General features: G+C 35.8%; 6 protein-coding genes and 1 non-coding gene across 14 annotated transcripts; 4 read left to right on the forward strand and 3 right to left on the reverse strand.

Annotated features, from left to right (window-relative positions):
* The first annotated feature begins 2122 nt into the window (after positions 1-2122).
* On the forward strand, positions 2123-2203 carry Trnal-uag (transfer RNA leucine (anticodon UAG)). Its single transcript has one exon. It is a non-coding gene; the product is annotated as a tRNA-Leu (tRNA).
* A 2251-nt stretch (positions 2204-4454) lies between these two features.
* On the forward strand, positions 4455-36230 carry LOC138335417 (uncharacterized). 6 transcript variants are annotated; one of them, XR_011210279.1, is made up of 22 exons: positions 4456-4619; positions 6440-6527; positions 7522-7615; positions 8561-12232; positions 12410-12526; positions 14458-16140; positions 16681-16980; positions 17974-18044; positions 18784-19020; positions 19675-19893; positions 20564-20591; positions 21263-21319; positions 21817-22029; positions 23110-23161; positions 23713-23873; positions 24446-24507; positions 25042-26119; positions 26503-27333; positions 28561-29354; positions 30089-30306; positions 32022-32216; positions 32303-36230. XR_011210279.1 is itself a non-coding variant. In XM_069284500.1 (21 exons), exons 3-21 carry the CDS (start codon positions 7576-7578, stop codon positions 32101-32103), a joined length of 9906 nt encoding a protein of 3301 aa, XP_069140601.1. In that variant the 5' UTR covers positions 4455-4619; positions 6440-6527; positions 7522-7575; the 3' UTR covers positions 32104-36230. The 6 variants fall into 6 exon arrangements, 5 of the variants coding, with proteins under 5 accessions (XP_069140601.1, XP_069140600.1, XP_069140602.1 ...); XM_069284500.1 differs by having other exon boundaries at positions 4455-4619; positions 23119-23161; positions 32022-36230; XM_069284499.1 differs by having other exon boundaries at positions 4455-4619; positions 21269-21319; positions 32022-36230.
* A 583-nt stretch (positions 36231-36813) lies between these two features.
* On the reverse strand, positions 36814-51194 carry LOC138335420 (protein FAM204A-like). The gene is made up of 7 exons (XM_069284507.1): positions 51011-51194; positions 50088-50181; positions 49495-49633; positions 48862-49060; positions 43060-43116; positions 42742-42791; positions 36814-36931 (listed from the first exon to the last, which is right to left on the reverse strand). The coding sequence occupies exons 1-7, from the start codon at positions 51134-51136 to the stop codon at positions 36889-36891; spliced, it is 708 nt and encodes a 235-aa protein (XP_069140608.1). The 5' UTR covers positions 51137-51194; the 3' UTR covers positions 36814-36888.
* Positions 43467-49483, forward strand: LOC138335419 (uncharacterized). Its single transcript, XM_069284506.1, has 2 exons — positions 43467-44988; positions 45943-49483. The coding sequence occupies exon 2, from the start codon at positions 45947-45949 to the stop codon at positions 46712-46714; it is 768 nt and encodes a 255-aa protein (XP_069140607.1). The 5' UTR covers positions 43467-44988; positions 45943-45946; the 3' UTR covers positions 46715-49483.
* A 38-nt stretch (positions 51195-51232) lies between the features above and the next one.
* Positions 51233-85109, forward strand: LOC138335418 (insulin-degrading enzyme-like). 3 transcript variants are annotated; one of them, XM_069284504.1, is made up of 29 exons: positions 51233-51364; positions 52590-52799; positions 53236-53312; positions 54681-54707; positions 58846-58949; positions 59564-59733; positions 60658-60780; positions 61083-61195; positions 62885-62974; positions 64118-64190; positions 64422-64514; positions 65077-65168; positions 66323-66403; positions 67230-67333; positions 69486-69588; positions 70240-70335; positions 71087-71113; positions 71903-71985; positions 72466-72610; positions 73716-73826; positions 74266-74386; positions 75656-75753; positions 76230-76341; positions 77007-77174; positions 77798-77922; positions 79277-79424; positions 80023-80084; positions 81708-81845; positions 82346-85109. In XM_069284504.1, the coding sequence occupies exons 2-29, from the start codon at positions 52631-52633 to the stop codon at positions 82445-82447; spliced, it is 2955 nt and encodes a 984-aa protein (XP_069140605.1). In that variant the 5' UTR covers positions 51233-51364; positions 52590-52630; the 3' UTR covers positions 82448-85109. The 3 variants fall into 3 exon arrangements, with proteins under 3 accessions (XP_069140605.1, XP_069140604.1, XP_069140606.1); XM_069284503.1 differs by lacking the exon at positions 54681-54707 and adding an exon at positions 54776-54802 and having other exon boundaries at positions 51234-51364; XM_069284505.1 differs by lacking the exons at positions 51233-51364; positions 54681-54707 and adding exons at positions 51501-51578; positions 54776-54802.
* Positions 85110-87345: 2236 nt separating this feature from the next.
* LOC138335421 (uncharacterized) lies at positions 87346-117152 on the reverse strand. The gene is made up of 19 exons (XM_069284508.1): positions 117063-117152; positions 115723-115814; positions 114799-114970; positions 111188-111329; positions 110452-110573; positions 109847-109904; positions 108205-108283; positions 107007-107187; positions 106059-106279; positions 102353-102436; positions 99838-100343; positions 98512-98581; positions 98028-98150; positions 97034-97098; positions 94697-94785; positions 94247-94310; positions 93692-93852; positions 92438-92604; positions 87346-91733 (listed from the first exon to the last, which is right to left on the reverse strand). Exons 2-19 carry the CDS (start codon positions 115808-115810, stop codon positions 90391-90393), a joined length of 3735 nt encoding a protein of 1244 aa, XP_069140609.1. The 5' UTR covers positions 115811-115814; positions 117063-117152; the 3' UTR covers positions 87346-90390.
* Positions 117153-128747: 11595 nt separating this feature from the next.
* On the reverse strand, positions 128748-131361 carry LOC138334201 (neuronal acetylcholine receptor subunit alpha-6-like). Its single transcript, XM_069282808.1, has one exon. The coding sequence runs from the start codon at positions 130604-130606 to the stop codon at positions 129344-129346; it is 1263 nt and encodes a 420-aa protein (XP_069138909.1). The 5' UTR covers positions 130607-131361; the 3' UTR covers positions 128748-129343.
* Between the last annotated feature and the right edge of the window lie 6613 nt (positions 131362-137974).

A 137974-nucleotide genomic window follows, 5' to 3' on the forward strand; every position in this document is an offset into this window, starting at 1 on the left:
CAGTTACTTAATATGATATTAAACTGTATCTGAACAGCTGGTTACCATGGAACTGACTTGTATCTGCACAGTTGGTTACCATGATATTGAACTGTAACTGAACTGTATCTGAACGGTTACCATGGTACTGAACTGTATCTGAACAGTTGGTTACCATGGTATTGAACTGTATCTGAACAGTTGGTTACCATGGTACTGAACTGTATCTGAACAGTTGGTTACCATGGTATTGAACTGTATCTGAACAGTTGGTTACCACGGTATTGAACTATATCTGAAAGGTTAGTTACAATGGTATCTGAACGGTTACCATGGTGTTGAACTGTATCTGAACAGTTGGTTACCACGGTATTGAACTGTATCTGAAAGGTTAGTTACAATGGTATCTGAACGGTTACCATAGTACTGAACTGTATCTGAGCGTATGTACTTATCTTTTTTTTTCCTTTTTTAAACATTAACTAAATAATAGTGTTGTGACATCATATAGTCACCAGGGTAGCGTCCTATGGCCATCATTTTTCTTGTTATAGTAACGTGCACCTCAAGTAACACTATTGATGTATTTGTCAAAGAATATGAAATAATATCCTCCGATTTACTATACGACCTCGGTCATATTTTGAATTAATCAGAGTGGTAGACCTAAACACCATAAAACAAATACTGGCCTCAAGAAAGGCACACATTTTTGCTAGATTAATTTGAAAGTCATGGATTTTTTCCTCATTACTACACTGTACAAATTAGAGTTCAAATGAATTTCCAAGAAATTTTGGCGTCTTCATCTTTAACGGTCCTTTTTTATACAACGTATGAGCGAGGATTTTTTTTTTAATAATATAATATATATAGGCCTAAATATGGTGGCTGATGTGTGCTATTTCGTTATTATAAAATTGGCACATATATCAGCCACCATACCTACATGTATACAATTTGTCATCCTCGATACTCTACAGATGGTAAGTGATCGGAACCCCTGGAGTATCGAGGATGACAATTCGTGTACATTATCCCAATCGAAATGGTCCCTTTATGTCTTAGTGCAGCACTGCCTTTCTATATTTTTTGTGGGTTTCCAATTATTTCCTGTGTATGCATGCATTTATATAATATTTTTGTCCAAAACAAACATAACGACCATTCTCAAAGTGAATAGTCGGGCAAAGAAAACCAGTCTAAATGCGTTCATTGGCCTTCCAAAAGTTCTCACATATTAATAGGACGGTCAAGTTCTGCTTAGTTTGGCAGTTCTGACCATTAAAGTAAAGAAAAGTTGAAAGCATTGAAAGCGAGGCTGCGTGGAAATGTCACCATAGACGTTAGTGAGCCGGGAGGACGTTTTAGAATTCCCATACTTTAAATTAATTTTTTCGTGCGCAGACAGATTTTGGCGAGAGATTTTATTTTTCTATTTCATAAGAAATAATACTGGATACATTCACACCATTTTCACCAATTTTAGCCATCCTTGCCCGACTGTTCACTTTAATATCTACTGTACCGTTCACAAGACGTCAAGCTTGTAGACTTGCCGTATTCTTTTGAAAACAGTTTATATTCACATGTAAAAAAAAAAAAATGTAAAAAAAAAACCACTAAGGGTCACTGTGAATTTGATATTGTATGTGGTTAAGTTTTATTCCCTAGTAGGAAAGTGATATAAAACAAGTACGATGAAATGCATAAATGCATACAAACGTTTTAAAAATGGTTTGCATAATTATCAATTTGCTCCATTAGCAGTAATAGGCACCAACTGTAGCTCTAAAGATGACAACATTAGTTGCCATAAAGTCTTTTGAGCTACAATATAATGTACATAGTGTACATATATCGATAATATATCCCTATCTCTGTATATATTTAATAACAGTACCTACATATGTACAGTACATGAATAATATTTGTATGTACTATATAGTCTATATTTTATATATTATCCGATAAAACGTGATTTTGTAAGCGCCATATCATATACAAAAAAATATAATGTGTGAATGATGTCATACATGTATGTACATTTTATATTATATACACATGTACAGTCACCTGATTTGATGTGTTAAACAAACCCTGGCATGAGGCTGTCAAAACTAAACAGCTGTTTCAATATCGAGGTAGCGTGGCCGAGCGGTCTAAGGCGCTGGTTTTAGGCACCAGTCTCATTGAGGCGTGGGTTCGAATCCCACCGCTGCCAGAATATTTTTTTTATTATTTTTTTGTTTGTTTCAAAAGACAATAAATTTGAACACGTGAATTAATTGCTTTATAGATAAAATGATATAGATAAATATAAATGATAAATATTTGGTATAGAGAGAGACATGTGAGGATATTCAAAATATGAAGGTGAGTGCTAGGCACTGTGTTCAGAAACATCTGTAATGTTTTAGCATAAATGCCCCCGTCTTCCCTTTGAAATCGGAAAGGGATGGACCAGATTGGACTGGACAGGGAAGGACGCGATTGACAAGGTAGATCTTTGTAACACTCTGCCCCCATAATACTATAAAAATGTCGATTAATTCAAATTTTCGATTTCATTTTTAGTGATGTCAATATCCCTACAGGTAGACAACATGAAGATTCAAACACGAGTCAACATTCATATTTTTATCCAAAAATTGTGCCATCAAGTCTCATTTAAAAAAAATCACATTTAATTTTACATTAAATCACTGTATGTTTAAACCTTTAATAATAAAAATTCAATACACATAAACTAGACTAAAATGTCCATTAAGAGACTCTACTGTTCCAAAAATTGTATTTTAAAAGATTAATTTCTTTATATGTCTAAGCAAGACAATTAATTCATTATTATTTTGAGTAACACAACAATGTGCCGATGTATGAAGCCGGTATATGTTCAGATCGAGCAGGGTTGTAAATGATATGATGATCAGGAGAGGATCAATATACATTGTAGGCAATGCCTGTTATCCAATCCTTATTTTGGCCAATAAAATATTTTGAATTACATGATATGACGACATTCACAATTATCATTTCTAAATGCAGGTAACTTTAAATCGAAAAATAATATATTAAGAACGCTTTAAAATTATCAAAATACATCGTAAAACTCATCTCAGTCATTCTAAATCGTAACAATATTCCCGGCGGAGACCCCCGACCCCCCCAAACACCAAAAATCTCGAGCCTTCGGCGCTCGCAAAATCACTGAAATACATCGTAAAACTCACCTCAGCCATTCTAAATCGCCGCGGACCCCCACCCCCAAACATCAAAATATATATATAAAGTATACGGGGGTTGAATAAATCTCCTCCTGTGGGGTGGTTGGTGGGGGTGATGGTGGGCGTTAACAAACATGGGTTTCTACCTACGCCACTGAAGGGTGGGTGGTATTTAATAACTTTTGAAAATAGCAAAGGTGTTGTTTATATAGGCATGAAATTGCTTTCTTGTAAGATTATGGTCCTTTAATTTTCTCCAGATTGCAGACAATTAAATCATAACGCGCATTTTGATTCATTTGTCTGCAATCATGGGAAGGACCATAAATCCCCCACTGAAGAAGGCAATTTATTACTTAAAAAAAGACATCTAAATCAAAATCCTTCCATCTGTTTCCGGGTCTTTTCAATATTGTCATCATCCTATATGTATATATTCCAACATACATAATTTTTATATGTATATGAATGTGTATTATTTATTCATTTGTATATCAAGCTGATAACTTCCCCATACGTCTTTTTTATCTTAAAATTGAAATCTTGTTTTTTGTGTCGTTATCTATGCATTTGATAACTTGCAGTGATTTTAAGCCTAAGGAGGAAGCATTTTTAAAAAAATATTTTAACGTGTGTGCAAGGACTTATGAATCCGTGATGTGTGCAAGACACTGGATCTTACATGTATACATGTACATGTATAAAATGTACGGTATATACATGTACATGTACAAAATGAACGTACATCTGAAATTATACTTATAGTCTAGTATGATTTAAGGGAGGAAGAAGAAGAAGACAGAAAAGAAGTAATGTCATTATGACAGTATACTTTAAATTCCTCTCGACATACAATGCAATGTATGTATAATGTACATTGTACATCTGTATACATGGTAGCAAAGTTTTGAATTATAAAAATAATATATTAATATATTTGTAAGTAAAATAAATGATTCAAAATATTAAATTGCAAATGAAAACATGACTTAATTATGCTTAAAGATAATGAAAAAATAGCTAGTTCACAAAATTAATATGCTGTATATAGTTATGTATAAGTTAAATCATAACCTATATATGTATATGTTTCTAGTTAAATAGTGCAATTAATTATGTACATTTCAAAAAGAGTTGTCTGTCTTGAATTACGACTCAATCTATTTATAGAACCTAGTCATAGACAACTTTCTGTTTACAAACAGCAACTAGACAGGAACTTAACTTATCTCATAAATACGGCATCTTTAATATAATAAACAGATTAGTCGCGCCAGTCTTTCAATGATATACACTCAACTAGATTTCCTACTTTCACTTTCGTTTGTTTATCTACCAATGTACATGCGCACAAGTATTATCGTGACAGGCGGCGACAGGCGAGGTGGTTTTTTTCCAAAGAGGATCTTCAAGGTATGAATTTACGTTGAAATACAGTCATAAAATAATATAACGTTATGGAATCCTTAAACAAACAGATACAGTTTTTCAAATTGTAGTGTATAGATATAGATATTGAAATGTTTGTCCCACTTGTCAAATACGCAGTATATGCGATTCCAACTTGGCATATGTGTAACGATAAGCATTTTATGATTCTCGTCCGCATCAAAATCATAGACATCCCTGTTATTGATAAATGCCAACTTTTCAATAACATCGATTGAGTTATAAACTCAACTTTTTCTATTTATTTCCTTTTCATATAACTTTCGTTTTTGTTACCACAATATACACCTGTACTTTCGCTTTCCCTATATTAACGCATTGTATTTTTGAAAACTTCCAAAATCTAGATTGATAAAATTTCCAAGCCTAGAAGAGCTGTAATAGACTATATGAAACATTAATGTTATTGATAGGATATCAAATATACTCCTTTGGACTAAGAATCGTTGATATTTTGAACAAATGCTGAGTCAGTTATTTAATTACGAATCAAAATCTTTGAAATTTAATTTGGACAATTATTGGAAAAGTTGGCGTCCATTACATATGTTATTATATTCAAATGTATATGTACATGGACGTCAGACAGAGAAAGCTATCTGTTTATCATCTAACTTTGATTAATTTGATCCCAATAAATGGGATCACTTGCATTTATTTTTTAAAATACTTAATTATTGTAGTGATAGTGGAAATACCCAAAGTCAAACCTGGATTTGAACTGATACCTTCCAAACATACAGCTGTATGTATTATAGCTAGCTACCAATTCATCGGCAATTTATCTGGTCATCAGACCTGATCCAAAACTTTTAACTTTTCCCTCCCTGTAAAAGTTTTAGTCCTTGCTCAGAGACTCAACACGCGACCCAGCTGGTTCTGACATCCCATGCTAAATCTACTCCCACATGCTTCAAACAGGGTTTAGTCGCAACTGTGAGGGATGTTAATATCTTATTGTTTGGTCACAGGCATCCAATAATGTAGCAGTGAATAAACAAATAACTAGACTAGGATGTAGGCCCGGGTGTAGGTCCGGGGTCATCAGAACTCTAGCCAGACGTTTGATGAAATGACCTACAATTGTACTTATAGAAATGTAACTGGACAACTGTGATCCCCCACTCTAGAACAGTTACTTTTAAAACCTGTGGATATTTTATACTACTGAATGTTTTTTTTGTGTTGGTCTGTTTTCTTTTCGAGTTACAGTCAAACCTGTCTATAAAGGCCTACCAAGGGACAAGGGGAAAGTGGTCTCTATAGCCAAATCTTCATTCAGGTCACAGTGTGTTATACCGTATTGGACCCAAAAAGCGCCCAGGGCGCTTAAGAAATTGATAAAAAGAAAAGGTGCTAATATGTCGAAATTCGCAAATCTATACCGTTTTATGTAATTTTGGTCCTTATTTATGCATGGGCAATTGAAATTGAGGCCTCAAAAAGGGGAGAGGCGCTTATAGGGACATGGGCGCTTATTGGGTCGAATACGTTAAATGACCAAGACGGGCGAGTGGTTTAGATATCCCAATATATTTACAGAAGCCCTTTACCTCTGGGAGGCGAGTTCAAATCCCATGTGTGACTGTTGCCAGGTACTGGCTGCTGGTTGGTGTTTTTTCTCTGGGTACTTCGGCTTTTCTCCACCAACAAGCCTGGCATATCCTTAAATGACCCTGGCGTTAAACTAAATCAAAAGCAAGATAACTGATGAAAAAGATCAAATAAATACATCAAAATTTTCTTATTTTTACAAATATGTTGTCTTTCGATCTCTGTTTCAGAACTCTACTCGTTCATAGAAACCAAACAATGTGACAGATCGAAGGGGCTGACAGTCTGATGACACAAGATCTTAATGACATAATGCAGGTAATAGAAGTTGATTTAAAGTGACTTATACCGTAAATGATGTAAATAGCCCCCCCCCCCTCTCAAGTACCCCTCCCCCTAAAAGTGCCCATACCCTCTTCTTGAGTAGGAGTTGAAGTTATACAAAAGCCCTCATTCCATAGATTACACGAATAAATGATGTTTACAACTACCGTGGTGCTTATAGCATCAGCATTGTATCCATAGTACATGAAATTCACCTACACAAGAAATTATCTACAATTATATTATGAGCTCTGTAAAATCTGAACTTCTTACAAAATGAACATTTCTGGACTTAGTAAATATCAATGAATAGTACACCTTATATAGCTTTCTGCACTGCATGCTTTTCTGTTTCTTTCTCCTGTTTTTTTTTTGTTTTGCATAAATTTATATGAGGAAATAAAGATTATCTATCAATCTATCTAATCTTGTGAGTCTTTCACACATGAGTCACAAAGAAATAATGCTTCTCAAAGGAAAGAAAGCAAATGAATATGTTGAGATAAATCTGCCACGAGTACGGAAAGAGTTAAAAAATGACTGAGCTATTTCCTATGCAGCTTGTATATGTCGTGCTTCCCTAACAAGTGCCCCCTTTTTGTCACAATTTTTGGGTGCTAATTACAGCATATTTATGATAAGTGACACCTAGGTTACAGGGCTTTTGTTATTTCACATATAAATATATGATATAGAATCACAAAAATGTATTAAAGCACTTATTATGCATATTTTTTTAACAAACTAATTTTTCTAAATCCTTGTTTAAAGCTGTTTCTTTTTCTTGACATGAGGATGATGACTTTATAAGAGTAGTATCTCCAGGGAATAAACATGCAGTTTATTCAAGTTCATTAGCAATATCATTTATAAAAATAAGGAAAAGAAGAGGTCCAAGAATTGAGCCTTGAGGGACTCCTGCCCCTATCAGTTAACATTTAATCATGTATAGAACATTTAACTTTCAATCCTGTTTTTTCTCTTGAAGTTGGAGACTGCTGTGAACCGAGAGTAGTGTGGGAAGAAACGAAAGACTTCAATCATGGCTTCAAATAATCCTTCTGTTGACAACAAGTTAGAAGGTAACTGTCAATAAAAATAATGACTGTTCAAAGTTTTTAAAATAGTGCTGTTAGTGACACAATTCCGTCCTTGCATATTACAGAGTTAGCTCCCTTGAGGATAGGTATCAATAGTAACGTCATTTTGTGAGCGCAATTCACGTTATTTTCTGTGATGTTACGCTCGCAAACATATGACGTCCAAATCAATACCTACCTGCAAGGACAGATAACTCTGAATATGCAAATGCAGAATAACAAGACTGTCATCTTGACCTTTGACCCTATTCCCAAATAAATAGGATTCAATCTGGAGTCAGCTGTATAAAGCATACATTTTGTATTCCACTTGATCTGATGTCTGCAGATCATTTATGATGATGAGGGCAAAGGTCAAACTTCACTTTAAAATAGCCATGTGCATGTAAGATAACATAGAGTATATGGACATGGTTGATTTTTGTTAGCACAACACAATAAAAATGGATGATTGTTGAGATGGGTCGTCAGGATAAATTTTAAATCCCACACTTATCACTTGAAAACAAATAATTAAGATACCATGCAAACAATTGTTATAGAAGAGAGAATTCATTCTAAAAAAGTAAATATCACAAAGTCATCAGTAGAACTTTTTCATCCCTGAAATTACATAATGTAAGAATAAAATAAGTTTGATGAAGTATAATAATTAGCAGTAGAATTCATTTAAAGTTGATGACAAACTTTTACAACATTATGTAAACTCAAGTAACAGAGTAGAATAAAATGTGTTTAGGTAGTAACATTACAGTAACGGATAGTACTGTAAAATGTGAAATAAGGTTGCAGACCAATCCGTGGCTTTTTTGGTTTGAACATATTTACTAGACTCCCGAAGACACATTTGGACTCTCCTAAATCAAGGACTGGAACAGTCCATTATGAATTTCAGGGGACATATTATCTTAATCTCTCCATTGCCAGGTGAAGAAGACCAAGACGTACCCCGTGATATGACAGGTTCGCCTCCAGACATAGGGGGAGAACATGACAAGCATAGTCTTAATTACTCTATGCTCAGCAGTGGTAGCTCCAGTTTTGAAGTATTATCTATGAGCATGACCAAGAGTGACGAGAATGCATCATCTTATTTTGATGATCCTAGACATCCAATATTGAATCAAGACGGTATGGAAGACGAAGATGTAGGAAAGGTTAAGGAAACAAATGCTGGTGTTGACAATGGAACAGAACAACAACTTGAAGAACCACTCAAAGGTAATGGAGAAAAAGATCTGGAGGCGAAAAATACATTCAGAGCAAAAAGTGGGTCATTTGAGGAAAGTACGGATGTGGATGGAAAAAGCAAATTATTAGACCCAATGTTGACTAAACAAACAGATGAGGGTGCTGAACAGGTGAAAGATACCGACGAAGAAGGACAGAAGAATAGAACAGTGGATGGCACTGAACGTCTTAAAGACAGCTTGATTGAAGAGACAGACCATTCCCTGAGTGAAAGTTTGGTTATTCTTGGACACAGTTTTATGGACAGGTCAATTTCATCTGATCCGTTTCCTGGGAACAAAGAAGAACATAACAAGGTTGATACCCAAGAACACAAAGAAGCATCTGATGACTCAACAAAAGAAACGTCAGATGAAGCAGACATAAGTTCACATGAACCCAAATCTGTCGCAATGAATGCAGCATTTGGTGAAAGTTTGGTTGTCCTTAGAGAAGGTGATGTGTTTGGCTCGATCTCATCTGAAATATCAAATAGAAACAACCAAGAAGGCGTTGAAGGTCACGCTGTGTCGGAGAGTGAGACGGTAGATGAAGCAAAGGAAAGACCATCTGTTGACAATACTGTAGAAAAGGATGACTCACTGGGTGAAAGTTTGGTGGTACTTTCATCAGGAGACTTTGATCATTCCTTGTCAGCAGAAGTCAATCAACAACCCATTACTGATCAGATGATTGGCCATCTTGTGCAGTCTTCACACGCGTGTGATGAAGGACACACTGGAGCCATTCACAAAACAGCCTCAAATGGCATGAAATTTGGAGAAGCAGCAAAAACCAAAGACGAAGATGACGAATCTGGTACACAGTCTAAATCTAGTGATGAAACAGAATGTTTGGGTCAAGATGGTAAACAGTATGCCTACGAAGGTATTGAACAAGATACAGGTTTGAATAATACATTAACATTAGCTTTAGCAAAATCATCACCACAGAGGCCAGATAGAGAAGATGAAATAGATCAAGATGTGTCGACCGATACAAAAGATCCATCACAAACTGGTGGTGGCGGTCCTCAAATACCTAGTAACATGGATATAGAGACAAGTGATGCTAATGACACAGAGAAGAAGGATTTTGATGACATATTGAAGAGGGATCTTGATGACACAGAGAGGCGAGATGTTGATAACATAGGGAAGAAGCATCTTGATGACAGAGAGAAGGGTGATCCTGATGGCATTGAGAAGAAGGATCTTGATGACAGAGGTAAGAGGGATCCTGATGACTCAGAGAATGTCGATCCTGATGGCATTGAGAAGAAGGATCTTGATGACAGAAGGAAGAGGGATATTGATACAACTTTTACACCAAATGACAGTATGGTCGTACCAAGTGAACACACTGGTGATGTAGCTATTTCGGAGGCATCCAGCTTTGACAACCAAAACGACAGGACAAACTCTGGTTTTAGCAAAAATCAATTTCAAACTTCCGAGCTGGAACAGAACCAGGAAAATGTTGACGGGCACAGCAAATATGACTCCTCCCTAAGCGAGAGCTTGGTAGTAATAGAAAAACATGAATTTGGAGATACTTTGACGGACAGTGCTTCTGCAGCATATCAGTTAGGTAACAAACAGGGAAAGGATGAAGGGCAGGAGACAGATATCCGTAATGACACAGGATACCGTATAGACGGCCATAAAGCACCTGTTGGACTGACACCCAGGGTCATTGAAAGCATAGTAGAATCCATGCCAAGTCATCTGACTGGAACCCTAGATCAACAAACTACCGGCTCTAATCACCACGAAGACACGGATGGAATGGAATTTCCCACCAAAGATCGTAGCAACAGTCTTGGGGGATCATGTATCTCTACTGACAGCTTTGCAGTTCTATCAGACTCTGAAAGTTGCTTCGATAATTCGGAGACGGAATTACACCGCCTACAGGCATCAATGACCTTCACCGGCAGAGATGTACCTGTGATAGATCCCTTTATCGGAAACGAAGAAGTTCTTGATGAAAAGCATTTAAGCCATAAAAATGACACAAATGGAGTTGTCACAAATACGGTTGAATCAAGTCCAAATCATGTCGAAAAAGAAACGTTCGCTGGAAAACCAGAGAACGCGTCTAGACGCGTAGATCTGCATATTCCAGGGAAAAATATTGAAACTGAAAACGTTGAATCAGCCAATGCTGATGACAAATCCACAGGGAACACCAGTGAATTAGAGGCAAAGTTTGACGATGAGGAATCAACGCGTGCCATGTTGAATTCAAGAACAGACATGTACGGTGAAAGAATAAGAGATTCACCATATCCATCATTGTCCTTCGGGAGTTCTTTACATAGTTTTGTTATGGTAAGTGAAAATGGCGGATCTTTAAGAAGCTCCTCCATAGAGGATGGAAAGCAAATAAGTGAAGATAGATATTTAGATGACACAGATCACACAGCCGCTATACAGACGGATGGGGCGATGACGAAGAACAATGATCAGATGAAACCCTCTGAGTCTTGGAATAAAACAGAAGACAAGGAATTAGTGAAAAGGGACCATGACAGCGATATTCATAGGACATCTAGTTTACAGACGGGACATGATAAGGCTGCAACAGATCAACAAGACCAAAATGAAATAATGATCTGTCCGCTACCAAATGAGGATGAAGATGACACTGACGCTTACACTGCTATAAAGACCGAGGAGCCTCAGTATGTCCGAAAAGATGAAATTGGTGACTCGGCAAATCCAATAGAGGAAGAGGTTCCAGCTGAGGCTCAGGACGTTGATGAAGACCAAACCAACCTTAAAAATGAAAGGTTTGAAAATCAATATCAAACTAAAGACGAAGCGGATGCCCATACGCAGTCTTCAAATTCAGACAACAAAGAATCCCTCAATGTTGACTTTCCGTCATTGGATTCTTTCAATAGCATGCCAATCAGTAATGGAACTCAGAAAGAAACTACAGAAGTACACACGAATGTATACGAGCGAGATATCAGTGAAAATGATAACAGAAATCAAAAAGAAGATACTCCATCGAAATACATCCCAGAAAACCAGAGTGATTCGAATCACTGCAGTGATGAAAATAGTTTCGATGATGAATGGATTGATGATACAAAACCGAAGGAAAATGACAAGCTGGACCAAGACGCATATTGTGTAGAGTTGGAAAACACAGAACCGCCAGACAAGGACAGATTTTCTTCTAATAAAGATTCGGTATCCTCCAGTAATTCGGAATTTCTGGAGAAAGACAGAAAAAGCACTGATCAGCTAGAGGAAGAGTTCATACAAAGAAACTCTAATTTTGAAGATCCCATAGAATCTGTAGGATTACCTGATAGCAGTGACGATGACTCTGTACCAGACCAACCTCAATCTGTAGGTAAGTAGTGCTGGCATGTTACTATATGTTTGCTGGGTATCGCAGTTATATTTACGCGAGTACAAATTTTCGTGATTTTAACATTAAACGATGAAATACAATTTTAGCGGGTATAAATTTTCGCGATATGGCTTTCAGGTTTTTTTCTGATTTTATCACACGATTCCACTTTAACAGAACATTCTGAACAACCTCGTGAACAGAACGAAGAAGAAGATAGCACACTGACTCTGGAGAAACCTGTTCAAGGACCTTCACAGGAAGATATGGCTGACCAAAGAGAACCCTCACCTGGTATGTTTTGATATCCTTTGTATCACTGTAAGACCAAAAGGTGATATTATCCTATTTCGTACATGTATAATTTCCTATGTTTGTGACCTATCCATTAGGCAGTCATCCTCGATACTCCAGGGGTTCCGAGCACTTACCATATCTAAACCCCTGGACTATTATAGTAAAACTGGAGGCAACAGAACAGAACGGGTAATAGCCGTATAACGGTACACGGTCGTTGACTGTGTGGCTTTGAAGTTGGGCCTCGCTCTCTCTGTAGTCTTCAAAAAAAAATTTGGCGGCCTGTGATTGATTCAGATTGGTTCACCTGGGCCTCCAGTTTTACTATGAAAAAGTCCAGGGGTGTAGAGATGGTAATTGTCGAGGATGTCAGTCAGTAGACTAAATAATTACCGTCATTTCTTGTCCTTTCAGTATCGTTTTAGCACGCACACCCGGTCCAAAGGTTACATTCAGTTCTTCGTGTCCAATGTTTTATTTTTAACTGAATCCAGGAACAACATGCTTGACATCATGCCAAGTTATTATAGTACATTTTAGGTCTCAAGTGACGTAATCTAATCGCTGCTTGTCAGTCATCGTGCGTCGTGTGTCCGTAAACAATTTATATTTTCGATTTCTTCTCCATAACTGCTAAAGCAAATTCAATCGAATTTTGCACAAATCTTCTAAGTCATAAGGCCCTCTACCAACATTGTGACTTTTGTGATAGGTCTCAGATTAACCCCCGGAAAGGAAGTTTACTACAGTTTCTATTGGTAAAATTTTGGACGTTTTTTTGTTAAATTTCCATCGAAAATGAGCCATACTTGCTTAGGATTATTAGCCTAAGAAAGCATTTTAACATTATATTCAAATAGTGGATCTAAATGAGAGATGATGATAATTGGGGCGAAAAGGGTGGGCGAAAAGGAGTCAAAATGACTGTGATGTAGATACTCTTCAAAGGTTAAAAGGTCAAATTGATAAATCAATAAAGAACCAGATGCGTACTCGTGCAATGCTGTTTATACATCTGTATCAGAGCTGAAGTGACTGTTAAGGCCCATGGTCCTCTTGTTTTTTTGTATTTAATTGATACTGATTAAAAGGTGGCCAATATGCGTTAATTATGGATTAAGGCTATTAAAGTTTGTTCTAGAGGGATTTTATAAGTGTTTCAAACGTTTTTTGTGCATTTCCAACTTGATAATCAGATTTTAAACTTCCAAAATTTATCTTGAATTTAGCGACTTCATAAGATTGTAATCGTTATGTAGACTACATTTGCATTTTCCTCATGTTATCAAATATCTGAAGGAAGAAGATAAAGGGGGATAAGCATAGACTGTTCTTTAATTTAATTGACAAAGATACAATCAGTGAGGATCGTGAAATAGCTTTGACAAAATCCTAATTAATCCTTAAATAAAGGAAACAAAGTACAGTGTATTATTCATTGTGCATGATAACTATAATGCTAGATGTACAGTATTATGAGTTTACGTAATCAGTCTGTTGACCTATTGGTTTCAAATACATGTACAATTTTTCCCGTCTGAATCAATTATCATAGATCTTACTCCAGTACTGTTATTTAGTATTATGAGTTTACGTAATCAGTCTGTTGACCTATTGGTTTCAAATACATGTACAATTTTTCCCGTCTGAATCAATTATCATAGATCTTACTCCAGTACTGTTATTTATGCGAAAGTTACTAACTAAACTGTTTAAAAAGACGGTGGCAAAGTAGTTAAAATTTCCCAATGTATTACCCATGTGGGGCTCTTGCCAGGTATTGGTCGGTGGTTTTTCTCCGAAAATTCCTCCTTTCTTCAACCCCATAAACCTGGCACGTTTTTAAATGACACTGGCTGTTAATAGCATGCTAAAACACCCAAACTAAACCAACCTCTTTTAAAAAACGATTTTTGATGAAATTTCAGGGGAAATAGCCAGCGGCAGTGCAACAGTGCTGGATTGGTACCACCAATGCGTTACAATCTATGTCCAGCGAGAATGGTCCATGTATGAAGACAACAAGTCTAAAGTACGGAGAGATCAGCAAGCTATCATTAAGAATTGGATCGATGTTGAGAAGGTTAAATTCCTCTTTGCCAACTTTCATTTGACAACCCTCTTGAAGGTCAGATTACCAGAAGGAACTTCTGTCGAATTTGATAATGAGAAAACGCACATGTACATTACATATAACGGAAAACCGTTCGTGTGTGATGAAGCTTATCTGAGCTGGTGGAAAGAAACAATCCAATCAGTGTTTCAAACGGTTGATGGAATTTCAGCATATCTTTGCAAACTGGACAACATAAATAAAGAGTCAACTATTGAAGTATTGAAGACGTTGACTTTTCCGAATGTTAGAGTCTATCCGACTTACATGCCAGAGACAATTTTGGTGTTGGGATCGGCAAACATTGGAAGCACACTACACATGGTACACAACCAGGATGGCCGTCATCACATAGTAAGCACCAGATGTATGAAGGAGGTAGGGGTGGTACAAATTCCTTCGAGTTGGAGGAGCTGGTGCAGATATCTTGCAGAAGAAACACAATCCAAATTTGAAGAGTCTGGTATCATTGATATTCTTGCAAATGAAGACAATGGCTGCAGTTTCCTTGTCGTTGATATTTGCCACAGAGCTGATCTTCAAAAAGATCAGAGGTACGTTCAACAGGTGCTTCAACAGATATCAGCACAAGAAATGGTCCCTTTAGAAGAAGTTGAATATAACCTTTTGTCCTGTACTGAGACATTGAACTATATAAACTCTCACAAACTGGTTGACATAGCTTGTCATTGGTTCGTTTCGATACATGAAAACACTCCTGAACTTCTGGTATTCGCGCATAATCAAGAGTCCGCTAAGAAGTTTGTTACTTTGATCAAATCAAGCGTGAAGACGATAGAAATCAATGTTCAAAAACCCAAATATAAACGCAAGCTTGATATCCTGGCTGATCAGTTCAGAGGGAAACTGTGCTGGTCCTCGGATCCAGCAAAACAGAAGGTACACGTATGCATCACTGAGGATATCTTGGATCAGGTTGATGAAACTATACAACTTCTAGGAGGAAGAAAATCGGAAACAACCAATAAGAAAACTGAAACTAGAAATGTCATTCTACAAAATAAGAAAAATATCCTATTTTTCAACAAGTTTGTAAAAGATGACGTCATGCAAATAGAAAATGATTTGCAAGTGGATGTTTCTTTCCAAAACGTATCCTCTGGCCAAATTGTCATCAAAATCAGCGGAGAATCAATGGAGAATGTGCAGGCAGCACAATCTGAGATACAGCGTGTTGTGGATGATATCCGTACATTTCAACATCCAAATGTGGAAATAAATATCCCGCAAAGTCAGATAAACAAAGTTCAGGATATAGAACTAGTAAACAGATGTGTCATCGCCACTTGCAACGTAGACACCGAAGAAATGGACGACGAACAGTTGGCGTTTGTCAATCTCTCTGAAAGAAGGACTGGCACTCCAACAAAATGGTGGACATTTGGTCAAGCCCGTCTTGGGTTTGTCACTGGCCCTGTAAGGCATGTGGAGGCTGATGCTACTGTAAAACTACAGCCAAATAGTCAACAAACTAAAGGTAAACTTATTTGTAAAGTAAATTTTCAGTTCCAGGTTCCCTATAAATTATGCGTGAATAGTAACCATATTGTTTACAAAGTCCCTTACTAAATTTGAATTACGCTTAAAAAGCAATTATGTACGTGTAAATAGCAACTGTGAGATTTGTGTCATGGCTCTTTTAAAATTACGCGCAGATAGTAATTATGGATTTTCAGTTCCTTGCTTCATTTGAATTAAGAGTAAATATCAATTATTAAATGTTCTATTAGGACATAGACTTTATTTCGCATGGAGCGCTTCGTATATCTATGCAAAGCATATATGTCTTTTCTGTTAGTTATACGTGAAGGTACTGTAAACATACGTAATTTAGCACTGTCAAATTTTAACGCAAATGCAGAAAAATGTAAATTATGAATTATTTGCTCTAAGTTAATTAGCGTAATTCGTGGGTTCTATACCAAAAATACAACATTAGCGCTGTATGCGAGAAACGCTAAAATAAGAACGCTTTCAGTCGTTCGCCATGGTATTCATGTTATGGAAACATTTTCAGGCGCAAACAAGGAAACCTCAATTGAAGTTCCGCTGCCTGATGAAGGAAAATCTAAATCATACCTGTCTGAATCTATTGTGGCCGTGTTTAAGCGGTTGTCCGAAACTAAAGTGAGATCGGTTGCTGTGGATTTACATCATTGTTGCGGATGGCCATTCAATAAGTTCCTTAAAGTGATGCTACAAACCTTAAGAGAGTTGTGGGGTCCGTCAGTATCAGGATGTGGTGCTATGGACATTATCGTGTCTGTTCAAACTGATGAGGAATTCAATGAAGCATCTAATATCATAGGATCTTCAGGTATGTTAAATATTATCATCGCCCATGTTATCTTAGGTTATGATGCCACACTACTGATATGAATTTAGTGCCCATTGCCATATGACAAGAGGGGCTATGATGCCACACTACTGATAGGAATTTAGTGCCCGTTGCCATAGGACAAGAGGGGGTTATGATGCCACACTACTGATATGAATTTAGTGCCCGTTGCCATAGGACAAGAGGGGGTTATGATGCCACACTTACTGATATGAATTTAGTGCCCGTTGCCATAGGACAAGAGGGGCTATGATGCCACACTACTGATAGGAATTTAGTGCCCGTTGCCATAGGACAAGAGGGGGTTATGATGCCACACTACTGATATGAATTTAGTGCCCGTTGCCATAGGACAAGAGGGGGTTATGTTGCCACATATGATGCCACACTACTGATATGAATTTAGTGCCCATTGCCATATGACAAGAGGGGCTATGATGCCACACTACTGATAGGAATTTAGTGACCGTTGCCATAGGACACAAGACTGGGGAATTTTATGATGCCAACAGGGCTATGATGCCACACTACTGATATGGAATTTGATGCCCTTGTAGATTGTCCTTGCCATAGGACAAGAGGGGGTTATGATGCCACACTACTGATATGAATTTAGTGCCCGTTGCCATAGGACAAGAGGGGGTTATGATGCCACACTTACTGATATGAATTTAGTGCCCGTTGCCATAGGACAAGAGGGCTATTCTACTTCATGCAGTGTATATTTTTTGAGGTTCTGATACCAAACTGAAAGTTTGAATCTGGCGCCATTGCCTTAAAACAAGAGGGTTAGCCTTCTTAATACAGTATACATCAATATTTGTTGACGATACTAAAAAATATTTAACCTTCAAATAAATGATCTTTAAAATACTCTCATAATGTTACCATAGTTACCGAAAGTGAAACTTTAAAAACTAAACAACGTCACTCCTTGAAACAATAAAAAAGTGTTCATTATTTATTATGTAGGTTTTCCGATTATGAAAGAACTGGATTCTCCGCAGATAATTGTGATTAAAGGGGACATCACAAAAGAGAAGGTACGTTAAACGATGACTATATAGATCAATATACCATGTACATTTAATATAATGTTGTTACCGCACTATCATGTAAATTTAATTTAATGTTGTTATCGCACTTTCATGTAAATATAATTTAATGTTGTTACCGCACTATCATGTAAATCTAATTTAATGTTGTTACCGCACTATCATGTAAATCTAATTTAAAGTTGTTACCGCACTATCATGTAAATCTAATTTAATGTTGTTACCGCACTATCATGTAAATTAAATTTAATGTTGTTACCGCACTATCATGAGGTAGACATATGTTACCCATGTCATGTCATATCAGCCGACTCTTTTGTCATAATTATGATATGCACAGAAAATTGTATTAACTTATTTTTCCTCATATTAATGCCAATATATTTGCATTTGTGCTGATATCGTCTTCAAATGAGTTATGCCTCGTAATAGACATACCGTATGTCCGGTTATTTTCACGGGGATGATATTTTTGCGATTTCGTAGAACATTGCTAGGATCATGACAATTTGATCGCCGAAAGTTTGAGAATGGTTGAATCATATCAACACCGAAAGCCAGATCGCAAAAAAATTAAACCGTTCAAACCGACACTGCGCTTGGTAAGGTTACACAGTAGGGCTGTTTTGAAAATGTAAATATATGATTACGACAAAGGATAGCATAGAATTGAGATTTACCTTAAAACTGGTTTACAATATAATAATATCATGGTGGATGATTTCAGACTGATGTGATCGTGAACACTGCCAGTAAAGACTTGGATCTTTCCCATGGCGCTGTTTCCAAGGCATTGTCTTCCAGAGCAGGGAAAGGAATACAGAAGGAATGCAAGAAAAGTTACAGAAGAGGCATCAGATATGGTGGATTGGCTATCACTGACGGATATGATCTACAATGCAGAAAAGTATTTCACGGTGCTTTTGATCATTGGTCAAAAAGTTATCAAACAGAACGAAAACAGGTTGGTAAACTCATCAATCTTCAATATAATTTCAAAAAGCAATAATGACTAGCTCAATGCAGATAAGGATTTATTAGGTGAAATGACATGCATTAGCGTGACTCAGAAATATAAGATAAATCTATTATCCGTAACTATCGGCCCGCCCGAATACACTACTTAACGGGTTAGATAATCTGATCCTTTCAGAGTGTTCGGAACTTGCTTGATGAAAAATCTTAATACTTAGCAACTGATAAAGAAAAAAACCCAATAGTGATTGCAAACATATCGAAGATATTGTCATATGGTTTTAATATTTATACAAATAAGGTATTTCCATGTAACAAGAAAGCTAATGAATATCAGCTAATATTAAATGCGGTGATATAAAAGAGGATGTTAATGTTATCCGCCGCACATACGATGCAAAGATGAAAGCTAAATGATATTTTTGATGAAAATAGACGAGAGTGATATCAATGAATGATGAATGATGATGTTATTAAAGAGGAAGATGTGAGTGATATCCACTATACAATATACATCGATGAAATTGTGATGAAAGATCAATGATTTTTTATGAGGAAAATGTAGATGATAGCAGTCTATAATACAGGTAGTATTCAGCAAGTCTTTGTTTGACTTATCCTGTGATATTAATGGTTGTTTCAGACCGTTGGGAACTTTGTAACCAATTGCCTGGTAAAAGCAAATGATCTCGGCATGAGTTCCATCTCGTTTCCTGCTATCGGCACTGGTGTGCTAGGTTATCCCTCCGCAGTGGTAGCCAAGGAGATGCTGGGCAAGATCAGACATTTTATGGATTCTAAACCAGCCTGTCTGAGGAAAGTCAACGTTGTCATCTATCCTAGCGATACGGACACGTTTAATGTAAGACATTTTTTTATTTACTTCTCGTTTATCTTAAAATATGTTACTGTTTTTTGTTTTATTAGCATAGATTATTAATTACCTTACATGTACCTATTTAATGTCGTAGCAATTGTCGTAGCAAAGTCACGTGCGATACCCGGATAGTTTGATTGACAGCTTCTGATCCGTCGATAAGATTTAGATAGACATTCTTTATCCTGTATTGATGATTTCTTTAGAAACGCCAATTTTCATATGCCTGTAGGATAATATTGCTTAGCGTTTCATTGCGCAGTAGTTTAGTATGATATACAGTGTAAGCCAACGTTTAATTTTATGTTTCGATGACGTCATATTGTTAACAAGTTCCGTTTTGACAGTGTTCCTTGTAGTGTTATGTTGTTTCAATTGATGTGACACTAAAATACGAAAACAGTTATGTTGAAAAAATCGACTGTCTAGTTCCAACTTATAAACAGTAATACAGTAGTTCAAAAACTTATTCTAAATTTAATACAAAAATATACGCTGTCTCATCCAATTGATATCTACGTTACAAAATATTCTGATATATGACGCTGTCTCATCTAATGAAAATCTTCTTTACAAACAGCAGTGCTCCTTATGGCCACAGCTCGTTTGTTAATAGAAATAGTAGTCAAATGTATTTTACGTTTGTCTGTTTCAGGATTTTGCAGCGGAAAACTCAAATGCAGGTAGGTTGCAATTGTTTGTGCCTTTACTTTAAAAACCAAAGTGAATTGATTGAGTTATTTACATAATAGTAAATAGTACTAGTGGTAATTACCGTATACACATGTAATGTCGGCTGTTTTCGTCGGGAAGATATTTTCTCAATTTAAACAAACATTGTTATGGTGGCGAAACATTTGACCAGTATAAATAACGAGTATACTCAAGGCATCCAGTTCACCGTTGGTTTTTTTTGCAGATTCAGGAGTTAAATCACAATTTCTTAGACGTTTCTTAGAGTCAAAATCTATGACAAATAGACATTTGATTCAAACTGATTTACTGACATACGGCCAATAAGACACATGTGTAATAACACTATTATGACGTCACATATAGATTTGATGTCATAATATCTGTATGACGTTGCATGATTGTTTAAGTAGACGGAAACGTCACATCAGAGCCGGATTTCTGCTGTTTTATATAGAGACGAAATTTAAAGGTTCGCTTATATTTCTATTAATAAAATTTATGTGATAAATAGAATCATATACTCGTTACTATGTTATATGAATTTATCAAGCTCGTTAAATAATTTAATTTAAAATATCAAATTATTGAACTCGTTTGATAAATTCCATCTCACATAGCCACTCATGTAAGATCCTCCGTTATTCCATTGTAAATCTAGTTCCAGATGCTGGATCTTCTGTAGACCCTGAACAAGGGCGTCACACCACTTCAACAAGTAAGGGGAAATTAATGGTTGAATACTCGTTTGTCTTTAATAAATATTGTTTATATTGTGGTATTGCTGATGTTACAATACTCTTTAACAGCCAAATACATTTAGTTTAATAACATACTGTGTGGGATAAGATAACACACTTACGGGAAAGGTGATACAAAATGGATTCATATCCAAAATACAGCTTGCTAATGACGTGGATTGATATTCACGAGACAAGGCTAGTTCTGTATTTTCCTGGTGAAAAATTTCACTGTAAAGCTACTATTGAAAAGTGTCGTTTCTGTCAGTGTTCTTTCTATCAACTTATTCACACCCGAAGACACATTTGAACTCTTCTAAACATAAAGCTCGAACAGTTCATTATAGAATATCAGGGGTGAATAAATTCACATTATAAGAACTTAGCTGTCGCGTGTTCATGATCCCAAGTCCTCTTCTTGGTAATAAAACATATTAATAGATAAAACAATAATTTATGTTTATTGGTACTGTAGGAAAGCAATACAAAAAGTTTGGACGAAAAGTCTACTTTGAAGTGACATGCCGCGCTGCCGATCAAATGATTCTGATGGGGAAAATTGATGCCATTTTGAGAGAAGGCCTACCAGACTTTGGTCCAGACCAAAGTAACACCAATGAAAACCTAGAATCAGAATCATCGCAAAAACTTGGCACCAGTTTCACGAGGACTGATCCAAAGAATGAAGGTAATATAATTTACTATTCAGCATGAAAAAGCGAGGTTTAAAGTGAATAGTCGGGCAAAGAAAACCAGTCTAAATGCTTTCATTAGCCTTCCAAAAGTTCTTACATATTAATACGAAGGTCAAGTTCGGCTTAGTTTCCAAGTTCTGGCCATTGAAATAAAGAAAAGTTGAAAGCATTGAAAGCGAGGCTGTGTGGAAATGTAACCACGGACATAGTCAGCCGGGAGGACGTTTTAGGATTCCTATACTTTAAATTAATCTCTGCGTACGCAGACAGATTTTGACGAGAGATTTCATTTTTCTATTTCATAAGAAATAACACTGGATACATTCACACCATTTTTACCTACTTTAGCCATCCTTGCCCGACTGTTCACTTTAAATAATATATTACAAACCCTCGAATTCTGCTTGCCTGACCTTAATTGTCGGTGAATACTGTAACATAGAAACTTACGCGGTCACTTGAACCCCCGCGTGTAATATTTTGTACAAGTATGAACTTTGCTTTTAAAGGAGTCTGAAAGTGTATCTTTCGCAAAAATAACAACGCCGCGAAAGAGTTATGCCTGAAAATCGCTAAATTAAGCCCTCGCGAAAATATCAACGTGTACAGTATATTCTGTGTTAATTGTTCATGTTATATTATCAGATAAGTCTTAACATACTCTTATTGATAAGAAAACTGTGTGTTAAAAATATGTTTCACTCTCATTGTCTTTCTCTACATCTTTCGTCCACAGCTCCCCCCCCTTCCCCCCTATATTTATCACTCACTTATTCATCGAAGTCATTTAGTAACGAATACAAAAGAAACGAACACCAATTTGTTTCCATAATGTTATGATGTTAAGAAGGGTTTCCGGGAAGTTTTAAAAAGACAAATCCTTTTCGTACAATAGATATACGTGTACATTTTTTGTATTTATGCAAATGTTTTAATTTTATACAACACAGGCAAAATAAAAGATAAAAAGTATGTCTGTGAAGAACAAAAACTGAGTGCTAATATGCAGGGACTCATATTTTCATGTATTTTATTAACTGATTTGAATACTTCACAATACAATTTTCTAATAGCTGTAGAAGAAGTCGCAGATGATCTGATAGCAACACTCAAGGAAAAGACAAGGTAAGAAACGTCATTAGTAACTCAAATGTTTTTATACTGATTCAATATACATACAATGTACAGTATAAGTCTTTAATATGTTTTCATTATATACGCGATAATTATGTATTGAAATGCGCGTTTAAGAACACAACCTCTTAAATTCTTCTTGGATGTTAAAAAACTTCTGCATAAGCGAGACGCGAGAATGCTTAGGTATCCGGATATTTACTCGATGTCCGGTTTATTTTGTGTCCAAAATAGATAATTATTAAAATACATTATTGGAAACATCAGATATTGGTATTACAGTGAAACCTGCCTTAGCAACCACCTCTGTATAAGGACCACCTGCTTAATAAGACCACCTTCACAGGACCCTAAATGGCCATTTATAGCACAATTTGACCTGTGTATAAAGACCACTTGGCTAAAAAGACCATTTTGCCCTTGTCACTTATGTGTTCTTTAAAGACAGGTTTGGCTGTAATTATTTATTTATTACTTTGTGTAAACGAATGAGTCATGATTAAATCCAGTATGTTTTGTTTATTTTTTCGTAATTCAAAAAGTTCCTCCAGCCATGGATGTTGTATTGTAATAAAATCCATAAAACATGGGACAGAGGTAAGGGGCTGGCTGACACGTGACGTAAGGATCATCCCAGTGGGCGTGGCCTGGCCATACAGAAACAACGTCTGTAAAGCGCTTGTCACATGTTCTAGCATTATAGGTAGGTATCTTGTCCATGTCTGCATCAGTCAAATACTGCAAATGTACCTATCTGGGAGGCAATCAAATTTTAGCCCAAAATTAATTCTAAACAATGTATCGCAAATATGAATTAGCGCAGCAGTATTTAGCATAAAGGGAGTGGGACGACTGGTTTGTCCATTGTCATTATAATGTAACTGTGTGAGGTGTGCTGCTAGATATCTTTGGTAACATGCTTCAGTGAAGTAGCACTATGATAAGGCACTATTACAAGTAGTTACATGAGTATACCACAGGCTCCCAAAACATAGAAATCAACACATGGTATACAGGGGGATGCCGTCCTATAATGACCCTGAATGTTGATAGGATGTGAAGCCAATAAACCAATCAACTGCTTTTGTGTATAAGTATTGATTGTTATGTTATCCATTTCTTTTCATAGGTAGTCTTTTAAAGGCCTTACACTCACAAATACAACTTTTCGTAACTTTCAATTTTATCCACAAGAGCAGATAACTGTGCAAAGTTATAAATTACTTTAATGTTTGATACTCATTACACTTTGATATTTCTTTAATATTATTATAGATGCTGAAATGGTCCATAAGAAACAAGATGCTAATTTTCAGGTTTCAAAACTGGAAAAACAGGTATATCATTACTCTTACCTTCATATTGTTGGTGTGTATCACACTTTATCATAAAAATGAAATGATTTCAGGAGGATAAACTTGAATACATATAAAAAAGATTTGATCTTTTATCTGAAATTCCAATTTTATTGATGGACTCTTTTCTCTTAGAAATTATTACGCTGCAATGTCATTTTTACGTTATGGGCCGAAAACATACTGCAAGTCAACTTTCATTTTCGCAAATTTCGCGATCAAGGTATATTTGCGAAAGCTTGTCTCGGCGAATTATGTCTTAGACGATTCTTGCACAATAGCATTCATAGATACCTCGATTCAATTTTTCAATTCAAGAAATTTAATTTCAGCAAAAATGTTTTGAGACGAAATCGCGGAAATTAGTAGCCGCAAAAGAAAGTTGGATCACGTATTTTCAATCCGATAAAAATGTTTGTTACATGCAAGATTAAATTATGTCACTGATATCATACACATTAATTTCAATTTGTATCGCCTTTTTGGGTAATTATTTTTTCATTTTCTTTGCTGAAGGCTTTATTCGATGTCCGTGCCTCATTGGACCCACAGTTTATACCATACAAACATCAAATCGTAGAGAACAGCGGCGTCACTGTAGATGATAGTGACACAGGTGGATGTCAGCTAGTCGGAAATTTACCTCAAATTGAAGCCGCCAATGAGTACATTGTTTCAAAGCTTCAAGAAACCACTAACAAAACAGATGTGTGTTGTGTTGATGGAATTACCGCAGATGTTTACCGGGCGTTTCAATTCTTCCTCCTTAAAGATCCTAGATACAGTCGTTACCATGACTACATGAATGGGATGAAGTACTCGGAAGTTGATAAAGCAATTCACTTGGTAGGGAAAGACGAATTTTGCTTGGATTTCAAAGAGGCGCTTACTCAAATGAAAACTGATATAGTTTGTGATCAAATTGATATCAGTCAAAATACCAATGCAGAACGCATGGCAACGTTGTTAAGTGCCCTATTGGAAAGCCAGCATGATGTATATATCTGTACTCCACAGGACGAGACTGTTAAGACAATATATATCATTGGACTGGATAGGAGCACTGTCCAAGCCATGAAGTATCAGATCCTGGAATCGTTGGGAATGACAAGAAGCAGACGGAACAGACGATTCGATTGTGGACTATTCTCTCAATCTCCCAAACAGGAGCTACCAAAACCAATACTACCGCCGCCACCACATGCCAGGAGCTATGATTTGGGAAGTGACATGGAAGTTCTAGCATATCAAGGAAACATCCTATATCTGAAAGTTGACGGAATTGTGAACGCAGCGAACGAGAGACTGGATCACGGAGGAGGAGTTGCTTTCGCGATATCAGAAGCAGCCAATATTCAACGGGAATCAACGGAGTATGTACGGGCGCATGGGAAAGTTCGGGTGGGGACGTCTTGTCACACTTCGTCAGGAGATCTGAAACACTACAAGTATATCATCCACACAGTGGGACCACGATGGGATCGGCGGAATCAGTCTGAATGTGAAAGACAGCTGCAGGAGGCAATTCTGTCCTGTATTCTAGAAGCCGATGACCTGGAGATGGAATCGGTAGCTATTCCAGCAATCAGTGCAGGTTGGTTTATTTTCAAATTATTTGAAATTTAATATGCAAACCAATAGTCCTTGAAAATAACGTTTGTCTGTGAACCACCGTTTTATTCCCAATCAAACTTAACTAATCAAAATAAAATACTAGTAAAGCAACTGTTTTAAATGAATTCTTATATATCTGATTGCCACTGTTGGATATAATACATGATAAATACATTAGTTGGTTCTGTATGTACTATCGTATGAAAAATACCATATAAGTCTAGGATTTAAACAATGATCCATCTTTGTAATAATAGTCATAAAAGCTGCATACGTTTATATAGCTTTAAACTGAAATATATAGGTACGATCAATAAAAACATTTAGAATTTTTTGATGTGTACTATTGTTACGTAATTTCAGGAATATTTGCCATGCCGCCTGATTTGTGTGTGCAGCAGTATTACATGGGACTGACAAAAGCTTGGTCGCTGTTGCAGTTGCGTCCAAAACGCTTCCTGAAGCAAATTCACTTCGTTGACAAGGATGTACAAATCCTACAAGTTATTCAGACCAAGTTTGATTCCGTAAAGCTTGGTTCTAAGAGTTACCAACAGATTCAGTCCGAATGGCAGATCAGCAAAGGCCAGATGCCTTCATCATCCTCTGGTCGCATCGCGAGACCTGACCACAACACATATGGAGCCACATCCTCTTTTGATACCGCTAGCCCTGACCCCAGCACACGTGGAGTCACATTCTCTTTTGGTACAGCGAGCCCTGACCACACTGCACACGGAGCAAGTCCTTTATATCCATATAAGGAGTTCACCAATAGGAACGGTATTGACAGAACAACGTTCCGTTTGACACCCGTCACTAAAGTACATGTCTACACATGTGACATTTTGGCGACTAGAGTTGATGCTGTCGTTTGTGGTCAGGATCAGGATTTGAACAGCAATAGTAAAATAGCTTCCAGGATTAAGAATGGAGAACTCTCTTGGAAAAGCTATGAACAGCAAATAAGGAAAATAAAAAACCAAAAGAAGAATCGAAAATCTGGAGATACGTTTTGTATAGCAATCAATGGATTTGATGCTAGTACACTTATTATAGTTGTTTGTCCTAGCGTAATGCATCATGAGATGTCTAAGTCATGCAAAGAAGAAATCAGAACATGTACACAAAACGTATTGCATAAAGCAAATACGATGAAACTGCGTTCAATTGCTCTTCCCGTGATTGGCTCAGGTAAGAAACACAATTAGCATAACCTAATTTTAGTTTCAGCAAAGAAGCATGACTCAAGTAGTACTTTAGACAATCGATCAGTGTAGTTACTAACGTAGTTAACAAACGATCAGTGTAGTTAGTACCGTAATTAACAAACGATCAGTGTAGTAAGTGACGTATTTAGCAAAAGATCAGTGTAGTTGGTGACGTAATTAACATACGATCAGTGTAGTTAGTATCGTAATAAACAAAAGATCAGTGTAGTTAGTAACGTACTTCACAAACGATCAGTGTATTTGGTAAAGTAATTAACAAACAATCAGTATAGTTAGTAACGTAATTAACAAACGATCAGTGTAGTTAGTAACGTAAGTTTTAACAAACGATCAGTGTAGTTGGTAAAGTAATTAACAAACGATCAGTGTAGTTGGTAAAGTAATTAACAAACGATCAGTGTAGTTGGTAAAGTAATTAACAAACGATCAGTGTAGTTGGTAAAGTAATTAACAAACGATCAGTGTAGTTGGTAAAGTAATTAACAAACGATCAGTGTATTGGTAAGTAATTAACAACGATCAGTGTATTGTAACGTAATTAACAAACGATCAGTGTATTGTAAACGTAATTAACAAACGATCAGTATTGTAATTAAAATCAGTGTAGTTAGTAACGTAATTAACAAACGATCAGTGTAGTTGGTAAAGTAATTAACAAACGATCAGTGTAGTTGGTAAAGTAATTAACAAACGATCAGTGTAGTTGGTAAAGTAATTAACAAACGATCAGTGTAGTTGGTAAAGTAATTAACAAACGATCAGTGTAGTTGGTAAAGTAATTAACAAACGATCAGTGTAGTTGGTAAAGTAATTAACAAACGATCAGTGTAAACGATCAGTGTAGTTGGTAAAGTAATTAACAAACGATCAGTGTAGTTGGTAAAGTAATTAACAAACGATCAGTGTATTTGATAACGTTACTGAACACAAAGCGTCATAAACAGTGTGGAAAGTCAACTTATTGTTTTCTAGCATTATATACATTATTGAAGAAAAACACTAATTTATCTGCTCCTGTTTTAAATAGATAAATATAACTATTCTTCAGCAGTGTAGCGCATTAAATACTATATACTAATCACTGTAATAAAGATTAGAGATTAACTTTCATCGTCGACATATAACAATAGAACACTAGCTTTTGTTTAATGACTAAGAATTATGTTTTTGTGTTGTATTGTGTCACCAGGAAATGACGTTCGTCAAGCTGGAGATGTCGCCAAAGTTATTATGGAGGCCATTCTAAAATTTGCATATTCACCGGGCAACAAGGACCTCAGAGAAATACACTTCGTAAATCACGATGCCAAAGTCACACAAGTCATTCTGGACATGTTTGATACTCATGTGACATCTGAAAACGCACGACTTCGACAAGAAAATACACCCATAGTATACCCCTTAGTATACCCCAAAGAACAACCCATAGTATACCCAGGTAAAGCCTGTCGTCAGGATCACACACCAAGACAGCAACCAAAATATTGGAGTTTCAGAGGTAAAAACCGAGAAGAAAGACACAGACATTCAGATGGCATGAATTTATCTGACAGGAAACACGCCAATGAGCAAGAACAGCTAGAATTCGAAAACTTCATGGGTTTCAACACTACAAGACAGACTACCGACCTACCAGCGAGAAGACAGTCCCCATTGAAGGAAGACTATACCCCTGAAGAGAACGGACCTGTAGAGATACCAAGAGTATATGAGGACTGCGTAATTTGTATGGACTCTGTAACAAGCGACAACGTGAAAACACTTCCTAAATGCCAACACTCGTTTCACCCCGAATGTATTGACGCATGTTTCCAACACAAACCTGTTTGCCCAACATGTGGGGCAATCCATGGCGTCATCACGGGGAACCAGCCAAGAGATGGAAGAATGGAAATTAACATAAAGAATGGTCCGTTACCAGGGTTTGATGGAGATAATAAGCATTTCTACATCAGATACAGCTTTCCTGACGGCATTCAAGAGGTAAAGATGTTTTTGTTTAATTTTCTTCATATGTGGTTTTTTTAATTGACTATTATAGGTATTCAACAAAATATGAAATCGTTTATTTTTGTTGAGGTCAACTTTCCTGGGAGACAAAATTATAGTTTTTGTCTGGATTGAAATTCGTTGAGAAGACATGTACACAGTGTTTGTATTTTTGTTATTTGTCATTGTAATGCAGGTTTTATATATGGCCTTGGAAAAAATATACCAAGTTTGGTTTGGATTGAAAATAATAGAAAAAATAATAATGATTATTTTGAAAACATGTCTGTTATTATTTTAACTGACATAGTTTCGTAGTGTGCGTTCATGCTTGTCCTTTAAACACATTAAATTCCGCTGGGAGGTATTTCGTTGCTTCAGGGCCAAAACGAAAACCACAAAAGTTTAACCCCCTCGAAATATAATGATTTCACTGTACTGAAGAAAATGTACATTTTTTTTTGCAATTTTAACATTAATGATAATGAAATTCAAAATCGTCTTTTAAAAATTCTCGAAAAGAAAGTAACCGGAACTTACTTGCCAAATAGTCATTTAGAAAGTCTGCGTAACACAAAATTCAAATTATGTATATGTACATGTATTAGTTCCCGTTTGAATAACGTTGGGAACTTAGAACGAGTATCTCCAGCGAGTATCTCCAGTTTTTCCAATTTTTCGGGTAATGTTTTCCTTCTTACTTGCATTCTGCATGCTTATCTTTACAGAACGACCACCCAAACCCCGGAGTCCCTTACAGGGGAACAACTAGGCCTGCGTATCTGCCCTGTAATCCCGAAGGAAGGAAAGTTCTCGACATGCTGCAAGTTGCCTTCAAAAGACGTCTGACCTTCACTATAGGTCACTCCAGGACAACCGGGGAGGAGAACGTCGTCACGTGGAACGACATCCACCACAAGACAAACAAACAAGGCGGCCAACAACAGTAAGATTTGATGCATTTGTTATTTCATCCTCGACTTTCCAGGGTTTACTATCATTGGTCGTTATATCCACTCCTGGAATATTTTATAGCAATGCTGTATAGTTAACTGTGTGACATCAAATTTCAAAGGAAGTCTATGCAGGCCTAGAATTGATAACTTTTTTCGACTGAAGTGCCTTCAGTTTTGTTATGATAGTAACCCATGGAGTGTCGACGATGTTCTTATATTGACTGCATATCTCAGTTTTCATATGTGCCTTAACAACTGGACGAATTTTTTTTTGCTACTTTCTTCAGAAATCTATTGAAACTAACTAGATTTGTTTGGTTGTGAAAATCATCCAAATTCACAGATAGTGCTAGTCGTACGATACTTTATAAACGTTAGCTGTAGCACAAAATGAATGCACTGTAAGGTTAAAGATGCTCCACTGCCGACAGAGCATAAATGATATTTATCATTTGAACAATAATTGTTGTTTAATCATGTATATATATAAGTCTAATTAACACAAAAAAATAATATAAAATAATTTATTTTGCCTTTGTTGCATGGGCAATCAGTACTTCATTCCATATAGAATACTGTGCCACGGAATTTTTTCGGGATGCAATTAATTTTTTTTTCTATATTTTTAACTTAAAAAGATTAGAAGTTCAAACATTTCAATGGTGGTAATGGTGTAAAGTTAGTAAATTTAGTAACTGAAGAAAAATACTAAATCATCTGCTCCTCTTTTTGATAGTGAAAAAATACGAATTGTCAGCGGTGGAGCATTTTTAAATGTTGATGATGTTTTAATGAAATTGTGTCTAAGAAATCACTAATGATTGTAATCTAGATCGCTGATTGGCTTCTTTGTTTGGTCGTGTGTAAGCTCATTTAACTGCACAGTATATGCAATTATCATTATTTTTGGCGGTACTGCAAAATAAGAAGTTCTTCATGATTCATCACATCCTCGATACTCCAGGGGTTCCCATCACTAACTATCTCTACACCCCTGGACAAAAGAGCCGTATAACAGTACACTGTGGTTGGCTGTATTGCTTTGAAGTTGCGCGTCGATTTCTCTGTAGTCTCCAAAGAAATATTTTGCAGGCCTATGATTGGTTCAGCTTTGTTCCCCTGAGCTGCCTTCAGTTTTGCTATGAAATAGTCCAGGGGTGTAGAGATCGTAGGTAATTGGAACCCTTGTAGTATCGAGGATGGATTCATCATTACGGCACATTGAATTGTTGAAACTAGCGATTGTTTAAAGTTACCAGTCCTAGTGATCTAAGTGAATGATAAATACTGTTAATTACACCAGTGTACAAAATGTAAATAATATTAATTCACTTTTTAATGTCGCTCTTTACATTTGGCATATTTCAATAACACTTTATAATATCTGATATATCATCATAATCACATTTTGTCCTTTCTTCTTGGATCTAAAATATTTCAAAATTTGTAATTAAGTATTAAAATATTACCAAATGTGAATTCCATAAGATCGGATTTAAAAATTCACCCCTGAAATTTCATAGTCCTTGATTTAGGAAAGTCTAAATGTGTCTTCGGGGGTGAATGAGACTCATTTACCCCTTAAATTTTATAATGGACTATTCTATTTCTTGTTTTAGGAGAGTTTAAGTGTGTCTTTAGGTGTGAATAAGTTAACAAAATATAAACACAATTTAATGAAATGTAATAAAATTTATCATTGTAGATTTGGGTACCCGGATCCAGGATATTTAAGTCGTGTGACCAAGGAGTTGGCTGCGAAGGGAGTGACGGAGGCAGACATTTAGTGATGGAATCGTACTCTTATTTAACATCAATGTCGGAGTTAGCAGTAAAATAGTGCAGTGAACTTGTCTAAACTGGATGTCTATGGACTAGCTTATTTGGCCGATATAGAAAGGTTCCGGTAGTTAGCAGTAAAATAGTACAGTGTACTTGTCCAAACTGGATGTCTATGGGACCAGCTTATTTGGCCGGTATAGTAAGGTTCCGGATTTTACAGATTTCATGCAATATAAATCTAGAATGAAAATACCATACATTTACGCCGGAATCGACAGGGGTTTGGATTAGACAGGGGTCAGTTGAAGAGGTTATAGTGTAAGTCAAATGTACAAAAAACGAGTTTAAAAGACATTGCAAAGTGAGTACTAGGATAATCGTGTTCGTAGGGTTTAAGGAATTCTGCAATTTTGATTTTGTTGTTGTTGTTTTTTGTTGTTGTTGTTGTTGTTGTTTATGTATCTAAATGAATTGAGAGAAGTAATGTACCAGCACAGGGACTTGGCACGAATTTCAAATCAGCGGTCAATACATACTTAATATTCGCGCCATGTCCTTGTGTGTACCTGGATATTAAAACAAATTCTAAATGAAACAGAAATAAACCATTTATTTCGTTTTTAAATTTTATCTCGTGTGAAATATAGTTGTAATATAGATGTACATGTTATAGAAGTTTGATATGCTGGGTTAAAGAGTTATTTTAGAGAATTTATCTTTATATAATCACTTTACTGAAAACAAAAATGTTTATATATCTTATCGAAATGAAGTATGAAAATATATACTTGGTACATTTTATATGCATAATTTTGTTTAATTTATCTATTGTGAATCATTACTCTAGTAAGTTTTAATGCAGTGTACATGCTATGAAAGTTTCATATGCTTGGTTTAGAACTATCATTGTGAATTTTATCACGATACAGAAATATATGGAAATAATTACCTGATATCATTTCTTTAGCGTTCGATATAGTGTGAATTGTAATTCTGATATAGATGTGCATGCTATGGATATAGTAGATTTAAATTTTCATTGTGAATTATATATATAAATACTTTAATGTGAAAACAAAAATGTGGATATCTCTTATAAAAATGAGTTGTTGGATGTTTACATGTATAATTTCATTAGGGTTCAATATAGGAGATAATAAGAAAAGCGATGAATTATACAGCTATGCAATAGCTGATAGATATGTATAGCTAGATATATGTAATAGCTAATACGTGTGGACTGTTTCATTAAGATGAATATGTTACGCAGTGTGATTTTACACGATTAATGTTATTTTAAGACTTTTTCGATTCCATATATATTTTTGTTTTCATGGAATGGAATTTTTTATCATTTGACATTTTAATACTTACACTGGTGATTACTAATTTTATAATTAACTTTGATTCATGACCGATCATGTGATGGCTTTTATTTTATGCTATTATAGTACCAGGTGTATAACAAAATAAGAACACTTGTATCTTTAGATGATTTTTTTTCAAATTGAAGATGTAAAATACTGTATGACCCTTCAAATCTGGGGTTGGAGTGGATGGGGGTATACTGGAATCCTGTCCGAATGTCAGAACGTCGCCAGAAAATCTGTCCCGATAACTCTTCCTTAACTTCTGGACCAATTCCAATGATACTTCACAGTGAAGTTGGGAACCATATATGTGTAAGGCTTTATTTTCCGAAACTTTTAGTTACCATTACAACCAGTTATTTTACTAAGCTTCGAAGTTACAACTTATCGTTACCTTATTTAAAATACGTTGAATTTCCGTCTTAGTAAACTATACACATGTTTTGTAAAATTGTCGTTAACCCATAATAGTCTTTGGATCGATTTTGTTCAAATTTTGTGAAGTCAATTGATTTAATACATGAATTCCTGTAATTTTACATATTAAATGTGGTTTGATAATGGTTACCATGGAAACATAACAGATGCTTTTTTTTAAAATATTATAATCAAGATGAAAATTGCTATAAACTAGTAGGGGGTTTAACTGGTAAAGGATGGGGTTTTCAATGTTTATACATTATGTAGTTTTGAAGACATCAGAAGTCGTTTTTTGCAGTTGTTACCAAATGAATCGTCAAAACGGACATTTCTGCATGGATCATTGGAATGCTTGGCCCTTCTATAAAAATGAGTTTATCATGGTTGAGCTGGTTAAACGTACCGTCACGTAATCGTTTCCGAGTACAAGAAAGAGAGCTTGTCATTTGATTGCCATGGTCGCAAATGAGGGGTAATAAGGAGTCGGTTCGCCATAGACTTACTATTGTAGTGTTAAACTCTGCAACTTTATTTGTTGTAATCTTTCTATGTATCCGTTGATCATGACGGAATGTTCTTAATACATGTATCTGATAATCACGACAGTGATTTCCGTATATTGTTCTTGCAAACCAACCTTTCAATTTACATTCTCGATAGGCAAGCGTGATATTGCTGTAAAGTTTTCGCCCACAAAAAGCGTTTGCTTCTAGAGAACTTGCTGAAATGTTCTCGTAAATGCGCTTTGAAGACAAGAACTTTGCAGCTATGTTGAAAAATGTTTGTAACTGGTAGCCGCGAATACTTGTAAGCCTCTTGCAAACAATATATATTGCAAATTTTCCGCAAACTTTCTACTTCTTTAAGGGTACACTGTATGATGTTGATAATGCAAAAGAATTATACTTTAACCCTATATACTGTGGTACCAGACAAAGAAGTCGAAGGCAAAACGAAGTACTAAACGAATACATCTTACAATATTTGAGTATACGCCGTTTTGACTACATAACCGTATTCTGGATGATGCCGCAAATAAGCTTTATTTCGCATGCCACTACTTACTTTCGCGAATTATATGACCAGAGTTAATATGCGAAAGTATGTCTCCGCGAATAATTTACATATGTATAACAAAGAATAATTGAAAACAAATCCCAAAGGTAAATCAGTAAAAGTTGCATTTCACAAGATTAGTCTTCACGAACATATTTGATATGGATATCTCGATTTCGAATAGGTTTTGATATGGATATCTCGATTTCGAATAGGTTTTGATATGGATATCTCGATTTCGAATAAGTTTTGATATGGATATCTCGATTTAGTAGCTGCTCTACGTTATTCTATACGTCGATTTTCATGTCATGAAGGCACGTCTGTGATTTATTTAACGATTTTTAAAAATATGTCTAATTCAGTTATGTCATAAAACATATATCTTTGAGCTATTTTTGTTCCAGATGATGTTCTGTTAAGTTTTATTTTTTCCAACCAAGTCTTTATATGACCAAAGCCGTAATACTATAGATTTTAATGTTATAAACAGAGACAATAATTATTCAAGTGTACCCTGGTATCCTCCCTATGAAACTATTTGTGTGATATACAAAATGCACTATATTCCCTAACGAAATGGTATGGCTCATATCAGCCCTTACAAACATCAAGGTTATAGATTTCAAAATCAATAATATAAATATCAATGTATGACGTTTCTGAGTACATATGGTTTGCATCTATAAATGATCTTGATCAAAAAGTTACATTATCGTGCGATTTGCGGTATTTTCTGGTGTTAAATTCTTCTCTTTTTTTTTAGAGCGTATCAACTGCAGCATATTTTATTCAGCATGATAAAATACAACAATAATTCTATTCCCAAAAGTGCATAGTCCTCCTGTGGCTCACACTGAAAAAATGAGTGACGTAACTTTGATATTTTATTTCTATACTTTTCTGTGATCAGTGTCTAACTACTATTATTCTATTATGGCCCTTTCCAGAGGGAACTGTTCTCCTATAGTGTTGGTTGGCGAGGTATTCCTCACCAGACAATACTATAGGAGAACTGTTCCCGAGGGAAAGGGCCATAATAGATTTAGTACGTCACATGACATTCATTATGACGTCATATATTTGGTCGCGTGCTCATTCCTGGGGGACTAAACTGTACTATAGTTCCCGTAGTCAGGTATAGTCTCCCGTAGTCAAGAAGGACAGGGAACTGTCGCAAAATAGACCATGGCTGTTATCCGATCGCATTCCTAGTAATTATCATGTGATGTACTAAAGTACTTTTAATTTTACTCAAACATTTTAAATAAACATAGTAAACTTCACTGCATGGTGTTTTTTAATTTATCCTTCGGGGCCGCGTCTTTTTAATTCATAATTGTTCTTCAAAAGCTATGACCATAATAATATGGAGTTTTCTAGTAGAATGACAAGTTATATTACTGACACACCAGTTAGAATACCGTATTCCAACCAATAGGCGCACAGGGCTGTTAAAACGTTGTAAAATGAAAGGGTGCTCAATAGAGTTGTGCAAATATTTCATAAAATTATTGCACAGTAAGCCATCAATTAATTTACGTAAGAAATCAAATAAAGAAACCTGTACAGTTTCCATAGATTCAATCTTTGTGAAGTCAACACCAGTGAAATGGAGGCCTTGGCAACTCTACACTAGACTGGCCACCTAAGTTGTTTTGATAAGACTTTCTCAGCAGAGTTCTTTACTAGATTATCTCCCCCTAGTTTGAAACTTAGGAATCGGACATGTAATTGAGAAAAAAATATCCAAGTCAAAATTTAGTGACGCTGTCGATATTCTAGAGACTTGCTAAGTATACACGTGTGTATTTGTTTATTTCAATAAAACTGAGCTATATACCGTAAATAAATTAAATAACTAGAACAGACACCATGTAAATTTACTTCTATTTCCCAAAATGTCTTTGTCCACAATTGAAAATAATGACCAGCAATGTATCTTTACATGTTGCCTTTTGTTTCCCATCTTTGTTTTTCTTGAAACCTGCAACGAAATTTAAATCAATAATCAATAACAGATTGAGAAATAAATCGATATATGTTATTCATAAAAAATGAGAAATTAAGTAATTACTTAAAAATGTAAGCGTTTGCAATTACAAACAGCTATGTTCACAACTTTGACACTTGCTAGCACACACCAAGATTCAATTATCTCGGCAATGACATAAATTATTTAAATTACATTATATTTAAGTGAATGTGGTAACGAGAAACATATGTAGGGGAGATAACTGAGTATATTTCGGAGACGCCATTGATACACAAAAAGAGTATAAAACGTGCATATGTATGTGAACGCTAATACACTGATGATGGTAATTGGATGTGATTATATTGTAATCGTCTCCCAGCTAACACACTGATGATGGTAATTGGATGTGACTAATATTGTAATCGTCTCCCAGCTAACACACTGATGATGGTAATTGGATGTGATTATATTGTAATCGTCTCCCAGCTAACACACTGATGATGGTAATGGATGTGACTAATATTGTAATCGTCTCCCAGCTAACACACTGATGATGGTAATTGGATGTGACTAATATTGTAATCGTCTCCCAGCTAATACACTGATGATGGTAATGGATGTGACTAATATTGTAATCGTCTCCCAGCTAACACACTGATGATGGTAATGGATGTGACTAATATTGTAATCGTCTCCCAGCTAACACACTGATGATGGTAATGGATGTGACTAATATTGTAATCGTCTCCCAGCTAATACACTGATGATGGTAATGGATGTGACTAATATTGTAATCGTCTCCCAGCTAATACACTGACTGATGGTAATTGGATGTGACTAATATTGTAATCGTCTCCCAGCTAACACACTGATGATGGTAATGGATGTGACTAATATTGTTATCGTCTCCCAGCTAATACACTGACTGATGGTAATTGGATGTGACTAATATTGTAATCGTCTCCCACCTAACACACTGATGATGGTAATTGAGTGTGACTAATATTGTAATCGTCTCCCAGCTAATACACTGATGATGGTAATGGATGTGACTAATATTGTAATCGTCTCCCAGCTAACACACTGGTGATGGTAATTGGATGTGACTAATATTGTAATCGTCTCCCAGCTAATACACTGATGATGGTAATTGGATGTGACTAATATTGTAATCGTCTCCCAGCTAATACACTGATGATGGTAATGGATGTGACTAATATTGTAATCGTCTCCCAGCTAACACACTGATGATGGTAATTGGATGTGACTAATATTGTAATCGTCTCCCAGCTAACACACTGATGATGGTAATTGGATGTGACTAATATTGTAATCGTCTCCCAGCTAATACACTGATGATGGTAATGGATGTGACTAATATTGTAATCGTCTCCCAGCTAATACACTGATGATGGTAATTGGATGTGACTAATATTGTAATCGTCTCCCAGCTAATACACTGATGATGGTAATTGGATGTGACTAATATTGTAATCGTCTCCCAGCTAACACACTGATGATGGTAATCGGATGTGACTAATATTGTAATCGTCTCCCAGCTAACACACTGATGATGGTAATTGGATGTGACTAATATTGTAATCGTCTCCCAGCTAATACACTGATGATGGTAATGGATGTGACTAATATTGTAATCGTCTCCCAGCTAACACACTGATGATGGTAATCGGATGTGACTAATATTGTAATCGTCTCCCAGCTAACACACTGATGATGGTAATTGGATGTGACTAATATTGTAATCGTCTCCCAGCTAATACACTGATGATGGTAATTGGATGTGACTAATATTGTAATCGTCTCCCAGCTAACACACTAATGATGGTAATGGATGTGACTAATATTGTAATCGTCTCCCAGCTAACACACTGGTGATGGTAATTGGATGTGACTAATATTGTAATCGTCTCCCAGCTAATACACTGACTGATGGTAATTGGATGTGACTAATATTGTAATCGTCTCCCAGCTAACACACTGATGATGGTAATTGGATGTGACTAATATTGTAATCGTCTCCCAGCTAACACACTGATGATGGTAATTGGATGTGATTATATTGTAATCGTCTCCCAGCTAATACACTGATGATGGTAATTGGGTGTGACTAATATTGTAATCGTCTCCCAGCTAACACACTGGTGATGGTAATTGGATGTGACTAATATTGTAATCGTCTCCCAGCTAATACACTGATGATGGTCATTGGATGCGACTAATATTGTAATCGTCTCCCAGCTAATACACTGATGATGGTAATTGGATGTGACTAATATTGTAATCGTCTCCCAGCTAACACACTGATGATGGTAATTGGATGTGACTAATATTGTAATCGTCTCCCAGCTAACACACTGATGATGGTAATTGGATGTGACTAATATTGTAATCGTCTCCCAGCTAATACACTGATGATGGTAATCGGATGTGACTAATATTGTAATCGTCTCCCAGCTAATACACTGATGATGGTAATTGGATGTGACTAATATTGTAATCGTCTCCCAGCTAACACACTGATGATGGTAATTGGATGTGACTAATATTGTAATCGTCTCCCAGCTAACACACTGATGATGGTAATTGGATGTGACTAATATTGTAATCGTCTCCCAGCTAATACACTGATGATGGTAATTGGATGTGACTAATATTGTAATCGTCTCCCAGCTAACACACTAATGATGGTAATGGATGTGACTAATATTGTAATCGTCTCCCAGCTAACACACTGGTGATGGTAATTGGATGTGACTAATATTGTAATCGTCTCCCAGCTAATACACTGACTGATGGTAATTGGATGTGACTAATATTGTAATCGTCTCCCAGCTAACACACTGATGATGGTAATTGGATGTGACTAATATTGTAATCGTCTCCCAGCTAACACACTGATGATGGTAATTGGATGTGATTATATTGTAATCGTCTCCCAGCTAATACACTGATGATGGTAATTGGGTGTGACTAATATTGTAATCGTCTCCCAGCTAACACACTGGTGATGGTAATTGGATGTGACTAATATTGTAATCGTCTCCCAGCTAATACACTGATGATGGTCATTGGATGCGACTAATATTGTAATCGTCTCCCAGCTAATACACTGATGATGGTAATGGATGTGACTAATATTGTAATCGTCTCCCAGCTAACACACTGGTGATGGTAATTGGATGTGACTAATATTGTAATCGTCTCCCAGCTAACACACTGATGATGGTAATTGGATGTGACTAATATTGTAATCGTCTCCCAGCTAATACACTGATGATGGTAATCGGATGTGACTAATATTGTAATCGTCTCCCAGCTAATACACTGATGATGGTAATTGGATGTGACTAATATTGTAATCGTCTCCCAGCTAACACACTGATGATGGTAATTGGATGTGACTAATATTGTAATCGTCTCCCAGCTAATACACTGATGATGGTCATTGGATGCGACTAATATTGTAATCGTCTCCCAGCTAACACACTGATGATGGTAATTGGATGTGATTATATTGTAATCGTCTCCCAGCTAACACACTGATGATGGTAATTGGATGTGACTAATATTGTAATCGTCTCCCAGCTAATACACTGATGATGGTAATTGGATGTGATTATATTGTAATCGTCTCCCAGCTAATACACTGATGATGGTAATTGGGTGTGACTAATATTGTAATCGTCTCCCAGCTAACACACTGATGATGGTAATTGGATGTGACTAATATTGTAATCGTCTCCCAGCTAACACACTGATGATGGTAATTGGATGTGATTATATTGTAATCGTCTCCCAGCTAATACACTGATGATGGTAATTGGGTGTGACTAATATTGTAATCGTCTCCCAGCTAACACACTGGTGATGGTAATTGGATGTGACTAATATTGTAATCGTCTCCCAGCTAACACACTGATGATGGTAATTGGATGTGACTAATATTGTAATCGTCTCCCAGCTAAACACACTGATGATGGTAATTGGATGTGACTAATATTGTAATCGTCTCCCAGCTAATACACTGATGATGGTAATTGGATGTGATTATATTGTAATCGTCTCCCAGCTAACACACTGATGATGGTAATGGATGTGACTAATATTGTAATCGTCTCCCAGCTAATACACTGATGATGGTAATTGGATGTGACTAATATTGTAATCGTCTCCCAGCTAATACACTGATGATGGTAATTGGATGTGACTAATATTGTAATCGTCTCCCAGCTAATACACTGATGATGGTAATCGGATGTGACTAATATTGTAATCGTCTCCCAGCTAATACACTGATGATGGTAATTGGATGTGACTAATATTGTAATCGTCTCCCAGCTAACACACTGATGATGGTAATTGGATGTGACTAATATTGTAATCGTCTCCCAGCTAATACACTGATGATGGTCATTGGATGCGACTAATATTATAATCGTCTCCCAGCTAACACACTGATGATGGTAATTGGATGTGATTATATTGTAATCGTCTCCCAGCTAACACACTGATGATGGTAATTGGATGTGACTAATATTGTAATCGTCTCCCAGCTAATACACTGATGATGGTAATTGGATGTGACTAATATTGTAATCGTCTCCCAGCTAACACACTGATGATGGTAATTGGATGTGACTAATATTGTAATCGTCTCCCAGCTAATACACTGATGGTGGTAATAGATGTGACTAATATTGTAATCGTCTCCCAGCTAATACACTGATGATGGTAATTGGATGTGACTAATATTGTAATCGTCTCCCAGCTAATACACTGATGATGGTAATGGATGTGACTAATATTGTAATCGTCTCCCAGCTAACACACTGATGATGGTAATTGGATGTGACTAATATTGTAATCGTCTCCCAGCTAACACACTGATGATGGTAATTGGATGTGACTAATATTATAATCGTCTCCCAGCTAATACACTGATGATGGTAGTTGGGTGTGACTAATATTGTAATCGTCTTCCAGCTAATACACTGATGATGGTAATCAGATGTGACTAATATTGGAATCGTCTCCCAGCTAACACACTGATGATGGTTATTGGATGTGACTAATATTGTAATTGTCTCCCAGCTAATACACTGATGATGGTAATTGGATGTGACTAATATTGTAATCGTCTCCCAGCTAATACACTGATGATGGTAATCGGATGTGACTAATATTGTAATCGTCTCCCAGCTAACACACTGATGATGGTAATGGATGTGACTAATATTGTAATCGTCTCCCAGCTAACACACTAGATGATGATGGTAATGGATGTGACTAATATTGTAATCGTCTCCCAGCTAATACACTGATGATGGTAATGGATGTGACTAAAATTGTAATCGTCTCCCAGCTAACACACTGGTGATGGTAATTTGGTGTGACTAATATTGTAATCGTCTCCCAGCTAACACACTGATGATGGTAATTTGGTGTGACTAATATTGTAATCGTCTCCCAGCTAACACACTGATGATGGTAATGGATGTGACTAATATTGTTATCGTCTCCAAGCTAACACACTGATGATGGTAATGGATGTGACTAATATTGTAATCGTCTCCCAGCTAACACACTGATGATGGTTATTGGATGTGACTAATATTGTAATCGTCTCCCAGCTAATACACTGATGATGGTAATCGAATGTGACTAATATTGTAATCGTCTCCCAGCTAACACACTGATGATGGTAATCGGATATGACTAATATTGTAATCGTCTCCCAGCTTATACACTGATGATGGTAATTGGATGTGACTAATATTGTAATCGTCTCTTCCACTTACCCCCAATGAAGACTTTTCTTCTTTTTGGACTTTTTGAATTCTTCTTGTTCCTAAAAAAAGATATAAATGCACTCAATAATGATAATATTTTCTGATGTCAAGTTCTAAAATACAGACGGGGTGAAACAATGGGACGTACAGGAAATATGTTCATGGGAAATACCTGGAAATTTTCATTCAGAACTGGTAGTAAAGAAATTTGTAATTTTAATGAAAGTATATCGTTTCATAATACGTATATATCAGTATACAATAAAAATTGGAGTTCGTCCTTTCAGAGTTAAAGAGAAACTAATCCGTTTTGCATTAATTACATACCTTTCTCTTTTCAGAATATCTGTAAGCGTCGAAGGCCTTGGTAACTTTAGTTCCCAACTGAAAAATCAAAACATGCTTATTAGCTATCGTCAATATGTGTCCTTGGATATCATAGGAACATTTGAAGAGGCAACTACTGTATAACTTTTATAATGAAGGATATCAGAAGAGACAATGATAATAGTAATTGATGAATACAGGTACACGTATGTTATAAATGTTTTGTCTCGCGAATTTTCCTCAAGTGACTACACAAAATTAATAGGACCATCTAACTCCCTGCAACATGTAACATATACAATCAGTGATAAAGATAAGTACAGTGCATAATGTACTTAAATCATTTGTATGTCGGTTGCCAAAGCGGAACAGGATGTAGCTCATGATATATGTATTTATTAAATACTCTGCACGCCTAATAAGGTTGCGCACAATGTTCGGTCACTTTTATGTAACGTCATTGAATATAAAAAACGTCATTATTTTATAATGTGACGAGCGCAATTGACGTCATTTCCGACATTTGGCAAACCTGCAAGACAAAGAAAAAACGCAATTTTTCGAATACTTTTTTTGAATATTCAGTAGAGATTTCGCATACGTATATTTGAGGAAAAACGTATATTTGTATTCTGTATAGATAACATAATTACTTATATAAATGAAGTCATTTTTCAACGTCGTGAACTTGCGTGACAGAGCAGTCAATAAAAAATGCATTTTTGGTCATTTCTGCAAGACAAAGGTATTGTTCGATACAAAAGTAAAACGATGTCGCAGACTATTTTTTCTCACATGTTATTGAAATAGAAGAAAAACGTATTTTTAAATTAACAATTCATGTCCATATGTCATGAATTTGTACCGTTTTGTAATGTGTGTATTTGTGGTTTTTCACTTTATTTTTTTCTTTCGGATCTGTCTATCTGCCACTCTGCAAACAAAGTCCACCATTTTGAAGTATGACGTCACAATTCATTATTACCGCCATGTGGTGTTCAGTTTGACCACAGTGACACTTGACCGAAACCGCATAGAGATGCGTGTTACATTTGTAGCGCCAAAAAATGTATCTTAGCCTTCATACATGTACATGTAGTGTTGCCGGCATACCTGGGACATGTTACTTTCAATTACATTATATAAATTTAAATTATATTATATTTTATTTGAAAGAAAATAGTTTGTGGCTTATAAATAATCTAAGATATATTAGCCTCACGCACTGTCCAGTACACATTTCATGCACATGTCTCTTTGTTAATTAAATATTATTCGTCGTCTACCAGAAATATGCATTCTTAATTTAATCCTTCCTCGTCTTTAAAATCAATGTCATCTACAAATAAATGCATTTACGCCCTTGTATGTTCTTGTTTGAAATCAAACATACTAAATGTAGTTCAAAGAAATCATCATACATTGTATGTTATAGGAAGACCTCCGATCAAAAATCAAAAAGAAATAAAAATAGCTGCAAAACCATTTTAAACGTTGATGTAATATTTGTTCACAAAGGCGAACTGCGTATAGCTACATTGTACGTACATGCATGTGTGTGTACCTAAAGCATCGTCTCCTTGTCAATGTATACGTACCAAATACAGCCGATACGTATAAAACGCTACCGCCAACAAAACTCAAGCGCGCCATACAAATTCAAGCGCCTGACTGACAAAGACAATGGGAATTCCCTAGGCTATTTTTAAACTTTGTACATGTCATACTCATGGTCACTTGTTCGAGTGTCAGAGTGATTTTAATGGTACAAAGGTGCAATGATACATGTTATCCATGATGGATATTAGGTAGTGAAAGCTACAAGTGCACCACATACATTTATTACATTGATCATAATTAGTGCTTTACAGGAAACGACTTCCTATATAGCTACAGGATCCGGATCTCAGTATACAATTGAGTTCACAGGTTGGTATCTAAATGTTATATACTTCAAGATATTACATGTAAATAATTTGAAATCCAATATCAGAATGTATCATATGCATACAGTTATGACATCTACATGTACGTGTACATACACTGTATTTATACTGTATATAGAGCTCTAGCTGTGTCCCTTTCATATTTCCTGAAAGGATGTACAACATTTTGTATTTGTACTGAAATTTGTAAATATTTCCTTATTTTATCTACTCTATCTCTATGGTAAGCACAGTTTATTATACATGTGTATTGCTAATATCTGATAGGAACCTTGATATGGAATGAATATTACTGTAACAATAATTTTACATTATATCCACAAATTTGTTGTAAGCATGTTCATTATAAACAAGTTTTACTGTACACAATGTACTCCTATAACACGAGTCCACTGTTCCGTCAATGACTAATGTTTAGCTACTTCTCTTCATACATGTGTGAGGATTCAGATTCCCCAACAGTATAAATGAATCCTTTTTCATTGATAATATTTATGAAATCTCCTTTGATCTCATCAAAACTTCATGATCATCATAGCAGCAAATGTTGACAAACAACACATTAACAGTTGACATTCAAAACCCATTGGTTTAACCCTGAATTCATATAAAATGTATCAAAATATGTTTCGCCTTAGGTTACATGTTCATTAATTGATGATTTCAAACTCGCTATAATCTTCCTTCTTTGCTAATTATATCAATTTTATCGTATAAAACTTTTATTACAATGCATGACTAGACCTATTAGATTGATGGTGTCAGGCGGGGTATCTGCAAATAAGACCCCTACAACTTTTGATCTCTATTTCTTATTTGGGTGGTATGGGGTAGGGATTTTTTTTTTTTTTTTTTTTTTTGGGGGGGGGGGGGGGGGTCTTATTTGTGGTGAAATACAGTAATCCAGAATTGTTTCAGCTTTTGTTTTTTATTTCAGTAATATGGATTTACTGTCAATCTTGCAGAGCAATTTGAGTCCCGCTAAGAAATTAGAAACAGCCATTCTTCAGAACAATGTTGCCTTACTGGAGGAAACCCTACAATCTGGAGTGGACATAAACAGTAGAGTACAGGTTCAGGGAGGAAACACAGCGCTACATGTAGCGTGTCGACAAGGGTACCGTAACTGTGTCGCTAAACTTCTGGAATATCACGCCGACCCAGACAGGAAGAATGACTTCAACATGTCATCTATTACAACAGCATTCCAACAGAAGAATGCAAAGTGTTTGTGGCTACTTCTGGCAGAAAGCCGCGACTGGATGAACCTTGGGTCATTTTGGTTGGAGGACGATGTGGCTGGGTTATTATGGAACAACACGGACAACTCCATGGATACGTTGGTATCTGTTCTCATAAAAGCCACGCCAGATTTATCACAAACTCGCAGTAATTTGAAGGAAAACTTGTTCTACAGATGCAAAGACACAAACTTGGAGAATTCCTTGAAAATCTGGAGAATGACCGAGGATATTGACGGTGAATCTTTTATAACAAACAAGAAGTCAACATTCAGTCAGAATGATTCCTGGCAAAAGACATTTGTTGAATGGCTGAATGAATACAACAAAACACCCAAACTGCTGTCCCACTATGCTAGGCTTGCGATTCGGAGAAGTTTTCATCCGAACTGTAATGTTTGTTATGGAGCGAGTCAGTTACCTATTCCATCCTCTCTAAAGCAGGACATTATGATGACATGTGACTAGCTAGGTTATCCAACCAGACAAAATGATGACCTATAGTTACTATATATAGAACAAACTTAGGCTGCGCCCTCACTCAAACTGGATATAATCAAAGAATGTATATTGATGTAACTTGATAAAGTGCTTTGATCAATTTGTCAATGGACAAGTTTTACATCATAGTGTTGATTTAATTACAATGAAGATTACAATATATTTAAGTGAAAGACTATCTTAACAATTAAAGTTGTTGAATTTGTTGTAATTTTCATTATATCATGTGCAATATATAAAGACTACAAATCACGACACTCCAATTGATAATTTAAGCATTCTGATCTATTAGAGTTACTTCCCTTCAACTTTATTTCTTTGATTATACAGTTTGACTTGTTGGACCTAGTTGTTCATTTATGAATTAAAGACAGATCTGGTAATTTTATATTGTTTTCAAACGAACCTTGACAAAGCCCTTAAAGGCCTGTATCAAAAATGAAATAATGTCTTTAACAAACGGTCAAACTGGTTGTTCCGGATAAACGAAAACGGCCCTGGCGATGGAGTGAAACAACCGGATTTGTTTGTTTGTTTGTTGTTTTTACATCTTAACGACAACCAAGGTCATTTAGGGTCAAACTAAAAGTCAAAAGGTCGAAAACAAGTCACTAATAGATCAGAATGGCAATCATATGTTAATTTGTTTAAATCACTCGACATGGTAAACGTGGTCAGGTATATGTACTTAAGTTTAATGTTTCATTTTATATACCACTTGTTTTCACTCATGGTCATTGTCTTATTTGATTGATTGATTTATTTTAGTCACTCACCCCTAAAGAAGCATTTGAATTCTTCCATTTCAAATGCTGGAATACTTCATTATGAATTTTTAGGGATGAATGAGTTAAATAAATATTCTTTTCTCCCAAGGTAACTTGAGACCAATTACCAGTTTCAAGCAAGTGTTTTTCTTTCAGATTTGGAAACTCCTCAGTCTAAAATTGTGGAGTATTAATTACTAAATTAAAGACAAAGATACAAAACTGCACAGTTACTGGTTAGCTTACTATTATTACCGATACAAACACATTTAAGTCTAGAACACATATATTGCTGGATAATATTATTGTTGAGGTATGTAGATTATCTTCCATCAGTTAATTAGAAATACATAATACGTTACTTTTTGAAAAAACATTTTGGGTATATATAATCAAATACTGACAAACTGGTATTGACAAGAAGTCTAGATACATACAGTAACAGATTTTTCAGGTTAAAAAAAGAAGAAGATTTTCTCAGGTTAAGATTTAGTCTGCTAAACCTGCCTATATTATTAGGCCTTTTTGCCACAGGCAGGTTTAGCAGACTACTTGAGGTTACCAATATACCAGCTGCAATATTAATGATAATATATTTTTTTTAAATAATTGTCATATCAAAATGTCAATTGTTTATTCCAGCAAAAGCTTGTCATTCATTTAGAATGCTTTCCACACTTTAGTTCTAGGAATGTCAAAATGTTGTTCCCAAGTTCTTTTGATGCAAAAAAACCCCAAGTGTGATGGTGGAAACCCTCAAGGTTTGCAGCAATGATTGCACAAAATCTTGTTCCATTTCTATACTTGATTTTCAGGATGGCTTTAATGTGATAATCATTTGTTTGACCACTATCCATCAATATTCAAAAAATAAAGAAAAAATAGCATACAATTAACAAACTATCTGACATCAATAAATATCAAACATAAACCTTTCATAGATTTGTTTCAAACCATTTTGTTAATGATAACCCCTGGAATACTGAGAATGGGATGGATATAACATCAGTGTTAGTAACCCCTGGAGTATGGACGGTATTTTTATATATTACAATTCTTATGCATATATATATATTGTATGACAAAGTTTGTCATTGTCGTCGATCATCAATTGTTTTATTCTTCACGTTATCTATTACAGGCGCATTATCTGATCCCTGGGAGACTCGAGGCTTAGCTCATTTCTCTGAACACATGTTGATTCTTATTTTGTTAATGATAACCCCTGGAATACCGAGAATGGGATGGATATAACATCAGTGATAGTAACCCCTAGAGTATGGAAGATGATACATTGTAAGTGATAAAACAACAAGTTTTTACATACAGCATACTAACAGCACTTACATCTCGTGTAGACAATTTATCACTCAGCTCCTCAGCCCTAGAGTATTCCCCTTGTTTAATGGCTGAAGTAATCTGAACTTCTAATCCAGACTCTGGTTTGTGACATTCCTGATCTGGCCTATGAAGGTGATCATTCGCAGTCAGGAATGGCTGAATATTCTCCCAAGATGGCTTGGTACCACTTGTTGAACTCTGATCTCTAGAAATTCACACAAATTAATTTAAATAGACCTTTTTTTTTTCCAATTCAGATTTCACTATCAGAATAATACATGTAGATAATTCCTATACTGAATTAATATATTATGATACTGTATATACCAAAGTCATATATTCCATCTTTACATATTACAGAGTAAGCTCCCTTGCAGGTAGGTACTAATTATTACGTCATTATTTTGTGAGTGCAATTCACGTCGTTTTCTCCAAAAAGTATGACGTTACTTTCGCAAACACATGACCTCACAATCAATACCTATCCGCAAGGGCAGATAACTCTGTAATATGCAAATACAATGTGCAGAATACCACTGTGCATTGCATCTTGCTCTTTCGAAATATACATGTATACATTGAAATACTTTGTAATAGGTTGAATAAAAAATTCTATTATTTTGAAAAATTGTTTTGTACTTTTTTGTGGATTTGTCACTGGGCAAAGTCTTTCTTTTCCTGTTTTGTGTTTTAGTCTCATCATGGACAGGTGGTCCAAATTTCACATCATGCTGACGAAGTATGTCTCGGTCTTCTGGAAGAGTTATCTCCTCCTGAACTACATAAAAATGAAAGAAATTCTCAATAATTTACATCTTTGGATATGATTCTGTAATTGGGAAAGGAATTTACATAAGCTTTAAGCTTGTTTTCCAACTCCCAAATATTCTATGTTTTGTACATCGGATGTATACATATATGTATATGTATACAGAGTTTCAGATTGATTTCAAAATCTTTTTGGGGTTTTTACGAAATTTTGTTTAGGACATTCTGTATTGGAATGATTATTATTTTCAAAAACTTTAGGGCATTTTGGAAGAGTACTGGCAAAATGGCCTAAATTTAGTCCCAATCTGAATCACTATATAATGTATATGAATAAACTAAGCTACATTGCTATCATAGCAAAACATTTTGTTCACTGTGGTGACTAAAGCACTAAAATACAAATGTCTTCCTCCAAATATTAATTGGTATCTTTGGATATGATTATAATATACAAGTAATACCTTTCTTCATCAATGATTTCTGCATATATTTGATCCTTTTTTCTGTTGATCTTCTGGTCATATCATCAGTCTTCTTCTCCAAAGCCTTAAATCTCTGAAAATTTAATGTGTGATTTACTTACAAATAATTTCAATATATGTGTTAATTGCCTCAATCTTAAATGTTAAATCTTAATTATAATGTCAAAGTACTCATATATTCTTCGAATTTAATTTCTGCAAATAAATGTAAAATTTGTAAAATTGTAGAATTACAGTAAATGGTTCATCATCATAACATATTCATCATCTACCATCATCATCACCAACACAATCATCATTACATCATCATCCTCTAACATTTCCACCACTATCTCATCATCACCATCATCAACATAACATTACCATCATGTCAAGTTGTCAACCACTAACATTACCACTATATCATCATCATCATGTCCATCACCACTATCACTAGCTACTGTTGTAGCAGAAAAGATATCACCTTCTGAAAAGTTGGTCAGAAGGTGATATCTTTTCCGCTACAACAGTAGCTACACCATCACCACCGCCATCACCATTATCTCATAATCATCTCATCATCATTATCTAACATTTTCATCATCACCACCATCACTATCATTATCACAATCCCCTTCATCACAAACATCATTATCATCATATCCACCACCATCATCATCAGCGCATCATCAGACATGTCAAAACCATCACCACCACTATCACCATGTTGTGTCATTTACATGAGTTATTTCCCCTTCATGTGATATTAGGAACAGAGTAACTACAAGATGTAAGAGGGGAGCGAGTTCCCCAAACCCTCTCACTACAATACAATCATCACAACCACCACCATCACCATCATCATCGTCGTCGTCATCATCATCATCATCATCCCATCACCATCATCACATCTGCAATATTACCTCCCATAACTTAGATGGCACATTCTTTGGGGCTTTTTCAGTAGAATTGGAATCCGAAGCTTCTGAGATTTCTGGGTTGTCAGCGTCTTCATCTTTTAATTGTGGAGGAGGCACTCTTTGGTACATCTTTGCATTGTTGTTGTCTATGGATCAATGTTGTTTAGGTGCTCTAATAAAGCATGCTTGTTCATGTACGAAACAAACACCAAAGTGACGTCGTTTATCGGTTGCAATATAATCTCTGTCTTTTACACGTTTGGAAACAGTTTCCCTACCATTTCTCGTCCTTTCCATTCCGTCAATGTGTAAAACCAATGATCTATAGGTTCTTGGTTTAACCACCTTCAGCAGTTTGTAAGTGTTGACGTCAGAACTAACTTAAACTTCCCATAACATTATATCCTAGCAGTTAATCAACAAATTGTAACATGCTCACAAAATTAATATTTAATCATTTTTGCAGTCCTCTCTAGGCATCTGCTTCAGACCGTCAATGTTGACGATTTGTGGTCATGGTCTGCCTCTTGTTCTAAAACCAGATGCAGACGCCTGTACTTCAGACGTACATGTAAATTCACCACCGATATCGATGTTGATAAACATTGTATTAGGCCTAGTATCCACGGGGGTCCAACTCAATGAAAATAGAAGTTGTCCTGTATTTTTTTTATATTTTGATGGATGGACTGATGAAACAGTCATGTGATTTTTTTTTGAGAAAATACAAGATTTGAAAAATTGTAGATTTCAAATCTTGTATCATTTCGTAGATGTTCAGTCCATCCACCAAATACAAAAAATGTACAATGTACTAGATCTACATGACAACATCCATTTTCATTGAGTTGGCCCCCTGTGTCAGTATCATGTGTAATATTTATTCAGGTTGTAAGAGATACATACACTAGCTATTGTAGATATTCTGATCTTGCTATCTGCATAATGTACATGTGCATGTAAAATGTATATATCACCCCATCCATATCATTCATTTTGAAACACAATGGCAAGTAGACCTGACCGACATGTACAATGTAGATCTAATTTAAGCTATTTTCCTATAAAGGCATTAATGAGTCTTGAATGCAGTATCATCGAGAGTGATCATAAGCACCCCCTCCACCCCCAGCATCCTTGATACTCCAGGGGTTACTATCACTAACATAATATCTACCCCTGAACTAAATAGCTATCTCATAGTAAAACTGGAGGCAGTTCTGCAGTTGGGAAAACTGACCAATGACAGGCCTGCAGAGACTTCATTTGAAGATTACAAAGAAAGTGAGTGTGAAGCCAATCTTCAAAGCAACACAGTCAACCAGCGTACCGTTATACAATTTCTAAATGTGTACCGTTATACAATTCCTTTGTCAAATGGATCAAAGGATCAAAATTACCAGTGTTTTTGTTGCCTACAGTTTAACTATCAGGTGTGGATATAAGGTCAGTGATTAGTAACCCCTTGAATTTCAAGGATGACCCCAGGTGCTAGGAGATTCAGTTCAATGACCCCAGGTACTAGGAGATTCAGTTCAAAAGCTAAACTATTACGATGCTGTTTTATGTGAATATGTTATAGGTACACTGATGAACAAGAGGCAGCATTAACAGAACTTCAACATGAAAGGAATGGAGTTCATCCGTAGAACTGTTGGTCATGAAAAAATCATCAAATCCCTCCAGGATAAACGTCTGTATCGAGGTATTGAACTGACCAATGGCCTTAAGATCATGTTGGTCAGTGATCCGGAGACAGACAAGTCTTCAGCAGCCATGGATGTCCATGTAGGTCAGTGAGAATTGATAACCTTTTAGATTACGCTACTGGGACCCTATCGGTAACCGTGAAGGATCAGTAGTAGTTATTTGGGAAAAATTCAATTGTTTGCATCTCAAGAAACATATTATTTCCACATAAACAAAACAACACTATCATGAAGTATTTGTCAGCAGGTTCAGACATTCGTAAATCTTGAATTGATGCACAGTAGAATATGCACACAATCATGACTACTGGTCCGTCATTACTACTGGTTTGGTCCCAGTACATGTAATATGTATACGTTGTGGTCAATAAATGCCTTTAACGAATACTTGCAAAGCTCTGCTGTCTACATTTATACATGTATATGATGTTACTTTTTTGCATATATATATATTGTATGACAAAGTTTGTTATTGTCTTCGATCATCGATTGTTTTATTCTTCACGTTATCTATTACAGGCGCATTATCTGATCCCTGGGAGACTCAAGGCTTAGCTCATTTCTGCGAGCACATGTTGTTTCTTGGCTCGAAAAAGGTCGGAGTTTGTTTTACCTGCTATATTTATAATACCGTAAAATCTTACAATATATATATTATATAAAATTATTTAAATTAAAAATAAAATATAAATATAATTTGCGCACCAGTGCATCAGTCCTGCATAATGTTATAGATATGTACTACCACAATTGGTTTTGTTCTATAAAATCATATCATGTTTCTATAAATATATATGAATTTTAATAACTCTTTATAAGGAAAAGTTTGTCTCTCTAATAATTATTTACTAGAGCTGTAGGTATGTGTATGTGAATACTAATAATTATTTTAATTTTCTTAAAGATGCTCCACCGCCAACAGAGCATAAAAGACATTCATCATTTGAATAATAATTGGTGTTTAATCGTGTATATTTATATCTAATTAGCACAAAAAAATCATATAAAATACTTTATTTTGCCTTTAGTGCATTGTGTGCAATCAGTATTTCATTCCATATAGGATATAGTGCAACGGAATTTTTTTGGGACGCAATTAATTATTTTTGATATCTTTAACTTAAAGCAAAACTAGAAGCTCAAACTTTTCAATGATGGTAATGGTGTAAAGTAAGTAACTTTTGTAACTGAAGAAAAATACTAAATTGTCTGCTGCTGTTTTTGATAATGAAAAAATACCATTTGTCAGCGGTGAAGCATCTTTAAATTAGTTGACAGTTAAATATTATTTCCTTTGTCAATTAATCAGTGTTGATTTACTAATCAACTTTCTGTCGTCTCTCGGGTCTCTGAATATTGAAACAAATACTAGCTTTCAAACAGCGGCCATCTCTCGTAGTCACCTCTTTGGAGAGACAATGATATAAGATTATTGTGCAGGCAATACCTATATCCCATTTCTAAGGTTGCTGATCTAACACTGCAGCATTGGCGACACTACGCCATGCGACAAACACACTGTAATATGGCACATTGTCGCGATGTTGATATTCGGTGAAAATACGCCATGTGTCAAGCACACTGTCGCATGGCACATTGTCGCACATATTGTTGAAAATGCATTATTTAGAGCAGTTTCAGTACAATTTAAGTTGACAGGTATACAAGATATAAGTTTTTCACTTAAGTTAACTTACCTAAATGCAGTTGGTAGATATTACAAGTGGTTTGATACTCAAAGAAATAAAATTATAAATATGTTGTTTAAAATGATACTCCATGAAATAAAGTTACAAAATATAATGTTTCTTATGGGCATTTAAGTTCTGATAATAGTGATCTATATTCTTATATACAATAACAGATTTTATATATTTGCTTGAAGTATTGTATTGCTAAAACAATCAATGTGAGAAAAAATGTGTATACCGGGGTATACTGAAATACACCTATTTTACTTTCAGTATGAACAAGAAAACGCCTATAAGAAGGTAATACTTTCTATATGTAAGAAGTTTAATGGTATATAGTACATATAACCCCCTTATCTTATTTCCAGTATGAGGATGAAAATGACTACGATAAGGTAAGATACTATATGCATGGTTCAAATTTATGTTACACTATTTGTTCCTGGTTGTTAAATTGGTGACTTTTGCATCAGTGAATTTAAGGGATAGTGTTTGTTTGCTTATTAAATTCCATCTTTGCATATTACAGAGTTATTCACCCAAAGGTAATGGTATCAATTGTGATGTCATCATTTTGTGAACAAAAATGAAATAATTTTCTATGATAAATTTGACATGATCAATTAATACCTACCTCTTAGGGCAGATAACTCTTAAATATGCAATAAAGTGTTCGACGGAATACACTTTTAAGTTTATACATAATCTGTCCAGGTATTTACATCCTTATAAGATGTTTAATGAATTTATCTGCATTATTTTAGCTGTAATTTTCTGAAAATTGAAAATATGGTTAATAAGATCAGATATACAACTTTTTAAAAGGATTTCTAAATTTAAAGTTATCTACTTTGCTATAGGAAATTAAATTAAAATAAATGTAATGCTCAGATAAAAGTCTTATTTATTTATAAAGTTTGATACATATATTCAAATGTGTGGGTGGATTGTTATTTTTTTCTGAAATCTTGATTTCAATCTTACATTACATAAAAAACATTTTATAAACAATCAATGAAATTGTAATTTCATTATCTCATTTATTTTAATTTTTTCAAATCGCCTTTCGTCCGTGGTCCGTCGTCCGTCCGTCGTCCGTCCGTCCGTCCGTCCGTCCGTCCGTCCGTCCGTCCGTTAACAATTCTTGTTACCGCTAATTCTCAGAAAGTGCTGAAGGGATCTTTCTCAAATTTCATATTTAGGTTCCCCTAGGACTCTAGTTGTGCATATTCGGTTAAGGTTTCCCTAGGACTCTAGTTGTGCATATTGCATTTTGGGACTGATCGGTCAACAAGATGGCCGACAGGCAGCCATCTTGGATTTTGATAGTTAAAGTTTGTTACCGCTATTTCTCAAAAAGTACTGCAGGGATCTTTCTTGCATCTTGGATTTTGATAGTTAAAGTTTGTTACCGCTATATTTCTCAGAAAAAGTACTGAAGGGATCTTTCTCAAATTTCATTGTGTTCCCCTAGGACCTTGTTGTTTTTCGGTCACAGACCCCCATGGCCGACAGGTGGCCATCTATGGATTTTGAATAGTTAAAGTTTGTTACCGCTATTTCTCAAAAAGTGCTGAACGGATCTTTCTCAAATTTCATATACAGGTTCCCCTAGGATCTTTTAGTTGTGTGCATATTACTTTTTGGGGACCGATTGATGAACAAGATGGCCGACAGGTGGCCATCTTGGATTTTGTCAGTTTAAAGTTTGTTACTGCTAGATTACTCAAAAAGTACTGAAGGGATTCTTTCTCAGAGAATTTCATATATAGGTTTTCCCTAGGGGCCCTAGTTGTGCATATTGCATTATTTGAACCGATCGGTCAACAAAGATGGCTTGGATTTTGATAGTTAAAGATTGTTACCGCTATTTCTCAGAAAATGTACTGAAGGTATCGTTTACAAAATTTTCATATGAAGGTTCCCATAGGACCACTAGTTTGGTGCATACTTGTTAATTGGGGAGCCATATCGATAAACTAAGTTGGACCGACCGACGGGCACATATTGGATTTTGAATTGTTAAATGTTTGTTATCCGACTATTTCTCAGAAAGTACTGAAGGGATCTTTCTTCAAAATTTTGATGTGCTAGGTCCCCTTGTTCCCTAGTTGGTGCATAGTACCTTTTAGGACTGATGCATAATGACTTTTGGGAGCTGATTGGTAACACAAGTCAGATGGGCCAACCCGGCGCCCATCTTAAGTATTTCCATTGTTGAAGTTTTTTACCCACTATTTCTCTAGAATAGTACTATAGCGATCTGTCAGTCAAATTTTAGCCCCCCAATCCATCATCAGATGGTGGGCTATTCAAATCGCCTTTCGTCCGTGGTCCGTCGTCCGTCCGTCCTTCCATCCGTCCGTCCGTCCGTCCGTTAACAATTCTTGTTACCGCTATTTCTCAGAAAGTACTGAAGGGATCTTTTTCAAATTTCACACATAGGTTCCCCTGTGCCCTAGTTGTGCATATTACATTTTGGGACCTATCGGTTGACAAAATGGCCGACAGGCGGCCATCTTGGATTTTGAAAGTTAAAGTTTGTTACCGCTATTTCTCAGAAAGTACTGAAGGGATCTTTCTCAAATTTCATATGCAAGTTCCCCTGGGACCCTAGTTGTGCATATTGCATTTTGGGACCGATCGGTCAACAAAATGGCCCGACCGGCGGCCATCTTGGATTTTGATAGTTAAAGTTTGTTACCGCTATTTCTCAGAAAGTACTAAAGTGATTTTTTTCAAATTTCACATGTAGGTTCCCCTGGGGCCCTAGTTGTGCATATTACATTTTGGGAACGATCGGTCAACAAAATGGCCGACAGGCGGCCATCTTGGATTTTGATAGTTAAAGTTTGTTACCGCTATTTCTCAGAAAGTACTGAAGGGATCTTTCTTAAATTCCATGTGTAGGTTCCCCTAGGACCCTAGTTATGCATATTGCATTTTGGGACCGATCGGTCAACAAAATGGCCGACCGGCGGCCATCTTGGATTTTGATAGTTTAAAGTTTTGTTACCGCTATTTCTCAAAAAGTACTGAAGGTATCTTTCTCAAATCTCATATGTATAATCTAAGGTTCCCCTAGGACCATAGTTGTGCATATTGCATTTTGGGACCGATCGGTCAACAAAATGGCCAACCTGCGGCCATCTTGGATTTTGATAGTTAAAGTTTTTACCGCTATTTCTCAGAAAGTACTCAAGGGATATTTCTCAAATTTCATATGTAGGTTTCCCTGGGGCCCTGGTTGTGCTTATTGCATTTTTGACCAGTCAGTCAACAAAATGGCCGCCAGGCGGCCATCTTGGATTTTGACAGTTAAAGTTTGTTATTGCTTTTTCTCAGAAAGCACTGGAGGGATCTTTCTCAAATTTCATATGTAGGTTCCCCTAGGACCCTTGTTGTACTATGCATATTGCATTTTGGGACCGATCAGTGAACAAGATGGCCACCTGGCAGCCATCTTTGATTTTGATAGTTAGAGTTTGTTAACGCTATTTCTCAGAAAGTACTAAAGGGATCTGTCTCAAATTTCATATGTAGGTTCCCCTAGGGCCCTAGTTTTGCATTTTGCATAAATTGGTAACTGATTAGTTAACAAGATGGCCGATCAGCCACCATCTTGGATTTCTATAGTTATCGCTATTTGTCAGAAATTACTGAAGGGATATCTCTCAAATTCCATGCATAGGTTCCCCTTTGGGCCCTAGTTGAGCATAATACCTTTGGGACTGATCGGTCAACAAGATGGCCAACCGGCCGCCATATTGGATTTCACCGATGTCTCAGAAAGTAATGAAGCGATCTGTCTTAAATTTCGTATGTATGTAGTATGTTTGAAAAAGTTTGAAAAGCAGGGAAAAGATCCCTCTTTCCATTGTCAGACAAAGATCATTCTTTGGTGGGCGCCAAGATCCCTCTGGGATCTCTTGTTTTAACTTGCTTTGTCAGCTTTGATAACCAGTTTATCTTGAAATTAAAATTTTAGTTTCAATAATGGTGTGTGTGAATAATCAACATTTTATCTGAACATGCTAAACACCTATGTGTGGTACCAATATGAATGCCATTGTTTGTTCTGTGTTGTTGTTTGAATGAGTATCCATTAGTTTTAGGTACTGAATTATGACATATGTCAATTTTTAAACTATGGTTACTGGTGTTGAAATTTAACCAGCATGTCTAGTAAGATTTAAGTTTGTGTTTGTTGTTGGCTTTGAATTGAATTAAACTTCTACTATACCTGTAATTTCCTGTCCATTCTGATTTCCTATGAAGCAAGGCTACTTTTTTTTTGAAAGACACTGTTTTGAAAAAGGAAAAAGTAATTTTGAGACCCCCCCCCCCCAAAAAAAAAAATGCTGGCTTGCAAGAGCTGATTTTCTGAAGAATAATTGTAATGTTTCTAATAATTTTTGTGGTACTTGTTGTTTTGTAGTTTCTTAATGAACATGGAGGCCTGTGTAATGCTTCCACTGGACCGGAACACACAACATACTACTTTGATGTGGCGCCTGATCATTTGTATGGTGCTCTAGACAGGTATTAAGTACTGCAGGATCGTTTCATTGTTAATTAACTAGTTGATGATGTCTTTTCTGTCAAATTCAAGGCAGAGGAAATAGCTATTGTTGTATAGCACAAATCTTTTACATTTTGCTGCATAAAATATTGGTACTACAAAAGAAAAAGAAGAGTTATGAAATCTATAATTCAAATTAGACTTGTAATTCTGCTCCACTTTGATGCTCTAGAATAGTCTGGGCTACAATATAAGTCCCCCCCCCATTCAGAGTCACCTCAGCTTGACCCCTTTGGTTAACCAATCAGGTACTAGATTATCCTGAGATGTTCCGATTCTAGGCCAGCCAGCTAGGGGTCATGCTGAGGTGACCCCAAACGGAGAGTTGTTGGATCTTGTATTGGAGCATGCCATAGAGCATCGTAGTGGAGTGGAATTAAAAGTCAAATTCCATGGAGATTGGGAGTTATGCATAAGGTATTATTGTTATTGTTCTAAGTCAATCCTATGGCATGAATTCTAATTTCTGTCAAGAGATTACAGAAACCTAAGGCGATACAACTTTCTAATAATGGCTTAAAGTAACACTAAAGATAACGAAATATCATAATATATCATAATTTTTTTGTTTCAGACTAAGCCAGTTTTTTCTTACTCCTCTCTTCACTGCCTCAACTGTGGACAGAGAAGTCAACGCAGTTAACTCGGAAAACGACAAAAATCTCCACAACGATGGACGACGTCTACGCCACCTAGACCGATCATTGTGTAAACCTGGCCATGACTGGGGCAAATTTTCATGTGGTAATTCTTATTCATTGATCTCCAAGCAATTAAGAAATTCGTTTCTTGCAGACTGTATTAAGGAAGAAATTTACGATGGTCTAAATTGTCTTGATTTTATTATTTTCCATTTCTTCTTGATTGATTTACTCTTTGTTGCATGATAAAAGTTAAATTCAAAATGGTAATCGTTTATGCATGTTATTGTTATCTACTAAAGATACTCCACCGCCGACAGAGCATAAACAATACTCATCATTTGAACAACAATTGGTGTTTAATCGTGTATATATATGCCTAATTAACACAAAAAATAATAAAATAATTTATTTTTCTTTTGGTACATGGGCAATCAGAAATTTATTCCATATAGGACTGTAGAGTGCTTAAGAATTGTTTCAGGATGCATTTAATTATTTTTAGGATTTCTATGAAATTAGAAGCTCAAACTTTTCAAATGGTGGTAAATTAATGGTGTAAAGTAAGTAACTTTTGTAACTGCAGAAAAATACTAAATCGTCTGCTCCTGTTTTTGATTGAGAAACATATGATGTCACAATCATTTACTACCTTCAGGGCAGATAACTCTGTAATGTGCAAATGCAGAATTCAATAGAATAAGCCAAAATAGTAGTTCAATCAATAGATATGAGACCAGACCTCATAATGCAATAAAACATGTTTATAATGTGTAACACGTTTACAACGAATTCATTGTTATATGTATATGTAAACAAAATTATTTTCATTTTCCGTCAAGTATGTATAAAGACAGGGAGACACCCAAATCAGTCTTTATAGACAGTTGGTCTTTATAGACAGATGGTCTCTAGACAGGTGGTCTTTATAGACAGGTCTGAGAAGAAAAAATGAAACAGAAAATTTATACCTGTAGTTTTAGACAGTGTAATTTTACTTTTAATGGTATATATATATTTTATTCAGGCAACAAGGATACATTGGGCTCCATCCCTATAGCAAATGGTATCAACATCCGTGACGCGTTGCTCAATTTTCACGCCAAGCACTACTCCTCCAATATCATGTCTGTATGCGTACTTGGGAAAGGTTAGTATTTATAACATTATCTTAACGAATATTTATGTCTATATTAAGTATCTGTATTTAAATTTCAGATTCTGTTCATCTTCAGGCTATTACTGTTAATAATTAAGATTATTTGAAAAAAATCTTGATTTTGAAATCCATTCATCTGATGAAAAAAACCTTTGTTAAATTGTATATGTTATGCGTAATATACTCCTGATTATTTGACTACCGGTATATGCTATTAACTGATAAGAAGGTACGCTTATTGTACATATTTCCAACTTTTTTTTGACATGTGTTTCTTCTTTCCTGTTTTCCAGAATCGTTAGATGAATTATCAGAGATGGTTGTGCCAATGTTTACAGAAGTAGAGGATAAGGCAGCCAAAGTCCCTGAATGGACTGACCATCCGTACGGCTCTGACCAGCTAAAGGTAAGTCTGCCAAAGTCCCTGAATGGACTGACCATCCGTACGGCTCTGACCAGCTAAAGGTAAGTCTGTCACCGTCCCTGAATGGACTGACCATCCGTACGGCTCTGACCAGCTAAAGGTAAGTCTGTCACCGTCCCTGAATGGACTGACCATCCGTACGGCTCTGACCAGCTAAAGGTAAGTCTGCCACCGTCCCTGAATGGACTGACCATCCGTACGGCTCTGACCAGCTAAAGGTAAGTCTGTCATCGTCCCTGAATGGACTGACCATCCATACGGCTCTGACCAGCTAAAGGTAAGTCAGTCACCGTCCCTGAATGGACTGACCATCCGTACGGCTCTGACCAGCTAAAGGTAAGTCTGTCAAAGTCCCTGAATAGACTGACCATCCGTACGGCTCTGACCAGGTAAAGGTAAGTCTGTCTTTGTTCCAGAATGGACTGACCATCCATACGGCCCTGACCAGCTAAAGGTAAGTCTGCTACCGTCCCTGAATGGACTGACCATCTGGACAGCTCTGACCAGCTAAAGGTAAGTCAGTCACCGTCCCTGAATGGACTGACCATCCTTACGGCTCTGACCAGCTAAAGGTAAGTCTGTCAAAGTCCCTGAATGGACTGACCATCCGTACGGCTCTGACCAGCTAAAGGTAAGGTCACCGTCCGTGAATGGACTGACCATCCTTATGGCTCTTACCAGCTAAAGGTAAGTCTGCCACCGTCTCTGAATGGACTGACCATCTGGACAGCTCTGACCAGCTAAAGGTAAGTCAGTCACCGTCCCTGAATGGACTGACCATCCTTACGGCTCTTACCAGCTAAAGGTAAGTCTGCCACCTTCCCTGAAGGGACTGACCATTTGTACGGCTCTGACCAGCTAAAGGCAAGACTGCCACCTTCCCTGAATGGACTGACCATCCGTACGGCTCTGACCAGCTAAAGGTAAGTCAGTCACCGTCCCTGAATGGACTGACCATCCGTACGGCTCTGACCAGCTAAAGGTAAGTCTGTCAAAGTCCCTGAATGGACTGACCATCCGTACGGCTCTGACCAGCTAAAGGTAAGTCAGTTACTGTCCCTGAATGGACTGACCATCCATATAGCTCAGCCCAGTTAAATTTATGTCTGTCACTGTCCCTGAATGGATGGACCATCCATACGGCTCTGACCAGCTAAAGGCAAGACTGTCATCATCCCTGAATGGAATGACCATCTGTACGGCTCTGACCAGCTAAAGGTAAGTCTGCCACCGTCCCTGAATGGACTGACCATCCATACGGCCCTGCCCAGTTAAAGTTAAATCTGTCACTGTCCCTGAATGAATGGACCATCCGTATGGCTCTGACCAGCTAAAGATAAGTCTGCCACTTTCCCTGAATTTACTGACCATCCATACGACTCTGATCAGCTAAAGCTAAGTCTGACTGAATGGATCGACCATGCATCTATTTTTTTAATATTTTCAAATGAATATTTATCAATAATAGATCTAGATATGCACGCATTATAAGGTATACTATGCTAGATTGAACATCCAAAATTTGTATAAACGTACAGGTATAATAGTCAGAAGACTTTTTGTCTTCAACGATGTGGATCATAAATTTAATTGGTGCAACCAAAACCAAGACAAAGAAAAACTTATTTTTAGTTGCCAGGTTTCTTGAATGATGTATGATTTATATTGTAGACAATATGCTATGCAGTACCAGTGAAAGAGATGAGAAGTTTAAGTTTGATGTGGGCCATCCCTGACTTCCAGGATTTCTATGCAGCAAAGGTAAGCTCAAAACTTAGGCTTGATACACATGTTTATCTTATCAATACCAAAAAAGCGAAACATTTTCTGTAAATTCTATACAGCCATGGTAGTTCTGGTTTCAATTTAGATATATAATCATCATTTGTTTTTCTGCAACCAGAAAAAAAAAATTACTGTAAGGCCAAAAAAAATTAATTGTTAGTTTCTCAGGCCACTTTTTTTAAAAAGTCAGTGCGGGCGGCGGGAATATTTTTTTTATTTTTTATTTCTCTGAAAACAAATGCGGCAGATAGCATTTTATTTTTTTCTCACTTGAAGGACATGAAAATCAATGAAAACACGTGTAGAAAATGTGAATTCTTACTCAGTCTTTCAGAACAGCTTTTAAATATCTCAATCGTCACTATATCCAAAGAAACCCAGTTGAAAATACATAATCCTGGGAGGAAACATTCCGTTTTGAGCAAATGCTGACATCGGCAGCCATTTTTTACGGAAATGAAAGGTACATACTAAAATTGGAGCCAATTTCCGGGTGCGTTTTCGAATGGAAATTTCGGGCGAGTTCGAATGGAAATTTGGGGTGCGTTCGATGCGGCGGTCTCGATTTTAATTTTTAAGTTATGGTGCATAAAAACGTTGGTGCGGGGGGTAAATGTCGATGCGGCGGGGCCTGAGAAACTAAGAATTAATTTTGTTTGGCCTAGCCGTTACAACATTTACTTTAAAGCATCAACAGTATGTAAGTTTTTTTCAGTTTTAATTGATTGAAATGTTTAACAACCAAATGAACTTTTCACTTTTTATAAAAAACATACTCTGTAACTGGGGGGACAACACTGGAAATGACTATTAGTAGTTTTAAGAGTTTACAATTACAGTACATACTGTAATAATTTAATTTAATGATCTTAATTTTCATGGGGCGCAAATATCGCAGTTTTGTTAACGGAACATATTTGCAGAATTTCAATTTTATGGTAGACCCATTCCTCTATATTTAATATTAGCACATTTGCATAACAGCGAAATTCAAAATATTTCGCTGGTGTTTTGAATTGCGGAATCAGGAAATCTACAAATATATCCATAGTGAAAATAAACCCTCTGTGAAATTTACTTGTTATACAGTAATAAGGTCAGACCTTGACTTCTTTACAGCCAGGAAACTATATAGCCCATTTGATAGGACACGAGTCAGCTGGGAGTCTGCTTTCAGAGCTTAAGGCCAAAGGTAAATACACTCCAACCTGCTTTAGAGACCACCTCTGTATAAAGACCACCTGCTTAATAAGACCACTTTAGGGTCCATATGATAGTCAAACCTGCCATGGAGAACACCTTTGTATAAAGATCACCTGCTTATAAGACCTTTTTCTTAGATTCCCATATAACCAATTTCCACACAAAAATAAAAGATAATTACATACAATTGCAAGTAAGCAACTAAATTGTGATTTCCTAGGTTGGGCCAATTCTCTAAGCTGTGGAAGCAGCTTGGGTGCCAAGGGATTTCGTATGCTGACAGTAACCATACAGTTTACTGAGGAAGGTTTGGGTAAGTTAAAAAAATTGATGTAATTACTAATTATCATACACTTTACCTGTTTTTCTGTCATCAGAACAAAAACATGTTCTGTTAATATAGGGTAATTTATGGACGTACCAGGTTTGTGTGGTGGAGGGCTTGAGGTAATATGTCAGGACAACATGGCCACCATAGCCCCTCTCCTGATGGGGCCGCGGTGGCTGGGTGGTTAAGATATCTAGATATATTGCCACAAGCCCTCCACCTCTGAGCCATGAGTTCGAAACCCAAGTGGGGCAGTTGCCAGGTACTGACTGCAGGTTAGTGGTTTTTCTCTGGGTACTCCGGCTTTTCTCCACCAACAAATCTGGCACATCCTTACATGACCCTGGCTATTAATAGGACATTGAACTGATCAAAGCAAATCCATGATCTCCTTCTTTATCTCCTCTGAATGGATCGAAAGGCTTTGTTTGACCATTAAGAATTTGCTTAAAATGCTAAAGGTTTTAGTTAAAGAATAGTTACTGTATCTGTTGTAACAGAAATGGAAAATAACCCATATAAGGTTATAATTTGTATATATTTGTAGATCACATTGACGACATGGTGAAGCTGACGTACCAGTATATTACAATGCTGAGGAGCCAGGAACCTCAGGAGTGGATCTTCAGGGAATACCAGGCAAGGCATTTATAACATCACACATCATTATTGTATCACATACCATCCTCAATTCTCCAGGAGTTACTATCACTGCCATTATATCTACCCCTGAAATATGCTGTTATAGTAAAACTAAATATTCTGTGCAGTTTAGTTCTTAAATGTACATAAAAAGAATTGAATAATGTCATACTGTGGTTGACATTGTGACTTTGAAGTTGGGTGTCACTGTAATCTTCAAGGAAGTCTCTGCAGGTCTGTGATTGGTCAGTTTTTTTCGTCTGAACTGTGTTCAGTTTACTTTTGCTATGAAATATTCGAGGAGTGGATAAATCTGCAGCGATAGTGTGCTAAATACAGTAAACTAACTTTCTTTTGTGGCCATGAAATTTCATGATTTCCATTTCAAAACAAGTTTGCGAAGATTAAAATTCAAAGATTTAAAAAATGACTATCTGTATCAATCGTGTAGATGTTAATTAATGAAGATAAACTTTAAACATTGAAATATTAAAAAAAAAATTGTTAAATTGCTGGAAATTTCTATCAGTATCAATGCATATGGTGCAGATGTTTAGTCACAGAGGTAAACTTTCGTCAATTTACTTGGATAATGTGAAAGTAAATCTCACGCAAAAGAAAGTTTATTTATATTAATTCCTGATGAGGTGCAAAGGTTTTGTGTGTAGAAGAACGGCAGAGAAGAAACAAATCATATGAATTATGAGTATATTAATCTACTGTAAATTGATATCATTTGATGGTTATAATTGCTTCTCTGTTATCAAAGATGCTCCACGGCTGACGACAGGCATTTTTTCTCTATCAAAAACAGGAGCAGACAATTTGGTATTTTTCTTCAGTTACAGAAGCTACTTACTTTACACCATTACCACTATTTTGAAAAGTTTGAGGTTCTAATTTTACTTTAAGATAAAAATATTAAAAATAATTAATTGCATCCCGAAAAAAATTACGTGGCACTATGTCCTTTATGGAATCAAGTACTGATTGCGCACCAAAAGCGAAATAAGTTATTTTATATTACTTTTTGTGTTAATTAGACATACACACACACGATTAAACACCAATTATTGTTAAAATGATGAGTATAGTTTATGCTTTATTGGCAGTGGATCATCTTTAAAAAAAGAATCTGTTTTTAATTACAGAATATCCGTGCTATGAAGTTTCGATTTAAAGATAAAGAAGAAAGTAAAAACTATACACCTTCAGTATGTAGGTCAATGCAGGTAAGTTTATACATAATCGTGTCAGATGACCTATACTGTATTTGCCGTAATTAGCACCCTTCCCCCTATAAGCACCCCTTTCCTTTTTCGGAGAAGATTTGAAGTTGTATTAACCCTTTCACCACTGTAGGCCATAATGGACTCATCCAGATCAATGGATGGTAGAGTCTACTTAAGTTACATAGGGGTGAAAGAGTTAATACTCGCATCCCATGGATGTAACAATGTTTTACAACATGTGATGCCTCTAATATCAGAATTGTATCCCATATTACATGAACTTCCGAGTCTTTCACATGTAAATCATGACATGATAATACATCACAAAGGTTAAAAGGCATATGCATGTTTACTACATCACAGATTAATGTACCATAAGTCAAAAAGATTTAAAATATGGCTGACTCTTTTCGTCCACAACTTAACATTTTAGTTCACTTATAAGCGAAAATGCCATTCTGACAAGTAGATTTTTAAGTTTTTCCACAGCCCTGAACACAATACATGGTATACAAATCATAATTACAATAATGGAAGGTGGAGGGATGAAGACAGCTTTCAATTTAACTTCTTCTAAACGTATATATAATTAATCAGAAACTGACTGACTCAAAATGTGTCCTTCGTTCACTTGTTTTTCGGTCGCAGCTCTGATGCGCATGCATAATGACTATCATAAACTCCTACCCATCTCGTGCTTCTGTTTCACCGAAAAAACCCGCAAAATATAAATTGATTGTTGGATTAAACCTTCAACGTGTTAATCTTTAACAACTCCTAGCCTGTATGAAGCACATTAAAATGTCATTATCATTTATTTTACTAGCTGTACCCCATGGAGGAAGCCCTGAGTGGAGGGTATCTGATGTCAGAGTTCCGACCTGACCTCATCACCACCATACTCAACAAACTCGTACCACACAACATGAGGTAACTAAAAGTTCAGGCCATATTATTATAAACTCTCAGTGGTGGCTGATTTTGAATGTCCAGTTCTTGCTACATTTATTATTTTCCAAATCCTCACCATGTAATACCTATGGAGTCGAAATATAAATTAACAATTTCTCGAGAATAATTTACCTGTCAACAGTATCATTTAACATGATGTCTGTTCTACCCTTCAATATTATGAAGTATACTGAAAATAAGTTAAAATATAATATACATACTTTCGTTATTCCCAGAATCACAGGAATGTTGTACTGCGTAAAATGAATTATGTCGTCATCAATGGGTGCGGCATGTATTGATGATGTCACATCATTGTGTAGTGTACTGTGTGTAGAAGACAGAGTTATCTTCCCCTAGTAACCATGGGACAGCCTTGTCAAGCATGGGAAAATGATTGTCAATACAATGAAACAGACATAGAATTTTTACATCTGTCTGAGAATATAGTGGTGAGGCTGTTGTAAAATAAATTGACTTGCTATATATATACTGTATAGCAGTTAAATTTTGTGGGTGTTTTATTTTTAGGTCACCTGACCATAGGTCACGGTGACCAATTGCGATAGCCTTTTGTCCGTTGTCAGGCGTCGTGCGTCGTCCGTCATGCGTTTACTTTTTGTTGTGAACACGATAACTTGAGTAAATGTGAACAGAGATTGATGAAACTTTGTATGTAGCTTAATATTAACAAGATCTCGGACGAGTTTGAGTTTTAGGGTTGCTGGGTCAAGTTCAAGGTCACTGATACTATTTTTAGAAAATCCCTATCAGCACTCTAGCGGCTTCATTCCTTGAGTGATTTTGATCACACTTCACACATTGACAAAGGATCATAATATCTCGGACAAGTTTGAGTGTGAAGATTGCCAGACTAAGGTCAAGGTCACTGTTACTATTTTTAGATAATTTTTTTGTCAGCACTCTAGCGGCTTCATTCCTTGAGTGATTTTGATCAAACTGCACACAAATACAAAGGACTGAAAAAGTTTGAGTTTCAAGGTTGCAGGGTCAAGGTCACCGTTACTATTTTTAGAAAATCCTTTTCAGTGCTCTAGCGGCTTCATTCCTTAGTGATTTTGATCAAACTTCACACAAATTTAAAGGACCATAATATTTAGACAAGATACAGTTTCAGGATTGCCAGGTCAAGGTCACTGTTACTATTTTGAGGTCACCTGACTATACGTCATAGTGACCAACTACAATAGCCTATTGTCCATAGTGTGTTAACTTTACTTTGTGAACATGATGACTTGAGTAAATGTTAACCGAGGTTGATGAAACTTTGTATGTAGCCTTACATCAACAAGATTTCGTACGAGTTCAAAAATGGGAATTATTCGACAGTAACGTACAAGTTATTGCCCTTTGTTCTAATTTTATCATTGTGCTTGTGAACAGTTACAAAATAACTTTGGTAAATATGAACTGATTTTTATGAAAATCTGTATGTAGCCTTATATCAACAAGATCTAGGATGAGTTTGAAAAAGGGAATTTTTCGACGGTAACTATATTATAGAGTTCATGTCCTTTGTAATAATGCTATTATTGGACCTTGTGTTCTAAAGATATTGTGGTGCTTTATCAGAATTGTGAATTTTATAACCCTTGGCCTCTTTGTTTGCCCCTGGGGAGGAGGCTAAGTTTGCTATAGTTTATATTGAATACTTCTTGGGTATATTTTGTTTATTTTCTACTGGAAATTGTTCAAACTTTTGATTCACATTATAACCACAAAAGGACATTTTGCTATTATGTCATTTTGACCCTGTCTCATCCCAAAAGGCTGAGGGGTGGTGCCCAGTGGGGTCCAAATGGCTTAAATTTTCAGGTGACCGTTAAGGTCCATGGGCCTCTTGTTGCTATATTCACATTTCACTGAAATCTGTGAATTAACAACATCAGCCAAATATTCAGATGTTAAGTTCATTGACATATATACCTAAGAACAAATAAATTCAAACTTTAAGAATTTAAGAATTATAGGAATATGTCAACTACGAAATTTGACCTTCGCGGATATACTATGTATAATAAACCATGAAATATAGACCCCGAAAATGTATAGCTCTAAATAGTATGGATAATGTGTATCACATGTCAGATGTGTGTTTTGTTTATTGTAGAATGCGTGTGGTAGCCAAGAAGTATGAAAGCATCGTTAACCAGACTGAACAGATATACGGTACTAAATACAAACTCGAACAAATTCCTGAGGAAAAGCTGCAAGTATGAAGTTCTTATCACTATAACTGTGTTTAATGACAATAATTTTTATAATTTATCAATTTTGCTGAAAATCAAATTCTAAATGCCTGGTTTTGCTTAAACTTTTATGAGTAAAAATTAAAAAAGAAGGTCTATTTTGGTTATACAGGGGTCTGAATGACTATTAATTCAAAGCAGATTTTACCATAATTGTGTGACTCAATCCACTCCTGAAAATTCATAATGAACTGTTCCACCCGTTGAATCAGAAGAGATCAAATGAGTCTTCGGGGTGAATGAGTTTAATGTCCTTCATGTAGTGTACTGTCTAGATGAAACTTTTTGCTTTAAATATCAGTTTATGAATCAAGCTGCATTGAATGTTAAACATTACGGACAAAGGAGTTATTGGACCTCCTAAAATAGTATACTGTAAATCAACTTTCTTTGCGTGCGTTTTACGTTCACAAATTTCCTTATCACAATTAATTTCTTAAGGTTTATCAATCTCCACAAATGTACATAAATCTCGCATATGTTAACAGATACTTCCTTTAAAAAATTAAATCCACAAAAGTTAATCGTCGCAAAATTGTTTTCAAAAATATGGAGAATGTGTCGTTGTTCATAATAGAGTTTATGATGTCATAGCCTAGTACCTTGTCCCTTTAGGAGTGGAGTTGCTGCGGTTACCATGATAATCTTAGACTGCCGGCTGTCAACGAATTCATACCCGAGTGCTTTGATATTGTTACAAGGGAACCTCAGGTGAGTCGGGCTATTTTAGACTAGTAGGCTAAATTGGTATTGTTACACGGGACCCCAGGTAGGCTATTCTTCAAATTGGTATTGTTACAAGGGAACTAAACCAAGGTGAGTCGCTATATAGACTATTGGTAGAATTGGTATTTAAAGGACATTCATCTGATTGTTCTTATGGTAGTCCAATAGGGAAAATTTGCATATTACAGATTTATCTGCACTTGCGGGTAGGTATTGATTGTGATGTCATGTGTTTGCAAGCGTAACATCATACGATTCGGAGAAAACGAAGTGAATTGCGCTCACAAAATAATGACGTAACAATCGATACCTACTCGCAAGGGAGCTAACTCTGTAATATGCAAAGATGGAATACAGGGGATTCAAGATCCCAAAAAGTCAGTTAAGTACAATTTACTGTCGATTAGTCCCGCCTCCTGGTGATCATGACGTCATCTTTTGACGTGGTTTTCGTGACGTCATAATCACCAGAGGGTGTGACAAAATGAGGTTAGATAGTACTTAACCCACACCGTTTTGGGATGTCAACCTCTTTATTCTTAAACAGGATTTATTTGACACAAAGTTCATAATCGTACAATATGATTTGATAGCAGTTTAACATGTTTTCTAATCGTTATCATGATTACGTCTTTCACTCAATTACTGTTTAATTAGTTCAAACAATAATTTATTGTTGAAGACATATCAATAAGCTATATTAATTTATAATCCTTTATTTTGTCTTTTATTTTAGCCCAGTGATTTTCCACAGCTGATAAAGGTATGTCTTGATATAATAGTGAATGATTTCACTGCTAGTTATTAGTCAGTGACCCCTGAAAACTCATAATGATCTCTTCTAGTCTTTGAATTAGGAGAGTTGAAGTGTGTCTTCAGGGGGGGAATAAGTTGTCTGCTGTTTACTTTGTTCCTATAAGTTCTATTTGAAGCCTTGGGGAAAACTGGTACATGTTTTGCTGTAGAAAGTCGTGCATTTATTGTGTATGTTGATAAATTAGATGCTGTATTCGGCCCTAATAAGTGCCCAGGGCGTATACAAATTGAAAAGAATGAAAAGGTGCTAATAGGACGAAATTGTATTGGAAATCTATACATTTTTGTGTAGTTTTGGTCTTTATTTATGCCTGGGCAATTGAAATCGAGGCCTCGAAAACGGGGAGGGCGCTTATAGGGACATGGGCGCTTATTAGGTCAAATTCGGTATATAAATTTCATGTTCATGTGATACTACCTAAAAATTAGTGTTATAGATAAATTATCAGATTCTGAATTACATGACATTGTTTCACTAATATAGGCCTATTGAAAGATATTAGTGAAACTTGTTGTGAAAACGTCACAAGGGTCACATGACCAATCATGAATGTTTCCTCCGGGCACTCTTGTTTCCTTCCACTGTAAGACCCCTCATGTGCTTACATCCGGGCCAATCAATGTAAAATATATTAAGTTTATACTCATACTAGTTTACTTTTGAAGATCACATGACAATAAAACAATTGCAGTAATCTACAGTGATAATTAAACAATTATGGCATTTTATCTACAGGACAGTGATTTGTGTCGGCTCTGGTTCCATCAAGACAACACCTTCCTCCAACCCAAAGCTTCCATCAAATATGAACTTAACAAGTAGGTATAGTGTACATTAATTGGTTGGTTCATGTCTGTGAAGCCAGAGAGGCATAGCTACTATAGTCTGCTGGCATATTAGTTTCCAAATTAAACAAAAAAATGTACAAAGTGGAAATGAGATTCAAAGGTCAACCATGAAGATCACTTGCTAAAAAGAGATGATAGAAATATTTTCTCAGACTTTGTTTCTTCCATAAATTAACAGCAATGATGTGTGACTGTGTAGTTGTATGGGTGGGATGAGATTTCATATATATTATATGGCCAAAGGGGAGATAATTTTAGATCTAATTGTATGGGTTATTCCCCTTGGACAAAGAGCTCTTTATAGCTAGGTTGTCTTTATACACAGGTTGAATTGTGTTTAAATTATTCATTTTTGACCCTAGAAAAGTGATCTTATTAAGCAGGTGGTCTTTATACAGAGTTGGTCGCTAAGGCAGGTTTTACTTTTCTTGTATAATATTTTTTCTGCAGTCCCTTGACATACGTCTCCCCCACCAACCACGTTCTGACCAAGCTGTTTGTGATGCTATATAAAGATGCCCTCAATGAGTATTCCTATGATGCTGATCTGGCCGGGCTTCACTACGACCTCTCAGCTACCAAATATGGCATAACTGTAAGTATTTAACATCCAAAGCATCACACACTTTTTTGGTAGTCGAGATTTATGTTGTATCCAGCACATACAGACCAGGCCACGACTCCTAAAATCAAACTTATAATAAGTAAAAAACTAACTGAAGTCATTTAAAGATACATAAAGAGAAAAACTTAAAAGTTTTGACTTTAGTTTGTACATTTGTTTCAAAAAATCAGAGTCAAGTCAATAGTTTGAGGAATACACAATATTCGAATTATCCGAGGTTGGTCATTGATGATCATAAATGGGCTTACTGGAAAATCTTACATGTCAAGTTTTAATGTTAACAGTATTTTAATTGAAGTGATATTCAATCACAATGGGAATTATTCACGTACAACATGATACCTTATAATTTTTGTGCGGACTATTGTTTCTATTGGTGATGGAATGACGTCAAAAGATGATGTCCCGCACTAACGTCATTTTAGCAGGAAGATTACAAATATCACTACTGGAGATACTAGTCCCGGGTATCGGATATGTGGTTCGTGAGTTAGTCCCATTATAATACAAAAATTGTGTATGAGAAAATTTGAAGTGTATAGGCCAATAGAGTCTACAGTAAAACCCCGTTATATTGCCACCCGTTTTACCGCCAAACTCGCTTATCGCCATGAATTTATTCAGAACGGATTTCCCTCCATACAAATACACCCGTTTTACCGCCAAACCCGCCTACCGCCATCCGCCATCACATTTGCGGAACTGATGATTAAAACAACACTATAATGACCTCGTTAATATCGCCGAATTCTGTTGATAGGGACACATGTTTTCGTAAGGTGCTCATGATCAACTGCCGACTGACAGGTAATCAGCTACACACACTATGGCCGCGTGTACGACAAATCCGATATACCGCCAAACTCGATATATCGCCAAAATCAAGGAAAACAGAAGGTGGCGATATAACGGGGTTTTACTGTATATTGAATGTCTAGTTGATGATAGTTATCTATATTTATATTACAAGTACAGGTAGATTAAGACGTCACTTTGTCATTTGTTGTTCCAGGTTGTATATCTAGCACATACATTTGTCGTTTACGACGTCACTTTACCATTTTGTTGTTTCCAGTTGTCCATAAGTGGTTACAGTGACAAACAACCCATTCTGCTGAAGAAGATTCTGGAGAAAATGACACAGTTCTCTGTGGACCCTGCTCAGTTTGTCATCATCAAGGAAAAGGTCTGTTTGATATCTAGTTGATATTCACCCAATTTACCTGTGAGAAATTTGTGATTTTTCAAATAGTACAATTTTCAGAATGAATTTTGTCATTCACGTGTATCACAGATTATTTGCTTCTCTGATTTCTATTAATTATGCTTAGTTACATAATTGTTACATATTATTTATAAAAGTAAGTATCCTGATCTACAGCTATTTTCATGATAATTAAATATATTATTTTCAATCTATATATATAATTAATTTAGAATTCATCCATTTAATATTATTTAATTTCTGACTAAATGAAGTTTTTCATTCATATTTTGCTAAAATTTAAGTATGTACAGAAACTGTAGACTACATATTAATTAAATAATCTATGATGTGTAAAATATCTTTTAGTTGGAGCGAGACGTCATATTTAAATAATCTATGACGTGAAATATCTTTTCAGTTGGAGCGTATCCTAAAGAATTTCAAGACAGATCTGACGAGTAGCCAAGTCTCTTCTTACACATCAGAACTGATGTCTGAAAGACAGTGGACACACGAGGAGAAACTCCAGGCTCTACAAGGTATGGCTTAAACACCGCAAATTCCCTCCCCCCTCATTCCCAGCCCTGATGGATTTAAAATTAATTTAAGATACTTTTGAATCTAATTATGCAAGAATATTAGAAGATATCAATTCGGAGAGATAACTCTCTCAATGACCCCGTAATATCCATAATGAACTGTTCTTGCCTTTGTATTAGAAGAGTTCAAATGTGTCATCAAGGGAGAATAAGGTTATTGCATGTGAAAATAAGTTGGTTTACAGTAAAATGGTCATGATAAAATTGTTCTTTTACGGGTACTGCATGGTGGTATTTTTGATCTGGCATGTACTAGTAACATTTTCATTTTCTTCTAATCTGGATGCAAAATTATATAAATTAAAAAGACTAAGCGTTAAAGATGCTCCACGGCCGACAGAACATCAATGATATTTATTATTTGAACAATAATTGGTGTTTAATCGTGTATATATGTGCCTAATTATCACAAAAAAATAACATAAAATAATTTATTTCGCCTTTGGTGCATGCACAATCATTACTTCATTCCATATAGGATATAGTGCCACGGATTTTTTTGGGATGCAATTAATTATTTTTCATATTTTTAACTTGAAGTAAAATTAGAAGCTCAAACTTTTCAATGGTGGTAATTGTGTAAAGTAAGTAACTTTTGTAACTGAAGAAGAATACTAAATCGTTTGCTCCTGTTTTTGAAAGTGAAAAAATACCATTTGTCAGTGATGGAGCATCTTAAAGGCCCAATATCCGTATCTTTCTTATTTTTTTCTTGATTTAGAAGAATGTTGAAAAAAAATCCTGTTGTAAATCATGCAGAGACAGGACTAAATCGAAGTCAAGATGAGCGATAATGATTCGTAATATTTCTTTAAAAATCAAATAAATATTAACTATCGCTAGGTGGGTCCCACTTAGTCAAACAAGCCGAAGTAAGCCGACAATGTAACGTCTTTGCCGAGAACGTCATGTGACTACTGTAACTACGTAACGTCTGTCCGAACTCTTCCGAAAACGGGTCATGAACTTTCCGACTTCCGTTCGGCAATACTCGTAACTTCTATGGCGACCAGTTTAAAATGAAGGCATGTTTACATGTATCGACTTTCAACAACTGCTGTACCAAAGTTATCAAAAAAACATTATGAATATTCTTTAATATATCTTAATTTTAACTACATCTACAAATACTAACAATATCGGAGTCGAATTTAACTTGAATGTTTGTTGATAGTTACGTATAGTGTGGCTTTAAACTATCTGTTACAGGTTCTGGAGTCACTGTTGAGATTTTAGAAAAGTTTGTGCCTGAAATACTGAGGAACCTACACATAGAGGGGCTTGTCTCAGGCAATGTCACAAAACAGGTAATGACCCACCCATATCACTGTTTCAATCAAACATCTGTAAGAAGGCTGTAAAGTCAAAACTAAATGTTAACGGATGTTCAAAGTTCATTTAGCCAAAGAATATTTGTGATTATTAGCTGCGATATTGGGCCCAGATTGGCATTAAATAAGATACATTATGTCGGTAATATTTTTTATTGTAAATTAGAAATAAGCATAATTAAGAATCAAAAGGTGACAACAATCACAACAGCTTAAGAGCGTGGTTAGATTTTAGATTTATTTTCCATTGACCTGTTTAACTCATGTAAAGGGCTTGTTAAGGATTCTAAAATTGTAATAGATATGATTATTGAAACTTTTTGATTTTCACCATTTCCCAATCGCCCTGCATGTATCCATTGGAGGAATAAAGAACCCACTAGGAACCTTAGAAACTTTATGAGCATACTAAACTAGAATTTCTTGATAACATTTTTATTTTCTGACTGCAGAATGTGTTGTCCATGACAGAGATGGTGAAGACTGTACTACAGTCACAGAGTGGGACTAGGCCACTGGATGCTAGTGATAGGCGACGACTCAGGGAATACCAGCTTCCTCAGGGTAGGTCTATACTGTTATTCTGTATTTGAATATTACAGATTTACCTCTCTTGCGGGTAGGCATCAATTTCGATGGCATCATTTTGTGAGCAAAATTTACGTCGTTTTCTTTGGAAAGTTTGACGTTTCTCTTGCAAACACATGACAACACAATCAATCCCTACGGAGAAGGGCAGATACCTCTGTAATGTGCTAATACAAAATACTTTTATCAGAATTACTGACAGAGTGTACCAACAGAGATTTCAACATAACAGATTGTGTTTTCATTTTAGATGTATTGAGGCAGTGGTAGACTTGATTACTTTCAAAGAAACAAGATACAGATTACAGAACTCATATTAAATTCAATATCATAACACAAAATTGTGATAGTTTACAAGAATGGAGATCAAAATGTATTATTATACAAAAAGTTATCAATTTTTTCCGATTGTTTGTTGTTATGTAAACATATTAACTTTATATTTATACAGATAGCTATTTTGTGTACGATCTTACTAAGAAAATCCTTTGATTTATACAGGTAGCTAATTTGTTTACTAAAGAAGTTTTTATATCTATACAGGTAGATATTTTGTGTACGAGCGTACTAACGAGTCCTTATATCTATACAGGTAGATATTTTGTGTACGAGCGTACTAACGAGTCCTTATATTTATACAGGTAGCTATTTTGTATACGAGCGTACTAACGAGGTCCAGAAGAGTTCCTGTTGTCAGGTGTACCTCCAGTGTGGTACAGAGGACACCAACTCCAATGTCCTGTTAGAACTTCTGTCTCAGTCTCTAAAGGAGGCCTGCTTCACAACACTCAGGACAAAGGAACAATTAGGTATCTATATAACGTCTTTGTATATTACTGAGTTATCTCCCTTGCAAGAAGGTATTGATTATGACATCATCATTTTGTGAGCAAAACTCATGTTGTTTTCTTTATAAAAAAAATATGACGTTAGTTATGTTCACAAACACATGACATCACAATTGATACCTAACTGCAAAGGCAGATAACTCTTGAATAATTTATATCAGAAGGCAAGGACACTTCAAATATAATTTGTAGTGTAATTTAAAATCAACCATGAAAATTGAACCAGATATGATGCACTTGCTTGGCTTCATTGGGTGAAATACCCAACTGTAAATATGATAAATCAATTTAATCTGAATATGTATACTTGTTTCCTTCCACACGTAAACTGTTCTCACGAGGCCAGTCTTCCTAAGAAGAATGATGGGTTGAGAATGGACATCACTTCACTTGATTTCATTCAATCAATATAAATTTCGAAAGGTTTTTAAAACTTAAAGAACATACAAATGTATGTATTCAGTTATTAATATTTGATAAGTTTATTTATTCGGATTGCACTTAATTATTTTTCTCATCCTACTCTACATCGTTATATTATTTCCCTTGCACTGTTATAATGTTTGTAATTTCTCGTTTCCAAGGTTACATTGTAAGGAGTGGACCTTTGCGTAGCAGTGGTGTCCAAGGTTACCGTATCCTGGTACAGTCTGACCGGTCGCCTCAATATGTTGAGGGACGCATAGAGGCTTTCCTCGCTTCCATGGATGTAAGTTTATATATATATAGATAAAGTTATTAGGCATCGTCAGTCCTCAGGTAATTAGACTGGCCTTGCATGTTGGATGTTAGAATTGCCCTTGCTGCCCCTATTGCATAATCGTAAAAGGCGACTAATTTAAGGATATTTTTTCTTTTTACTTATTCCTAATTAGCTTTCTTCTTCTAAAATGTCTTAATACGATCTGCATCATTTTCCTGAAGAAAGTCTATTAGAAATTTCTGACCAATCAGAAGAAAGCTTTCATGGCGTTTTGGGAGAAGAAACATAATCAATGTGTACTTTGATGTTGAAACTTTCTTAAAAACTGAAACTGTTTTGTTACAATAATATACTGTATTAGTATAGAAGGTACATCTATATTAACGTTTTAGTTTTCATTTTTAATTAAAAAATGACAAAAAAAAAATAAATGAAAATAATCTACATTGATATTTGGGCACTTCGAACATTCATGCAGATAGTGCCTGTTTTCAGTGAAAATTGCATTGGTACATTGGGGTTTTGAGGGATGCCAAACCAAGTATACGACTGTCGAGACTTTATGCTTTCCATGAAGGCTTATTTCATTTGGAATTATTTGATTTTTTTTTTTTTTTTTTTCTGTATACTAAAGATGTAATTTTTACAAATGCAATTTTAAGAACAGTACTCTTGTTTTCAAAACAAATCTCTCGCTTCGGCGGTCGCAACACCCGGTATTTATACAGTTGAGTTCGCCTACTGTGAATTAGTAACTAATGTAGAAATAATGCAGTATGGCGGATAAAAATTAAGGGAGAGAACTGAGTAAATTACTATGTACAAAAACTGGTGCATACATGTACATTATAAATAATACACTATACATTACTTCCTTGGCCCATTGTCATTGCAATACAGATGTTGCAATGATTTATTTAATAATAAATATTAATTTTCTCTTTGTTCTGGCTTTCTAATTGGCCTATTCATTTTTTCATTCCACGATGGGGGGGAAAAAATCAGAGAATGCCATGGAAACCTGACGTTATCGTGACGTCACAATAGAAACATTGACGTTGCGTATCGCTTTGGAAAAAATCAATGGAATCGTATGTGTAAACATATTTCATTTTATAAAATAGCCTGGAAAATTAATTATAGGCAAGTCACTATTTTTTAATTTCATCGGGTTATGAAATAAATTTTGTTTGCTACGCGGATTCACACAGTTTGCAAACAAAATTTCTTTCATACCCCGATGAAATTAAAAAATAGTGACTTCAATACTTAATTAAAACTGTAATGATTTTATCATTTAACGATAGAATTATCTTAATTGTCTGTGGTATCTAGAATGGTGAAATTTGTTGTCCAACAGGAGCAGTTACAAGCCATGACAGAGGAGGAATTCCAGAAACATGTGGCAGCCATGACAGTCAAACGTCTGGACAAACCAAAAAATATCAGAGAACAAAACCAATATTTTTGGTTTGAAGTCAAAGATCGCACCTATAACTTCGACAGAGGTAAAACAAAAAGATCACAGCTAAAATTGTGATAGAGTTTAAAATCATTTAGACTTATAATTTTTCAACTTGATCATGTTCAGGAGTTCAAGGTTACCATTGTGTTTGCTTAATATGAGCTTCTTGATTTAGAAGCTTTCATTATTGCAACAGAACTTTTTAATTTGGGTTATTTTAATCATAGAAGAGCTATAGCATTATAATGTTTGAATATGGTGTATGTTTATTTTCATCTTGTAAAAGAACCATTAATAAATCAAAGTTTTCTTAACCAATTAACGCTTCAGAAAACATAATGTTTGGTGCATTAATCTGTAGTATATTTTTGGGTGATCAGGTGGTGTAGTGGTAAAGCCGCTGGCCTTTCACCTAGTCAGACGGGGTTCGATCCCTGGCACGAGCGTGAAAAGGTCAGTTATCACCTACCCGTTCTGGGTTTTCTCCAGGCACTCGATCCGGTCTCCTTCGGTTTCTCCAGTTTCCTCCCACTCTAAAACCTCTCCCACTTACATCCGGACCATCAAAAGTGATTTGCATATTAAGTTGTATAACTTATTTCGCAATCAATTTAAAATGATAAAAGTTTATTTATCTGTAGACAACATCGAGGTGGCTCACCTGAAGACGCTGACGAGAAAGGATCTGTATCAGTTCTTTAAGGTAAGTGTAGACACAATGTCAGTCATGCTTTTCAGGTTTAGTGTCTGAATATATCAGATTTTTAGCAAGAGTATTTCAGATAAGTGATGCATCTGAATGATATCATGATAAGTCAATGTACATGTACAGTATAACGTGAAATGTTGGTCGTATAGAAACTTCCGCTGTTTTCATGGTTGTTGTGAAGCTATATTAAAAAAAAAAAAAATTTCTTTTATATTTTATTGTCACTGTTGCTCCATCTGCTAACCACAAATTATATCAAAGTTCCAAGCCAAAAAAGAAAGTTCCTCCGATACACACAAATATTTAATGTTCTACAGTATCTATATCTATCCATTCATAATATGAAATTTCCAACAGTCTATAATTACATTTCCGTTATGTGTTTAGCATAATAACGTTAGCTATGAATTCGGTGTTCATTTATGTATGAACGTCACTTTGACGAGTACAAATACAATGACATTGAATGTGATCGCGGCACTAATTCGGCAAATACACACCTTTTATGTCTTAGTTTCAACTTTTGAAAATTAACTCATTCTCAAAGATCCAAAACTAATATATAATTTTAACATGTAAATGTTTGAAATTTCTCATAGACTCCGGATAAAAAGACAATGTCATTGTAGAACTATTTTTTGTTGCGTTCCGGAAGTTAAAACAATATCCCGCAAAATCTGGATCAGCTCTTACATTATTCAGTCAGTTCCAGGGCTGTTTCAACCTTGCGTATAGCATCAAATAATTAATAAATATCTCATTTTGATTAGAAACACAGTTATGGAAAACCTGTTGTGATGTAAATATAACAAATAATTATTTTTTGTTGTTCACTGGTGTATGAATGTCAATTTTTGCCAAATATTCAATATGACGCACTGTCAAAAATGCCATTCATACACTAATGAACAACAAAAAATATCAATAAATTCTTAAATAAAATTGACAGTATGATATGTGTAGCCTGCCATTTAGTGCTTGTTTATGTTAGAAATATACAATGTAACACCTTGTCAGGATAGGAACCATGTCGTAAAATGGGTTTATAATCATGATGCATGACAGTTGATACTCTAAACATAAAACATTATTTAAGGATTAACTTGAATAGATTTTTTATGTTATGGAGATATAACACAAAAATCTGAGTGTACTCTCATCATAAACCGCTTCAGATTTTTGTGTTATATCTTCATAACATAAAAAATCTATTCAAGTTTATCCTTATAATTCAATTTACTAAAGATAATCTCTCCAATATTCAAAATTCATCTTGGGACTCTTTTGTCTATGAAATCATTACGCCGTCATCTCAGCCAATCAGTAGCAATGTTACAAACGGCGATGCCATTTTTTCCTTTATGGGCTGATAAAGTAAATTTTTAAACCAATGAAAATGCTTGTAACAAGCAAAATTGAATTATATTATGAAAAACCTAAATAACCTATAATGCTAGCATTTACTGATGAGTTATTGACACCAACTGAAGATTGTCGCTGAGAAAAATCGTCAATAATTTGTGGAGAGTTATTCTCTGCTAACTAGCTGGTGTTTTGAAATTGTGTAAGAATGAAAATCCTTCATGAAATGCATATACAACATACTTTACATTACAGGAGCATGTTTCCTTGGATGCACGAAAACGTCAAAAACTGGCTATACATGTTGTGTCAGCTTTAGAGAGATCAGACTCAAAGGACGACGTAACAACTGATAACACGACTGATTTATCACCATCTCCCACTCTACCACAGGTAATGCAAGCTCGTGATCTATTTTGACTTTTTACAAAATTGGGACATGTATCAAACTTTCTACAAAGATATGTGTCGGGTATATCCAAACATACTGTATTTACTGATCACGGAGAAAAAGAGGAAGCATATTCTACTTTTTCCATTCTACCCCAGGTAACTGACGGATTGTCAGCTGTCAATTGAACGGCCTGCGACTTTACATTTACATTTTGTATTGTGTATGCTACAATGTTTGCTCCGACATTGAATAGGTACAAGTGTGTTTGCTAGCACAAGGCGTAGCTATATTACACCTGGCGATCAGTCAATCAACGTCAGAATATTAATTGCATTCATTGGATGTAACTTAAAGATATCAAAATTTTTAAACTAAAATCAGTTGTAAAATTATTCTATAACTATTTTCCATTTTCCTTCTATTTCTTTTTGACTGTTACTGAAATTTTTCTTTAGATTTTGCTTCAGACATTAATTTTCGGTTTCCTCTATTTCCTAAGCCTGTTCATGTGACTGATGTGTCAGCATTTAAAGGCGGCCTGGAGTTGTACCCCCTACCAGAACCTTACATCAATGTGTCGAAGGCCAAGTCACTACTTTGAAGATTCAATTGGACTAGTCCTGAATTACCTAACATCAGACACAGTTGGAATTGTCCTGTACTGGGACCTTCTGGTGATGTGTGTATTGAATCATCACTCTAACCCGATGTAGTATTCACGGTAAATAAGCTCGGTGATCACATCCTTACCTCAGCACAACTACGCAGGACCTACTCAAACTACCTGAAAAACGTAAAACAAAGCTGAATGTCACTCTGTCCATTTCAGGGGAGATAATTACTTATAGAATCTGTCTCCATATCAAGGGAGATAATTTGTCTCCATATCAAGGGAGATAATTACTTATTGTATTCTATCAGTTATATGACATCTGTATGGGACATTTATTTATTTTGAATGAATGGAAATGTATACTATTATGTCAATGTCAGATTATGGTCTTTGTATATTACAGAGTTCTCTCCCTTGGGGAAAGATCGTTTTATCTTTAAAAAAAACCTCAAAGATATGGCAACTCAATCGGTTCCTACCCGCATGGGCAGATGACATGTAAAGATGGAAAATTTTAAATGTATTTAATGATTGTGTGCAGAAACCATGGTGCTAATGCTGGTTGGCAGATGCTAAGGAGACAGTGGTTCTCATAAATACCTCAAACAAATCTCAAATTAAACCAACCTTATATACGTATAGAATGTGGATCTGGGAATTTATAATCTGTGGGAATTTCCTATGCTGTGTCATGAGTGATGGTTTTGCCCCAATTTTACAGTACATACATTGTATAGTTAGTGTTACAGGTATAGAAATTATTTGGTTATTAATTTTTTAATGATCAATAAATGTGAAATGTACTCGACCTTCTAGACAAAAAAAAAAAATTTGTTAGAGCTTGTTTCAAGATTAAAACCATTTCTATAGTTATAAATTCAGATAGCATGATGCATATGGAAGATATTCCAGTAGCTCTTCCAGAATAGTTATGCAACAATCAATGTAAATTGTAATTATTGATAATGCATATTAAAGACTACTGGTGTTCTCAAATTTCTCGATTTCTCAAAACAAAAGTGCAGACAAAGTCAAAAGATTTTTCCTCTAAATATGTGAAACATTCTGACTTCTGTTAGTTTTGAGAAATCTCGGCCAGAAACATTTCATGCATCCCTGATGCATAAGAAAGTGTGCCTTATTATGTAAAATATTTTAATAACCCCTTTACAACCAATTTACCCTACATTATTATAATAACATTATATTATTATAATTGACAGAGTCCTTGGGTATAGAAAGTTTTTGAATATCAGGGACCTGACCCTATTAAACCAGTCTATTTCTAAACATTCTTGTGTTCATATCTTGATACATGCAGTTTTAATATTGCAAAGTTGATTTCTTTATTTTACACAATCCTCATTAATGTATACCATGAAATGTTTGTTGTGTAAATATTTTCTTCGTTTTCTTTGTTGAAATTGATCCACGAACATAAAAAAACAAAACTTGGTTTACTGGGCCGTTTTCATTTATTTGGAACAACCGGTTCGACCGTTGGTTAAAGTCATTATTTCAAGTATAAATCCTGACGGACCTGCAGTTTTTGATACAGGCCTGTGAGGGCTTTGTCAAGGCTCGCCTGAAACCAATATAAAATCACCAGGTCCGTCTTTAATTAATAAACGAACACCTAGGTCCAACCAGTCAAACCGTATAATCAAAAACGGCCCAGTATTACCAACTTTCTTTTGCGTGCGATTTAAATTCGTGAAAGTTTGGCTTATCCACTATTACTCTTACAAACTTTAATTCAATTTTAAATTTTGTGTTAATTCATATTTGTAAATTTGTTTTAATTGAAATTGAAAATGCGAAATTAAGTCGTCGCAAATAAGAGTTGGTTCACAATACATGTTATTGGAAGCATTATCCCATATATCATCCATGAATGTTTACACCCACAAACTGCTTTGAAAGCTCTAACCATGACAGATAGTACCAACGAACATTCCATATGGTATACTGTATTCATGGCAACTTTATTTCTATCAAAACCTCTTCAGATTCTGATCTCTCTTGTTTGTCTGTAGTAACCTACAATGTATCGCTCATCTTTATTAGTAACACAAAGTGTTTCGATTTATTTTTTTATGTATGTGTAAGGGAAAGTTAATATTTGCAAGAATATTTTTGACATCTACCGTATTCCACCCAATTAGCACTCTGGCCGCTTAAAAACTTGAAAAAACACATAGGTGCGTCATAGAAAAAAATTTTAACTAGTCTTTCATAAATTAAAGTACATGTATTTAAAATTAATGAATTTGCAAAAAGATATCAAATATAGAAACCTAAGGTTTTCATATTAATTCAAGGTCAGTGAAATTGAGGCCTCAAATGGGGAGATGTGCTGATAAGAATGGAGCGCTTTTATTGGGTCGAATACGGTATGTTTTTTGTGCGGTTATAATGATTATCAATACAAGTACAGATATTTATTTTCATAACTGCATTTCTTACATTGTGCCGTCCATCTTGTTACCTGAATGTGACGTTTATGACTTTTGTTCTGAGATCAAATTGCATATGATGCGTATTTTCATATGGCAACTATTTTATCCTGTTCTATATATTTTACAAACCTAATATTATTGGTTTCATTTTATGGGAAAAAATTAAAATTAATAAACAATACTTCTTTAAATTACAAGTCTTGTGTTTTATCTTACATTTTGTTTGGTTTGATTAGTTTTAAGTCTTATTTAAAGCCAGGACTATTTAAGGATGTGCTAGGTTTAGATGCTGGAGGAAAACCTATGACCAGTGGTCAGTCCAACTGCCCTACATGGGATTCAAACTAGCAAGAAAGATGACCATCTTACTACTCTGCCATCATGGCTCTGTTTTATCTAACATGTGGAATAAGTTTCTGTCTATCTTATCTTACAGCTGGGATTCACATAACGGTATATGTCATATTTTATTTTTAAGAGGTACCTGTTTTTCGTTCACACAACCTCCCAAATATTTGAGCCACAGTGGCTAACTAACTGACAATATCGCATCTTGGACAGAAATGTGTGATACCGCGGCGTCTGGCATCCGTCTTCCGTCCATCAACAATCGACTTCTTCTTCATAACCACTGGTCGGAATTTAACTAAATTTGACTGGTAGCATCCTTATGGGGCAATTACTGGAAATTTTACAAATTATTGGGCTGACCCCCCCACCCCCAAATGAAAAAGAGGAAGCAAAAACAAAGAATTCTATGTAATTCCAAAAATCAAGATGCAAAGGCCATATTAATATGGGTTAAGTCGAATAAAACAGCATATCAGGAAAAACAATCTTTATGTTGTTGAAGAAGTAAGTTTAAATTTCATAAGCAAAACTTTATGATGGACCAGACTTGCATATGAAAATTGCATCTAAATAGTTAATTACCCTTTGTAAATTTAACGTTTTTTGATATTTTTATTATCATCAAGTGCACTTTCAAAAGTACACCTTGAGTAAATTGTAATGTTAATAAATTCAATACCATTTTAGAAATAAGTAGTTATGTAGATTAATATCCATACCCATTACCCAAAGATGGCAAAAATATAAATAGGTATAATTATCTTCACTTTACATCATTATACCAGAGTCAATATTTGTAGTTACCTCCCCCTTTTTCAAACATGACTTCATATGCAAATTACTTTTCACCACATAATTGATATTGCCAAAATATTATAAATCAAATCTAAAGTTTGCAGGGTTTGTGGTAGGGTGGGACATCTGATGATGACCTTGCTGTTATAAAAATACCAAGAAATACTTTCTTTACTATGTAAAACCATTACAGATTCAACAAATGTGAATTACGTATTTCAACATATACCTGCAACATACTTGAAATATTACATATATAGTATCCTTGTGACCGAGATCCTCCAATCCACCATTCAATAATCAATTAATTGGAAAATGGAAATTTACATACAACCCTTGGGTCAACCAATTTGCAATGGAAAGACTGCCTTGTGACAGTATTCATTGCACAAGGTAAGTAGAGTTACCTGCCTAATTTAACTGCTGTAGTAAAGTACTTATCAGAACATTTCCAGGTTAAGTAGCGGTATAACTCATTTGAATATTGAGAGAAATTATGAAGGTTTTTAACAGGGGAGATTACTCGTGACACATATTTCTTGTATCCTTATTCCAGCCGAAACAGATATTGTTCCATGGAAATTAGTTTGAATTAAATGTATTCGGATGTTATATCAGCGTTTTAAATATTGGTCTTGTGAGCCATTCATCTGATAGACATCAGAACAATTCAGACTACGAGGTATATGGTGTCATAAATCAACAACAAGATGGAGGTTAATACCTCATATACAGCCTTTAAATAATTTTTGGAATATTGTTATACATGTACAAACTTAATGGATTAGATCCTGTTATTGATCAACGGTCAACAAGCCTCAGAATCATTGGATTATGCTTCATGTCAGGTCACAGAAAGTCTGAAAAGATAGTGCTTTGTGGTCCAAATACTATGGAAAAGTTGGTGTTGCTCTCCCTGGGGAGGGTGTAAAATTTACTTAAGTTTATATACAGAAAACACATTGATGAGTATTATTTTCTCAGTTTTCGTAGGAAATGCAATAGATGTAATGGAACCAAATACTCTTTAAAGATTAAAACGTCAAATTGATCTTATCATTGATGGATTTCAAGAGCTTGATGGACATTTATATAGTGTTTATATGTCTGTTAAATTCTTAATCCAAACTCGGGTGACTGTTAAGGCCTGTGGGCCTTTTGTTTTCAATTTTTTTTAATTCCCTGGGCGCTTAAAAAGGTTTTAAAGCATCAGTTTTGTATTGCAGGCAGAACAAACAGTGGATGGCAATGATAATGTTATAAAAACAGACAACTCAGTAATTAACTAACAACGGTGTTTATTACAAAATAGTAAAAGCAGCAAGGTACCTTTGGTTATTGTACCTGATCCAAAATGTTGATCAAATTTCACAATATGAACATCTCTAACCCTTCAAACAAACTCAGATCAAATGAATACTTAACCAAAGTAATGAATAATGCTTATATCAATCATTTATAAACCCGCATTCTGATATAGCAGAGTTATTTCCCTTTTATCACTGTCCATACTGAAACCAAGGGAAGCAACTCTGATAGAACAGAATGATAAGCCCCGGTAAAAAGGAAAAAAAAATTCTTATTTAATCATGATCTTGAGGAGTGTGGTCAATAATCAGGTATATTCTTTAATTCGGAATTCTTTATCACTTGCTGTAGTTGATTGGATATTAATTATCAGAATCCATATCTATAAATGAAATTCGTGAATGCAAACTTAATGAACTTAATATATCATTAACAAATTTCATGTTGACAAAATCCATTGGAATGATATTTAGTAACTGCTAATGGCAGCACCTGTAATCCAATACAGGTGAGAGTATTGATTCAAACACTAGTTTACAAACTTTTCCATGAAATTCGAAAAAAAATTAATTATTCACACATCAAGTCACAAATATATGTTATGTAACCTCAATAAAAATAGTGCTCTTTTATTTCAATATTACTTAATACATAAAAGTTGTAACATTTGTCCATACATTTTTAATGATGGTGAAAAAACTATTTTGTTATATAAGTGTATTGATACTCAACCTGAAATATCTTTGGAATATAATCTATTGATATCGGGTAAAGCTTTAAAGGCCCACTACATTTCCGGAATAAAAAAATAAAGTTTCCTAAAAAACATTAATAACATCAGAAAATATATACCAATGGCCTAAGATGAGGTTACAACACCAAACTACCCGCGTGATGAAAATAAACATTTTATTAATTTTTATCAAATTGTTCAGAAGCTGATTATAGGTATACAGTTAATAAGTTTTGCGACTCTATAAAATTATCGATCTCGTTTTACATTCCCATTTTAAAAAATAAAAGCTGTTTCGGAAAGGTAGTGGGCCTTTAATGAGTACAAATGAAAGTTAATCATTATACAATCAAAGATGTGTAATACCTGGAATTATCTATCACTATATCCTATCTGTAAACACTAGGATTTCATGAAGAGTTGAAAGGTAATAAAAAAATATTTGGCTCACATAAATGAAAATCAAAGTATCAGAGGTTTACTGCTTTACAAGTGTGTATTAGTCTATGAAATCCTCGAAATCAAATTCTATAAAATAAAAGGAGTAAGATTTTCAGTTTTGTTCAAAACCATTCATCCGACATAAATGAAGTTTGAATAAATAGTTTTAGAAATAAACCCTATTTGATTGTTGTGATTAATAATATGTACTTGATGAATTCATATTTAAAGGCCCACTACCTTTCCGGAGCAAAATTTAAAGGTTTCTTAAAAACATTAATACCAAAAGAAAATATATATCGATGGCTTAAGATGAGGTTACAACACCAAACATATGCAAGATTTCCTGTCTAATGTACGATAACAGTGGAGATTCATTTCACTGTTTTGCCGTCTGGCGCGGTGATAGTCAACTACCGCGTGGCATTTAGGACGACGGCGGGAAACATAAAACGACCCGCGTTATGAAAATTAACATTTTATTTATTCTAATTAAACAGTTCTGAAGGTGATGATAAGTGTGCTAGTAAACGTATAGTTAATAACTTCTGCGACTCTACAAAATTGTTGATCTCGTTTTACATTCCTATTTCAAAAATTAAAAGCCGTTTCGGAAAGGTAGTGGCCCTTTAAAAAAATAATGGATTTACGCGCCATTCTCATAATTCTTTCTGTCAAAGAGGTATGAAGAAAAAGAATTGGCCAATCAGAAAATCAGATTTAGTATGAAAACAAAGAAAATTTAATTATTGGCCAATCAGAAAGTCAGAATTAGTATGAAAACAAAGAAAATTTAATTATAACAAAATGTGTAAACAAAGGATATATCAACAATTAAATATAGTGTGATACATTATATTTAAGTGTGCTTTAAGTAATTACAAATTTAGCAAACGAATTCAACAAATGTAATAACATTTAGGGTATGCAAGTAAGACAGAAATTAAATGATCATAGTTACCGTATTCGACCCAATAAGAGCCCAAGTACCTATAAGTACCCCTCCCCCTTTTAAGGCCTCAATTTTAACTGCCCAGGCATAAATAAAGACAAACTGTATAGGTTTGGAAAAAAAATTCTTATTCAGCAACTTTTTATATTTCGATTATTTAAACACCCTTGGTGCGTATTGGATTGAATACGGTATACATATACATGTTTTAAGTAAAATAAATACGTAAATATTGGACTAATTAGACTAATTAATCTAATACTGTATATGAAATATTTGTGCGTACTTTGGTGGTTTAGAATTTTGATATCATTTTTGTGGATATCAATTTTTTAACATATTTTTTAAGGACGTTTTATATAAACTGTCATAATTGATTTTTTTGGATGTCAAATTTTTGGTAAAAATTAAATGCTATAAATAATCACGGATTAACTGAAGCTTCTATAAAGATAACGTCACAGTTACCAAAAACTTTGGACTTAAATCATGAACTCAATTCAAAAATAAAAAGTTTATGATTAAAATGATGTAATTGCAGATGTAGTCGATAAAAAAATACATTAACTATAAGCTAGTATATGGATTTTAAATTATCATTACATAAATTATACATTTGGCACAAAAGAGACACTGCTGTCATCTATTTCCCTTTTTTGTTATTAATAATAATAATAAATTTTTATTAATGATAATTAATGTTTATGACTTAATATTACAAGTGATGTGTTTTTGTTGTGCTTCAACAATTCATCCCAGGTTCAGAACAACAGACTGGACCTATAAGATCAAGCAGGTCAACCATTGGTTTATATTAGGAAATCAAACATTAATGAAGTCAACATAATTATACAGTCACCGTACATAACCTTAAATTATCACAGGATTATGACTAGAAGAAGGCATTTTTGTGTTTGTTAGGACAATCATAGATAGTGTGAGACTCGTCACCACATGCTGTACATTTCCTTACGCCTGGTTGCCAGGTTCGCTGTTCTTGCTGTATCGGTCTCCTCGAATCTGCTCTTAATATAGAAGCGACCAATTCCTGGTCATCTTCCTCATCACTGTTGTCTGTCTCCCATTCTAAATCGCCGTCATCCTCTTCAACCGCGGAATTGTCTGATTTACCTGCAGAGGCAGTGACTGGTGATTTTACATCTCTTAATAGCACTTCTCCATGTTTGTCCTCATTTAATGACCATTCAGCTTCCCCATTTTTGGCCTCTTTCGCTGACCATCCCAAATCTAATGAATCGCCCTCACAACCATCATCTGCCCCGTCGACATCCATCGACCACCAATCTATCGGTTTGTTTGTAGATTTTTTGTCTTTTTTCTTTTCCTGTGACTCTTTTACTTTCGTTTCATTAGTCACTCCACATTTAGGTCGCGCATTATCAGAACTATTCATGAGATCCATCATAATGGAGTTCATATCCAACTTTTTCTCGACACTTTTGACAGCAGTAGATCTGTCCTCTATAGAATCACCTTGATCCGCCTCGTGAGGGGCATCTTTCACACTTGTAGCCAAACCATACCTCATCAATGGAAACGAACCTTTTTTATGATGTCCATCTTTTCGTTTAGGCTTTGTTGAATCCTCCTTTGCAAGTCCTTGCTGTTTTATTTCAGTTTTTTGAGTTTTTTCTTCTTTACGAGAAGAAGGCACGGCTTGTTGTGTTGTTTGATGACCTGATGGTTTCGGACTTGTTGTGTCTGTTTTTCGTCTCACTGTCGTATCACTAGGTGAGCTCTGCCGATTTTGATTACTGGTGTTTGTCTCTATTGGACTTGAAATACTTTTCCTATTTTTGCTAGAATCCTTCTTTGTTGAATTTTGTACATCAGGAGCAGACGTCACATGTTCTACCCATGAAGTGTTCACCGTCTGCTTCCCAGCGTCCTCGCCATCCGCCGAATTCACAAGGGGAGGGAACTCTCTACTGAATGGTGATTGTTCAGGTGTGAAATAGGCACTACTGTCAGGTGACGTATGAGACCGAGGGGTGTGTGATGAGGAATGGTAAGGGGAGGTAAATCTAACTGGGGAGCTAAACCGTTCAGGGGAGGCAACCCCCTTAGATGCAAATGCAGGAGAAACAACTCCTGACACACTTGATTCACCCGTCGTGGAAGCAGAAGAAAATGAACTTGGAGTCATTAATGGGATGGAATGATCCCTTGGTTGGTGTCGCAATGCTGATGGATTTCCTATGGTTGGCTGGAATGCTGGAAATGGAAAATGGAAAGTATAACGATGGGTAGTAGAAGTTAATTAGAAATAAATGTATTACTTACAGAACTAAAAAAAGATTAGTACATAGACTGAATAATTAAAGGTTTTGTTATGATTGCCAAACAAAATACAAACAAAATTCCAAGTGTGCCTTCATCATAAACTGCTCTGCGGAGCTTTCTGAGTAATAGTTGTTACAAACTCCCTTCTGAGATGAAAGTGTTGGACATTATATTTTCTGATCAGTTTTGAGAAAGTTCCCGGTGTAATAAATAGTGACAAGAACTGTTTACTTACGGTGAACAGAGGGATGGATTGACAGACAGATAAAGGATAATTTGAATAATCTATCTTCTGATTCTGTTAGGCTAAAAATGTACCTGCTGCCCACAAACTTAATGCTAACAAACAAATGCTAGCAATCTATGAGAACTATTATCTTCTTATTGATTTCAAACAATAAGATTCTACATCGACTAGATAATGTAGTATAGTGAGAGGATTAAGGGGAAATAACTCTCCTCTTACAGCTTATATTTAGTACAACAAACATGTCTGTTCTGTCCCAAATCTCAATTTGACATGTTGCAAGAATATTACAATGAAGGGAATACCTCGTTATACATTCAAACTAAATTATCTCCTTTAAACTGTCATACTAATCTTACAACCTATATACACAACAAGAAGTACGAACCTGTGTGTTGAGATTCTGTGCTGGCTGTCTGTTGGGGGTCAGTTTGAACTCCCCGGTGTCTACGATGTTCACAAGCATCAGTCTGACACCCCATAGCTACGGTGAACTTCTCTGACGGCACAACAAAACAGTTGATGTACAAATCAAGCAGCTGTTCTTTTGTTGCCCTGTAATCACACACAGCAAGATAATGAGTTTACCTAATAGATTTACCTCCAAGTAAGACAACAGGTTTGTACATCAATGTTAGAGATGAAACATTTTTAATACACTCAATCTAATTAAAACAAGACTTGTAATTCTGCTCCACTACAATACTCTACTAAACTCTCCAATACAAGATCTAACAATGCCCATTTGGGGTCACCTCAGCATGACCCCTGGCCTAGAATCAGAACACCACGGAATGTACTGTTAGCATTTTATACTTCAGAGAGAATCAAACACTCCCAAGATTCTGTAAGCGGGACACTGATTGACTAACCACAGAGGTCATGCTGAGGTGACCCTGAACGGGGAGTTATCAGATCTTGGTTTGGTTTGAATCATAGAGCATCGTAGGGGGGAAATATTTTAAAGTCTGAATTTTAATTAGATTGTCAATACACTGAAACAATACACAATACATATTGATGATACAGTGGAGCTCTTTTCAAAATTCAATTGACCATTATGTTTTGAATATTATGATAATAAAAGACAATTTTGAAGAAAAATCCTTTGATTTGGTTAAATTCCTCCTTTGACATTACCATCTGTGTTAAACTCTGTCCCTTTGTATTCTTGATTATTAACAGAATTTTTGGTGTATTTAGGGGACACAGATGGCTAACATTTCCCTTAGATTTAAATGCTCCGACTTACTTGAATGATGTTGGATGGGAATTTTGGATTTTTTCCAAAAATGGTAGGTTGAGTTGGTAAAACAATACGAGATATACAGCATGTTTGAGTATTGATAATAGATACACTGCTGAAAACTCATACATACCTTAGAAAGGAGGAGGGGTGCTTATTCCGTATTTGCATATTACAGAGTTATCTACTCTAGCGGGTAGGTATTGATTGTGACATCATGAGTTTGCGAGCGTTACGTCATATGTTTCGGAGAAAACGATGTGAACTGCGCTCACAAAATAATGACGTAACAATCGATACCTACCCACAAGGGAGCTAACTCTGTAATATGCAAAGACGTAATAAGTAATGAGACATTTTTTGGTCTAATACGGTACATCTTATGTTTTAAATTACCTTGGAATATTGGCACCGAAGAGCTTGTCACGACATTCCCACTGGATGTTGTCGTAACGCTCTACAAATTTGTCCTTAAGGACGTCGGCGATGATCACCCAGATTGTCTTAAAACTATCAAGGTAAATTTGTTCCAGCTCTTCTTGACCTGTCTGTGTTCCCTGGAATTTGTTAAATGTTTAATTTTAGTTTTATTGAACAACATTCTGTCTTGTCTTAACAACAGTATAAATGAATAACGATTCTCAGATATATTCATCCAATTTTACTTTTGTTGAACAACATTATGCCTGATATTGTCTTAACTACAGTTTGAATGAATTACAACTCTTACAGATATATACATCCATGTACAGTTATGTAATAATGCAAAATATCTCACGTATTGGTGCTATCAAACCTTTTACTAGCTAAAGGTACAATCGTGATCTTATATTACTTGTATTTTTTAAGACGTAGAAAAAAGAACACTCTTACGAAATGGTGAATAAGCCTAGACATGTACATTTGTTCCAAAAATTTAGATAGTTATCAACTTGAATATGACTAGATTACCTTTTTGTTGAAATACATCCACCTCTCCACCAAATCCAAAATGCACTTCTGTACACAAATGGCACTGTAAAGATTCAACATGAGAATAAATATGATAATGAAAAATAAACAAACAAAAAACAGTCACATAGTTTCAGTAGCCTAAAGTCATGAAATCTTTTGATTTTTTTTTTTTATATAAACACACTTAGACTAAGATTTTTCAAAAGAGAACTTAAACTGAATTCATCTTAATATTAATACCAAATAGCAGGATATTTTAACAGTTTGTGATTTTGACATAAATTTTTTTTATTTGCACGGATTATAATTTTGTGATCTGGCCATTACAGTGTATTATGATCTACCCATCTTCACAACCCCAGTAATATCGTGCGAAATCTTGAAAATACCATTCCTGCAAAAATAATGTGTTAAACACTATTTTGTATTGTTCTAATTAATACATACCTGTCATTCCAGAATAGACTCAAATTGAAGAGGTGGCCGAATATCTTACTACATTGTACATACAGTGACTTTTTCCCCATAGTTGTCACCTGAGAAATAAGACAATATGAAATTGATTATAATAGATAAATTACTGAATCAGTATTTCATCGGATTAGTGTACATGTACTGACAAATACATGTTTCCCTTTTTACTGTACAATCAACAATCACAAAACAGAAGTGGTCTCACATGGGATGAATAAGGTTAATTGTCGGACACATTATCTGTCATTTTTTTCAGGACAAATTTGTTTTGAAATCATGGAAATCGCGAAATTTTTATAGCCACGAAAGATCTTTGACTTACAGGACTGACTTCGTATATTTTTCCAAGACTTCTCCGACACAAAATATAGATTGAGATTTCGATTTCCAGGTTTAAAAGCAGATAACTACGTGCAATGAAAACATGCAATAATGAAATTATGCTACTTTATCTTTAATGCTATTTCTTTTCAAGAACAAGAGGCCCAGAGGGCCTGTATCGCTCACCTGGTTTGTAATGCCTAGGAATGTTCTGAATTCAAGTTCATTGTTTCTTTTCTGAATTCCCCTATTAGGCCCCACTCTTTCTGCTCCAGGGGGTCAAAGCCAAAATTTATACAAATTCTGTTAACCCCAAGGATGTTTCTGGGCCAAATTTGGTTAAAATCCAAGCAGAACTATATGACTATTAGCGATTTACAGGATTTACCTCTATTTCCCCTATTGGGCCCCGCCCCTCCTGCCCCCAGGGGGTCAGAGCCAAAATTTATACAATTTTCTGTTCTCTTTCCCCCAAGGATGTTTCTGGTCAAATTTGGTTACAATCCATGCAGAACTCTAGGACAAGTAGCAATTTATAAGATTACCTCTATTTCCCCTATTGGGCCCCGCCCCTCCTGCCCCCGGGGGGTCAGAGCATAAATTTATACAAGTTCTGTTCCCCTTCCCCCAAGGATGTTTCTGGCCAAATTTGGTTACAATCCATGCAGAACTCTAGGACAAGTAGCAATTTATAAGATTACCTCTATTTCCCCTATTGGGCCCCGCCCCTCCTGCCCCCGGGGGGGTCAGAGCCAAAATTTATACAAGTTCTGTTCCCCTTTCGCCAAGGATGTTTGTGGCCAAATTTGGTTACAATCCATGCAGAACTCTAGGACAAGTAGCGATTTATAGGATTTACCTCTATTTCCTCTATTGGGCCCCACCCCTCTTACCCCCATGGGGTCAGAGCCAAAATTTATACAAGTTCTGTTCCCCTTCCCCCAAGGATGTTTGTGGCCAAATTTGGTTACAATCCATGCAGAACTCTAGGACAAGTAGCTATTTATAGGATTTACCTCTATTTCCCCTATTGTGCCCCGCCCCTCCTGCCCCCGGGGGGTCAGAGCCAAAATTTTTACAAGTTCTGTTCCCCTTCCCCCAAGGATGTTTGTGGCAAAATTTGGTTACAATCCATGCAGAACTCTAGGACAAGTAGCGTTTTATAGGATTTACCTCTATTTCCCTTGTTGGGCCATGCCCCTCCTGCCCCCAGGGGGTCAGAGCCAAAATTTATACAAGTTCTGTTCCCCTTCCCCCAAGGATGTTTGTGGCCAAATTTGGTTACAATCCATGCAGAACTCTAGGACAAGTAGCGATTTATAGGATTTACCTCTATTTCCCCTATTGGGCCCCGCCCCTCCTGCCCCCGGGGGGTCAGAGCCAAAATTTATACAAGTTCTGTTCCCCTTCCCCCAAGGATGTTTGTGGCCAAATTTGGTTACAATCCATGCAGAACTCTAGGACAAGTAGCGTTTTATAGGATTTACCTTTATTTTCCCTATTGGGCCCCGCCCCTCCTGCCCCCGGGGGGTCAGAGCCAAAATTTATACAAGTTCTGTTCCTCTTCTCCCAAGGATGTTTGTGGCCAAATTTGGTTACAATCCATGCAGAACTCTAGGACAAGTAGCGTTTTATAGGATTTACCTTTATTTTCCCTATTGGGCCCCGCCCCTCCTGCCCCCAGGGGGTCAGAGCCAAAATTTATACAAGTTCTGTTCCTCTTCTCCCAAGGATGTTTGTGGCAAAATTTCGTTACAATCCATGCAGAACTCTATGACTAGTAGCGATTTAAAGGAAATGTTGACGGACGACGGACGACGGACACCGCGCCATGACATAAGCTCACCGGCCCTTCGGGCCAGGTGAGCTAAAAATGGAGTTTTCAATGTTGGTTTTATTTGATCAACAAATCTATATTACATATTGTATATAAATTTTAAGATATTTAACATTGCAGGCAATTCTATTTTTACTCAGAAATTGTCTTACCGTGATGTACATGTCATGTAGTTTTTTAATTCCATTAACGATGCACTCGGGAAAGTCTTGTGCCACTGCTGAAAAATTCCAGTTGAAAATCAATTATTAAATACATATATACCAATATGTAACACATATATTAGAAGAGCTATCCAAATGCTGGGGTTTATTTCCCCCATTAAGCAGTCTGGTTTTGAATTTTCTTACCACTGGTATCAAACAACTCAGATGTTCTTTCTGAAAGCTAAATATCTAAAAAGTTTTTATTTTTCAGATATATATTGTAAAATGAGTTATTTGTAGATTCCCAAAAGTGATTAGCTTGCCAGTAATGCTTCACTTAAAACATTCAGGGTTCTCATTAAAAGCCGGTTGCCGGCAAAAACAGTCATCTCTTTTCCATGTTTACAACTGGCTATTTTTGTCAGAAATAAGTATTAGCCATTATAAGGGCTTGCTGCCCCAATCACCTATTATTAATTTTCAACCATCTATTAAAAAAACTTTGTGAGAATCCTGAACATTACTTCTAGAAATGCTTTTTTACATGACATGGGTCGTCATATTTTCCCAGCGTCATCGTAATTACTACTCAATAGTTGGCTTCTACTATGCCAAGCGAAATGAACCTCCATATTTCACATAGATTTAAACATTAAGAAATCTTGCATTTGTTTGTTGTTATAACTTCATTTTAGACCAAGAACAGTAATGTTCGGACGTTATATTACTTGCTATTAATTTTCTTTTAATTATTAATGAAGTGGGCCTTTAAGGCAAAATAATCCAACTGGAAAACGGATTTGGTGGTCAATTGTAGCCATAAAGGTGTCTCGTCATATAGCCACTAGCCCTCCATCTCTAGGTTACAAGATACTGACCATAGGTCTTTTGTTTTTCTCTTGGAACTCTGGCTTTGCTCCATCTCCTAAATCTAACATGTCCTTTTAATATTACCAGGGAGCCAATCATAATTGATCCAAACCTCTCCATGAATACTCACCATTAAGTAGTTCAATGATTTCTAACAGACAGTCGTGTAGTTCCCCGTAGTATCTCACAGCTCTAATGAGGAGAATGTTAATGACAGCTTGGAGCTGCTCCGTGTCTAGGTACACAAATAGATCTGTAACATATTGTTTTAAAATATCATGTCTAGGTACACAAACAGCAAATTTGTTAATAAAATCGGCAATTTTGATGCTTACTCAAAGGGTCTGTGATGCTTATGTAGTTAAAATTCTATAAAAAAAAATGTTTTTTATTATTCTCATTTTCATAAGCCCTCTTCTACTCCCTCTTCTACTTCTAGAATATAACTTCCGTTCTGACACTTGATTTGTAACTCTTATGCTTATGGAAGCTCTTCAATCTATATGTTGGAAGATCTTCTGAGAAGACTTCTCTTCTTAGAAGAGCACAAACTGAGTTGAGTTCTGTACATGTAGATGGGGAGATACATGTATTCAAGACATAGGTATCTATACCTGTAGAAAAGAGTCTCCTCAATTTAGCTGCTGTCACATCGTAGTCCTCTTTGTCAGTACCCGCCAATATCTGTGTGGACAATATCAATCAACAAATTAAAGTTAATTTTTCTTGAATCACAAGTATAACTGTAGACCAACCTTTTTCTGTAACAAGTATATTTAGCATTTCCATACCTAATAATTTTTCACGCCAATTTAATTTCACACTTTACAGTTTTAAAATTTAGCGCACTTTAAATTTCGTGCTTTACAACTCTTAATTTTGCGCTTTACAATTTAAAAGTTTAATTACACTTTTAATTTTGCTCTTTACAATTTAAAAATTTAATTACACTTTTAATTTGGCGCTTTACAATTTAAAAGTTTAAGTACACTTTAATTTGGAGCTTTACAATTTAAAAGTTTAATTAGGCTGGTACACTTTTAATTTGGCGCTTTACAATTTAAAAGTTTAATTAGGCTGGTACACTTTTAATTTGGCGCTTTACAATTTAAAAGTTTAATTACACTTTTAATTTGGCGCTTTACAATTTAAAAGTTTAAGTACACTTTAATTTGGAGCTTTACAATTTAAAAGTTTAATTAGGCTGGTACACTTTTAATTTGGCGCTTTACAATTTAAAAGTTTAATTAGGCTGGTACACTTTTAATTTGGCGCTTTACAATTTAAAAGTTTAATTAGGCTGGTACACTTTTAATTTGGCGCTTTACAATTTAAAAGTTTAATTACACTTTTAATTTGGCACTTTATAATTGACCGCTAGAATTGTGTTAAGAGTGGCAGTTAACTTGTGTTTAGGAAAGGGTCAATACATTTATGGAACATGTTAAATCTATCTTTTTATTACAATTTTTTCATTCCTGAGTGAGGTCTGCATAATACACTCAATGTACATACAACTACAGTACTTAGTTTGATGGTTTTTTTACTATGTGTGTATACAATAATTACAGTTAAAACTACATACATGTACATTCGACCCACGATAATATGGACGATGTAGTTTGGATAACTTGCAGTCTGGATGGAAATGTCTGGAAACGGATTACCATAACATTTCATAAAGAATACAGAATTTAGCAGTCTGCAAAATTCGTAATCCGGACGGTTCAGGCTGGGATCGCAGGTATGCAGATTATCAAGGGTCCACTGTATACGTTTTTGATCAACAAACTATTTGTATTTGGTGTCATTTGTATCAACTTCGATGAAAATAAAAAGGGAATGAAAAGCACTGACACCACTGCTGAAATTCCTTCAAATGAAAAAACACATTTCATGGGAAACATTTGACGATAAATCACAGGGAAATTTGAACTAACCTGATTGACGACCCTATAGAAGTCTACTTTGGTAGGACTTGTCTGTTCTAAGGCAGTTATTTGGTCCATATGAACGGTCTCCCCATCTTGATTTCCGACGACCACTACATCCTCTACCCAGGGTGCATTGACCGGTTCACTCACACCGAGATTCAAACGAGCAGCAGGATTCTGTTTATGGCTTGAAGCGTCCTTATAACTTGTTAGTTTCTCCCCTGGGGCAAGCATCCCTTGATCCACGGTGCCACTCCAATGTACGGCTGTGTATTCCAGAGCATTCGGATAAACTTCTTCGTTTCTTTCACTAAATCCTGGAGGAGGAGTTGGACGGTTATTTTTCTTTGGTGACTTGTCTGCAGTTTTTTTCTGTAGTCGTGGTGGGATTTCATACTTTTCAAACTTTTTCTTCTTACCTTCCACCACGATGGGTGGGGGTTTATTTTCTTTGTCCTGTCTGTCTATTTCATCTTGCACATTGTTGGTATTCGTATCGTAGACATCATCAACTACAGAGTAACAAGATACTCATTTAGATTCCAATGTATTCATATCAGAGAAAAATTTAAAAAAAGAAAAAATCATTCATCCCTGAAATTTCATAATGGACTGGTCTAGTCTTTGATTTAGAACAGTCTAAATGTGTCTTTAGGGGTGAATGAGTTAATCACTTCACACAGTAAATGGAAATTGGAGTACACTCAGCTAAGAATTTTGGAAACAATATTTACAGAATACTATCATGGATACTTTTGTATGCGGATAGTTTCAATAGCTAAGAAAGCTTTGAAACTGGTCGAAGTGTAATTATTTGCATACTGTGTATCTATAATCTTACTAGTCACATGTCAAGATCTACAATTTAATGGTGATATGTTCACAATGTGGATATATCAAGAGGTTTGATGAATTCAAAGTAAAATAAGCGAAAACGTCCATGCCACAAAGAATTCCACTTTTACATTGATGCCAAAAAAAAATTAATTAGTTAGTTCTCACGCCCGCGCGCATATCATTTTTAAGCCCCGCATTGCCGATTTTATTGTAAAAGTAAAAAAAAAATAAAAAAATTGTATGCGTGGACCAAAATTCCGGAAAAAAGTGTCCGCATCCGTTTTTTTGTACGATATTAGATAGCACATCTTAAAAACGCTTGTCTGCATTCACACTACGAGTATTCCAAGCGGCAACGTGATTTTGATTGGCAAACGCACGAGGTTGCTCTCGTAAAAAAGTGTCCGTCTCCGGCAGTTTTAGACGGCACATCTCTTAAAGTGAACAGTCGGGCAAGGATGGCTAAAGTCGGTAAAAATGGTGTGAATGTATCCAGTATAATTTCTTATGAAATGGAAAAATAAAATCTCTCGTCAAAATCTGTCTGCGTACGAAGATATTAATTTAAAGTATGGAAATTCTAAACCGTCCTCCCGACTCACTATGTCCGTGGTTACATTTCCACGCAGCCTCGCTTTCAATGCTTTCAACTTTTCTTTACTTCAATGGTCAGAACTGGGAAACGTAAGCAGAACTTGACCGTCGTATTAATATGTGAGAACTTTTGGAAGGCCAATGAACGCATTTAGACTGGTTTTCTTTGCCCGACTATTCACTTTAAACGTTTGTCTGCAATACTAGTGAATGAATGTTCCAAGTGCCAACGTGATATGCAAAACATAATGTCGCTGGTATCTGTCCACATTCGGCACGGTTCCACGGTCGTACTGCCATGGAACATTATCGGTGGATTCTCCGATGCTTGTACTTTGACCAAACTGTTCCAATCATTGAAGGAGGGCACATAAGGACCCCAAGATTGGACTTTTCCCGAGAAACTGATGCTGAACAAAATGACGGCATCAATCGGTCAGAGCAAAGTGTCTGGATTCGATCAAGTAATGATGAACATGAAGGTTGGGGACATTCCGCCATTACATCCGATATGACATTATTGATGGTGCATGCACCCTAACAAAACCTGAATACCGTGATCATGACGAAACGGGTGATAGTGGGAACCGTAAACGAAATGCTTTTGATGTGCTTTTCGCGGCCGCTCGGAAACTGTCATTACCGGAGCCCTACCCCGAGGATACCACCGTTGTCAACAACAAACGTGTTGTATTTAACAAGGTATTGATAATTTGCTGTTACAAAATCCTTTTGAATTGAAACTTTCGTGAATTTTACCTCCTATTGTGTTGGGAAAAAAAAAAAAAAAAAAAAATCCCTCGTCTCTTTTTTCTACAATAAAAAAGAAAAAAAAAAGCCCTCCCTCCCTCATCTAATTTGAAAAAAAGTGGCCTGAGAACCAACTAATTAATTTTGTTTGGCCTAACATAAATGACAATCAATTTTACTTTCATGGCAACTAAATTTTGCATTTTCATGTCTAACAACGTTTTCAAAGTGATTTAATTTCGTGATCTAGTCATGTGGTTCCTGAATTCTCATAACAGTACAGGTAATCCACTATAATTCTGCAAGACAGAAAATAAAGTTTGAGAAATGTGACACTCACTGAATTTGGAATCCACAAACTTCCCTTTATAAACAGAAGTGTCGCCCTCCTCATCACTGCTGTAGTTTAGGATGGAGAAACGCCCTGTATATAAATCATTTTACAAAATTAGCAGTGAAACAATGTGTACATCAAGTATTAAACAGTAAAAATAACCAATTGACTAGTAATAAAGTCAAACCTGTCTATAAAGATCCCACAAGGGACCAAGTAAAACATGTTTAATAGCTATAAAGCGTACCACTGAATGCAGTACAATATGTTTATCTAGAACGCGTTTTAAAAAGGTCGTAAATGTAAACAAAGACGTAATTTCCGACATTATAACCAGGATGTGACCCCTTAAGGGGTCCTCTATTAAACAGGATGACTATACGGATCTGTATTTGAATTGGACATAAACTCAGCGAAAACTGCCAGCAGTATGACAGATATTAAGTCAGCCTACCACTGCCTGCAGTATGACAGACATTAAATCAGCCTACCACTGACTGCAGTATGACAGACATTAAATCAGTGTACCACTGCCAGCAGTATGACAGACATTAAATCAGCGTACCACTGCCTGCAGTATGACAGACATTAAATCAGCGTACCACTGCCTGCAGTATGACAGACATTAAATCAGCGTACCACTGCCTGCAGTATGACAGACATTAAATCAGCGTACCACTGCCTGCAGTATGACAGACATTAAATCAGCGTACCACTGCCTGCAGTATGACAGACATTAAATCAGCGTACCACTGCCTGCAGTATGACAGACATTAAATCAGCGTACCACTGCCTGCAGTATGACAGACATTAAATCAGCGTACCACTGCCTGCAGTATGACAGACATTAAATCAGCGTACCACTGCCTGCAGTATGACAGACATTAAATCAGCGTACCACTGCCTGCAGTATGACAGACATTAAATCATTATACCACTGCCAGCAGTATGACAGAAATTAAATCAGCGTACCACTGCCTGCAGTATGACAGACATTAAATCAGTGTACCACTGCCAGCAGTATGACAGACATTAAATCAGCGTACCACTGCCTGCAGTATGACAGACATTAAATCAGCGTACCACTGCCTGCAGTATGACAGACATTAAATCAGCGTACCACTGCCTGCAGTATGACAGACATTAAATCAGCGTACCACTGCCAGCAGTATGACAGACATTAAATCAGCGTACCACTGCCTGCAGTATGACAGACATTAAATCAGCGTACCACTGCCAGCAGTATGACAGACATTAAATCAGCGTACCACTGCCAGCAGTATGACAGACATTAAATCAGCGTACCACTGCCAGCAGTATGACAGACATTAAATCAGCGTACCACTGCCTGCAGTATGACAGACATTAAATCAGCGTACCACTGCCAGCAGTATGACAGACATTAAATCAGCGTACCACTGCCTGCAGTATGACAGACATTAAATCAGCGTACCACTGCCTGCAGTATGACAGACATTAAATCAGTGTACCACTGCCTGCAGTATGACAGACATTAAATCAGCGTACCACTGCCTGCAGTATGACAGACATTAAATCAGCGTACCACTGCCAGCAGTATGACAGACATTAAATCAGCGTACCACTGCCTGCAGTATGACAGACATTAAATCAGCGTACCACTGCCAGCAGTATGACAGACATTAAATCAGCGTACCACTGCCAGCAGTATGACAGACATTAAATCAGCATACCACTGCCTGCAGTATGACAGACATTAAATCAGCGTACCACTGCCTGCAGCATGACAGACATTAAATCAGCGTACCACTGCCTGCAGTATGACAGACATTAAATCAGTGTACCACTGCCTGCAGTATGACAGACATTAAATCAGCGTAACACTGCCTGCAGTATGACAGACATTAAATCAGCATACCACTGCCAGCAGTACGACATATATCAAATCAGCGTACCACTGCCTGCAGTATGACAGACATTAAATCAGCGTACCACTGTCAGCAGTATGACAGACATTAAATCAGCGTACCACTGCCTGCAGTATTACAGACATTAAATCAGCGTACCACTGCCTGCAGTATGACAGACATTAAATCAGCGTACCACTGCCTGCAGTATGACAGACATTAAATCAGCGTACCACTGCCTGCAGTATGACAGACATTAAATCAGCGTACCACTGCCAGCAGTATGACAGACATTAAATCAGCGTACCACTGCCAGCAGTATGACAGACATTAAATCAGCGTACCACTGCCAGCAGTATGACAGACATTAAATCAGCGTACCACTGCCAGCAGTATGACAGACATTAAATCAGTGTACCACTGCCAGCAGTATGACAGACATTAAATCAGCGTACCACTGCCAGCAGTATGACAGACATTAAATCAGTGTACCGTTGCCAGCAGTATGACAGACATTAAATCAGCGTACCACTGCCTGCAGTATGACAGACATTAAATCAGCGTACCACTGCCTGCAGTATGACAGACATTAAATCAGCGTACCACTGCCTGCAGTATGACAGACATTAAATCAGGGTACCACTACCAGCAGTATGACAGACATTAAATCAGCGTACCACTGCCTGCAGTATAACAGACATATAATCAGTATACCACTGCCAGCAGTATGACAGACATTAAATCAGCGTACCACTGCCAGCAGTATGACAGACATTAAATCAGCGTACCACTGCCTGCAGAATGACAGACATTAAAACAGCGTACCACTGCCAACAGTATGACAGACATTAAATCAGCGTACCACTGCCTGCAGTATGACAGACATTAAAACAGCGTACCACTGCCAGCAGTACGACACATATATCAAATCAGCGTACCACTGCCTGCAGTATGACAGACATTAAAACAGCGTACCACTGCCAGCAGTATGACAGATATTAAATCAGCGTACCACTGCCAGCAGTATGACAGACATTAAATCAGCGTACCACTGTCAGCAGTATGACAGACATTAAATCAGCGTACCACTGCCTGCAGTATTACAGATATTAAATCAGCATACCACTGCCTGCAGTATGACAGACATTAAATCAGCGTACCACTGCCTGCAGTATGACAGACATTAAATCAGCGTACCACTGCCTGCAGTATGACAGACATTAAATCAGTGTACTGTTGCCAGCAGTATGACAGACATTAAATCAGCGTACCACTGTCAGCAGTATGACAGACATTAAATCAGCGTACCACTGCCAGCAGTATGACAGACATTAAATCAGCGTACCACTGTCAGCAGTATGACAGACATTAAATCAGTGTACCGTTGCCAGCAGTATGACAGACATTAAATCAGCATACCACTGCCAGCAGTATGACAGATATTAAATCAGCGTACCACTGCCAGCAGTATGACAGACATTAAATCAGCGTACCACTGCCAGCAGTATGACAGACATTAAATCAGCGTACCACTGCCAGCAGTATGACAGACATTAAATCAGCATACCACTGCCTGCAGTATGACAGACATTAAATCAGCGTACCACTGCCAGCAGTATGACAGACATTAAATCAGCGTACCACTGCCTGCAGTATGACAGACATTAAATCAGTGTACCACTGCCAGCAGTATGACAGACATTAAATCAGCGTACCACTGCCAGCAGTATGACAGACATTAAATCAGCGTACCACTGCCAGCAGTATGACAGACATAAAATCAGCGTACCACTGCCAGCAGTATGACAGACATTAAATCAGCGTACCACTGCCTGCAGCTGCTGTGAGAGCAGATTGTTCCTTCATATCCTCCTGAAGCTTCATATTCTCAGCTTCCAGCTGTATATGTCTCTTGATCTTCACTTTCTCATGTAGCTTGTCCGAGGACATATCCCAGTACTTTTCTATCTGCGTGAAGTCAAACTCCGGAATCCTCTCTCCGGGAGTTTGACTTTCTTCCGCAATGTCATTGTCTTCATCATCACCACTGAAAACAAAAAGATTAATCAATTGGATCAATTCATCTCAGAATCTAGAAGTAATCAGTTTACTTACACTTTGTATTTATTTCCTCAGAATCTAGAATGAATTATTTAAAATCAACTTTGTATTTCTTTTTATTAATAACTAGTGAGTATTTGGTTTTTATAAGTGTAACGTCCTTTTAACAGCCAGGGTCAATAAAGGATGTGCCAGGTTTGTTGGTGGAAGAAAGCCGGAGTACCCGCAGAAAAACTACTGACCAACAGTCAGTACTTGGTAACTGCCCCACATGGGATTCAAACTTGCAATCCAGAGGTGGAGGGCTTTTGGTAAAATGTGGTAACATCATACCATGCAAGGTAAATGTCTAAATATACAATATACATATCACATTTATATCAGTATATGATACACAATGAGTATGGGAGTAAATGGCAGAGTCATATAAGCCATAAACCAGTAACTAACGAAGAGTGTGTGTTACACAGTGGATACCACTTGGTTATATCATACAGTCAAACCTGTCTACCCAAGGAACAGAAGGGAAATGTCCTTATAGTCAGGTGGTCTTTATACACAGGTTGAATGGTGTTGAAATGGATCAGTTGATATACTGAGAAAGTGGTCTTATTAAGCAGGTGGTCTTTATACAGAGGTGGTTACTAAGGTAAGTTTAACTGTCCATACAAAGTAACATCGGATAGATTATTATTCTTTCCTATCTAGTCTACCTGTTGTGACTCTGAATTTTAGGTGCGGAATCCTCATCGGTGTTGTCTCCGGTCTGTGGCGTGATATAGCAGGCAGACGGAGGAGAATCAGAGCTACTTGATTGGTCAGGAGCTGAATCCGGCCATGCCCCTTCTTCGTTACGCTCCTCCGGCATTACAGGTGTCCCCCAAATTGAGTAGTCTGTACATGTAATAGTATTGAATGTCAGTAACATTAAAATATGAATTCCTTTGTAGTTATATGGTATCTAAGATAAAAATAAGTTTGACATGAAAAACCCTTAATTAATAATAGAGCAATCTTCCAGAATATAATTTTTTTTTTTTTTTTAAATCTTTATGATATCAAACATATACAGTAGATAAGTGCGATAATCTGGACACTATTAGTCCTGCAAACCCACAATCTAAATTGAAATTTCAGTGAAATCGAAAATTCTGTTTGCTGATTCATTAAAAACAAACTGTGAATGGGAAAGTCTAAAGATCCTGATATAAAAAAAACCATTAACTGTACTATTTATATAACTGACTATCTGGGGTTTTTAGATCAGACTAACAGGTGTTTTGACAATCATAAGATCATAAGATCTTAATTAACTCTAGATCTCTAGTGTAACACCTGACAGGTGAGTTAGGATCTACAGCTATTAACAGGTAATGAGAAAAGTGACTGTTTTAAATACAAGTATTATCTCTGTTAGCAAAAGCCAAAGTGCAAAATGTCACTTCTTAATACATCAAAGAGTATAAACCAGATTAATCTTAAAATAATACTTTCATGTTTTGTTAAATAGATTTTTTTTTTCTTTCATCTATTTCTTTCCAAATTTCCTAAAGACAACCAATTCCTGACATTTTTTACTTGTGAAAGCAGTATTTTTTTCCCCAACTTTCTAATAACACCCAATTTCTAACATTTTTACCGTAAAATTGCACACTTTTTCTTTGCTAAATAAAATTTGTGAAGTTGAGGGTTTACATTACATTTTAAATTATCAATTACATTGATAGAGAAGGTTTTGAATTTTTTTTGGAAGAAGAAACATCCATTCATATGGCCTGTTAGTCTTTGAATGGTAAATTACTGTTAAGATTAAATTTTCATCCCCAAAAAGAACATGTGCAAATTATACCACTGTACAAATCATATAAGTGTTTACGATACTTGTGAAAGCAGTATGTCATTAATACAAACCTCCTGATGAGTAGGATGTGTCAGGGTTACAATGTTTTGGAGCATCAGCAAACAATCGGGGTACGTCATCATCAGACGGCTACAAAAATGATCAATATCATACAGATTATTACAAGATGTTTCTTACATTATAAAAATAATTAATTTTTCTTTGTTTTCATACCAAATCTGGCTTTCTGATTGGCCAATATTTTTTTTTTGCATACCACTATGAAAAAAAATATTCGAGAATGGCGCGAAACCACGACGTTATCGTGACGTCACAATAGAGACATTGACGTTGCGTATCAATTTCGGAAAAAAGAATTCCTTGAAAAACCACTATAATATCACATTGAAACATACTTCATTTTATCAAATAGAGTATAAAATTAATTATAAGTATTGATGTCACTATTTTTTAATTTTATCGGGTTATGAAAAAAAATTGTTTGCAAACTTTTGTGAGAATCTGCTACACGGATTCACACAGTTTGCAAACAAATTCAATGCTTAAAAAGAACAGGAATAAGCCAGTTATTTCAAGATGCTCCACCACTGACAAAAAGTGTTTTTTCTCAATAAAAACCAAAAGCAGACAAATTAGTATTTTTCTTCAGTTATAAAAGTTACTTACTTTACACCATTACCACAATTGAAAAGTTGGTGATTCTAATTTTATTTCAAGATAAAAATATCAAAACTAATCAATTGCGTTCAGACAAAATTCTGTGCCACTTTGTGGAATGAAGTACTGATTGTGCATGCACCAAAAGTAAAACAAATTTTTTCATATTATTTTTGTGTTAATTAAACATATACACCAACTATTGTTCAAATGACGAGTATCATTTATGCTCTGTCAGCGATGGAGCATCTTTAATAGCTCAAAGATCAAAATCAAATGAATGTAATTTAAAATTATATTTAAAGGCCCACTACCTTTCCGGAGCAAAATTTAAAGGTTTCTTAAAAACATTTATAACAAAAGAAAATATATATCGATGGCTTAAGATGAGGTTACAACACCAAAAATATGCAAGATTTCCTGTCTAATGTACGATAACAGTGGAGATTCATTTCGCTGTTTTGTCGTCTGGTGCAGTGATAATCAACTACCGCGCGGCATTTAGGACGACGGCGGGAAACATAAAACGACCCGCGTTATCAAAATTAACATTTTATTTATTCTAATTAAACAGTTCTGAAGGCGATGATAAGTGTGCTAGTAAACGTATAGTTAATAACTTCTGCGACTCTACAAAATTATTGATCTCGTTTTACATTCCTATTTTAAAAATTAAAAGCCGTTTCGGAAAGGTAGTGGCCTTTTTTAATGGCATTTACTATAAACACACAATTTTTGCAGAAACTTAATTTAATCTTTTCATGATTTCAATCTGCGATATTCAGTCGAGACTGAAAACAGACCAATTATATAGCAAATTACGTTGGGGGGTCTCAAGTAAGGTCACATAAGACAGGGAGTTCCTACATACAGGGGGTTGCTTAGACAGTCTTGACTGTACAGTTTAAATGTTCTTAATATTTACTTGTTGTTTGACTAAAATAACTTATAATTTACAGTTTTCACCCTTAAATTTGACTTCGCTGAAATCGATACGTTTACAGTTTACAATGATTTGTACAAAACCAGCCTTACCAGTCCAAGTTCCTGCTCCAACATCATGTAGGCTACAGCAACTCCATCATCACCATGGCTACAAAAGTCAAAGCATTCCTTGTAAATTTGTTGTTACCATGGCTACAAAAGTCAAATCACTCCTTGTAAATCTTTCTTCAGGTTAAAAGTATGACATTTCGATAACCAGTACGATGTGTATAGAGATTCGGCAAAAAAAAGATTGTTCATAACTTCATACCCACCAAAACACTTATAATCTTATTTAATAAAGAAATGAATGTCAGTTGTTATGGATAACAGTATTTTAACACACGAGCTTAGCCTGGTCATTTCAAGCCTCAGTCCTGAAACCAGGGTGATTCCACAAGCCCCGTCATCTTCGAGAGACAAGCTAAAAACAAGTGCACTTTGATTTTCTGGCATATATTAATTAATATCTCAACAAACAAAATGAGCTCTGGTATGATGTCTTGTTTAATGTGATGATATATACAAACTGTGTGAATGAAATGAGAATAACTTAGAAGTGGGAGACGACCTATATAGGCAATGGCTTCTGTCTAATCCCTTTGATATTTGTCAATAAGTTTGTTTGAAATTGAAGTGGTAGTATATTTCCTTACTTGGTGTACAGACTGACTTTGAAACTTCCTGGTTGGTAGGCCAAGACAACTGTCTGAAATATTTCATTGGACACCATGTCCTGGAACATCTTGGAGGCCCGGCTTGTCCACGTTTTTGCAATCTGACACAAAAAAACTAATTTTCAAAAATCTCTATGAAATGACATTTTAACCACCTAAAATCTGAAGTTAACAATATTTTTAAAGATGCTCAAATTACCTATAAAGAATATTTCAACTTCATGTTATTGCATTAATTTTAACTCCATCTCCACATGTTAGAATTTAAAATCCTGAAAATTCCCCAAAATATATTTTTTTCCAGTTTTGAGAATTATTTTTGCTGAAATTCGTCAATATATGTTTCAATGCACTTTAAATTGCTTTACTAGAAATCAGCATAGTCAACACATTTATGTGATCATATGACATGGTTGTGTTTTTTCTATATGAATCGGCAAAGATACACTTAATTTACATCTGCAATCATTGACTATTATTTCATCATCATCATCATCATCATCATCATCATCATCATCATCGCATCATCATCAGCATCATCATCATCATCATCATCATCATCATTGTCATCCATCGTCATCATCATCATTAACTCAATCATCTACCCAACTCATTCACCTTGAAGACAAACTTAGGCTCTTCTAAATCAAAGACTAGACCAGTCCATTATGAAATTTCAGGGGTGAATTTTGAGACTATATAGTGATATACGTACAGGTATGATACCGGCGAGGGAGCACCTAAGAGCCTGGGAGGGGTAGGAGAAGAAGTCCTCTTGGTTTACACACAGTCTGTCAATATTGACCAGTTCTGTATCGCCATAGTCAATGTATAGGACATCTACTGCCTCACTGTCTCTGTTAACACAAAACTCATTGTTTATTATCATCATAAAGAAATACAGGTAGGCAAAATTTAGTTATAATAATAGGTATAATTTATAGATATACATACAAGGTTAAATTGTGAAATTAAAATTGCTGTGGAAAAATTGTTACATATAGGGAAGACTGTGTGATACGGTCGAATTATACCTTAGTCAGACTTTTTCTCTGAGTAAAAGAAAATTTGAAATCTAATGCAGCATGGTAGTCCTGTCAGATACAAATAATGGGTAATTATATCTGAATTGTCTTGCCTGTCTACATGTGATACCTGGCCATTGTCTTACCTGTCTACATGTGATACCTGGCCATTGTCTTACCTGTCTACATGTGATACCTGGCCATTGTCTTACCTGTCTACACGAGATACCTGGCCATTGTCTTACCTGTCTACAAGCAATACCTGGCCATTGTCTTACCTGTCTACAAGCGATACCTGGCCATTGTCTTACCTGTCTACATGTGATACCTGGCCATTGTCTTACCTGTCTACAAGCAATACCTGGCCATTGTCTTACCTGTCTACATGTGATACCTGGCCATTGTCTTACCTGTCTACATGTGATACCTGGCCATTGTCTTACCTGTCTACATGTGATACCTGGCCATTGTCTTACCTGTCTACATGTGATACCTGGCCATTGTCTTACCTGTCTACATGTGATACCTGGCCATTGTCTTACCTGTCTACATGTGATACCTGGCCATTGTCTTACCTGTCTACATGTGATACCTGGCCATTGTCTTACCTGTCTACATGTGATACCTGGCCATTGTCTTACCTGTCTACAAGCAATACCTGGCCATTGTCTTACCTGTCTACATGTGATACCTGGCCATTGTCTTACCTGTCTACATGTGATACCTGGCCATTGTCTTACCTGTCTACAAGCAATACCTGGCCATTGTCTTACCTGTCTACACGTGATACCTTGTCATTGTCTAACCTGTCTACACATGATACCTGGCCATTGTACATGTCTTACCTGTCTACACACGATACCTGGCCACTGTCTTACCTGTCTACACGTGATACCTGGTCATTGTCTTACCTGTCTACACATGATACCCGGCCACTGTCTTACCTGTCTACATGTGATACCTGGTCATTGTCTAACCTGTCTACACATGATACCTGGTCATTGTCTAACCTGTCTACACATGATACCTGGCCACTGTCTTACCTGTCTACATGTGATACCTGGCCACTGTCTTACCTGTCTACACGTGATACACCTGGCCACTGTCTTACCTGTCTACATGTGATACCTGGCCATTGTCTTACCTGTCTACATGTGATACCTGGCCATTGTCTTACCTGTCTACATGTGATACCTGGCCACTGTCTTACCTGTCTACATGTGATACCTGGTCATTGTCTAACCTGTCTACACATGATACCCGGCCACTGTCTTACCTGTCTACACACTATACCTGGCCACTGTCTTACCTGTCTACACGTGATACCTGGTCATTGTCTAACCTGTCTACACATGATACCTGGCCATTGTACATGTCTTACCTGTCTACACACTATACCTGGCCACTGTCTTACCTGTCTACATGTGATACCTGGTCATTGTCTAACCTGTCTACACATGATACCTGGCCACTGTCTTACCTGTCTACACACTATACCTGGCCACTGTCTTACCTGTCTACATGTGATACCTGGTCATTGTCTAACCTGTCTACACATGATACCTGGCCATTGTACATGTCTTACCTGTCTACACACTATACCTGGCCACACTGTCTTACCTGTCTACACATGATACCTGGCCATTGTACATGTCTTACCTGTCTCACACTATACCTGGCCACTGTCTTACCTGTCTACACATGATACCTGGTCATTGTCTAACCTGTCTACACATGATACCTGGCCATTGTACATGTCTTACCTGTCTACACACTATACCTGGCCACTGTCTTACCTGTCTACATGTGATACCTGGTCATTGTCTAACCTGTCTACACATGATACCTGGCCACTGTCTTACCTGTCTACACACTATACCTGGCCACTGTCTTACCTGTCTACACGTGATACCTGGTCATTGTCTTACCTGTCTACATGTGATACCTGGCCATTGTCTTACCTGTCTACATGTGATACCTGGCCATTGTCTTACCTGTCTACATGTGATACCTGGCCATTGTCTTACCTGTCTACATGTGATACCTGGCCATTGTCTTACCTGTCTACATGTGATACCTGGCCACTGTCTTACCTGTCTACACGTGATACCTGGTCATTGTCTAACCTGTCTACACATGATACCTGGCCATTGTACATGTCTTACCTGTCTACACGTGACACCTGACCATTGTCTTACCTGTCTACACGTGACACCTGGCCATTGTCTAACCTGTCTACACATGATACCTGGCCATTGTACATGTCTTACCTGTCTACACGTGACACCTGACCATTGTCTTACCTGTCTACATGTGATACCTGGCCATTGTCTTACCTGTCTACAAGCAATACCTGGCCATTGTCTTACCTGTCTACATGTGATACCTGGCCACTGTCTTACCTGTCTACACATGATACCTGGCCATTGTCTTACCTGTCTACATGTGATACCTGGCCACTGTCTTACCTGTCTACACATGATACCTGGCCATTGTCTTACCTGTCTACATGTGATACCTGGCCATTGTCTTACCTGTCTACATGTGATACCTCGCCATTGTCTTACCTGTCTACACACTATATACCTGGCCACTGTCTTACCTGTCTACACGTGATACCTGGTCATTGTCTAACCTGTCTACACATGATACCTGGCCATTGTACATGTCTTACCTGTCTACACGTGACACCTGACCATTGTCTTACCTGTCTACACGTGACACCTGGCCATTGTCTAACCTGTCTACACGTGACACCTGGCCATTGTCTTACCTGTCTACATGTGATACCTGGCCATTGTCTTACCTGTCTACATGTGATACCTGGCCATTGTCTTACCTGTCTACATGTGATACCTGGCCATTGTCTTACCTGTCTACATGTGATACCTGGCCATTGTCTTACCTGTCTACATGTGATACCTGGCCATTGTCTTACCTGTCTACATGTGATACCTGGCCATTGTCTTACCTGTCTACACGTGATACCTGGCCATTGTCTTACCTGTCTACATGTGATACCTGGCCATTGTCTTACCTGTCTACACACAATACCTGGCCATTGTCTTACCTGTCTACATGTGATACCTGGCCATTGTCTTACCTGTCTACATGTGATACCTGGCCATTGTCTTACCTGTCTACATGTGATACCTGGCCATTGTCTTACCTGTCTACATGTGATACCTGGCCATTGTCTTACCTGTCTACACATGATACCTGGCCATTGTCTTACCTGTCTACACGTGATACCTGGCCATTGTCTTACCTGTCTACACGTGACACCTGGCCATTGTCTTACCTGTCTACACGCGATACCTGGCCACGCCTCCACATTCTCTCCGAGTCGGTACAGTCCACCAGGACAAGCTGCCCCATCCCTATATCATCTACAGACTCCACACTGACACCCATGGTATGGCACGAATCCTCAAGATTTATCTCAAACTGTAGGAACTCAGCCAAACTTTCGTCTGAACCAAATACAGAGGAAACAGTTCTAATAAAACACATTACCAAAAGTATGTGCAACTGTTTGAAATGCATTTCCTCAAAATAAACATGGCAAGATATTGTTGACATTTAAACCAGTAAATTGTTTAAGTTCATATTAAATATTAGACACCGTAAAAATTATTTTGATGCACAGTACTAGTTTTTATGAACTTTCAATTATCCATCAATTTAAATCAATTGAACATTACTGTAAATGTCTATATGAGATAGATGCAATATTGTAGCTTAAAATACTTTGACAGAAAATAATGTGGTCTTTAGAGCTACAATTGGTGCCTATTACTGCTAATGGAGCAAAGTAATGATTATGCAAACCATTGTAAAACCTTTGTAAACATTTTAACTTACTTGTTAGATATCACTTACCTACTAGGCAAAAAAAGTGAACCATATAAATATCAAATTTTCAGCGAGACATTATTTCAATTTTACTATTACATATATATATGAAGGTCTTTCTGAACGGAATTTATACAGCAAGTCTACAAATTGTGATTTTCATGTCTTGTGAGTGGGACGGTAGATATTAAGAATGGTCGTAGTCATGTATTTTTTTTACCAAAAGTAATATATAAATGAACCGAACCGAAACTAAGAATCATCGTACCGAACCGAATTGTACGGTTGAATATTTCGGTTAACTGTATTTTCGGTTAACCGCGACACTCCTACATATGATACATAAAGATGAGGACAATATTTTATATACCTGTGCCAATTTGCATCCAGAAGTTACTGGGGTCAATCACTTGAGTAACTTTACCCAGATAAATCTGCTCTGGGCAAGTCTCCTCCATCTCGCTGTAAACAATTATTTATTAAAGGTCATTATTTAAACAATAACATATATAGGACGAGGTAATTACATTAAAAAAATGTACTAGAAACATAAATAAAATCTCTATTTTGATTTTTACAGGTTGTTGAGTTTATTTTATTATATATAATAATAATAAGTGTACCTACATTATACGACTAGATTGTTGTACATCAGAAACGACCAAGCCGTCGAAAATGTTGATATTTTTTTCTGCTACAAAGCACAGCAGCTAATTATATATATGTGTAATATGTGACATCAAAGTTTGAATTATTCACTTAAATACTCATATTAACTGTACAATATATATCATAAAAAATAATTTTATTATGATTAAAACAAATTCAAATAATCTGAAAGAAGAACTAACTCAAAAAACCCAACTCATGATCAGTTTGCTGTAGAAAGGTAAACAGATGTCAGTTGATGCAATGATTTATATAAGTGAGAAGGATTTGTCACTCTGGGTTTAGGACGTATATGTCGCAAGCACTTTGGTGACCGTGACATTAGGCACACAACTGCATGATTTTCCTTTGATATCTGCCAGCGCAACCTTTGATGTAGCTTGCATGTGCCAGGCTTACTATGTTACTTTCTGAAGCAGGCTGTCATTTCATGCGCTGTTGTATTTTTTTTTTATGAAAATTTAATACATTTCTTCTAAATCTTCCGTTCTCAAAACAAGGATTAGACATTGTGAAATTTATTAAGCTTTACATTGGCGTTTCTTTTGACTCGATATAAGACAAGTATGAGTTGAGAAAAATGGATTTTATTCATGGTTCATAGGCGTCTCCGGGGGGGATCCCGTCTCTTTACAGAGTAGAGACAGTGACAAATCCTTCTCACTTATAAATCCTTAGCTGGTGTTAGGCCTTGTTAGGCCTTCATATTATCTTTCGACACTACATTTGAATTCTAGGCGTCTGCTTCTGGTTTTGAAAAAAAAGTATAATAGCCTTCCCCTGCTACAGAAATTTGGAAACCAAAAATAATTATTTGTGTATATTGTATGCAATCCAAGTGTATTAAATTTTACTTTATTGCCGACATCAGTCTATAATATCAGGTACACTCGAGAATCGAAATCATGAAAACATATGGGAGTCGAGTTGACAGAAGGCGCCAAATTCTGAATATTCTTACAAGTAGTTTTTAAAATTTAAGTTAAAAGTTTCTACGATACAGCTGATTTCCATTTCTTGTTCAATAGAAAAGAATCTTACCTTTTGTAGGCCTAATGACTACAGAGATGTGAAGAATATTTTTTCAGACCTCTCAAAAAGTTTCAAAACAAAACCGGAAGTAATTTAAAGTAAGCTAATATTAGAACCGGAAGTGGAGAAAATCCCGGATCAATGGCGAAATTAAATTCTAGCCCCTACAGATGTACTATAGCTATCCAAACATGCTTACAACAACCAATTTAAAGCTTCCGCATTGGCACAAAAATAACAAATAGATAAGAAGGCTACTAACAACATTATTTATCAACTTTAGTAATGCATGAGTAAAATACCGTACGGTACTAAAGTTGATAAATAAACTACGTATGTACAAGGACGTATATGAATCCTTGGTATGTATTAGTACATAAGTTTTCATTAGATTTACTATGGCAAGCCGTTTTAAATTAAAGTTTATTTAATACATAATAGCTTTTAAAAGAAAACGGATTTTATCCTGAGCTGAAAAGATTCCATCTTAAGTTTTTTTTATTTTTTTTTAATATACCCCTTTACAGGTTCAGAAGTCATTAAAAATACTACCGATTTTAGAATATGTTTGTGAAGTTGTGTTTGTCAATATTTCATGTATATACTATGTTTTTGTGTCTGAACTGATGAGCTAGCTAATAAGCTAAGAGTAATAAAGAATTTGAGCTTATATCTAGGTGTCAGATTAGACTGAGGCAATGGGAAGATGACCAGGCGGCTTAGTATGGTAATCCTATTACGTAACATCATGGACAGTTTAGCTGAGTTGATATACCGTTACGACAAAGAATTGATCAATGTTGACATGAACAGAACTTAATATATATAATATATATTGAAAATATTAGCAATATAAATACTAGCTAATTGAAATTTTTAAAAATATATTTAACAAAGAGTCTTATAAGTAAATGTATTTCATTTCAAAGTCAATTTTAGCACTTCGCGTTTTATCACAGAATTTCCTTGTGGTATTAGCCGCCCGATACATAAACACTTTTCTTCATCTAATTATATAAGTTACACCTACACTCTAAGAAGTGATATATAGGCATACATAAAAAATATCACTAGATTTTAGTTTCAACAGAGTCTATCAAAAACCTTAATATTATAGATTAATATGTATATTTGTGTTCCAATTATACACTTCACGTGAAATAAGAACTGCTGAATGCCACAGCCTGACCTGTCAACCTCAACAGTACGGATACATATTAATTATCAATTTCACGTTTAAATTAATGTTTCACTGTGCTTCAACAACAATTAGTTCCATCACTTCATTCACATATGAGTTGATAGCCCCATGAATTCAATAAAAATTCCTATCAGTGATTTTTTCATTCAATCATTCAATCATAACCACATGAAAATACATTTGGTCTATTATGAAACCGAAAGTAGGTTAATATGCAAATTCAGGAATTCTACGAATTTAGTCGGGAGCAGCCGATCTTCGTACATCTAGATTTATAAGGTAAGACCTATTGAATTAGTCAATTCGCATTATATCATTTTGGTATAAAACGTGGAAATAACAGTTTTAAAACTCATTTCAGTTCATTATTTATAGTAAAACAGTACATACGTGCAAGTCAAAATGATATGCATGCACTATTAATAACATTTTGGAGTTTAAATATTTTCAAACAAATCAATGTTTCCGAAGAAATGGCAAGCTAACTATCACCATATTTGGAAGTAAACACATAATCACGTGATCACTAGTTACCCATAATACTATTCTATATTTCGGCCAATGGCATGAATGAGATATAAGCACGTGGCTTCTATTACTTTTTACTACAAAAAATAGATGCAGTTATGGCCGGAGTTTGGAGGGATCACGTATAACCACGTCCCGGGAGAATTTTTAGCCCTGAGGTTGAACCTCGCCATTTAGACCGCAATAAAAAAAAATCGTTGTGCCTTTATCAATAAAAAGGATCCGAGAATTAGTTACAGATCGTATTATTATGGATTAGAGTGCCCTAAGACTATTTTTAGAGGTTTTAGAGATCTAGATAAAAAAAAAACCGGTAAAAACCATACTCTGCATATTACTACATTGTATATATACGAGAAGGACGGAAAGCTCCCACATTCAAAATGTCTAAACCGCCTAGCATTAGCGGCTATAAAAACACATTTTTAGCACATCTTCATAAAAACGGTTACTACCGTTGGAAAGAGCGATAATTTTCCTTTCAGAATCATCCTACTTATCCTGCACATGTATACAAAGTGCCGCCACTAAGACGATTGAAGGCCCATTTGTACAATATTGCTCTAGATTCTTTTTTTTTGTAATTGTTTATTTTTCAAGGCATTTATACATACATGTAGTATAAAAACAAAAAGCAATCATTTGTCATCAATCATCATTATTATCATCATTATCATCATCATCATTATCAGCATCTTATCATCATCATCATTATCATTGTCAATGCTAATATGTTATCATTATCATCATCATCATCATCATTATCAGCATCTGATCATTATCCTCATGAACATCATTATCATTAATAATCATAAGTATTACCATCAAAATCAACATCATCCTTATCGTCATATCATCAACCATCATCATCATTATTGCCTTTCATAAACGTACACATACACCGTTATACACACTCTTATACACACCTTAACACACTTTCACTCACACATACACACAGTCTCTCACCTTCATTCACACACAAGTCACACTCAGATACACACGAGCATACACATGGAGAAACAAGAAAAAAATTTACAAAAAGAAATGGAATACTGTATATGGAGATACAAAGCAAGAGAAGTTTAGAAAGGGGAGGGGAGAGGAGGTAGGGAGATTCAATCATTGTAGTTTTAATATACTCTAGAGGAAGGAAATTGTATTTAAATATTTTGACTGGAAATTTGTATCTTAATTCGGCACTGAAAGGGTCAAAGACAAACTTAAAACAATCTGTTAATAGTAATATGGTTATTGTGTTGATATAGATATATGTATAAGTACGTATACATGTACATGCATGTAATGTGTATGTAAATATGTATATATATACTTGGTATATATAATAAATTAATTAATAAAATTAAATTGAAAAATGTGTGTACATAAGGAAAAAAAATGTATTTAAAGTTCTAATAATGGTTTCCATTTCCTTAAATTAATTTCAAACAATTGTTTTTTCCCTTGATTGTTGTTATTGTTTAAAAATTTCAGAGCTGATAAGTGCTCCTTTATAGTATTAATAAGGGCATTTAGGTTTAAAGATTTATTTAAGCATCTAGTCTTATAAATGTAGTGTTTTATTATAATGATTATTTCGTTATCAATTGGATTAGTATTTGGTGATAGAATTCCGAATAGGTGAGATTCTTTGTTTGTAGAAAAAGGAATAAATAAAATGTCCATTAGAGTTTCAAGTTCCTGTAATAAGCTCTGAACCTCTATACATTCCCATAGACAATGGACTTTCGTTTCTGTTGCGTTGTTACAAAATGTACATAAAGGGCTTGTAGCTAGCTTGGCTTTGAATAGGAAATTATTTGTGACTAATATATGGTGGATTATTCTAAGTTGGAACCACTGTAGCTTTGTACTGTGGGAGACTAAAAAAGGAATTCTGTATATTTTTTTCCATTTATCTGTGCCATAGTTAAATTGCTGTCCCCACTTCGTTATTCCAATTGGTACAGTGGCTGGTGTAATAAGACCTTTGTAAAAATCTTTTGAGCCTTTTCTATTTCTGACAAAATTCAAAAAGCAGGGGAATAGATGGTTGAACTGTTCGCTGAAATGGTAACAACGAATTTGATATCTCAAGGAACCGTCGGATAGCTGATAACAGTCCATTATAGTGGAGAAAATTTGTGTTAATGTTATATATGTTCTGAAACTCATCAAGAGAATAATATGTGAGATTACTGGGGTCTTTAATTAGGTCATTAAATGTAAATATGCCAGCATTAAACCAATTTTTGTAAAAAATGACTTTTTTGCCAATTAATAGGTCTCTGTTGTACCATAAAGGGGTTCTCAATATTGAGTTTTGATCGAACATTTTCTTCTTAAACATTTTGGAATCATTCATTTTCACCCAAGCTCGAAAAACATCTTTCCAGAATTTGTTTGAACAGTTAGATATACAAATAGAAATAAAACCAGTTCCACAATTCTGTAATTTTTTCAGATCTACCATCGAGTTCAGTAATGCGGTCCATTTTCCTGATGAATTAAGTAGCCTCCGTACCCAGCTAAGTTTCAACGATTCTATAAAGGCTTGAACATCAATCATCTTTAATCCCCCATCTAGATAGTCTTGAATAGAAACATCTTTTTTTATCTTATGAGGTTTGTCGTTCCAGAGAAAGCTAAAACTAGTAGAGTTAAGTTGGACAATATATTTTTCGGATGGGTTTGGCAGGGTGATAAAAAGATAATTAAACTGGGAGATAAGGAGTGATTTAATAATGTTAATTTTTCCAATAGGTGTTAGATTCCGCCTTTTCCATGATGTAATCAGAGCTTTGAGTTTTACTAATTTCTTATCAAAATTCAGCCTAGGTATATCTGTTAAGTCAACTGAAAAATCAATGCCTAAAAATGTAAATTTATTTCTACCCCATTGTAAATTCGCATCTGGTAAGAAGGTTTCATCACTATATTTTTTACTACCCAGCCAAATAACATGTGTTTTGTCAGCATTAATATTAAGCCCAGATATCTCAGAAAATTTGTTTAATTCACATATAGATTCCTTTAATGAAGTCTCAGAGCCGTCGAGCACCAGCCCAGTATCATCAGCATACTGTAAATTGAGAATATGTGTGTTTTCTATTGCAATACCCTTAATATCTCTATTGGTTCTAAGTTTTGCTGCAAGAACTTCAACACAAAGAATAAAAATGTAAGAAGCGATTGGATCGCCTTGACGACAACCGCGTTGGATGGAGATTGGGGCGGAAATATTACCACCTTGATTTATAGAGGAACTTACATTGCTGTGTAATATTTTTATCCATGCTTTTATGACATTCCCAAAATTAAAATAGTTCAAGACCTTCTCAATATAAATCCATGATACAGAATCAAAGGCTTTTTCAAAATCAATTGATAGTAACATCCCTGGAATATTTTTATCTTCAGCATAATGCATCACATCATATAAAGTACGGATATTTTCCCCAATGTAACGGTCTGATAAAAAGCCTGTTTGGTCATTACTTATTAACTTATCTAAAACTGATCTAATTCTTTGAGAAATTACTCCAGAAGCTATTTTATATGTGATATTTAGAAGGGATATGGGTCTCCAATTTTTTATTAGATTACGTGGTTTATTTCCCTTAGGGATACATGTAATAATGCCCTGTCGTTGGGTTATGGAAAGCTGCCCAACTGAGAATCCAAAATTTATAGATCTGATTAAAAATTGCTGAAGATTTTTCCAAAAATACTTGAAAAATTCTGCCGTAAAACCATCGGAACCAGGACTTTTATTGTTTTTCATTTTTTTAAGTACATTACCTGCTTCTGCTAGTGTTATAAGACCTTCTATACTATTAGCTTCAGATTCAACTAATTTAGGAACATTACAACCTCGAAGATATTCATCAAGATTAATATTTGTAACTTCTCTGAAGCTGTACAAATCTTTATAAAATGTGTGTATTTCTTTTAAAATTTCTTCCTGGTCCGTTATAATAGTATCATGTTTTTGAAGATTTGGAATTACTTTTGAAATAAAATTGCGGTTTTCTAGGTTAAAGAAATAAGAAGTAGGTTTCTCACCTTCCTGTAACCATTTAGCCCTAGATCGAATAATACTTCCTTTAGTTTTTTGTTAAACGTATGGCTTCTAGTTCTCTCATTTTGACTTCTAATTCTTCACTATTACTATTTGGACTATTTTCTAGGAGTTCTATAGTTTTCTTGAGTTCATTTTCTTTAAGAGTTTGCTGCTTTTTCTTATAAGATGAATATGAAATGGTCTTTCCTCTGATTTCCATCAACAAAGTCTCTAAAAATAACTGATCATCAATTACAAATTGTATTAAGTTATCAGGAATAAGAGAAAGCGAGTTTAAATTGTATACTGGAAGACAATACTGTTTTTTAACATTCTCAATAACGTTTTCTACTATTCTGGAATAATCTTTATCTAGATTCTTGACAGTCGTCTAATTGAAATGTAGAACGAATATATATGTATCCGAACTACTATACCTTTCGGCCGGGTACGAATTGGTCACTACGTGTCGTAGTGGAGCACTGCCTCCGAAAATCACTCGGACATAGTTTTCTATATTTTTTTGTAGGTTTCCAATTATTTTAAGCGTAAACATGCATTTACATATTATTGTTGTCCAAAACAAACATAACTACCATTCTTAATATTTACCGTCCCGCTCACAAGACGTCAAATTCACAATTTGTCGACTTGTCGTATAAATTCCCTTCAGAATGACCTTCATATGTATTAGTAAAAAAATAATGCCTCGATGAGAATATGATATTTTATGTGGTTCAGTTTTATTGCCTAGTAGGTATGCGATATCAAACAAGTACAATAAAAATGCAAACAAACGTTTTATAATGGTTTGCATAATCATTACTTTGCTCCATTAGCAGTAATAGGCACCAATTGTAGCTCTAAAGACAACACCATTTTCTGTCAAAAAGTCTTTTGAGCTACAATATTGCAGCTAATTGAAATGTAGATGTAGGGTATCGGAATCGGTCGAGTTGGCCGAATGCATTACTGCCCCGACCGTAGATAATTTATTACTTCACGGATTAAGAGTTCAGCGTGCTCCCATCTCATTTACCAGCTGTCAACAGAAAAATGAGATAAAGAAAAACACTAAACAAACTAAGTAGATATGATCGATTATTTTTGGTAATGTTCAGGATGTTTGAGATTAAATCACTACCTTTAAATAACATTTTAATTTTTAAAATAGGAATGTAAAACGAGATCAATAATTTCGTAGAGTCGCAGAAGTTATTAACTATAAGTTTACTAGCACACTTATCATCACCTTCAGAACTGTTTAATTAGAATAAAATAAAATGTTAATTTTCATAACGCGGGTCGTTTTATGTTTCCCGCGGTCGTCCTAAATGCCGCGCGGTAGTTGACTATCACTGCGCCAGACGGCAAAACAGCGAAATGAATCTTCACTTGCATATGTTTGGTGTTGTAACCTCATCTTAAGCCATCAATATATATTTTCTTTTGTTATTAAGGTTTTTAAGAAACCTTTAAATTTTGCTCCGGAAAGGTAGTGGGCCTTTAAATCATATGTAAAAATACATTTGTATGTTAAACATTACTGTGACCGTTTCTCCTAACAATGAGAACGGTTATGAAATGTTAGGTTGCAATAATAAGTACTACCGCATAGAACAAAAATACCATGAAGAATATAGAAAAATACTGCATTATATATATGTCCGCATGGTATTTTCATCGAATTTACAAACCACATTTATAATCCCTGGTGTCATCCTCGATACTACAGGGGTTACTATTACTGACAATATATCCACCCATGGGCTATCTCATAGTAAAACTGGAGCCAACAGATTTAGTCATAAGATGTACATCAAAGAGCCGTATAACGGTACACTGTGGTTGACTGTGAGGCTTTGATGTTGGGCGTCGCTCTCTAGTTGAAGTCTTCAAAGGAAATCTTTACAGGTCTGTGACTGGTCAGGTTTGTTTTCTCCTGAGCTGCCTTCAGTTTTACTATGAGATAGTCCAAGGGTGGATACAACGTCACTGATAGTAACCCATGGAGTATAGATCGAGGTAGCCCGAGATACTCTGGCCCTTACACCAGACTTGGACATTATGACAGATAGATGTCTGATAAATCAGACATCTATCTGTCATAATGTCCAAGTCTGGTGTAAGGGCCAGAGTATCTCGGGCTAAGATCGAGGATGCCCTGTTGTGAGATATGGGTTTCTTCGGTGTTAAAGGCCCACTATTTTCCCGAAAATAATAATAATAAAAGTTATTAAAAACAACAATAACAAAAGAAAATTTGTATCGATGGCCTGTAATAAGATTACAACGCCAAACAAATGCAAATTTTCCATCGTAATCTATGTTAAAAGTGAGGATTCATTTCGCTGTTTTGCCGTCTGGAACAGTAATAATCAACTAAAACGAGCGTTATTTAGGACGACGGGAAGCATGATACGACCCGCGTTATGAAAATTAACATTTAATTTATTTTGATTAAATAGTTTAGGAACTGATAATAAGTATAGTATTAACGTAAAGTTAATAACTTTTGCGACTCTACAACATTATCAATCTCGTTTTACATTCCCATTTTAAATATCCAAAGCCGCTTCGGAAAGGTAGTGGGCCTTTCAATATTTTCAATTCATGAGATATCTGTGTGAAGTTTAACATTAATGGTCTATAGATGCAGTTGTACCGATACGTATTTTGGCGAATGATACAAAATTAATGTACATTTTCATCGCGAGACATTTGTGTATGTTTATAAAGAGGGTGTACATATGTACACGGGCCACTACCTTTCCGAAACGGCTTTTGATTTTTAAAATAGGAATGTAAAACGAGATCAATTATTTTGTAGAGTCGCAGAAGTTATTAACTATACGTTTACTAGCACACTTATCATCACCTTCATAACTGTTTAATTAGAATAAATAAAATGTTAATTTTCATAACGCGGGTCGTTTTATGTTTCCCGCCGTCGTCCTAAATGCCGCGCGGTAGTTGACTATCACTGCGCCAGACGGCAAAACAGCGAAATGAATCTCCACTGTTATCGTACATTAGACAGGACATCTTGCATATGTTTGGTGTTGTAACCTCATCTTAAGCCATCGATATATATTTTCTTTTGTTATTAATGTTTTTAAGAAACCTTTAAATTTTGCTCCGGAAAGGTAGTGGGCCTTTAAAAAATATTTTAAACAAGTCAAACTATCTTATATCAGAGATTTACTTTTATGTACCTCTTTAGTCACTCTCGCTATCGATCGGTGGCGATAATTACAGTGGTTGACCACTGATCAGTAACGTTATGTAGTTATCGCTGCTTAGGGGATTAACTCTAAATCCCCCACATGGTATATTATATAGGTATAGAAGTAAGAAAACAGAGTTACCGGAATTGTCTTCACAATTAACGAAATAGAATAAAATGAAACAAACGCATCATGTTGGAAGCAACTATATAATTCCAAGTTAATTAATTAATGTTTTAAATATACTCAAAGGTTTCTTTTTTTATATAATAAAACATAAATCTTTAATAAGAATACTTAATAATATGTGATAAAAATACAAATAGTTCGAAAGATCGATTTTTAATTAACATATATCATGATATTAATTTAGGTGATGTCGTTTTTTCAAACACAGGTGCTCAATGTACCAACGTGTAATCAACGCTCCCCAAAGCCCTGAATGGCCTGACCATGTGAGTTTTCCTGATACAAATGTAGAGAGTTACAGTGTTCTAATAGTACACTTACATCTACGTTTGTAGAGTTCCTTTCTCCTTTGGAGGATGCATTGGAGGTCCTTACTATAGTAAGCGCTTTCTCATAGGAAACGCCTATAGGGACCTGGAACGGATTTCTTATCAACTTAATAAATTAGAAATTCGTGCCAGGTCTCTATTTGTGGAAACGCCTACCATCTCCGCCGGAGAGGATAAGAGGCAGTGAGATCTAGAGGTTAATGGGATCGAGAGAGGATGTACTAGTAGAATAAAATAACATCCGTACAAAATTTTTTAAGTTGTATGGTCTATAACTTTCGCTCTTTTTGTCATGGTGAAAACTGTATAAGGGTTATACATATTTTTCTCCGTCTGTCCGAGTTTTAAACTTTCTAATTTTACTACTTTTTATAAAATTGCAGCGCTGGAAGTATTTTTTAGTTATAAAAGTAAAAACTCTTTTTTTTAACGTGTACACGTGAAAAATAGGCTCGAAAGATGCCGAATCATTCCGAACCCTTCCGAACATCGTTGCGGCAATCTCGAAGTAACACGAGAGTTGTGAAACCAAGAGGAGATGTCAATAATTTTTCGTAAACAAAACATGTGTTCGACCTCAGCAAACTGGATCTACAAACAAAACAAGAGTCCCATGGGCCTTAACGGTCATCTGACTCATGGCACAAAACAACAGAGTCACAGTATAAAGTAGTGGTTAATAATTTATGTAAGCAATACAAGGAACTCCTTTGTTGAATATGTAAGTTTCTGAAATAGGTAAAGGTAATTTGTTGAAAAGACTTGGTAGCCCTTCATCCATATATAGTTGTAACCCATTCAAAGATTAAGGAGGAGTAAGATTTTAAAGCAAAATTTCAGCAAAGCTCCAATTTTGGACCCCGCCGTTCCATCCCAATGTTTGCATGTTGTTTGCCATTCATTGAAACCCCTATAGATAAATTTTCGTTGAGATCAGAGACCGAAACCTAAAAATAGGAAGTGGGCCAGCAGCCATTTTGGAATACCAAAATCTTTACGAAAATGTTTGCATGTTGTTCGCCATCCTTTAAAACCCCTATAGACCCATTTTCAGTGAGATCGGAGATCGAAACCTGAAAACATGAAGTGGGCCAGTGACCATCTTGGATTACCAAAATCTTTATATAAAATATGATTGTCCTTCCCTAATGACGTTTTACGCCAAATATGGAAAAAAACCACTCAAGGGTTAAGGAGGAGTAGGATTTTAAAGATAAATTTCATTGAAGTTCTCCCTTCTGAGCCCACCCCTCTGTCCCCAGAGGTCAGACCTAATAACTCGTTCATATAAAATACGATTGTCCTTCCCAAATGATGTTTCACACCAAATATGGATGAAATCCACTCAAGAGTTAAGGAGGAGAAGGATTTTAAAGCTAAAATTAAAAGCAATTCCCCTTTTGGGATCAAACCCCTCAATCCCTATGGGGTTCAAGCAGGCTTATTTATATAAGATATAATTGCCCTTTGTCCATGATGTTTCACACCAAATATGGATGACATCCATCCAAGGATGAAGGAGGAGTAAGATTTTTAAGCATCAATTAAAAAAATTGCCCTTTTGGGGCCACGCCCCTCAGCCCCTAGGGGTCGGACCTATTTCATATACATAAAAAATAATTGCCTTTCCCCAATGATGTTTCATACCAAATATGGATGAAATCCATCCAAGGATGAAGGAGGAGTAGGATTTTAAAGCTAAAATTACGAAAATTTGCCCTTTTGGTGCCCCGCCCCTCTGCCCCTAGGGGTCAGACCTATCTCATTTATATTAAAATATGATTGTCCTTCCCCAATGATGTTTCACACCAAATATGGATGACATCCATCCAAGGATGAAGGAGGAGTAAGATTTTTAAAGCTTCAATTAAGAAAATTTGTCCTTTTGGGGCCCAGCCCCTCAGCCACTAGGGGTCGGACCTATCTCATATACATAAAAATAATTGCCTTTCCCCAATGATGTTTCATACCAAGTATGGATGAAATTCATCCAAGGATGAAGGAGGAGTAGGATTTTACAGCTAAAATTACGAAAATTTGCCCATTTGGGGCCCCGCCCCTCTGTCCCTAAGGGTTTGGCCAGGCTCATTTATATAAAATATGATCGTCCTTCCCCAATGATGTTTCATACCAAATATGGATGTAATCCACTCAAGGGTTAAGGAGGAGTAGGCTTTTGTATAAATAGTACGACGCACGGCGCACGACGGACGGCGCCCGACGACGGACAAAACATGATGACAATAGGTCATCCTGAGTGACCTTCGGTCAGATGACTTAATAATGCTCTCACATTACAATATTTGATACACGCAATATTTTACGGCAATGTGTGAATTGGATGTTTCAAATACTCATTCTGTGGTCATATACCAGCATTATTTGCTCATATTAGCCAGAAAAGAAAAACGTAAACAAACACATGCTTACGCTAATTAGAATGTACCTGGCTCACCACGTGCAGGTCGTGTCGACGTTAGTCACGTGATACGATTCGGAATCCGACAAAACCCGAAGGCAATGAACATGGCGATGTTTGAAGGCGCTTTAAATATTCAAAACCAGCATTATATGATCTCTACATTCCGACTCTCTTATAGGCCGACATATGCTTTTGGGGAGCCAACTCATCAAGTTACATTAATTTTAAACAGTATTTAAAAAAATTAATCTGTCAGTAATAACAACTCTATAATTTCATTGTATGTACATGTATTTAACCATGCTACATGTATGTTTTATAAGATAACCATTGGCTATTTATAGTAAGCTGAAGAGAATCCAAGGATAAGAACTATTACAATGGTTTCTGTCAGAAAAAACAAACTGATGTCAATAGTTTTCATGATGTCAGTTTTCTCTTCGATGAAATTTTCGGTTGTCTGTCCACTTCCGGTTTCTGTTCTGATGTTGTTAGAAGTACATTCTTTTGTTGGCTCAAACTCCGCCTTATCGGCGTTGCCGTTAGCAACATAATCCAGATTCTGACTAGTGTTCCTGTTCTTTTTTAAAGCAAATTGTCTTAAACATTTCGGGTACATACTTGCATCTGCCACGGCTTCACAGCGAAGTGTAAATATCGTGAGTATTATCAACACACAGCTGAACACCATCGAAATAAGGATAAAGTAGGAGATCCCGGCCATCGGCTCGGATACCTTGGGCATGTTATCCCCGATAAGTGTCATATAAACCGCCAGAGACAGGAACATGGTGATGGTGTAGGAAATTCTCTCACCAGACGAGGCGGGCAGCAAGAACACGAACGGGTTGAGGAAGCAAAGAATGAACACGGGTACAATCATCGTTATGAGGAAATAAGGCGACTTACGCTTCAGGATACAGCTGTACGTTATTTGAGAGCTTTTTGTTCCGTTATGTGGAATTTCCTCTGCGAATGTTTCTTCCATCTGCCACTCACCGTGTGGATTGAAGAAGTCCATCTGGAAACGCTTACGTCTTGCTGAAAGATGTATTTCAGTTGCAGGATATCCCCATGAGAGTAAGTCCAAGGAACATTTCTGTCTATCCGTCGGAAAATTTGTCATATCAATCTCACAATTAGCTGCTATTCTTCGACCCGGAGAAATCTGAACCGTGCCATCGTTGTATATCCTCGCGTCAAATCCGTCGGCGCTGAATTTCTCAACTTCTGCCGCAAATGAGAGTAGAAATATAAGGGGTTGCCATATCATCGAGGAGTTGATCATGATCTGATCGATCCCCCCATGATCTGAGGGTTGCCATGACAACCGAAAGTCTTGCCAAATCATCGTTATTCCTCCACTCATAGTAATTGTTCCGGAGACCTCATCCAGGTCGGCAATGGAGACGAGAAAAAAGGAAATGTTAACCCGAACAGTCTCGTTTAGATTACGTGCTGGTCTTATTTCTCTGCGATAATTTAAGAATAGTTTGTCAATCAATGTTGCTAAATCCTCGATAGTACCAGAAATAGATTCTCCGCCATCAAAAAAGCAAAGCATAAAAAATAAAAATGCGAATTCTTGAATCTTCATTCCTGTTTTTGGCTGGTAACTTTTCAGTTCAGAAATGGAGAACCGTCAGTGGATGTGGATATGCACTGAACTACTTATATAAAATACCACGTAATTTTTCGTAAGGTGGAAAGATGTGAATTTTCTTCTTTTTTGACAAAGTAAATATAGAAAAGATGCTTTCAGTCCAGCTTTTTAAGTGAAAATTTACAGCAAAATTTGGATGTGACGAAATATTTCTTCATTAGTCCAGTGGTCTTGCAGTTCAACAGTTTGAACCTCAAGTAGGCAACAACAGGTTTTACTGTGAATTGTGATCGTCCTGTTTATGTCTAGTTTACAGATCTTCAGATTTCTGATATCGTGTCCGAGGCGAAGTTGATGAGATCCTTTACCAATTAGAATTCTGTGATTCTGTGAACGTGCAGGAACTTAATGTATCTGACGTGTTCTGATGTTAATACTGGCGATATCTATAGCAAGATCGTCAGACAAGTGATCGATCGCCTGGCAGTATGTAGCCACGCCTAGAGCTCACAAACACAAATGTACAAATTCAGTGTCAGAGAAAACGTATCATGCAAAATACAAACTGCAGCGTCACGTGCAGTACCCAGTCGGTTTGATTGGCAGCTTGTGATTGATCAGTTCACACTTCGATATATTTGTATTGACAGAAACTCCTGCACCGATACATGATTACATGTATTGTTTCTGAACATCATGTTTTTGAAATGTTCTTATTGATGTTGTGTTGAAACATAAGTACAAGTTATCAGAAAATCTATTCAGTGACAAAACATGCGCGCTATTTTTTATCAAAGTTAAAAGGACACTCTATGAGTGAACTATAGATATGTATTTGAAAATGTTTGAACAGATTTGCTTGTTAATGGAACTTTTGTTCACCGAGTGATGCTGAATTAAGTGATACAATATAGCTATGTAAATATGAGGGTAAATAATACCCATTTAACAAGATGATGTTTTTAATGGTTTTTAACAGTCGGTATATACACGTACCTGGTTCAACAGCTGTGCTTTCCTTTGTCAGTAAAACAGATTGTATAGCCATTGATCTGTGTGATATATTTGTTACAGTTGTTTTGTTTTGATGCTCTTTTGATGTCATCTACTATATTCGACTGGAAATAAACCCCCACTCAGCAATCAGCCCCTTCCCTTTTTATCAAGTCTTTTAATCAGAACTGTGGTCAAACCCAGCAACAAGCCCTTTTTAGCTCCCTATTTTTTGAATCTGTTTACTTGTACCTTTGTTCTGAAAAAAAACCAAACACATTTTCAACTCTATTCAACCAAATAAGTAGCCTTGTTCCTTCGATTCCACTTTTTAGGTCACCTGAGACGAAGTAAGACAATTGACGGGCTTTTCACTAACAAGGATTTTCGGTCAAGTTATTTCATATCAACAAACTTGCATTGGTAGCCCTTTATCTCAATATGTTACATGCTTAATATCAGATCTCTAGGCCTTCTAGAACTTCATAAGAAGTCATTTAAGTTTTTGGGATTTTTGGTCTATATGACCTTGAATGAAGGTCAAATTCATCCTTATCAAACTTAGTAGACATTTATGTCGGCATGCTACAGGCCTAATATAAGACATCTAGGACTTTTAGAACTTCACAAGAAGTCATTTGAAGATTTTCGGATTTTGGCCCATGTGACCTTGAATGAAGGTCAAGGTTATTCACATGAACAAACTTGGTAGCATGTAGCATGGGAGTCTTTCAGGGTGGTGTCCTATCTGCCACATTTTTTGGAATAAAGATAAACAGTATAACTAAATGGCTTAGTCAGTCTACAGAATGGTCTCTTTGTGGGTGATTTCTTGATCTGTTACAGACCAAAAACCATGCACACTGACTATAGAACGACAAGCATGCATTTGAAATTTTTTTTTTTATATATATGATGAGATATTTTTTTCAAAAATTGTTTCTGTGACAACCCCAAGTTGTCATAACCAAGGAAGTGGCAGCCATATTTCTTTTGCTCTGTTCTTTTTAGTTACCTTCACTGGCCAATCCCCTATATAAAGCATGGGACTTGACATACGTTCGTCATTCTGAGCATAGCTTGTCTCGGGTACACATGCCCCAGATATTGCAAACAACAATGTCAAACAGAAAATAAACACTGCACTCACCTAACAAGGTTTCATTGAAGGTTAACACGAATGTGTTGTCAGCTAAATCCAAAAATATATTCAAAACGAGCTATAAAACACTTCAATATATCCTAGGTTTTACACGGACACGGACACGTGTTTGTCATGGGTGTTGTCGCTAATGGCCAGTCGAGTACATCGGTTACGATGATATACGGGGCGATATGTATTTTGATTTTTAGATTTTATGCATTTTGGGGGTCCGGGGGTCTCCCCCGAGGAAATACTACAATTTAGAATGGCAGTGAATAAATTAACCTTTTAAGTGACATTTTTTGAAATAGTGTAATCCCTTGATGGACTTTTTTTAGTCTAGTTCGTGTGTATTTAAATTTCAGTTTGAACATTACGTGCTTGAACGTTTTAGGAAACCCGCCACACAGCGGAAAATTGAAGTACCAAAATGCACAGGAGGACATTTTTCTTTCACATGTGCAGGAGGCACAGGCCACGGATGAAAGGCAATTTGAATAGCCTATCAACTGAAGATGGGTTGTAAGGTGAAATATGATTAAATGATAAAAAACAAAAAACATATTGTCATCAATTTTATATCAATGTGAGCAACAAATACAAGCATAATAACAAATATAACAACATATATTTTCAAAAATACTATATAATTATGGTGATACATAATGGTTTAGAAAATAACAAATTCGAAACAACATCTTCAAGCTCTGAACCCATTCATACAGGATCAAATCATTAGGAGGACCTGGACACTGATTGGCGAGGCAGAATGCACAGGCTTCAAAATAAATCGAGGATTTCTATACTGTGTGGAATTCAATGTGGGTAGAAATACCATATACATTTAATAGTGCGTATTGCAAACCACACACTTTCCATGAGATGAATTACCTAATCAAAATAATGCCTCAAATTATATTACCGTATTTGACCCAACAAGCGCCCATGTCCCTATTAGCGCCCCTCTCCCTTTAGAGGCCTCAATTTCAATTGCCTAGGCTTATGACCAAGACTATCAAAACTGTATAGGTTTGCAATAATTTCTGTCTTATTAAGCACCTTTTAAATATTTTTTTTTTAAATGCCCTGTGCACTTAATGAGTCGAATACTGTATGACATGTGTAGGAAATTCCTAAAAGCACCTGTTACATTGAACATTGTCACAAACCAATTAACAAAACCCAGGTGCCTTTTTGTAAAGTTATAACAGAGAACCTGTATGATACCTTTCAAAATCAAAAGGTCCCAAAGGTCTGTGCTATGGATAATTTCAAGATTGAGAGACGTACTAGATTTTGCTTATATGGATATCACCAACTTGAATTGTGTTGATGACAGATTTGGAACTCATTATAGGGAAAAAAAATTACAAATTATTATGTTTGAGCACAAATTATGTAATCAAACTGAAATTATGGCAAGAATAGATAAACAATAGCTCTAATTAATAACTGTATGTTCCAATATGAATAGAACAAACATAAACAAGAAATAACTGACCCTGGCTGTTAATAAGACATTAAACTAATTAGCAGACCAAACACAAATCAATAACTTCCTAATTATAGAACCTTTTACCCATTCATGCTACATGTGTACATGCTTAGCAAAATAGTTACTGAAAACAATTCCTAGATTTGGGTACATATTAAAATATTGTGACGTTGCTCCGAATTGGAGAATAAGTCTAAATTTAGCGCATGATTTACAGATATATACAGAGAACAAGGGAGATAAAACAAGTCCCTGTGTAGTACACTCAGATAATTATTACTATTAGTCTTTTATATTAAAGATGCTCCACCGCTGACAAATAGTATTTTTTCACTTTCAAAAACAGGAGCAGACGATTTAAATATTTTTCTTCAGTTACTTTACACCATTACCAACATTGAAAAGTTTGAGATTCTAATTTTACTTCAAGTTAAAAATATGAAAAATAATTAATTGCATCCCGAAAAAAATCCTTAGCATTATATCCTATATGGAAAGAAGTAATGATTGTGCATACACCAAAGGCAAAATAAATTATTTTAGGTTATTTTTGTGTTAATTAGGCACATATATACACGATTAAACACCAATTATTGTTCAAATAATAAATATCATTCATGTTCTGTCAGCGGTGGAGCATCTTTAATATTAAATATAGGTATTATAAAAATTACAAGCTTTAAAAAACATCATTTTCATTCTCTTCTTCACTTACTCCCAAAAAATGTAAATAAAAAGAAACAAAATAATCAATTACTGTTTAAATTACGATGATTACACTAATTAATTTGTAAATAATTAAACATACCTATAAAATGAATGATACTTATATGTATTTGTGACATTGCTACACACAAATTCCTCTATATATATCTTGTTCTCAACTGGAATCAGAGGCCCTCAATCATAACTACAGAAGTTCATCATCCGTCCACACTTTGTTTAAATTTTGCTACATTTCACAAGCCATAAACAGATATTATAATCAGACTAACTGACATTCATCGGACAATCTAATCCTGTTGTATCCTAATCCATTATCCTCCATTCCAAATTAGAGAAATTAACTTTGAATTTGTGCTACCTTCATCCCATGATAATTAATTATCAATAATTACATTATATTATAACTATATAGCATATTGGTTTATGATATGTGACAAATTAAAAATTCTCTTGGCACAGAGAAGGGACCAATTCTAATTTCAAAGTTATATGAGGCAAAAAGGAAAATCACAATCCACACTTTACCAAACATTGCGTTCATACTGTGATATTGGAAACTTTCTCTCACGTTTTATTAGGTTTACACGTACTTCGAGACGCCACAATGATACAGTACATAGTAGACTTTGAGTCAATTGGCGAGTGAAACCGATCAAACATAGAATATTCACTGATGTTTATATTAACCACTCTAGATCTGTCTTTGCATTTACAGAGTTACCTGCCTTGTGGGAAGGAATCTGGCAATTGTGACGTCATTATTTTGTGAACAAAACTTGGGTCATTTTTTCTGAAAAGTGTGATGTTATAATCACAAATACATGACGTCACAATTAATGAATCAATACCTATCTGCAAGAGCAGATAACTCTGTATTACGCAAAAATGTAATTATAGAATTTTGAAGGAATGTGCATCATGAATAAATAACCTATAAAACATAATACAAAATTTTAATATTCTAAACAAACCTTTCTGAAATTATGCATGACAATAAATTGAATTGATGACATAAATGCAAACGATGCATGCTATGAGTATTTTGTTTTTATCCACACAACAAACTACATAGTTAATTTTTTCACAAATCGCATATTATTCTGTATTTGCACATTACAGAGTTATCTGCCCTTGCAGGTAGGTAAGGATTGTAACATCAAGTGTTCGTAATGTCATTTTTTCCTCCAGAGAAAACGAAGGTTAATTTTGCTCACAAAATGACGTCACACAATTGATACCTACTAGCAAGGAAGTTAACTCTGTAATGTGCAAAGACGGAATAACTATTTCTGCCCGATATAAATGTCTCACCCATCTTACTTTTTAAATGATATTTACATCTATGCATATTGATCTGACTTAAGAAATATTTCTTCAGCTTAATAAATATTTTTTTTTTCATGGACAGGTGGTTTTAAAATCATTATAGGGTCTACCTAGATTTGTTTAAAATCGCCATTGGATTATTTCTGACATGATTGTCTCCCTTGGGACTGATTTTTAAATATAATACCGATAACTATAAACCAAATAATAACTTCTGTTCCTATAGGTGCCCTCACCTTTTTTGAAGCCTCAATTAACTTAAAAATATTAAAACCGAAAACCGTTTAATTTGCTTTATTTGATTTCTTTTGTTGATAAAATGGCTTGATAATTGGCTAAATTTGATCCTATTAAAGATGCTCCACCGTCGACAGAGCATAAACGATGTTCATAATTTGAACAATAATTTGTGTTTAATCGTGTTTATATATGTATAATTAACACAAAAAGTAATATAAAATTATTTATTTTGCCTTAGGTGCATGCGCAATTATTAGTTCATGCCATATAGGAGATGGTGCCTCGGAATTTTTTTTGGATGCAATTAATTATTTTTGATATTTTTATCTTGAAATATAACTAGAAGCTAAAAATTTTCAAAGGTGGTAATGGTGTGTTAAGTAACTTATGCAACCTAGAGAGAATAAGAGAAAAATACTTAATTGTCTGCTCCTGTTTATGCAATAGAGAAAAAAATACCATTTGTCAGCGGTGGAGCATCTTTAAGCCCACCATCATTTTCAATTTTATTTTTACCAACCTTGGCACTTATTCGAGGGTCAAATATGGTATCCCCATTTATATCCAATGGCACAATAGTAAACTGATAAAGGAAAACAAACTTCATACAGTTAATTTTTTACATATTAACATAAAAATGTAGAAACCAATTACAAACAAGAGGCCCAAAGGGCCTTAACGGGTACTGACTACCTTGGCAATATGTAAAATTAAATTTCATATGGTGTCACTTTGTCAGGACCCATGTCAGGATCATTTTCCATTTCCTTCAACAAATTTTATTTCAAACAAGAGGCCCAAGGGCCTTAACATGTAGGAAATTAATTTGTTAGATATAGTGACCATAGTAGCCTTCTTTCAATTTGGATCAACCAGAGATTTAACAATACTTTGTCGATTCCATGTCAGATCATCTCAGGCAAGTATTTTCAGCCAAATCACATAGGCAGAACTTGAGAAGAAGTTCAAAATTTGTGTTTTTTTTCAAGATGGCGGCTGTGCGGCCATCTTGGATTTTCGACATCGACCCGAAAAAAATAAAAAATAAACAACACTTTGTCGGGGACCATGTCATGATCATGTTTCAAGCAAGTATCAGCCATAAGTCGACTCCAGTAAAACTTGGAGAAGAATTTCAAAAATTGTGTTTTTTTCAATATGGCTAGAAATGTGCCTTTCATGTCTTGGATTTCGGATTGAGACCCGAAAAATATACAACACATTGTGTTCGTAGACCCCCATGTCCATGATCATTCAATAATTACATTATATTATAACTATATAGCATATTGGTTTATGATACGTGACATGAAAACATTCTCTTGGTACAGAGAAGGGACCAATCCTAATTTCAAAGTTTATATGAGGCAAAAAGGAAAAGTCACAATCCACACTTTTACCAAACATTGCGCATACTGTGATATTGGAAACTTTCTCA

The sequence above is a fragment of the Argopecten irradians genome, chromosome 11, assembly GCF_041381155.1.
Source record: "Argopecten irradians isolate NY chromosome 11, Ai_NY, whole genome shotgun sequence".
NCBI lineage: Eukaryota > Metazoa > Mollusca > Bivalvia > Pectinida > Pectinidae > Argopecten > Argopecten irradians.

Coding starts and splice junctions, on each gene's coding strand:
- LOC138335417 (XM_069284497.1), top strand. CDS start 7,576: ATGGCTTCAAATAATCCTTCTGTTGACAACAAGTTAGAAG. Junction 16,981..17,973: donor TAATATCATAGGATCTTCAG/GTATGTTAAATA, acceptor TTTATTATGTAG/GTTTTCCGATTATGAAAGAA. Junction 19,894..20,563: donor GCGATACGGACACGTTTAAT/GTAAGACATTTT, acceptor TGTCTGTTTCAG/GATTTTGCAGCGGAAAACTC.
- LOC138335419 (XM_069284506.1), top strand. CDS start 45,947: ATGGATTTACTGTCAATCTTGCAGAGCAATTTGAGTCCCGCTAAGAAA.
- LOC138335420 (XM_069284507.1), bottom strand. CDS start 51,136: ATGTACCAAAGAGTGCCTCCTCCACAATTAAAAGATGAAGACGCTGAC. Junction 49,061..49,494: donor AGTGACAAATCCACAAAAAA/GTACAAAACAAT, acceptor GTGAATTTCTAG/AGATCAGAGTTCAACAAGTG. Junction 42,792..43,059: donor GATATTCTGAAAAGAGAAAG/GTATGTAATTAA, acceptor ATCTTTTTTTAG/GAACAAGAAGAATTCAAAAA.
- LOC138335418 (XM_069284504.1), top strand. CDS start 52,631: ATGAAAGGAATGGAGTTCATCCGTAGAACTGTTGGTCATGAAAAAATC. Junction 61,196..62,884: donor ACGGCTCTGACCAGCTAAAG/GTAAGTCTGCCA, acceptor TTTATATTGTAG/ACAATATGCTATGCAGTACC. Junction 64,191..64,421: donor TTCAGAGCTTAAGGCCAAAG/GTAAATACACTC, acceptor GTGATTTCCTAG/GTTGGGCCAATTCTCTAAGC.
- LOC138335421 (XM_069284508.1), bottom strand. CDS start 115,810: ATGGAGGAGACTTGCCCAGAGCAGATTTATCTGGGTAAAGTTACTCAA. Junction 97,099..98,027: donor AATCATTGAACTACTTAATG/GTGAGTATTCAT, acceptor ATTTTTCAGCAG/TGGCACAAGACTTTCCCGAG. Junction 93,853..94,246: donor GGATGTATTTCAACAAAAAG/GTAATCTAGTCA, acceptor AACAAATTCCAG/GGAACACAGACAGGTCAAGA.
- LOC138334201 (XM_069282808.1), bottom strand. CDS start 130,606: ATGAAGATTCAAGAATTCGCATTTTTATTTTTTATGCTTTGCTTTTTT.